Source organism: Sylvia atricapilla, chromosome 10 (assembly GCF_009819655.1).
Source record: "Sylvia atricapilla isolate bSylAtr1 chromosome 10, bSylAtr1.pri, whole genome shotgun sequence".
In the NCBI taxonomy this organism is placed as follows: Eukaryota; Metazoa; Chordata; class Aves; order Passeriformes; family Sylviidae; genus Sylvia; species Sylvia atricapilla.
In genome coordinates, this window is record NC_089149.1 from 17,267,836 (window position 1) to 17,397,946 (window position 130,111).

The 130,111-nt window shown below is 52.3% G+C and overlaps 7 protein-coding genes across 9 annotated transcripts; 3 read left to right on the forward strand and 4 right to left on the reverse strand.

Moving 5' to 3' along the window:
* Window positions 1-17,477: 17,477 nt before the first annotated feature.
* On the reverse strand, window positions 17,478-25,405 carry AMOTL2 (angiomotin like 2). Of its 2 annotated transcripts, none has more exons than XM_066326145.1 (10): window positions 25,356-25,405; window positions 23,505-24,289; window positions 21,999-22,221; window positions 21,167-21,311; window positions 20,935-21,027; window positions 20,016-20,311; window positions 19,621-19,913; window positions 19,283-19,494; window positions 18,839-18,979; window positions 17,478-18,648 (listed from the first exon to the last, which is right to left on the reverse strand). In XM_066326145.1, the coding sequence occupies exons 2-10, from the start codon at window positions 24,200-24,202 to the stop codon at window positions 18,590-18,592; spliced, it is 2,160 nt and encodes a 719-aa protein (XP_066182242.1). In that variant the 5' UTR covers window positions 24,203-24,289; window positions 25,356-25,405; the 3' UTR covers window positions 17,478-18,589. The 2 variants fall into 2 exon arrangements, with proteins under 2 accessions (XP_066182242.1, XP_066182241.1); XM_066326144.1 differs by having other exon boundaries at window positions 18,839-18,994.
* Window positions 25,406-37,904: 12,499 nt separating this feature from the next.
* SENP2 (SUMO specific peptidase 2) lies at window positions 37,905-48,276 on the forward strand. The gene is made up of 17 exons (XM_066326147.1): window positions 37,905-38,055; window positions 39,258-39,313; window positions 39,967-40,112; window positions 40,331-40,397; window positions 41,059-41,137; window positions 41,771-41,891; window positions 42,019-42,122; window positions 42,554-42,642; window positions 43,273-43,330; window positions 44,887-44,950; window positions 45,307-45,450; window positions 45,604-45,735; window positions 46,085-46,288; window positions 46,395-46,474; window positions 47,143-47,227; window positions 47,474-47,569; window positions 48,059-48,276. The coding sequence occupies exons 1-17, from the start codon at window positions 37,928-37,930 to the stop codon at window positions 48,134-48,136; spliced, it is 1,731 nt and encodes a 576-aa protein (XP_066182244.1). The 5' UTR covers window positions 37,905-37,927; the 3' UTR covers window positions 48,137-48,276.
* Window positions 48,277-49,021: 745 nt separating this feature from the next.
* Window positions 49,022-73,185, reverse strand: IGF2BP2 (insulin like growth factor 2 mRNA binding protein 2). The gene is made up of 17 exons (XM_066326153.1): window positions 72,908-73,185; window positions 72,366-72,426; window positions 62,375-62,423; window positions 62,011-62,062; window positions 61,444-61,507; window positions 59,825-60,097; window positions 56,070-56,204; window positions 55,064-55,186; window positions 54,402-54,537; window positions 54,100-54,228; window positions 53,320-53,343; window positions 52,345-52,413; window positions 51,998-52,114; window positions 51,659-51,733; window positions 51,327-51,458; window positions 50,932-51,045; window positions 49,022-50,492 (listed from the first exon to the last, which is right to left on the reverse strand). The coding sequence occupies exons 1-17, from the start codon at window positions 73,095-73,097 to the stop codon at window positions 50,394-50,396; spliced, it is 1,842 nt and encodes a 613-aa protein (XP_066182250.1). The 5' UTR covers window positions 73,098-73,185; the 3' UTR covers window positions 49,022-50,393.
* A 5,719-nt stretch (window positions 73,186-78,904) lies between these two features.
* TRA2B (transformer 2 beta homolog) lies at window positions 78,905-94,319 on the reverse strand. Of its 2 annotated transcripts, XM_066326154.1 has the most exons (9): window positions 94,126-94,297; window positions 87,957-88,090; window positions 84,374-84,536; window positions 83,928-84,116; window positions 83,004-83,119; window positions 82,006-82,089; window positions 80,122-80,184; window positions 79,593-79,666; window positions 78,905-79,309 (listed from the first exon to the last, which is right to left on the reverse strand). In XM_066326154.1, exons 1-9 carry the CDS (start codon window positions 94,159-94,161, stop codon window positions 79,299-79,301), a joined length of 870 nt encoding a protein of 289 aa, XP_066182251.1. In that variant the 5' UTR covers window positions 94,162-94,297; the 3' UTR covers window positions 78,905-79,298. The 2 variants fall into 2 exon arrangements, with proteins under 2 accessions (XP_066182251.1, XP_066182252.1); XM_066326155.1 differs by lacking the exon at window positions 78,905-79,309 and having other exon boundaries at window positions 79,585-79,666; window positions 94,126-94,319.
* Window positions 94,320-104,020: 9,701 nt separating this feature from the next.
* CFAP410 (cilia and flagella associated protein 410) lies at window positions 104,021-110,108 on the forward strand. The gene is made up of 7 exons (XM_066326156.1): window positions 104,021-104,100; window positions 105,063-105,081; window positions 105,665-105,711; window positions 106,422-106,651; window positions 107,388-107,559; window positions 107,944-108,037; window positions 109,178-110,108. The coding sequence occupies exons 1-7, from the start codon at window positions 104,024-104,026 to the stop codon at window positions 109,301-109,303; spliced, it is 765 nt and encodes a 254-aa protein (XP_066182253.1). The 5' UTR covers window positions 104,021-104,023; the 3' UTR covers window positions 109,304-110,108.
* Window positions 110,109-113,390: 3,282 nt separating this feature from the next.
* Window positions 113,391-119,721, reverse strand: PFKL (phosphofructokinase, liver type). The gene is made up of 22 exons (XM_066326158.1): window positions 119,571-119,721; window positions 118,998-119,071; window positions 118,822-118,899; window positions 118,546-118,735; window positions 118,220-118,385; window positions 118,085-118,129; window positions 117,887-117,995; window positions 117,470-117,565; window positions 117,298-117,390; window positions 116,872-116,997; window positions 116,720-116,784; window positions 116,479-116,542; window positions 116,246-116,392; window positions 116,079-116,149; window positions 115,905-115,992; window positions 115,640-115,792; window positions 115,348-115,512; window positions 115,113-115,174; window positions 114,672-114,783; window positions 114,484-114,583; window positions 114,263-114,368; window positions 113,391-114,177 (listed from the first exon to the last, which is right to left on the reverse strand). The coding sequence occupies exons 1-22, from the start codon at window positions 119,653-119,655 to the stop codon at window positions 114,030-114,032; spliced, it is 2,343 nt and encodes a 780-aa protein (XP_066182255.1). The 5' UTR covers window positions 119,656-119,721; the 3' UTR covers window positions 113,391-114,029.
* A 2,258-nt stretch (window positions 119,722-121,979) lies between these two features.
* On the forward strand, window positions 121,980-124,513 carry PROCR (protein C receptor). The gene is made up of 4 exons (XM_066326487.1): window positions 121,980-122,135; window positions 122,243-122,479; window positions 123,334-123,600; window positions 123,682-124,513. The coding sequence occupies exons 1-4, from the start codon at window positions 122,066-122,068 to the stop codon at window positions 123,792-123,794; spliced, it is 687 nt and encodes a 228-aa protein (XP_066182584.1). The 5' UTR covers window positions 121,980-122,065; the 3' UTR covers window positions 123,795-124,513.
* Window positions 124,514-130,111: the final 5,598 nt, after the last annotated feature.

Genomic DNA, 130,111 nt, shown 5'->3' on the forward strand with positions numbered 1-130,111 from the left:
AGTGTGTGGGAAGTTTCTGCTCTTCTAATCACTGAGGTGAAAGATTGCTCACACTCCTCCGCACAATATCCATTACTTAGTTAAACAGTATCATGCATTAAAAATAAAAAACCAAAACAAAAAAAAATCACAAACAAACAAACAAAAAAACCCCAACCAAACTGGAATGGAGCTGGAAATTACATGCAGGTCTGTAGCTGGGGGACGAGGCCCAGCCTGCGGAGCTCTGGTTGCTGAGAGAGCCCTCCACACCACAGCTTCTCCACAGGCCATTTCCTCAGCCTGGAGACCCGGCGCCTGGGCATCTTTGTTTATTTGCCCTGCAGATGTAGCCTAAATCCCAGACTCTGCATGGTTTCTGATGCATCTCACTGAGGGACTTGTGGACAGACAGACAACATGTGGTATCTGATGTGATCAAAATCAAGAGTGAGGCTCACAAGCCTGAGACCAAGCAAACTTTTGATGCCCTTTTCTGGTGATATTAGCAGGTAGCTTGTGTGGGAAGACACTGCCAAAGCCACCCAAGTGTTGGCATGGATTTATCACTTGGAGAAGTCCCTGCTTCACTCACAGTGAGCTTGAAGGAGCAGCGGAAATTGCTGCTGCTGTCTGGATGTTGGACGAGACCAACGAGGTCAAAAACATGGTGTAGGCAGCAGGCAGGAGACAAATAGCTCTTTTTATCCATGAGTTTGTCAAAGAGTCGGAAGAAGAGACAGAAAAACATGAACACTCCTTGGCTGTAACACCCTGTAATGGTGGCAGGACCCACAGGAACCCCAACATGGAGGTCCATTTTTCATTTTCCACTGAGCCCCATTTTCCCCAAACTTATTTCTGGGCTGTCCTGCACAAGGACCAATATTCATGCAGCCACCATAGATGACAAACATGACTTTAACCTTAGCCACCCCTTCCGTGGGCATAAGGACATGATATTCAGCACAAATGTGACGTTCAGCATGTGCGGGGTTATTTCCCTGCATTTCTTTTCAGAGAGTATGTAACTTTGCCTCCTGGAAGCCACTGGCTGTTTTTAACAAAAGGTCACCAAAGCCACATAAACCAAACACAAATAAACACATTCTTGGTCTGCAGCTGCCAGCCTGTGCGCAGCCGCTCACGGGGCTACAGGCCTTGCTGGGCCCCTCTTGCCCATCAAGCCAATTGCTCACTGGGCTCTGATGTTGTAATTAAAATGCAGGCTGCAAGAATAATTGGGAGTATTAGAAGCCAAATGAAGGTTTCATGGATGTCAAGAAACATCTCATTGGAAAAAGGTGAAAAATGCAACTCGCAGGCCAGCTCAAACACTGAAGATCTTGTGTTGATTTTTTTTGGCTGCTCAGACTGTTTTTGGCAGGATCGAGTTCACGGTCTTTCAAAACTGTTCTGGGGAAGACTATATTGCAAGAGGATACACAAAGTCTGTCTGTGGCAAGCTGCTAGCAATAGCTGTGAACTTGCAGCACTCATATGGAAAAGTTTTGCTTGGATAGACACTGAGATGCTTCACTGCGTGTGCTCCCAGCCTGACTGTATCAGCAGTTACCACCACCGAGTCCCGAGAGGCAGGGGAGAGCTAGGATTCATTTCTGGATGTAAAACAAATCTCTAAAAGCAAATAGCTGACAATTAATGGCACTGATAGGAATTTGATACATGAGGGCCTCATGGAAGACACATGATATATGGATGTTTACGTGGGTGCTGGAAGATGGGAGACAGGGCTTTGGGAATGACTGCTCCGTGTCTAGACTCGCTCGCACACGCTGCTGCGATAGGGGGTGGCTTTTCCCACCTCTTTATGATTGTAAGTGACTGTGCAGCATTCCCTGGGGAAGAGCTGGCCCCTTCACACAGACACAGGAATGAAGTCCTGCTGCCTCTTCCAATCAGTCTTCCAACATTTTTCCTGTCAAACAGCTTCTCTCCTTTACGAGTACCAGGTGACCTAAGTGCTTGGATGGCTTCCAATACAACTGCACCTTGGTTCCGTGGCCCTGGAATCTTCAGCTCCTCACTTGCACAAGGACCTCTGCCCGCAAGGCTTCTCTGCAGAAATGCTCTGGAGCTTTGGCTTTGCTCATGGATGGGCATTAGAAATGGGCAAGAGGAACTTCAGATTTAGGTGTGCTAGGAAAAGATGGCACAGCTGAGCTTGTGCAAGCAGCATGTTCCCTAAGCTATTTAGTATGGATTAACCTCTTTATCATTTACTGTTCCCCTTTATATAGTTTTTGTTGACCGCTCTCCGCGGGCAAGGATGTGTCCTTACAACTCTGAGTGGAGATAAGACCATTCATTTGCTCTGCTCCACTTCCTGCCATTTCCTGAGGGGTTTCTCACTTCTGTCTTTCACAGAGCGTGGTGCCCCAGGATTTCCAGTTCTTCTCACTCATCAGGGTGGAACAAACTGCAGCCTGCTGCTTGTTTTCTCCCACATCTCTGAATTTGCCATGCCTTTTCCCAAAGCATGAGGAGGGCTGAGAATGAGAGGATGGACGACATATTGAGTAATATAAATAGACAGATGGCTTCACTCAAATCAGCACTGACCCATGGAGTCTTCCAGGGAAGGGAAGAGCTGAAATTTCAAAGTTTAAAATGTACAGACCTTCCCTCAAACTCTTTTTGTCCCATTATATCAACTGTAAACAGGCAGCACTGGGAAGGCTGATATTCTCTGTTTCTGGAATAGCACTGAGGCAAAGATAAAAGCCTTCAGCCTTCCAGCCAGCTCCCCTTTGCACCAGACTTCTATTTTCCCCTCATTTATTTCCTAATTGTGCAAACAGGTCCATAAAGCTGCCCTGGAGAAGGAAGGGCCGTGGCTGCTTCGTTGCTGCAGTCAGACTGCTCAGGCTGGGATATACAGAGAGGAAAAGTCACTCACACAGCAGCAGAGGGAAATGTGTGTACAAGTTCCTGGAAATGTAGCATCTAATGGAAAAAACATCCTGAGAAGATGAAGCTGGCCGGAGCTGCTGTGGCATTAAGCAAGGGAGGCTGGGGGACAGCAGAGCCTTGGAATATGGTTTCAGCATGTGGTTGGGAAGGCACATGCTGTTCCTGTGTTTGCCTTATAAGGGGAGTATGCATGCCATGATATTGCTAAATATGAAATACATTGTTTGTGTTTGGGGGCTGGCTGTCTCACCTCTTCCCTCCCAGGACACCTGGGGGTTGCTGGCTGATGTGTGTGACATTGGGCGCATTTTCCTTGCCAGTGGATGCCAGGATTTGGGGCCACGGATGTTGCACAAGAAGACTTACAATGCTGTTACAATTTGTTCTGCACTCAATCATAGCTTGATACTCAAGTGAGAGTTGGTGTTGGGACAGAAAATGACAAATCAAACCATTTTCAATGGGAAAAATTAAGGGAAAATTGGATAGGTATCTGTTGGAGGGAGAAGAGAAGGAAAGCAGGCACCTGAACCTGCTCTTGCTTGGTCTTTTGCTGGCTTTTCAGTGCAAATGATCTTTCAAAATTTGTCTCCAGGGGTTTGATTATGTCTGTGCTCAAAAGACAGACTTCACTGTAGGTCAGCACATGACTCGAAACACAGCACCCATCCTCAGGGAGCTCAGTCTTCTCCTTGACTTCCCCTTTCCCCTTGGGAAGCCGACAGAGCAGCAGTTATAAACTGATGTGGTTGTGTTTTACAGGTCACTTATTCAAGTGTTTCCCTGTGCTTTGGCAGTTGGAGCTGGTTTATGGTTTACCATCGTTTTTCAGAGCCCACACACAATACAGGAATGGAGATAATGAATTGTAGGAGTCACTGTATCCCATCCCTCTTTTACAAAAGGCACAGTTGGAGCATTTGCCCAGGAAGTGGAAAATATTTATATGACTTTCTTTTTGAGAAAGTATTAAAATCTCCATTTTCACTGGGATAAATGAGAAGCAGAAAGAAGTACTGAGCAAATCCCACACCCTCTACAGAAGAGATTATGTCCCCCCCTGCATCCATCAAAACTGGAAGCAGAAAAGAGGAGGACTCTCCCACTGCTCTCAGGGTTTAGATTGTTCTGGGCAGCAGCAAGCCTAAATTTCTTCAGGTTGCAGAGATCAAACTCTTGTCTCCCATTTTCTGTGCAAGTGGCATTACAATTCTTGGAATGTCACCAGCAGCAGCCAACGAAGGGGCTGGGAAGCAGCAAACCCAGTTACCCTTCTCTTTTCCCAGCACTGGGCAATGCTGTTACACGCTGAGCTCACCTGGACGCTTTTATTGAAGACAAATATATTTTACTTCTGAAAAAAACAGATTCCTCTGGTTGATATATTCTCATATGGATAAAAATAGGTGGATTTTAATCATGCTTACATTGCAGATCCCAGGAGCCAACTATTTTAATAGATTCGGAGTCCTTTTCTTTGGGCTTGGAACGGGCTCAACACCAATAAACTAAAAGACTTAGCAGGATGTTTTTGCCTCATTAAAATGCTTTGTGCCTTTGGCTCTATTCTGTTCTTTCAGTGCTGCTGTGTTTTCATAGATCCTCGTCTTGAAATTGTGGGAAGAGTCAGGAAAAAGGCTTTGGAAAGGCAACCTATCCTCCTCCCATCCAACCATTCCTGGGTGATTTCAGAATCCTGGCCAGACCATTTGCTCTCCAGCAGCTCCCACCACATGAAGCCCTGTACACCCAAAATTGAATGAAAACTTCAAAAAAATAAAAAAAATCCAAAACATTTTTAAAAGCTTCTCATAAAACCTACAGTATTCCCACATTGATTTCTGTGCTTGGAAATCATGTAAAGCACCAGAGACAGCGAGAAAGGATTCTGGAAGCAAGAAGGGAACCTGGAAGCAGGAACCTGCACAGGCCAGGTCTTGCCCTAGTCTGGAGGACAGTTGCAAGATCCTCACACATTTTCACCAGCTGATTAAAATTTTGTGTCCATGGCGGCAAAAATCCTTGGGCATTTTCTTGCTTTGCAATCACTGTGCTCAGCTGTTTTGCTTACATGAATGAAATAAGTGCATTTCCTTCGGTTTTCCCTGTGAAGCAGAAGTTTGACCTTGAACCACTTCCACAGGTCTTATTTCAGCATTTTCTTGAGCTGCGGGTGACTGGGCTGGACACGGATGGGTCACAGCAATTAATTCTATCCCGTTTCCTACTGGAGGCATCTCTTTGTGGAGCAGGGTGAGGGTTAGGTCAGCTGGAAAGGGACTTTCTGCTGTTTAATATCTCTTGAACACCACAAAAAGCAAAAGGCAGGTCTTGGAAAACCATCCACAGGCATTTTTATGGGGTGAAAGTTGTACGGACCATTTACAGTCATGCATTTCACTTTCAAAATTGCTTTTAGGTTGATGATATTTGCATCTCACTGCCCATGCTCATAATCCCACCTGGACAGGGCGACAGATTCCCTATTCCCCTATTCCCCCATGTCCTGAACATGCAATGGGGTTGTCATTAAAGACTCATTATTGTGAGCAGAATGAAACCAGACAGGGAGAAATGTTTCTGAATGAATCATGGGGAAAAGCCCTTAGCTGGAAAACACCACTGCCACACTCCGCTGTGGGAAATGGGTGACTAAATGCAATGTAAAGATGGACTCATAGAACTATTTAAGTTAGAAAAGCCCTCTAAGATCACAGAGTCCAATTGTTTCCCCAGTGCTGCCAAGGCTTCCACTGACCCATGTCCCCAAGTGCCACATCCACATGGCTTTTAAATCCCTCCAGGAGTGGGGATTCCACCAGCTGGGCAGCTTTGCCAGCCCTTTCCATGAAGAAATTTTCTTTCAAATCCAATCTAAACCTCCCCTGGCACAACTCGGGGCTGCCTTCCTCCTTGTCCTGTCCCTGTTCGCTGGGAGCAGAGCCTAATCCCCCCCGGCAGCCACCTCCTGTCAGGGAGTTGTGCAGAGCCAGAAGGTTCCCCCTGAGCCTGCTTTTTTTCCAGGCTGAGCCCCTTTCCCAGCTCCTTCACCCGCTCCTGGTGCTCTAGACCCTTCCCCAGCTCCGTTCCCTGCCCTGGACACGCTCCAGGATTTCGGGCGCCGTGGAGGGGTGAAGGGGCAGGCACGGGACACTAGGAGTCGCTGTCGGCGCGGGAGAGGGACCGGGCAGGGAGGGCTCCGGGAAGGGGAAGGGGAAAGGGAATCGCCTCACTGCAACTTCCAGTGTCTGTAAGGGGCTCCAAGAGAGCTGTAGAGGGGCCTGGGACAAGGGGCTGGAGTGGCAAGACAAGAGGGAATGGTTTCCCACTGCTAGAGGGCAGCGTTAGATGGGCTATTGGGAAGAAATTCTTCCCTTTGAGGGTGGAGAGGCCCAGGCACAGGTTGCCCAAAGAAGCTGTGGTCGCTTCATCCTTGGAAGTCGTCTTCCAGGCTGGGTTGGAGAGGGCTTGGAGCAACCTGGGGTAGTGGAAGGTGTCCTTGCCCATGGCAGGCGAAAATAGATGATCTTTAAAGTCGCTTCCCACCCAAACCTGATTGTCTGATTTCATCCCTTGGGAAATTGTTCCTCTTCACATCCAGGTACAGACCAGCTCTTGCATGTGGTCAAGCAGCCCTGGCACTCCTGGCATGGAGCAGAGGCCATGGCACCATCGTTCCAGATAATGTAATTAACACTGGGAATCCCTCAAGAGAATAAACATTACTACAGATCCAGATTTTTCCAGGAGATATGAGAGCCGAAGGTGCCGGATCATTGCAGGGTTTTAAACCCAGCTGGATTCTGGCATGCCTGTGGCTCCCCTGTGAACTCCAACTGGTACCACAGGGATACATGAGCCAGACTTGCATCACCCTGGCCAGAGTGGGAACTCCAGGCTCCCATGCCGTGCACTGCCTCTGCACAAGAAAGAGATGCATTTTCAGAGTATCAAGGACATGAAGCACAGGGAGCAATCCATGTGCCAAAACCTGCTCATAAAAAACTGCCCACAGAGTGACCTTAAATACCCAGTGCACTGATAGCAACAAATCCCTCCAGGATCAGAGGAGCCAGGATACCTTCCTGCCTGCAGGTGAGCATCTCACCCTCACTCAGGCTTGGCTTGCTACTCAGCTCAGCTCTATTCTCATGCTGGAGCCAGCCCTTGCCCATCCTTACTCAGCTTCTCCAAGGATTTGATCCTATAACTTAGGAGTTTATATCCCACACTGCTGTTTGCCAGCTCCACTCTGGGTCCTGCTGTCAGGATCCAGCCCTGCTGCCATCCTGCCAGCAGCTCATCTGGAGCAGGCTGCCTCCCGCAGCCAACAGGGATGTTTTGCTTCCAGCCCCTCTCAAGCACTCCTGGAGCCCGGGACCAACTTTTAACAACGTTCCTGAGCAGTGCACAGTGCTGCAGAGCCCCAGCTGGTGCCAGGAGTCATGGTTTAAATAACACACAATAAATATTGGAACAGCGTGAGCTGTGGAGAACTCCTCAGACACCAGTTTCTAAGGATGATCTAATACATTTCTTGGACTTGTTCGTCCTTCTCATTACTCTTCTGCATTCCCCCCCTCCTATTTTTCTTCTCTCCCATTGAAATGTTTTGGTTTTGTTCTTTTATTTTTTTCACTGCTTGAGTCTCTGAAATATGCAGCCATGGCAACAGGCTGGAGGAGCGAATTCCCCTGGTCCGCCTGCATGTCCTTGGGATCTGGTGGAGAGCGAGGGGGTGAATTCCAGCCATTCCCTCTCGCTGGGAGCAGTGTTTAGTAAACACACGGCAGCACACATGTGTTAAGCCTGCCCGGCTCTGCCAGCTCGGGAAAAGCTTTTCTGCGGCTTGAACACGTCTCCCCTCATCCCGCCGGAGTCGAGCAGCACCCTCTCCCCAGCACCCTCTGGGCTGGCATTCTTTGAGAGCAGCACTGGGGAGGAATGCAAGCCCCTGGCGTCGGGACAGGAGCTGACATTCCCGGCTGAAGAATGTGGACATAGTGTCCGCTCCAAACTCCAGCACTGGAGTTCATTCACCCTGGAGGAGGGGGACGCTGGGATCTGAGCAAGACTCAGCCCTCGGTGACCAGGCTGCTGTAACCTGAGGGTGAAGAGCTCCCCTGCGTCATGCCATGGCATCTGGGGACTCGTTCCTTGTTTGTCCTTGTTTTGGTCGCTCCGTGGCCTCTGCCCCTCAATCTGCAGCTGTGTCAGCTTTTTTTTGGAAAAGCTGGGAGAACATGAGGATGCTGCTAGCTGAGGAGTTAGGTTCAGGGCAGCAGGCAGCTCTGACTTTGGAGAAGCTAAACCCACCCTCGGTGAGCCACTGGCAGGGAAGGAGACCAGAAGTTAGGGACCAGCACCCTCGGGTTGATGGGTGTTACTTAAAGACCCAGAAAAGGCAGTGCAGCTGAAGGTATTAAGCAAAGCCAATTCGTTTTAGTGTCTGTAACATGGCAGGAACCAGGACTGAGTGTGAATTCAAGCCCCAGGCCCATAGCTGGCTTTCAGCTCATCTTTCCAAGGCAAACAGAGCTGCTCTAATTCCCCCTGCCCCTCCGACACACCCGATGAGAGCTATTTATACACTTTACAGTGTTACACACCGCTTGGGTTACTGCATGGCATCCAGTCTGTTTGGAGCAGGGTCCCACGAACCAGAATAGTTTTGCATTAATACAGTTCTCACCAGTTCCTAGGTTTGAAACTGGATACAGCAAGGTTACTCGCCATTTACTCCGGCTGGATTGTGTGGGACTTTGTGGATTAAAATAGCAGAACTTCAGCACTAACAGCGATACAACACGGTTCAGGCAGAAAGATCCCCACTGATTCACCACCCTGTTACATCAGCATTTCAACACCAGGAAATGCTGCTCATTCCACAGAATTTGGAGGACAGTGAGGTCTTGAGATGGCAGCAAAGCTGAGAAAGTTGGGGAGTTTTAAAAGAATTTGTGGAATTTTTGCACAAAACCTGAATACAAGAGGAGAGTTTTCCCCAGCACATGGGTAATCATTTGAGAACAGGATAAAATAAAAGAAGGTATCACAAAATCTGCCTTGGTTCTGCTCCTGGGGAGGGGGTGAGTGCAGCAGCATTCCCAACACGCTGTACCAGGAGCGGGGTTCAGCACAAGCTGGTGGTGCGGGACTGCAGGCTGACCCAGCAGCATTCCCAGCGCAGCCTCCCATGCCTCCCTACCTGCTGAGCCTCTGGAAAGGCTCCAGGTGTTGCACAAAAGCAAAGCAGCAGAAGTTCATTGCAGAACCTGCAGGAAGAGGCAGTGCTTGCCTCGGCATGTTAGAGCCAGCCAGTGCTTTCCAGTTGTGCTCTGAAAGTCAGGCTTAGGGAGCACACGGGGTTACCTGGCAAATTCTTGTCTCCAGGAGGGAATCACTGAATCCCCAGATCTCAATCCCACTGTTGGAAGGGATCTTAAAGCCATCTCATTCCACCCCCTGCCATGGGCAAGGACATCTTCCACTATCCAAGTTGCTCCAAGCTTTATCCAGCCTGGTCTGGAACACTTCCAGGGATGGTGCAGCCACAGCTTCTCTGGGCAGCTTGTGCCAGCGCCTCACTGCCCTCACAGGAAAGAATTTTCTCCCAATATCCCACCTAATCCTGCCCTCTGTCAGCAGGAAGCTATTCTTCCTTGTCCTGTCCCTCCATGCCCTTGTTCAAAGTCCCTTTTCAGCTCTCTTGGAGCCCCTTACAGACACTGGAAGGCTGCGGTTGGGTAATCCCAAAGCTCTCTCTTCTCCAGACTGTTTTATGGTGGTAGAGCTCACCCTGGTATTCTCCTGCTTTGTCATCCCAAGATTTTGTTCCCTGGTCTGTGAGTGAGGTGTGACAGTCGGGGACATGCACAGCCGTGCCTTGGTTGTGCAGCACATGGCTCTGTGTATGTGTGTGTGTTTAGGCAGCCAGAGGGATCCACAGCACAGCAGGAGCCTGTGTGCTCAGGGCTCCATCAATCCGTGTTTGTGCCATGGTCACCCCAAGGATCCCTAGTTCTAGCCCCAAGGCTCCCTGGTGCTGAAGCCAGGAGAGGTTGTGGAGCTGGAAATGTTCCAGCTTTGGGGTTGTTTTCAGTTTTCTCCCTTCTGACGGGGCACCAGCATCTATGGAGTGCTGGGAGTGGAGATGGACCATGGACTGGAGATGGTCTTTGGACCATGGGAATGGGGATGGTGTTTGGTGGAGCATGAAGAGCATGTGGTTTGGAAGGGCTGGGACTGGTTTTCCTGCCTGGAAGCAGGCAGGGGCCAAGAGGGGTGATGTGATGAGATGACTGTCTCGCTTCACCACAGAATGACACTTTCTCCAAGCTCTCTGAAAAGCCTCCCAAGCCAACTCATGGTGCAGCAGTCTCAAGGGAAATGTTCATTCCTATTCACTCCTGTTCCCCTGACCACAAAGCCATGAGCTGCCTCCCTGAGCTCTGCTGCAGCCGTGGTACACATCCCTCTTTTCCAAGGGTTTTTCTCCTCCCTTACAACTGTTTCAGACCTTGCAAAGCAAGACTGGATTTTCCTGCGTTGTCTGCCCAGCTTGCCTCACACTCTCCTGGATGCAGCTCTGTGGCAGGGCAGAGAATCACTGCCAGCAAATGCCTGACATATAAGAGGAGGACAGCAGGGATTACACCCTGCAAGCAGCCGTAAACAAGAGAGTAGAGTGCTGGGATTTGCAATCCAGGCTTCCTGATTTGCCGGTGAGCCCTGTGCTGGGCAATGCTGAGCATTCCTCCCCACTGATCCATGGGCATTTCCGAACCGTGATGGCTCCAGGCACTGCTCAGACTTGGAGGCAGCTGAGCATGGGGAAGGAAAGCAAAGCTGCTGATTAAATAGACCCAAAGCTGAGGGAGATGGGGAGAAAAAAGGATGGAAGGGGAAGGAGCAAGGACCAAAATATTGGGTCTTTTGGGCAGGACAAGCTGTGTTTGGGCCACAGGGTTGGGGCCTACCGAGTGCTGGAGACACATTTAACTCTGCAGGGGCACAACCCAAAATAGCTGCCGTGGGGTAATGTCTCCATGGGGGCTCTATTGCGGGATGGAGCCGCTCCTGGTCTGGGCATGGGGCAGCAGCTCAGGAATAGCCTCGGCTGGCAAGGGCAGCCCTGGTGCTCTTAGAAACAACCACAAGCATCTTCCCTGCTTGTATGCATCCAGCATTCCTCAGGGAGGGCCAGAGAGAGGGACCAGCCTGCCAGTTTTCCATCAGATTTCATTTTCTTAGAATTTCCTCTGATGGTTCCATTTTTTTTCCCCTAATTCCACTCTTTTTTTTTTTTTTTTTTTTTTTTTTTTTTTTTTTTTTTTTGGCAGCTGGAAAAAATAATGTTTTGGTTGCCTTGGAAACATGCTCCTAAACTTTTGGCAGATCCAAGACATGTCTGGAGCTCCAGGATGGCCTGTCAGGGTGGTGGGGGCTTGCTCTCCCTTCCCAAAAGTGGCAGGAGCTGCTCTCCAGTGGCTCTGGACACACATGGCCCTGACCTACCCTCTGTCCCGACCCCTGTTTACTCAGCAAATACAACATTGCTTACAAATTCCTGGGACATGCCATGGGATCTCTAGGCTGGGTAGTGTTACTTCATGCTGGACTCTATGCAAGAGGGAAAAAAATAACAGGATCGCACTTTAAGGCTGTAAAAATGCGGGTGGGAATATTTTCCAGCCTGTGTCATTTTCCATCAAGGCCAAAATTCACATTCTGCCTTTCTCTGTTTGTGTTTTTCTCCCTGAAACCTGGATATTTTTTTATCCTCCAGCTTTCTCGAATGAAAAATTAGGAAATTCAAGGAAAGCAATTCTCACCCCCACCATGTTTCAAGGAAACTTTGTACATATACAATTTCAAGTGTCTGGAGTAAAAATTTTCCTTTGGCCTGAAGCCAAATGTTTTCCCGAAAATTCAGTATTTCTGTGATTTTCTGGGAAAGTGGGATATGGGCCCCTTCTCTTCCATTAACCAACACACTCTTAAATGCTTGTTTATTTGGAAGAGTTAGCTCCAAAGAGGGGAAGAGAGGAAAGGAAAATCACAATGAAATGTTTCCCCTGCAGTGGGCAGAGAGGTTAAACATCCCATTTTTCCTGGAGGGAAGAAGGCAAGATTTTTAAATTAAACCAACCAAACAACAACAACAACAACCAACCAACCAAACAAACAAACAAAAACACACAAAAAACCCGAAGACATCTCTATGAGAAAACACTTGAAACTGAAGTTTCACTTGAAATGGCCTGAGCAGCATTAGTGTGTAATGGCTCTGTACTGGGAGAGAGAGACCTGGGAAATGAAGTTGGGTGGGTTTTAAAGTCTTTCCCTTCCTGGAGCAATGGCTCTGGCCACTCCTGTCTCCTGCAGCTGGATGTTGCTTCCCCCTCCAGCTGAGGAAGTGCTCTCTTTCCAAGCCCCTTTGCTTCCAAATGAGCTTCTAATGACCACAATTTTTCTCCATGCTGTTAATTCATCCCTGGTTCCCCCAAGATATTATTCCAGACCATGTTGCAGCACCCTGTGGTGGGATGTGGCCCATCACCACAGGGACTTGCCCTTTGCTCCATGCTGGATCCACCCTGGTGTGCCAGGACCTGCCACAAACCCCTCAGTTTTTTCTGCTGCTGCCAAACTCAGCAAGCAACCAAAACCAAAACCCCATCAGATCTAGCAGAATGCCCCTTCCCTTCCCTTCCCTTCCCTTCCCTTCCCTTCCCTTCCCTTCCCTTCCCTTCCCTTCCCTTCCCTTCCCTTCCCTTCCCTTCCCTTCCCTTCCCTTCCCTTCCCTTCCCTTCCCTTCCCTTCCCTTCCCTTCCCTTCCCTTCCCTTCCCTTCCTTCCCTTCCCTTCCCTTCCCTTCCCTTCCCTTCCCTTCCCTTCCCTTCCCTTCCCTTCCCTTCCCTTCCCTTCCCTTCCCTTCCCTTCCCTTCCCTTCCCTTCCCTTCCCTTCCCTTCCCTTCCCTTCCCTTCCCTTCCCTTCCCTTCCCTTCCCTTCCCTTCCCTTCCCTTCCCTTCCTTTCTCATGCCATGCCATGCCACGCTCCGTCTGGCTCCTGCCACCCTCTCCCAAAGCCCCTGGTCCAGGGAAAGCTTTCCAGTGGAGGATGAGGAGGCAGGAAAAGGAAGGAAGAGTCTCGGCCCTGTCAGGGGAGCTGTGGAGGGAACAAGGGAATACCTGCTGCCAGCAAGGGCTGGATGGTCAGGCTGTTCTCATGTGCCTCTCAACTCCCAGCTGCCCACATCATTCTTGGACACAATTTCCAGCTCTTAGGGATGCAAGGTGAGGAGCACAGGCAGCATCCCATCCTCCAGATGTCCATATGAGCTGCACCCACTGGAGCGTCCCCAGTGCCTTCAGCATCCTTGGCCACTTCCAGCATCCCCAGAACCACAAGGATCCCCAGCATCTCTGAGCATCCCAAACCTCCTTAAGCATCCCCAGCACCTCCAGCATCCTGAGTGCCTCCAACACCCCCAGCACGCTCCAGCATTCCCAGCACCTCCAGAAACCCCAGTGCCTTCAGCATCCCCATTCTCCTCTGCCGTCCCCAGCCCCTCAAGCATCCTCAGCCTCCTTTGACATCCCTAACACCTCCGTGAGCATCCCTAGCTCCTCATCCAGGGGAGGAAATGAGCAAGATGCCCAGCAGGCAAGATGCTGCGCCACCGCCAGGCTCAGCCCCGAATTCAATCGTTGGCGGCCACGGGGAGCAGCGGGAGCGGCAGCCGGAGCACGGCCGGGAGCGAGTGCGAGCAGAGACAGCCAGGGAGCTCATCCGCTTGGTTTTTCAAGGTCACAGAGGTGGTGGGAAGGAAAGAAAAGAGAGCGAGGAGGGGAAAAAAAAAAAAAAAAAGTTGACTCAGAAACCGCAGGGAATTTTTTGCCTTTTTAGAATACTGGGAAGAGAAAAAATAGCCACAGTTATTCAAAGCATCCAGGATAATAACAGCCTGTTTACTGTTTGCATGCAAATATGGCAGGCAGGCAGCACAGCGCAGGGAAGAGGAATGAAGAATTCGCCGCGCTCACACCGCGGGTCCGACCGCTCCTGCTGAACCCAGCAAAGGCCGGCTGGTGATCCTGGCTGAGAGAGCAGGAGCTGGGCAGCCCCACCAGGACACCGGGACAGTCCCCGTCCCACAAGGGGTTCAGGTGGCCCTGGGGCTGGGAGCGATGGGGAGGGAGCTCCCAAGCTGGAACGTGCTCCAAGGCTAAGGGGATGGAGCATCCCGCAGGGTGTCACGGCCAACCTCTAAATAACAGCTCCCATCCTGCCATCCTATCCCTGCCACAGAGGATCTCCAGCCACACCCTCACAGGGGCATGGGAAGCCAGGATGCAAGGGGACGCAGGGATACAGGGATTGAAGACAAGAGGGGTGCAGGGTCATGGGAATGCAAAAACCAAGACATGCTGATGTTCTGAAGGGAGGGGACACCTTGGGGTGGCTCATTCTGCAATGGAATGCAAATCCCCATGAAAGGAATTCAGGAAGGGAGCGTTGACCCCCTGGCAGAAGAAAGCCCGGGGGGCACCCCCCAACAAGCTGTGGACACAGAGAGGAGCCTGGAGGCTTGGGGGACCTCCGGGAAAGGGGTGGGATGAGAGAGGGAGGGAGGGGGAAGGGAAGGGTTCAGCAGGACCAGCGGGGAGAGCTTCATTCCTGCCGGTCCGACGAGCAAGCTGGGACTTGAGGCGAGAGAAAGCACCGGGTTTGCCTGACTGGTTTGCTGGGAAGCGCCTGCAGGGTTGGCCCGCAGCCTTGCCACATTTCCCGCACCAGGATCAGGATTATTTGGAAGGAGGGCGAAATTCCCTTTCTCCTAAATTCCAGTGAGGGTTTTTTGTTTTTTTTAAACAGGTTTCCATATGAAGGAGAGTGTGATGAGCTTGTCTCTCCCCATTCAGCTCTGGCATTCAGCAAGTGGAAAAGGAGTGGGGATGCACAAAGAGATGAGGAGGAAGAACCAGGGTCCACAACTGACATGTCAAAATTTGAGGATGCTCCAAGGACTGAGTTCCAGTGTTCTCCAAAGAGAAATGAGGAAAAGCTGGAACCAAAGCTGCAGAGAGGCTGCTATGGTGTGGCACCAAGGGAATGAGGTGTTCCTGGCTGGGAATGGGGCTTGGTGGACAGCCAGGGAGCCTCAAGGAGATCCTGGGCCTTGTCCCAACCCAGTGTGACCACAAAGGGACCAGAACTCCCCAGACATCCCTGGAGCAGCAGAGCCATCTCCCTGTCACCCACAAAAGCTGCTGCCCTGGGATAGGGCATCTCACCCAAAGCCACCAAGGTGACACTGGTGGCACTTGGAGCAGAGCCTGCTGGCCCTTTCCTATCTCTCCAAGGATAGGGATGTGCAGCCCACACCAGCAGTCACATCCAGGTGCTAGCCCAGCCAGCAGCTCTGCAGGCATCTCCAGCACCCCCTCCCAGGGCATGGGAGCCCTGTGTCCTAGACAGGGATGTGAGGATTGAGGATATAGGGATGCAGGGATACAAGTGTGGAGAGATTAAGGACACTGAAACAGAAGGACGCAGGGATGCAGGGACACAAGGATGACAGGATCAAGGACACAGAGATCACAGGCACAGGGATGGGAGCAGGAGGGTTGGCTCCCACATGGTATTTCAGCTGTGCCATGGTGACAGGGACATGGGATAAAGGACAGTGGGTCCAGGCGACGCCGATGGTGAAATCCAGGGAGATGGTGTGGGAAGGGCAGACAGAAATGCCTGAGGACAGAGCAGGCGATAACACACCCCACAGCAGCTTCCATGGCCAAGGTGTGCGGCTCCTTTGGGGTGTTGCTCTGGCTGAACAGCATCTCCACTAAAGCATATGGCTCCTTAAAAGTGTGGCAGGCAGAACTGGGACCTCCTGCTCTACCTGCTGGATTTAGGAATCCTCTCCCTACAGCCTAAGTCCTGTATCCACAGGTGGGCTTTGTGCTTTTTTCTGACTGCCTGAGAGTGAGAGCCCTGAGGGTGAGGATCAATGGACAAAGCTCTCAACAGGAGCCCATTTCCTGAATCCCTGGTCCCAGAAGGCTCCCTGCTAACAGCCAGACCTGCAGCCAGGCCACTCTGCATCCGGATTTGGGTAAATAAAGCGTGGGGTGTGAGAGCTGCGGTATGCCAGGAATGCTGCCGGCCTTCCTGGGCTCTGGAGCAGCAGGAGCTGGGGGAGGCAGGGCAGGTACAGCCCTGGCTGGAGGCTGCCAGGATTCCCCAGACATATTCCCAACCTCAGCAGTTCCCTGTGAGCTTCCCACTCTGTTCTTCCCATCCCTGGCCCCATTTCAGGGTCGTCTTCAGCCTTCTGCATGGGTGGAGCTGATTTCCCTGCTTACAACACCCAGGAGAAGCCAGAGGTGCAAGGAGGATCCCATGTCCAAGCTTCACACTGTTCCAAATCTCCCTAACCTGCTCCTCAGGGATGAGGACCTGTCCCACAGCCATAGAAAGACCCAAATTTTCATTTTTCAGCCATACTTCTTCCTCAGTGGGAAGGTTGGGGCTCAGCTGGGATTCAGCATCACTGTCCCACCAAGACCAGTGATCCTCAATGGAGTCCTAAGGCATCCTGCCCAAGGAAGGGATGGAATCGCCATCCTTGGAAGTATTGAAAAACTTGTAGATGTGGTACTTGGGGGCATGATTTAGTGGTGGCTTTGGCAATGCTGGGTTAACAGTTAGACTGGATGATCTTAAAGTGCTTTTCCAACCTAAACGATTTCATGATTCCATGGAAAAGCTCACAGCAAAACTGATTTCTGATGCTGTTGTTCTGCACAATCCAAGCTAAACCCCACTGCAGAGCACAAGAGCTGCTGGTCCCCAGGGACAGTGGGATAACAAAGATGAGCTCCCAGTTAATGCCAAGGGATGGCACGAAAGAAAAGCCTTGGCCTGGCTGGAGATAGCAGAGTCCACAGAGATGTTCCCTGGGAAGCATTAACACCACAGTTATCAGAGAAGAAAAGTCCAACACCTAGAAAACTTCTGGTCTTCTGGAAGATCAAGGAGCCAGGCAGAGTGAGAAGGGCTTGGAGGTGGCTGAAAAAGCTAGGGAAAGCTTGGGAACCAGGTTCATCCATGCTGGAAGGCATCAGGGAATCTCTGTGGCAGGGGCTTAGGAGGGCAGGAAGGGGTTTTGTCAGGAAGAAGAGGAGGATCACATCAGGATGCAGTTATGGGATGCAGGGATCAAGGACAGCTGGGTGCAAGGGTCACAAGGATGCAGAAACCAAAGACACAGGGATGCAGGGATGCCAGAGCAGGAAGGAAACTGGATCAAGACTTTTGGGCAAGTCCATCCTTTTCCCCCATGAAGGTGAGGGGAATGGGACCCCAACAGGATTTTGGGGAATGCAGAAATGCTCTTGAGCATTTTTCCCCTCTGCCATGGTTTGCACCCCAAATCTCTGCCCTGGGGAGCTGGGAAGGACATATGAACCAGGGGGTGAACACCCCCAGACTGTCTTCCCCTGGCGGCACCTCCATCTCTCCACCTTGCATGGAAAAAAAGAGAATCCATGGATCAATATTTGGGTTTTTTTATTAAAATATTGTTATACCAAGTGGAATGCTACAGCAATCTCGGTATAGGGCGGCGTAACGAAACAGCCAGGTTTATGTTTAAATACTTAAAGATAACTTAAAATGCACAAACGAGAACTTGTCGTCTTTGGCAGGAAAAAAGTTCACAGCACGAAAAAAATACTTAAAAAGAAATACCAATATTAATACAAAATATATTAAGTCATGGGGTTTGGGGGTTTTTTTCCTCTTTCATAATTTTTTGTTTCTTTTCCATTTTGTAAACAATGCACAACAACCAAACGCATTTTTTACGTGTCTGGGGAGAGAAAAATAAAAAATGCAGTTGGCCAGCAAATGCACACGTTGAAAAGGGAAAGAAATAAAGAAAAATATATATATTTACACAGAGGGCAAGGATCTGAAGCTCTGAGGTGGGGGATGTCAGCGCTGGCTATGGCAGAAGCCAGCTGCCAGTAGCCAGGGGATGCAGCCAGGAGAAGGGCAGCGCATCCCGCCACTTCCATTGGCATCCTCGGAGCCTTTCACCTCCACCTTTCATCCCCTCCATTGTCATTTTTGTTTCACTGTCACCCCATCACAAAGCCCGTAATAAAAACCCAGGGGCAGGATGCAGGTGGTGGAAGTTTGATGCTCCCAGGGCTTGGCTCAGCCATCTGGATCCAGGTGGTCGATGGGACCCACAGAAGATCCCTCCCAGCTCTGTCCTCACGCAGGGACTTCAGCTTGTGGGCACAGTTCGGGCCATCAGAGAGGGATTTTCCAGTCAGAAGCCAAGCACCTGGATGGGTGCAGACGGCCAAGACCCAGAGGTGGGAGCTGGGATGGGGATGGAGCTGGGATGGAGCCAGGATGGGCATGAAGTCACCACCATGGGGTCTCCGGGCTCCAGCGTGCCCTGCGCAGCCGGGGACCCACGTGGGCACCGGTGGGGGGGGGGGACAGTGACCCTCCCACACCCCAGAGTCACTGCCGAGACCGGCTGAGGGGACACTGCTGAGCTCCTGGCTCGGTCCCTCCTTCCCAGATGCTTCTCCATCCCGACATGCTGGCAGGAAGGGCGGAGGGGCCACCGTACAGCCCTGAGTGGCCTTAAATCAGGATCTCCACCATGTCAGACAGGTCCGGGGCTCTGGCAGTGGCTGAACTCTCTGCAGAGAAAGAAGGGATTGGTTTACAGGGATTTTGCAGGGATTTGAACCAACCCAATTCAACTGGGGCCTTAAATAGGCCTTTAAAAAATTGCTGATGCTTGTATAAAACCTGTCCCCAGGGATACTAAGCACACATGGGGGCTGGAGCATCCCAACTCCCTGCCCCATGCCATCCAAGGGGGCTCACCCAGCACTCCGGCGCCCTCGCCCTGCCCGCTGCTCCCGGCCGCTCCATCCGTCTGCGTGCTGCCGTCCTTGCTGCCGTGCTTTGAGTGGGATGGCAAGGGAAGGGCAGTGGACACTGCTGTCCCTTCAGCGGTGGCTTTGCCTGTTGGAGGAGACTCTGTTAGGGATTCAATGCAAGGGATTCAAGTTTTCAAGGCCAGGGTGGATGGGACTTGAAGCAACCTGGTCTAGTTGAATGTGTCCCTGCCCATGGGGCAAAGGGTGGAACAAGATGAGCTTAAAGGTCCTTTCTAACCCAAACCATTCTGGGATTCTGTGATTGCTGGCTGGTCCTGGAGGAATCACCCCTCCCCACACTCTCTATCTCCAAAACCACAGGGAAAAAACTGCAAGCAGGTCCCCACCGCCAAGTGAAGGTAGGGAATGGGCAGGTGTCCCTATTTACCTGTGCTGCCATGGGAGCTGCCCTCAGATGACCGGTCACTCTGGCCAGCCCCTGGCCAGCTTGGGGCAGCGGAGGCAGCGAAGATAGAGGGCACGGATTTGGCCGGCCGCAGGGAGCCCTGAAGGGCTTTGCTGGGGTCCCTCCGCGAGCGCTGCTGCAGGACCTTAATGACAGCATCCTTCTCCAGGATTTGGGCATGAAGGGCTTTTAACCTGGAGAGGAGGAAAGGCAGAAGCTGGAAGAGGAGCTGGATGGGGAGAGGAGGATCCAGCCACCACCTAACCAGACCCAGAAAAAGTTTGGTGGGCACCAAATGCCTCTGGCAAGGTGGGACTTACCTGTTCTCCATCTCCTGGTGTTTGTGGCTGGCCAGGAGAAGGTCCTCGTTGAAGCTGCTGTTGGGGGAGTGCCGTGGGGAGTGGCTGATGAGGGTGGTGTCGCGCTGGGCGGCTGCCGTGGCCGCAGCATCCATGGCAAACTGGCGCATGGTGCACTCCTCCAGGTACTTCTGCTCCCACTTGGTCATGTCGGCCTCCAGTGCCAGGATCTTCTCCTCCCTCTCCCTCAGCTGCTCCGACAGTGTGTGGGCGCTCAGCTCCGGCGTCCCCCCACTCGCGGTGCCCGCCTGCCTCTGCAGCGGCCAAAACAAAGCCGCAGTGAGGATGAGGAGGTGCTGGGAGGATGCAGCACCCACCGTGCCTCCCTAGAGCCACCGTGGCTCGCCAGCACCCACCTGCTGAGCCCGCAGCATCTTCAGCTCCTGCTCCAGGCGGGTGCGGAGCCGCAGCTCCAGCTGCTCTCGCTTCTCACAGGCGGCCTGGAGCTGCCCCAGGGCTGCCTGCAGCCGCTCCACCTTCTCCACGTAGGCTCGTTTCTTCCGGAGCTCGGCCTCTGCCTTGGCCGCCCGCGCCTGGGCGCTGCCCAGCGCCTGCTCCAGCAGCTCTGCCCGCCGCCGCTGGTCCTCGTTGGCGCTGCGCAGCAGGGACACCTCCCGCTCCAGCTTCTCCTTCTCCTGCTGGTGCTCGTAGCCTGCAAGGGAATCCCGCAAATCTCAGACGTTTGGCTTCCCCAAGGCTGGCCCATGAAGCCCAGTGGGAATTCTTTGCTTCCCGACATCTGGCCATGCCACCCCTTCCTCCAGATCTTCTATCAAATGGTGGTCAGTGGCATTCCAGCCACCTGGGCAGATGGCCAAAAGCCTCCACGTGCCACATTCCAGGGTAAATTTTTGCTCAGGAAGGGTGAAACCTCCCTAGTGTGAATCCAGACACCTTAGGGAAGCAGATACAATTCTTCCTGACCAACAGCATGTCTCTCTGCTAAAATTGAAGTACATTTTCCCCCAAAAAAAGTTCAGGCTGGCATGGCTGCGAAGTGCAGGAGGGAGGAGGGAGAGAACGGCCGGGCTGGCGTGGGGCGGGAGTGCGGGCTTGGTGCTGGAAGAGCCGGCGCTGCGGCAGGAATGTGGGGAATGCGGGTCACGCCGCCGGCCGGCCGCCGGGATTAATGGCTCGAGTCCAGCGCCAAGAGCTGCTCCATCCTCCCTGGGGAAGGGCGAGAGCTCCGCCCGACACCCGCCTCCTCCTCCAGCAGAGCCCTGCTCGCAGATGCCACGGGGAGCCAGGCAAGGATGGGTGTCCCCCGGGACTTACTCTGTGCCAGGAGTTTGGCCACGCTGCCCTGGTTGCTCTCCTGGTTTTCCTGGGTCTTGCTGGCCAGCTGCTTGTTCGCTGATTCCAACCGCTCTGGTCCAAAATAATCAAAGCAAATTAAGATTTAAATACAAGATTTGAGCTGGAGGAAGTGGGAAAAGCCTGGTTTCCCATGGAAACAGCTGAGGGACACTGAGCACCCACAGGGATGGGGACACAGAGGGTCCCTCACCTTTCAGGTCCTGGTTGAAGTCCTGGAGCCGTCGCATCTCACAATCTCTCTTGCTCCTCATGGCTTTCTCCAAGGCTTCCCGCTTGGAAGATGCCTTGACAAGGTTTTCATAATCCTCTGAGATGCGCTGGATCTCGCTCTCCAGCTGGGGTGGAGGAAGGGACAGGCCAGGGTTAGATATTCATGGAATGAGGGAAGGGAAGGGAAGGGAAGGGAAGGGAAGGGAAGGGAAGGGAAGGGAAGGGAAGGGAAGGGAAGGGAAGGGAAGGGAAGGGAAGGGAAGGGAAGGGAAGGGAAGGGAAGGGAAGGGAAGGGAAGGGAAGGGAAGGGAAGGGAAGGGAAGGGAAGGGAAGGGAAGGGAAGGGAAGGGAAGGGAAGGGAAGGGAAGGGAAGGGAAGGGAAGGGAAGATGCTGGCCAAAGGCCAGCCGGGGTGCTCAGCCCAACCTGAGCTGCAAGAGGAGCTCAGTGCACCCCAACTTGACCCCTAGCACACATTTTGGGGGAGGAAACTGATTTTTTCAGTCTTTTTTCTTATGGAAGAGTCTCTCCGCAGATTTTGGCTCTGCCATAGCCTGGCCACGGGGAACAGCCAACCCTTGTACATGGCCACACAAAGGGCTTTCTGTGGTGGCCGGGATGGGGGCCACAGGAGAATGGGCTCCTTCTCCCCAATCCCGGCTGCCGTGCTGCAGCTGCTCCAAGGGGAACAAGCCGCCAGAGAGAGGAGGAGAAAGGATTAAATCACTAAAGAGGGTGAATTTTCACAGCAGCTGGTCGAGCATCCCCCTGGGCAGGGGGGGGACACGGGGCTGCCACCATTCATTCCCTCACCTTCTGGATGCGGCTGGCCTTCTCAGCACAGCTCTCCAGCTCCCGCCGCAGCTTCTCGCTCTCCCGCTGGAGCCTCTCATTCTCCCGCAGGACGGCGTCTGCCCGGGCCAGGCGGCTGCTGGCTGACACCGCCTGGGCGCTGACCAGGGCCTCCACGCCAGCCGGACCCAGCGTGCCCGGACACAGCGGCAGGAACGCGGCCGGCACCGGGGTGGGCAGCACCCTGCAGGGAGTGAGGACAGCCTGTCAGGGTTTGGCAGGGTGGGAAAGCTGGCTGCAGCTCCAGCACCCCATTAAGCACGTGCTGCTGTCTCCAAGTCACCTCAAAGGAGGTGGAAGTGGCCTATCCTGCTTTTTAGAACTGGGAAGCGCTTGCTCTCTAACCACAATTCCCATCTTGCAGGGGTGCCTTGGCCTGACCCCTCAAGGACCTGGACAGTGAATCTGGATGGGTTCCAAACCCCCCAGGCCCTTCTCTTTCTGGGAATGCTGCAGGCAGCCTAACATAGGACGCACCTTGGAAGTCAGCATTTTCTTTATTTTCTGGGCAAAGCAAGGGCTTCTGACATAGGTCCTCAATGCCAAACTATGGATATGTCCTTTTTATATTCAGAGGAACCAGACTGGCCTGGCTGTCCCTTGTGCCACTGCTCCAGCATCCCAGCCCAACATCCCTCCTGGAATACCCTGAGCAGGGTGGCTGTGCACGGCCCGGCCCCATTGCGTTCCCCCGCGGGCTGCCCGCCAAGGGCCTGCATTCCTGCGGGATGATATAGGAGCAAGGAAGAATAAATACATCTTCCTCGCAGCTCCCCTTCCCCTCTTTGTTCCCTGGAAGGAGAAGGTTTTCCTGCTGGAAATGCTATCGCTCTCTGCCTGGATAGATCAGCAGGGCTGGGAGCAGTGTGTCCTCCCATTGAGCCACCAATTCTCTTCTTCCCATCATTTTCCACACTGGAAGAGGTTGTTTGCAAATTCCTGGACCCCCAGATGTCCATCTCACGTCAGCCTGGGGCTTCGCCAGAGGTGTTGAGCTGCCAAAGGGCCACAAACCACTTGGCACCAGCCCAGGCTCTGCTCAACAGTAATTCCAAGTTACATGGACATTCCCAGCTCAGGACCATGGGATAGGTTTCCGTGGAGCAGGGAGCATATTTGTCTTCCACCCTGCCCCATATCTATTCCACATTTAGCTGTTTCCTGGGCTGCTTCCAGCTCCTAGATTATCCCCCAAGTTACCCCCAGATTCCTCCTGCTGCATGGGGAGGGAACAGGGTCTGTGGGAATGGGATTTTCATCACTGGTTGGAAAAGCCCAGCCATGCTGGGGGAATTGGGGAGAGGAGCAGAGTGGTGGATTCCCAGCAGACCCCCACGGCCTGAGCCAGTGCGGACAGGAGCAGCTGCTCTGGGCCCCCACTGCCCTTCACATCTTGCAAGTTCCAAGCATCAGTCCTGGACATTCCTGGGAGGCATCCAAAAGCAGAGCCCGGGAGCCACAATTTACCTGATCTCAGGATGCTGAAATCCAGCATCTTCCCGGGAGCAGGGTCGGGGTTCAGCCAGGTAAGCGTCCTGGGACGGGATGACGTAGGGATACTCCGGGGGCGGTCCCCGCGGCTCCGTGCCCTCGGGGTGCTGCCCGCGCAGGGGGACGAGCTGGCGGGAGAGCTGCGGGAAGCTGTGGGAAGCGCTGATGGGGCTCTGCGCCTTGGCCCCGTTCCGCTCCAGAGACATCCGCATCAGCCGCTCGCTCAGCGACCGCACGTGGCCGTGCTTCAGGTCCTTGAGCCCCTCGTCGGGGTGCCGGGCCCCGTTCTCGGCCCCTCGCGGGGCGTTCTCGGCCCGGATCCCCGCCGCTCCCCGCTGCGAGGCCAAGAGCTGGGAATGCGCCTTGGCCTCCTCGTAGGTGGGGAGCTCCTCACCCTTGGGCGGGCAGAGCTGATAGACGCTGTTCTCCAAGTAGACGTGGTCGGAGTGATGCTCCTGGCCCTGCGGCTCCTGCCGCGTGGATTGCTGCACCATCTGGCTCTCCTCGGGGCTCAGGCTCTCCAGGGAGGAGCGGGGGCTCCCGGCGCCGCCGCCGCGCAGGGCCTGCTGCTGGATGGCCAGCAGAGTGCGGTTCTCCGTGAGGTTCCCATAGCGCAGCTGCTCCTGGATCAGGCGGTGCAGCACCGTCCCGTTGGAGTCCTCCGCCGTCCTCATGTCCGTCCGTGCCGGCGGCAGAGCCACGTTTCCACCCGAGAAAGGGCGTCCCGGGGGACTCAACAGCAAGTGGCCACGCCGAGACACCTGCAAGAGGAAAAAGCGGGATGGTTGGGAAGCAGTCGGGGCAGGACAGCGCGGATCGTGATGGACACGGGATTGTTTGCCAGGAATGCGGCCGGGACGTGCCGGAGGGGTGGGAGCCCGTGGCGGAGCAGCCTCCGCAGTGAGGTGGCCGAGCCCCGGTACTCTCAGCGCACCCGCGGCCGGGGCTGGGAGCTGGGGTTGGCTCCGGAGCCGGCGCCCCATGGACCCGGCTCCGGCACCTGCCCGGGAATGGGGGATGAAGCGGCCCCACGGGAGCAGGCATACAGCTGCCGGGGACGGATAGGACTCATCATCCCCGGACACGGACATGGAGCTCCTGGACTTGCAGAAGTGTCCCAGTCCCGGTGAGGGTCCTGGGATTTTTCCGGGAGGGGCTCTAGATGCCGTCGGGATGTTCCGGCCCCTGCTGGGAGGGTGCTAGGAGGGTTCCCAGTCCCTGGGGGTGGATCCGGCATGGGAGAGGGTCTTTTTCCCGGAAGGGTCCAGGTGCCGAGAGGGGCGAGTCCCGGTCCCGGGGAGAAAGGTCCCGGTTCTGGGGGGCGTCTTTTTCTCGTGGAGGGATCCCAGTCCCGGCTGGGGACTTCCCTGGGCCGGGGGGGGGTTCGATCCCGGTCGAAGAGTCCCAGTCCCAGGGGGGTGTCCCAGTCCCGGCCGGGAGGATGGCGGTCCAGGGGGGTCCCGGGCCCGGGGTTGCTGGTCCGGGTGGGTCCCGGTGCCAAGGGAGGTCCCGATCCCTGCGGGGTGTTCCGGGTGCCGGGGGGCTGAGCTTTCTCCAAGGGGCATCCCCGTGCCGGGGGGGTCTCGGTGCCGGTCCAGGAGTTCCCAGTGCCGGTCTGGGGTCCTGATCCCTTATCGGGGGCGTCCCGATGCTAGGGGGTTCCCTGTGTCGGGGCGGGGGGGGGGGGGGGGGGGGGGGGGGGGACCAGTACCGGGGGCTTCCCGGTGCTGGAGGGTCCCGGTGCCGGTCGGGGGGGTCCTGGTGCTGGGGAGTTCCCGGTATCGAAGGCTCTCGGTGCCGGTCGTGGGTCCCGGCGGCGGAACTCACCGGGGCATGGCGGAGCGGAGCGGTGCTGCGGCGGCTCTGAGCGTCCCGGGGCCGCGGGGGCCGGGCCGGGCTTTGCTATGCCCGGAATGTGGGGCCGGTCCCGCCCCGCTCCGCCCCGGGGCCGCCGCCGGCGCAGGAGCGCGGCCGGGAGCGGGAGCGGCAGCTGCGGGCAGGGGGGTGGCTCTGCACGCCAGCTGTCCCGGGCCGTAAATCTGCCCCAGCCTTTGTCTGCGGGGCCGGGACAACCCCGAGCCTGCCGGCCCCATCTGCTCTGCCCCCGCGGGCCCCCCTTCTCGCATCCCCCTCCTTACATTCCCCTTCTTCGCATCCTTCTGCCTCGTATTCATCGTCCCTCCTCTCATTCCCCTTCCTCGTGTCCCTCTTCTCACATCCCCCTCCTCACATCCCCCCCACACCCCTATCCTCTCATTCCGCATCTCACATTCCTCCTCGTGTCTCCCTCCTCACATCCCCCTCCTTATGTCTCCCTCTTCGTATTTCACATCTCACTTCTTGCATCTCCCACCTCGCATCCCCCCTCCTCACCTTCCCCCTCCCTGCATCCCCTCTTCACATCCCTCTCCTTTCATTCCTCCCTCTTGCATCACCTCCTTGTGTCCTCCATCCTCACATCCCCTTTCTCACAGCCCCTCTTTCACATTCCCCCTCACACCCCTCTGGCTGGGGGTGCCAGCTCCCTGTGGATGCAGTAATTCCTGCAGCTCCTGTCTGGCTTGGCACCTTTGGGTGTTCCCTGCTGCTCTCCCAGCCTCAGTTGCCCCCTTTGGGCTCTGCCACCCACCTCCCTGGGGGTACACAGGGATGGAGAAAGCCATCAGGAGCCAAACTCCCCATTCAAAGCTCATCTTGGGGGGGACACTGATCCCTAACCCAAAGCAGTGAAACACCAGCCCTGTCTCAGCCCCAGGCAGTCAGTGCAGAGTCCAGAGGCCCCGAGATGGCAGATGGCTGGAGGGGAGGTGGCGGGGGGAGGCAGGTGCAGGGGAAAATTGCTTATTAGCTCCGGGACATTAAGCTCCCATTCTTTTGAGGGAACTCGGCATCTTCTGACTGGCACAGAGCCGGGAGGCTGAACTGGGGAGGGGGACATGGGGAGTCTCCAGCCTCCTCTCCTTGTTTGTCTGTTCCATCACATTCTGGTATCACCCTGGTGTAATAGCAGGCACAGGGCTGCAGGCACACCTCACTGCCTCTGGGTTATCTCCCAAAAAATGGGGAAAAAAAGTCTCCAGCATGTAGCAGGTATCAGACTCAAAGGCAGGAAAGCATGGAAAGAAAATGCAGAGATGGACTCAGTGCTTGGAGGAAGAGGAGCACCTGGAAGCTCAGGAAACAGGTTTTTCAGCTCAGTTTTTCCAGTGACAAGTCAAATCCTCACGGATGAAAGTTGAAATGTGGGAATTGGCACTGACCCTGAAGCCTCAGTGAGAGCCTAGTTTTGTGTGGGGAGGAGATGAGAGCACAACACTTGTCCCTGTGTTCCTGGGCACATACAGAGTCTGGAAACACTGGCCCAGGCCCAGCACCACAGGGCAGGATGGAGGGATAGATGGATGGATGGATGGATGGACAGGATGGGTTGGACAGAGCTTGGAGCAGCCTTGGTCTAGTGGAAGATATCTCTGCCTCAGGCAGAGGGTGGAACAACATGAGCTTTAAAGGTCCTTTTTTACCTGAACCAGTCTGTGGTTATATGGAACAGAGGGATGGATGGATGGATGGATGGATGGATGGATGGATGGATGGATGGATGGATAACGCACCACTCCAATATACCAAGCTCAGCAGCAGCATCTCTGAAATGACCCGGCTGTTTCCCTGCCCTGCTCCTTCCCAGGTGGTTGGGGCTCCCGCCCGAGCTCCAAGGGAGCCAGCCCAGCTCGCCCAGCAGCCAGGGTTCCCCTCCTGGCTCATCCCCCCCGGCCTTATCTATGCCTGTGTCATCCTGCTTCCCTCCCTATCTTAACACTGCTCTATTTCTGGCAGCAAGGAACCCCTCTGGGCTGATAACACCCCTTTGGAAAGTGATCTGAAGTGTTTCCTCTCGTTCTTTCTAATACTGGAGGTAAGAAAAGCCACAACCTTTTTGTTTTCCCCAGGAGAAGGTGAACTAGCAGCTGGACCAGTGGGAAGTGGTGAGGGCACCTTTGGCTGCCTGCACAGACCCTCTGCCCGGGTGGAGCATCCTGGCTGATGGAGCAGGGGCTCGGAGATCTGGCTTGGGGAGCCAGGAAAGCACAGGTGCCGTGTCCCAGGCTCGGTGGGGTGACACACAGCTCCACAATGCCAGTCCCTCCCACTGACCTCAGCCCAGCCTTATCGCCGAGGCGTTGGAGCGAGGAGACTGAGCCAAGAAAATACTCGTGGGATGAGATCACCTCGGCTGTCTTCAGGCTCCCAAAATGCCTCAGCCCTCAGCCGTGCTGAGCCTGGAAAACTGGGGCATTGTGGGCAGAGGAAGGTGCCTGCGATGGAAAGGGGGTTTGCAGCCTCAGCACATCTCCCTGGGTGCTGGTGACAGTGGTGACAGCATCCTGTGACCACTGAGCCCCAGTGGCAGTGCCCCATGACCATGCTAAACCCCTCAAACTTCTCCATGGTAATCTTCCTCATAAAGCTTCCTCCAGGTACCTGCTCCTGCCCCAAACTCAGGATTCAAAAGTGCGACCAGGTGAGGAGAGTTGGAGTTCAAGGAATCACACAAATGCTGTTTCCTAGTGCCAGGATTCCCCAGGCTGCCCCCAAAGGGAACTGCATCCCCATGGCAGGGAGCCAAGGCACCACCCCAGCCCTTCCCCTGCTCCCACCATCCCAGCCAGAGAGATCCTGTTCTCCTGGAGATACCCCCTCAAGCTGCCAGTCTTCCAACTAGTCTTCCCTGTCCTTTCTCTGAAATCTGCATTTTGAGGTGTCCCAGGTCTGATCTCTGCCCCCCCACCTTGGGAATCTGTGGCCTGGGGTGCTGCCGTGCAAGAGAGTGCATTCTGTTCTCAAACCCCAACAGGGAACATGCCTCGATGTGACTGGGGAGGACATAACTGGGATTGGGATGCTCCTGGTTGTGCCAAATCCCCTCACTCCTGTTCCTGCTTTGTGAGCTGACAACTGATACAGCTCTTCCTCAGTGGAAGAAAGAATGGAAAGATTCCCTTTCCACCCAGGGAAAAACCCCATTAATCTTGGTGGGGACACAGTTGGAGCAATGAGGAGGCCAAGACTGATCCCATCTGAAAGAGGCTGATATAGGGACATTCCCATGGGCAGCCATCCCCAAGACATGAATCCAGCACTATTCCCACCTGTCCCGTTGCTCTGGGGACAGCCAGCTCCTCTATGCCTCAGGTGTCTGTCCCAGAGCCAGACCCCTGGAATTCCCCTTTTTTCAGGGGGATGCTGGATCTGCCCCAGGTAGGGGTCACAGAAAGTTGGAGTGCTCCTGCTCCCCTCCCTCCCACTTTCTCCTAGGTTCTCTCCTCTTCTATAGCTGATCTATAGATTCCATATCTGTCACTTGGATAACCCAGGGCACAGCCCCACTCCCAGGAACTCCTGCCAGAGTTCTCCATCAGTCAAACACTCAGGGAGGTGATGCCACAGGTACTTTCACAAAGCCCCTTCTTAGGAGTTTTGAGAGGGGAAAAATGTGGCTGGAAACGGGGCCAAGACCCTCCTCTTTCTTGTCTTCCTTGCATTTTAATCTCCCTGAGTCATTTCCATTCCTGGATGTTAAATTGTTCTTTTCTGCTTTCCTTTATTTCCCTGTTTCCTGCAAGGGGCTAGTTCCTGGCCTGCCAGCACCAGTGACATCCAGTCCAGGGAGATGCCAGCAGGGACAAAGGTGGAGCCACCAGCCCCAAGGAACACAGCTCCACATTTCCATAGCAAAGCCTCTCACTGTTGTTTTGGCACCTTTGAGGAATTTTCTCTTTTTCCTGAGAAATTCAGAGTGCTGGGTGTGATTTCCTGCCCACCTGGCAAGGCACCCCCCATGGCTCTGGGAGAAGGGAGGCTCCACCCTGTGTCCCAGAGCTCAGTGGGGATGTGTTGGAGTCCAGAACATCAGAGGGGTGACACAGAGACGGTGGGCAAGTGTCACAAGCAGGTAGCCACCTGCAGCCCTTCCTCACTGAGCACATTTGCCCACTTGACCCTGGAGCACATCCAGGTGGATGGATGGGCCTGTGGCCCCTTCCCAGGGCCATGTGGGGGATCTGCAGCCCAGTTTGGAGCCTGCACTTGCAAAAGGAGGAGGCAGAACCCAGGGGGGCAGGGGGACCCAGACACCCTCGTCCCCATTGCTCTGCAGGGATGAAGATAAGCAAACACATCTGGATCCCTAAGGAATTTCACATCTTCCTGGCTATGAGGAAAATGTGACAAGGATGCTGCCAGGGCAAAATCAGCTCAGTCTCGTGTTCCCAAACACAGAGTAAGTGAGAACTATCCATGCTGGAAGAGCAGTCCTGGCTGAGGAGATGTTGAGGAGAGAGAAAAGGGCTATCACTCCAGTGCCCAGTGATGACATTTTAAAGGCAGGTCGTCTCCAGTGCAGGGGAGAGGCTTAGTGAAACAAGAAAGGGGAAAGATGGCATTGGCCCAGGGTTGTTCTTCATGCTAGCATCCCAAAGGCAGCAGGAATTGTCACTGTCTTGCTGCTTCACCTGGGTGCTGCCTGCTCCCTTGGGCACCTACCAGTGCTGGGGCCTTCCAGGCACTCTGTGGTAATGAATTAGAGATGGCCGGGAGGCCACACAGAGCAGGACAGAGTGGGACAGGGCAGGACAGAGCAGCTCTGTGGCACCTCTGGGATCATTGGCAGCTGCACCCAAACACTGAAGCCGTGCTGGGAGCTGTGTGGTGGTGAGAACACAAGGGAACAACGTGCCAGACATGGAGGTGGCTTTGATGGCACTGAACATCCCCTGGCACCATAGCAGTGAGGTTGTCACCAGGATGGTCACAGCTAACAGGGTGGGATGGCTAAGGGTCTCATTGCCTGGGGACACAGAAAGCCTGGAAAACACCCCTGACCCTCTTGCTATGCATTTTTGAGCTGCTGTTGATGATTGCTGGGAGAGAGGCTGGAGTGGCCTCGGGACAAGTGTGGAGAGAGGACAGCAAAGAGCATCCTCCAAGCAGGTGCATGGAGGGAGCACAGATGGTGTTATGGTGGAGGGTGGAGCTGCACCTCCAAACCCAGCACTGCCTGGGAAAGATGGAGCAGGGATGAACTGGCAGGTGTGGAGAGATGGGCTCCAGGGGGACCCATCACCAGCAACTCTGATGTCAGCAGGATAAACAGGCAGGGCCTCAAGAGGCTGGAGGTCTCTGCCCACACTCTCACTGCCATGAGTGGCTGAAATGCTCTTTCACAGAATCACAGAATGCCTTGGGTTGGAAGCAGCCTTAAAGATCATCTTTCTATTATCCAGGGAGCAGCCAGCACGTGCGTCCTGAGTGCTCCTTGTGTGTCCTGAGTGCTCCTCTGCTCCTTCCCACCCGTCTCTCCTCCCACGGCTCAGCTGGGACAGACACACAGACCCTCCTTGGCTTCCTGCTCACAGTGCTCTGTTCCTGGAGCTCCTCATCCTGGCCCTGTCCTGGCACACAGCACAGATCCTGCCTCTAGCAGTGGGCAAAAGCCAAGGAAAAAGGTGGGAAGACCAGAAGTTGAAAATCACAGAATCGTTTGGGTTGGAAGGGAACTCTGAGGGCCACCTAATCCAATTCTCTGCCATGAGCAGGGACACATTCCACTGTCCCAGGCTGCTCCAAACCCTGTCCAGCCTGGCCTGGAACGCTTCTAAGGATGGGGCAGCCACAGCTTCTCTGGACAACCCATGCCAGTATTTTAACACCCTCATTGTAAAAAAAAAAAAAAAAAAAAAAAAAAAAAAAAAAAACCAAAAAAAAAAAATCCTGCTAAATCTCACAATTCCCTCTAAAATGCAGAGTACTGACCTCTGCCATGGCAAGTTTCCACCAGGCTCCCACGCTGAAGGGCCACTTGCTCACAGCAATGAGTTTGGGGCTGGCCCTAGAGTTGGCAGCCTGCAGCCAGCTTTTTTCCCAAGCTGAGACCCTTCTGGGATCATGGGGACATGGGTACAAGCCCACGTGTGGCCCGTACAACTCAATATCAGTTCAGGATCCCACAGCCAGATCCAGGCAAGCTCAGGGTCGGAACAGCAGTAAATGTGCAAGTTGGGACAAATTAGAGCCCTTTGGCCAAGATGCTGGAGCTGTTTTTGATGTTCCAGGGGTTAGAGCTAACTTGGAACCCCTCTGCCACATCCAGGCAGAGCCTGTGACACCTGGAAGCCTCCAACAGGAACATGAAGAGACCCAGCAACACCAAGGTGGTTCTTCTCTGCAGTCTCTCCTATCCTGTGTTCATCTCCTAGAGAAATCTTTATCCATCCATGGAGTGAACCTCCCCCTTCCCAGCCCAGCCAAGGTGGGAAGGTTTGGTTGGGATAAATCTCCCCCTTCCCAGCCCAGCCAAGGTGGGAAGGTTTGGTTGGGATAAATCTCCCCCTTCCCAGCCCAGCCAAGGTGGGAAGGTTTGCTTGGCCACGGAGTGAGTCCCTCCAAGCGGAGCCGCGTGTTTTATCCCAATGATACAATAGAAAATGCCTCCCAAGTCCCGGCCCTCTGGAGCATTTCCTTAGCTCTCTGGAATTTCCGTTTGGTCCTTCCTCTCCCGGGCTCTTACCGAAAACCGATGTCACCACACGGCTCTGGAGAGCAGCCAGCTCCCAGGGTCCCTTCCCAGGTCTCCCACCACCGTGCTGCGGATTTGCAAGGAGTGAGCTCCTGGAGGGTGTCAGCTCCGTCGTGCCCCTTGATTAATCACCAAAGGCCACTCTGCCAATCAAGGAAAGGTTTACAAGGCAGGCAGGAAGCTCTTGTTTTTACAGGAGTGCCTCAAACACACGCACACAGTAGGAAAAGCAAACATTCCAGGCATACCAAGGGATCCACGGGATAAAAATTCCCCAAACAGCCCAGATTAAGATACTTGGCTGCACAGGGAAACACTAAAACCTGGCTCGAGGATTTAATTGTCTTATTTAGCAGGGAGCCCTGTGGGATAACCTGAGTGCCCTGGGAACAGCCACCCCGGGGGGCAGGGACAGGGTCAGCGGCACTGCCCTCGCTACAATAAAGGTCAGGGCTGGCCCCCACCCCTCTCCCAGCTCCATATGGTCGCCAGAGCCTCGTGGCAGGGTTTAATGCGAGTTTTCCTTTAGAAAGGCTCAGCCTCGCTCCGGGGTGAGTCAGGCAGGGTCGCTCTGGATCAAGGGAGTGCTGAATCCGAGCCCGGGGGAGCAGAGAGAGCCCCCGTTCCAGCTGCAGCCCTAAGACCCCCGGCTCAGAGTGGTGTTCATGGTGTTGTGTCGATACCTGTCAGCTCCCATCCTCCCCTGAAGGCTCTGGAGAGAGGGGGAACACTCCCATCCTCTCCAGTCCCATGTCCCAGCCCAGGAGAAGCCAAACTTTGCTGGCTGACAGTGACATTTTGGTTTACAGCTTTTACAGGGTCTATGAAAAAGGCAGGAAGGAATTCCTATCCCTGGAAGAGTCCAAGGGCAGGCTGGATGGGGCTCTGGACAGCCTCTTCTGGGGGATGGTGTCCTCTCCCTGCAGGGTGAGAAAGCAAGAGGGCACAAAAAATTGTTGTGAGCTGGAAATATCCTCCCTCTGAAAGGGTTGGGGGCTGTGTAAAGGTTCTTGTCTCATCTTTCTGCAAACCACAGCACAGCACAGAGAGCGGAATTGGACCTCACCTCTTACAGATGGTTTGTCCACTTCTGCTCCAAATCCAGCTGTTAGTGGCTTGTCCCAGCAGGATGCTCTGGCTTGCACTCACGGATGGTTTCTGGAAAAGCAGAGGAACTAATAGGGAAATAAATCACCTGGAAGTGAGAAAGTGAAAGTGAGAGTTAAAGGGAAGCCCGTGCTTGAGATCATGGAATGGTTGGAATGGTTGGAGTTGGAAGGGACCTGAAAGCCCATCCAGCATTACCCCCTGCAGCAAAGGACACCTTGCACTATCCCAGGTTGCTCCAAGCCCCATCCAGTCTGGCCATGGACACATCCAGGGATGGGGCAGCCACAAGTTCCCCTGGCAACCTGTATTCCAAAGTGCAGCCCATGCTCAGGCACGAGTGGAGCTGCCTGCTCCAAAATCTCATGCCAGCCTCCCTCCTGCAGCCCAAGCTTTCCCAGAATTCCCCACGGCTGTGGGGATGCTCCATGGGATACAGATGTGGGATCATGGCTTGCATGATTGAGTGTCTGCATCTCAGCACATCATGTCATTCCTGCAAGCACTTCCTTGTGCTCCTTCTCTCTTTCCCCTGCTCATCACCAGCTGCAGTCCAGGACCTTCCAGCAGCCAGCTCATGGCTGGGACATGGATACAGCCTCCAAGAGTTGGTTTTGTCCCAGTAAACATTTGCTTTAATGTGGATGGTTTCAGCATTTTCTGAACACTGCCAGGGCTGTCTTGAGTGTGCAGCCCTTTCCCAGAAGCCAACACTTTCCCTTTTCAGGGCTTTTCCAAAAGCTCTGAGGCTTACAGCTTGGCAACTCCCATCTGAAGTCACTGGAGAAGCCATCCCAAGGGAGATGAGCACTGCACACCGCCCAGGGACCAGAGGGTGCAGGGATCCAGCAGCAGCTGCTGAAACACGATAAAGAGTGCTGGGTCTGGAAGGAAGTGGTCAAGGATAATCCCTGGCTCACACTGTAGAGGGTCAGGGATAAACTGTCTGGAGTGTGGAGTTCAGGAGATCCGGTGTCAGGAGGGCCATTGCTGTCACCCACCCCAGACACTGGGCAGGCTGGAGGACTCTGTCTTCATGCCAGGAGAATTCCCAAGGGCTCCCAATTCAGAGTGAAGATGCCTTTGGGCTCCTCCAGGAGACCTCCAGCATCTGGCTGCTCCTCCTGGGCATCTTCTGCCCACCACAGGCTCATCTTCTGGCTGGGAGGAGAGAGTGTGGGAGGTGGGGAACACAAGGGCAGGTGGAACTTCCCATCTTGTCCTCAGAATTGGGTTGGGACACCTGCCCAGGCTGCTTCAGCTGCCCTCTGTCGTGCCTTGCCTCTCTTTACTCTTTACTTTGCCTTCCCATTCCTCCTCACAAGGAACATGTAACATTTCCCTGATAAATTGTTATCTCCTGGCTAATAAACACGTGTAGCAACTTGAGCCAGGCGTGCAGGTAAAGGCAGTGTTATCCCTCAAGCACTGGAATAAAATTATGCCTGCTCCTTAATACTGCATTGGTGTTTAGGAGTTTTATTCCCGAATTTCAGAATTTCTGCCTTACTTTCCCTTGTTTTCCGCTCTCTTACCTTGCCTTTCCTTGCCATGCCTTCCCATCCCTCCCCTTTCCCTTGTTTTTCCTTACCACACCTTCACTTCCCATCCCTTGCTTTGCCTTCCCATCACTTCCATTTCCTCCTCTTCTTTACCTTCCCATCCCTTCCTTTGCTTTTCTTTGCCTTCCCTTCTTTTCCTTCCCTTCCCATCCCACCTGTTCCCTTTCCTTTCCCCATCCCTCCCCGCCATCTAGGTTGACTACCTACCCTGCAGGCACAGCTGTCCCACCTGGCATCCTGCACTAATGTAAAAGAAAGGGATTTAAATGACAGATTACGCCTATTTGGCTTTATCTCACTAAAATCATGTGTCTGCCTAGAATCACTCATCATTTCCCTAATTAACTAATGTCTTGGTTTGGAAAAGACAGGTGTCTGCTAGGGAGGGCAGGGCCTCCCTAGGAAAGGAGAATTCCCTCCCTCGGAATTATTATAATTTTGAAAATTAAGGGGGCTTTAAGGCAAAGACATGGGGATAGGAATAACAGTTCTTTACTAGTATGTGTAACAAGGCAAACAAAAAACAACAACTACAGCATTAATAATAAATAGAACCAAGCACCTCGAGGGGCTTTGTTTCGATGCTATACTCACTTTTGGCCACCTCTTCGCTTTGGTCAGGCACCCACAAGTACCCAGCAGTTAATCTTCTAGCAATTTATGGGGAAAAAAATTCCTGTAAGTAAAAAAGAAACAAATCTAACCCCCCACAACTACTCAGTGGAATTACTTCGTTATCCAAATATTTTGAAGTATCAGGTTCTGGAACCCCACAGCTGTCACATGGAAGCTGCGCTAAAGGTAGAGATGCTTTGAGCAATGCATAAATAATAGGCCATAATTAATAATTATTTATGGAAATTCCTTGTTCTCCCTCTGTTGTCAGAAATGGGCCCCATATGATCCAGGTCTGTTTAGCCGGGAACAGCCAGGAACTGGATTTTGGATTGCGTGCATCAAATATCATCACTTTGAGTCACAGCACGTCAGTGCTCTGAGCAAGATGCTCAGGGGCAGAATAAGGATGAAGTCATGGAGGGAACCACAGCTGCAAAAATACAGGGATTGGGAAACGCAGCCGACGTCAAACTGCCCTGGGAAGGCATGGCAGGAGTTACAACACAGACACTCATTACGTTTTTTGGGGAAAAACTAAAAAAAAAAAAAAAAAAAAAAAAAAAAAAAAAAAAAAAAAAAAAAAAAAAAAGGCAAACTTTTGCTGCATGGAAGGCAATACAAGAAGAAAGTTCGGTCAGTCTGGTGGCATTATTTTAATTAAAGTTTAAATTATTCACGTATTTGGTTTTTGGTGTTTCAGAGATCGTGATAGTCTGCATATCAACGCTGTAGAAAAGAGAATCGGCTCACGTAATTCATTGTTATTTATCCTGTGTTTGGGATAAACTCTTCCAGCTGCACAGGTTACAACGACTTGGATGTGCAGTGATCACTGCCACCCCATGGGCACAGTCAGGCTCGTCCCCAGCTCAGGAAAATCCAATCACAGGCGTTAAAAACCATTTGACAGCCCTAGGATCTTTCTCCTTCCACTGTCCCTAGAGGATTGGGGAGGGATTGACGGGCAGGTCCTGCCCTCTGCTGGGCTCTGCATCCAGCCTCAGGCTCCTTCCTCCAGGTCTGAAGCCTGGAAATTAAACTCCTAAAGTACCCAGGAAGGTCGTTTCGATTAAAGGAGACCCCACCACCGCTTAGATTCCCTGAGGGACCGACTGCAGGGAAAACTGCCCCAAAGTGCTTTAATCTGCCCATTTTCCTCCCCGATTCCCTTTAAAACTCCTTTTCGCTCCTGAGTAAAATGCTGGAGCCAGCTTGAAGCGAGCAGCTGGAAAGCGACAGGAAAAGCATTAAAAAGCCCTTTTGTCACCGAAATTAATTTTAGGAATAAAACTCCTAAACACCAGTGCAGTATTACGGAACAGGCACTTCTTTATTCCAGCGCTGGAAGGTCGAGAGATTACCCTGCCTTTACGTGCGCGCCTGGCTCAAATTGCTACACGCGTTTATTATCCAGGAGATACAATTAATAAAGAAACTGTTGCATGTTCCTGGGCACTTTGTTACTTTAGGCGGCCACAGGGCAGGTGAAATGAATCGGGCCCCTTGAGCTTGTTCCCGGGCTCTCAAAGAAGTCCCTTCTCCGCGATGCGCCGTGCGTTTAGCACGGGGCCGGGGCCGGGAGCGGGGCCGTGCCCGGGGCTCCGGGAGCGAGGACCGGGCGAGCCCGGCCGTACCGCCCCCGCCTCGCGCTGGAAGCCCCGGCTCGAGCCCCGCGGCCGCGGTCGCACTCAGTCGCGGTTCAGTCGCGACAGACAGCAGCAGGCGAGCGCGATGTCGGGAAGCAGCAAGCGCCGCTGTGAGCCCGACGCGGCTCGGTGAGGGAATTCCGCACCGGGAACACGGAGAGGGAGGGCAGGGAGACACGGGGACCAGTCCCTGCTTTTCCTGGGATGCCGGGGGTTCTGCATCCCAGGGTTCCGAGAAAGCACCAGAGTCTAGTGGGAAGTGCACAGCAAGTCCCAGAGCCTCGCAGGGAGCCGCGGAGAGCTCCTCACGCCAGGGCCCCACTGAGGCCTGACGACCGAGTCCTGGCGTAGGGAAAGCTGAATCTCTGCGAGGGCAAAAGCTCCTGATCCTCCAAGGGGGCAGCGTTCCTGACCCTCCGAGATGGCAAAAACCTCCTGACTCTAGGAGAGGGCAAAGCTCCTGACCCAGACCTGGTAGCCTTGTTAGGGCCGGCTGGGGTGGCGGGGGGACAAAACGACACGGGACAGGAGCAGAATGGGGAGAAATAGCCCAGATTTTGGCCTGGGAATGTTGAAAAGCACACGCGCGCATCGTTCCGCCGGGCGCGCTCCGGGAACGGGCGCGGGAGGGGCGGGGCGAGGAGCACGGGGGGCGGGGCCTGTGGGGCGAGGGGCGGGGCTTGTGGGTCTGCGACCTGGGGCCGGCGGCGCTGTGGGCGGGGCTTCCAGGCCTCGTGCCGATCAGGGCGGGGCTCTCGCGTCTGTGGGCGCGGAGTGCGGGGCTGTGGGCGGGCCCAATCAGGGCTGTGGGCGGGCCCAATCCGGGCTGTGGGCGGGGCCTGAGCGCCGTTGGCGGCGCGGGGCGGGGCCTGGCGCCGGAAGTGCGCGCGGTCCATGTACCAATGGCTGCTCGCGGTCCTCCGCGCCCTCCGCGACGCCGCTCGCCAGGCCCCGGCCCCGGCCCCGGCCCTCACCGCGGCCCCGCGCCCGGACCCGCCGCCCCGAAAGAAGCCGCACCCCAGGTCAGCCCTTCCCGCCTCGCCTCCGGCCTGCGCCCCGTCCGCTGCCACGCCCCTCGGCCCGGCCGGCGTCCGCACGCCCCCGGAGCTCCCCGTGCGCGTGTGGGAAATTCCTGCTCCATCCCCGGTGTTCACGTGGTTGTGGATCCCGGGTATTCCCCACAAGCCTGTCCGCAGACCCGGGTGTGGCGGTGATGGTGGGTCGCAGGTGTTCCCATTGGCCCCTCGTTCCCTCCCACGTGCGCGGTGCGGGCTTCAAAAGGAGCAGAGGGCTGGGGCTTTGGAAGGGGCTGTTCTGGCGGAGCACGGAGGGGTACACACACTCACACCTATGGGGGTGTGTGGGCTGGAGGATAGTCATGGAATGACATGGATGTGAAGTAGATAAAAGAAGGATGCTTTGCTCGGCGTTAACCGTTTTGGGTGACGATGGCCGAGCTACCTCCATGCCTGCCGCTTGGAATGTACGGATTCCACATCTTGTGCTCTGGAGAGCGTGTCTGCTCCCTCTGGGGGAAACTTCCTCCGGGAGGCTTTGCCCAGTGTCCCATCCCGGAGTGAACGACACAAGGGAATGGCTCTGGAAAGAGCCGTGTGTTGCACGAGTGGTTTTCACTGAGGAGCAGCTCAGGAGGAATTAGCTCATGGAGGGGATGGAAAATAAAGATAGGAACGTTCTTTGAGCTCTGTTCGTTAAGGAGATATTTTTACCGGGTGTCATGATGGTATCAGCTGATAAAAATCCTTGCATTTAGGCTTCTGAGAAAAAGTGAGGCTGGTAATTGTTTCAAGGATGAGTTCCTGAGCGCTGACTCAGCAGGAAGTGACTGGAGTGGATGTGAGCGGGACTGGCTTTCCCACCTTTCGTTTCCTCTTCTACTTAAACTTTCCTTTGCAACTCAGCTTACTGACATGAACTTGGATGGCTTAGTGACCTCTGGAGTGCTTCTTTCCTGGAGGAAAGAGGAAATCATTATCTATTAAGGCATTTTTTGGTGATAGGAACAAACATACAACACGAGGAAGCATTAACAGAAGGAGAAAAAGAGGCCTGATGTGCTTTAGTGGGATGATCAACTGTCTGGGAGATGATCCTGGGAAAGTAGGAAAGCCTCCTTTGAAAGTTTGGGCCCTGTGAAGGGAAGTCAGCCTGCTGGGAGCTGAATTGTGGTTGAAAAACATTGTTCTTTGTGTTCTTCTCTCAGTGTTGTGTCACTTGTGGAAGATCCTGAGGAGATTCCAGCAAAAAAGCTAAAAACAGGTACTGCCTCTCACAGAGGGGTTTAATATGTCTGATTTTCCTTGGGTTTGGGGTACCTTGGGGAACTCTGGATTTGGTACTTTGGAATTGCTGCTGAAACTGAGGACTTTTGAGCCATTCTCATGGCTGGAGGGGGTCTCATGGGGCCTGGGTCTGTCAGTGCTGTGTCCCAGTGTTCATGGATGTGGCCTTGGTAGTGCTGTAGGTACAGTTGGGCTTGATGACCTTATAGGGGTTTTTCCAACCTTTGTGACTCTGTGATTTTCAAACCAAGTGGATTATGAGAGATCCTGGTCAGATAGAGGCAGGAAGAGAAGGAGGGAACAACTTTTTCTGTCCTGGGAGGGCCATGTATTTGCACTGAGGATAAATCCTGGCTGGGGCAGGGCATGGGATGTCCCAGGTCTCTCTGGCAGGGCAGCATAGAGAGCATTTTCAATCAAGGCTGTTGCTGTTCCGTGGGGGATGTGGAGCTTCCTAATTCCTACTGAGGAGCCAGTGATGGGGTGGGGGTGCTGCCGGGCTGTTGCTGTGTTGTTGAAGTGAGTTATCTGCTCCATGTGGGATCAAGGAGCTGGGCTCTGGTGTAAGCAGAATTCCCAACCCCTGTCTCCAGTCCCATTCTTTATGGCCTGGTGGTGTGGTTTTTCCAGACTATGTCTCTGGGGCTAACAAGGAGCCCGAAGAGGTTTCTGTGGCTGCTAGGTTGCCACCTGAGGTAACAAGTAGAAGCCAGGAGACTGAAGAGAGAGATGAATTCTCCTTCTCTGAGGATGAAGACTCTGAGGATGAAGATGAGGTGAGCAAGGATTTTGAGGGGAACTCAGGGATCAGCTCCCACAATCCCTGCATGTGTGAGATCCTGTTTTACAGAAGTGGTGCTATCAGTGCCCCTGCCTTCTGCTGCAACCCATGGGCTCTGAGTCAGAACACAGCTGACTGAATTTTGGGAAGGGGAGGTGTCTGCTTGGATTCACATTCAGGTTATGCTCACTCTGGTACTTGTTTTTATTTCAGGTTGTGTCCATTTCTTCTGATTCTTCATCTGTAGCATCTGCAGAGGATGAGGACGCAACAGAATCTGGTAGGGCTGACAGCAAGTCCTTCACTCATTCCTTTCTTCTGCTGCTCTGAGTCTGGGCAGCTCTGCCTAGGCTGGGGGCTGGTTGCTGAAGGCAGAATATCTGGGTAGCACCCAGGAATAGTGGAGGGTGAGCTCTGTTTCTTCTCTGCATCCTGGTATTGCTTCTGGATTGGAGCCGGGGTTGGGAACAGACTCCACAGGGAATGGGCACAGCCCCAAGGAGCTCCAGGAGCATTTGGACAATGCTCTCTGAGGTGCACAGGGTGGGATTGTTGAGGTGTCTGTGCAGGGCCAGGAGTTGGACTGGATGATCCTTTGGGTCCCTTTCAACTCACTATATTCTGTGGTTTATCCCAGGGTGCTCACATGGTTGTGGATCTCAGATATTACCTGCCTTGGATGCAGTTCTAGTGTGTCCTGCTGCTAGCTTGCCAGAAGTTGTTATAAATCCTGATTTTAGGTAGTAGAGCCTCAGAACCCTTTTGTGTTAGGCTTAGGCTGGCAACATTCTGCAGTTGCCAATATGAAAATATCCTGAAGCAACATAACACAAATAATATTAGAACATTAGAAAGTAATTTTTCTTTGGTGAAGCTCTTTAAACTCATAAAACTCCTGTTTTCTTGATCAGTTGCTGATGGCTTGTGCTCTTCTCTCACAGACAAAATGCCTTGTGACACCAACCCGTGCTTGACTGAGGAAATACCATCCTCTCTTTCCAAGGGAGTTTCATATCTGAGGTAAAAATCCTTCTGTTTTCTTTCACTTCTGCTTTGAGGGCTTCCCTTGCCTTTCACTTTCATCTGTGAAGTTCCTGTGTTGCCCAACATTTGTATTTGTGTCCACAGAGCAGCATTTTTCCAGGGTGTTCTGGGACTCCTCCTGGCTGCCATACTGAGGGAGGTCTCCAATTGCATTCTTGCCTTTGACCAATTTTAAACTTTCTCGTTAAATCCAGGTAGTTGAGAGACTCAGGAGATCAGAGAAAGATTAACAAGTTCAACACTCTCACTCCTGTGGTAGGAGGAAGTGTTGAACTTGGGAAGAGGCCAAGACTAGGAATGCAAACAGAAAAACCCACAACCACCGAAAAAACCCCAAAAAATCCCAAAGAAACCCCAGAGAATTTCCACTTCCCCAGAGAATTCCATTTTTTTCCTCTGAGAGTGTTCAGCTACTGCCACAGGTCACCTAGAGAGGTTGTGGAGTCTGTCCATGGAGATGTGGCAAAACCTTCCCAGACACAGTCCTGGGCAGCCTGCTGTGCCTCCTTGAATCAGGAGGTGCTAATTAAAACCTAATTAATAAATCAGGAGCTTTGACTGTTCTCTTAATACTGTTTCTTCTCCCTTTGATGTTCTCTGCCTGAGTAGGAATAACCACATCCAAGCTGTTCCAGAGAGCCCTGTCACACCCAGGCCTCCCATTAAGGAGCCAGGTCCCAGGTCTCCAGGAGTCAGTGGCACCAGGAGGCCTTTGTGTGCTGCTGAAGAGGTAAACTGGGGAGAAGGGAATTGTTCTGGGATGAAGCAGCTGTGGAGTCCCTGTACAGTTAGGCTGAGGCAAAGGAAGGGCTGGGAATGCCTGCTAAAGTCTCTTTTTTTTCTTTCCCTTTTGCAAGGATGTTCAGCAAGCTGAAAATAAAAAATACAAAGAGTTCTTAAGTCTGTTCAAGGAAAAATATTCTGGAAGGCTTACTTCTCCAGGGCCAGCAAGACTCAACAGGTAATTATGAGCAAAATAACCCTTAACTTTCTAGTGATGAGTTTGTTGGAAGTGGAAGGGGAGGAGAATTGATTTTTTCCTACTCTCAGCATTCTGGACAGAACCAAATGTCAGGATTGAGTCTCTTTTGAAATAGTGGACACAGAAAATGTGACTCTTGTATGTTTACTGTGCCTGAGTTGAAGGTGGCCAGACTTCTGGATGTAAACTCCTAAAAATGCCTTTTGCATCTGGTCGTGGAACCAGTGACAGTGTACACAACCTTAACAAGGTTCTGTTAAGGATTAAACAGCCTGATTTTACTTCATGTATTTCTGTTGTTTTCATTTAGCCAGTTGTGTACAAATAGCCATGTCCTCTGCAGTGAATTGAGGTGCACTGCTAACAAATCACCTGTAAAAACTCTGTCCTTTTCTTCTGCTACACTAAAGAGATAAAACCAAGGAGCCAGGGATGACTGGGAGTCTCCTGAAAGAGCAGAAATCCAGAGGTGCCTCTCCGCCTGTGCCAGAAAGGACTAGTGAGTATCCCCAGGACCCAGGTCTGGTCCACTCTGTCGGTAGAAGTCCAGCCCAAACAGGGCATTTCCTCAAACTAGTTATTGGCTGAACTGGTTTTGTGAGGGTTTTACTGGAAGGGAAGAATTGGTTGAAAGTGGTATTTGAGAGCTGACACTGTAGCAGTGCAGTTTGTAGCTGCATGTGACCCCACAGTACGGGAGAAGGTTTGGAGTACGTGTCTTACCCATTTGTTTTTTTGTCCCAGAGGAGAGGGATAATTGACTCTGCACCCTCAGAGCTGCACTTCAATCCCTTTTTAATGCTAGACAGGACTGTTTTCATAGTGAAAAGCAGAGCTTCAAAACCAAGTAAACTAATCACATGTATGTTTAATATTGTCACAGGGTTGTGTTTTTTTTTCCCTGTTCATTACTTAAATACTTTTTCATCACTAGTTCTTTTAGGTCTTGGACTTTGTGACATGATCATATGGGGATTGAAATGATTTCTGAGCAGGTGCTGGAGTTTGAACTTCCAAGTTGAAAATGCTGATGAAATGTCTGTGATGTCACCCAGAAACTGAGAGCTCTGAGCAGCTGCTGGAATGGGAAGTCACCTCCTTGTTCTCATATTGCTGCTTTTCCCTGCAGGTGTCAAACATGGGGATGTTTTCAGCCCCCAGCTGCCTCAGAGAGGTGTCATGGTCAGGTAAGAGTTGCTTTTAACCATACCCTTTCTTTTGGTTCTGTCAGCCTCCAGAAGACCAATCCTGTTCAGTGTCTCAGTGTTGGGTAGAGGAGCAGCTGTTTTGGGGAATTGCTTACAGCCAGTTGCCCCTCAAATCCAGCTCCCCTCTCACAGCTGGGCAGCTGTGGGATGTGCTGGGTGTTTTTTGGGAAATGAAGTAGAGGTGACAGTGGTGGCCACACCAAGTTGACCTTGGGTTTGCAGAATCTGTTTTTGCTCCTGAGTGTCTTACTGCCATTAATGGGCCGAGTTTGCATTTCCTGTGGATCCTGAGCAAAAGGGATAGGGAGCTTGTAAAGGCTGGAGGGACTAGAAGCAGTTTTTGAGGCTTGTAGGATGCCTTGGGTTGGAATAGGAGACCAAAGAGGAAGCGTTGCTGTCCCTCTTCAGGGGCCAGTGGTGGCAGGATGAGAGTGCAGGAGGCTCCTTGTGGAGGGAAAAGGGAAAACACAGCTCCATGGGGAGGGAGCCTCAGGTGGCTGTGGAGCCTGTGGTGAGGACACTCTCCCCTGGAGAAACAGCAGCCTCAGGGCTGTGGTGAGCCCCCAGGGAAGAAACCTTAGGAGATTGCTATCTTCCCTAGTGATGAGGTGTGTTCCTATCAGTATCAGGTTAATTGATTGTACCCCATTGATTCTTTCCCTCCTTCTTCCTTATCATCCCAGTTAATGGGTCTGATTTCGATCCTTCCCCTGGATGGTCCATTTTCAGTCCCTAACCTGATTGGCCAAGATATGTAATCTCAGTCCCTGCCTCCCCTGTATAAAAATCCTATTTTTTGTGTGGCTCTTGGGTCTTCTGTCCTCGGATCCCCTTGAGGAATAAAGCTGGCCAACTCTCCCAGAAGGCTCCATCCCTTTCTTGTGTATCACCTGATTCACAAGACAGCTACATCACTGCAGGGCCTGTGTGTCCCCCCAGAACATCCTTTTCAGGACACTTCCAAGAAAGGTCATGGCACTTCTAAGCTCCAGAGGGGGATTTTGGTGTGTCAGTTTGGTGTCCTCCTCTTCCTCCCATTTGAGAAGAGAGGAGAGAGTGCAGATGGGGGCAGAGAGAGGTTTGGTTGTGGCAGGTCTTGTTTTGGGGTGATTTTGTCACTGTTCTCTTTTCCCCTCAGACAGGAGCACTGTATTGAGCTGTGCATTTGTCCTGAGTTAAATTGTCATTGTCCCCTAAGCTCAAGGGAAGAGAGGAAATAATTGATGGAGTGGCATTTGTCACCAGGAGATCACAAATCCCTCTATCTTCCTTGCTAGAGGAAGTTAGTGTTGGTTGCTTCGCTGTTTTCCAAAGATTAAAACTGAGAAACAAAAGGAGTTTGGAACCTGATGGTGGAAAAAAGTTTGCAAAGCTTCCAGCTCATCATTTATCCCAGTCTGGCTGCTACCAAAGGAATGGGTAGATTCTGGGAAAGAAACTGGGATGTTCTCATGGCAGAATTTATGATGCAGAAGGTGAATTTGGGGGGATTTCAGGGGGCAGTGTCCAGCTCACTTCTCTTTGTCTCCTGCCAGCTACTACACACTACCAGAAGACTCTCGTGGACAGGGAAAACAAGAGAAACAAGCTGCTTCAGTGGTAAGCATGAGTTAGTCATTACTTTAGTTCATTTTCTGGAAAATAGAACTCCTCTCTGCTCAGGATTGAGATCCAAAATAAAATTTGAAGTGTGGAAATCAGAAATAATTACCTTGCTCTCAGCTTGATACCTGCATGAGGAGGCTTTCCTGAGGTCCTGGATGTTAATCCAAGTCCAAGGAAAGTCCTGCCTCTCTGAGCACAGTTGGATTGCAGTCGCCAATCAGACATGACTTTGGGGTTTGTTGCTGGGATGTGTTTATACAACCCCTTCCAGTTTCTTGCAGGATTTTCTGCCCTGTCCCCCAGCAAACCCTTTGTGCTTCTCTCTGACTTCCTCTCCTTGTGCCTGGCAGGGCCAGCATGAAGGTGAAGTCCCCCAAGGAAAGTTATTCCAGGTCCATGTGACACCTGTCCTGTCCAAAGACCTCTTCTTTGTGGACAGAGAGCCACTGCCATGCCTGGAAAAGCCTTCACATGACCTGGCTCCACTGACAGAGGTACCTGTGCTCAGCCAGTGCTGTGGCTGGTTCAGTACAGGCCTGCAAGGCTCCTTGCTCTGGCACTAGAGCTGCACTTGGAGCCTTCTGGGGGGGTTGGTGTGCTTCATCTGCTGTTCCATCGGCTCTTCCCTATGGAATCCTTTGTTCCAGGCCATGGAGAGTGAGGTCTCTGCTGCCTTTGACAGTGGTGAGGCTGAGGACATCCTGAGCAGGGCCTTCAAGCTCTTTGTCACCCGAGAGGACATCTACACCCTGCAGCCCCTTGGCTGGCTCAACGACAGGGTATGGGATCCTGCATTCCCTGCACAGGGAAGTCCCCCCTCCCTGGGCTCAGGAGTCTTCCAGGAGCTCCACTGCAGAGCCCAGAAATAGCTGTACACTCTTTATTTTGGTTCCTGTGTGGGCTGGTGTTTCTGGAAGCTTTCGCTTGGATGATGCAGCTCCCAGGAGTCAGTCTGGGTTATCAGAGTGGGGACGGGGGCTTTAACCAACAGCACAAGTCCCCCGGGGTAAAATTCTGGGAGCAAAAGCTGCCAAGCTGGAGTTTTCTCAGCTGCAGGGTGGCCAGTAAAGATATGTTGCTTTCTTTTTAATTTAGTGTCATATTTCACTTTGCTTCTCTCTGTTCCAGATCATGAATTTCTACATGAGTCTTCTGGTGGAAAGAAGCAAGAAGCAAGGATATCCGGCTGTCTATGCTTTTAATACTTTCTTTTATTCCAAGCTAAGCTGTACAAGCCACAAGGGGGTAAAGAAATGGACCAAAGGTGTGGATATCTTTGAGCATGATATCATCTTGGTGCCTGTTCACCTCAGAATTCACTGGACACTGCTGGTGAGTCAAACTCGCTTTTTATTTAGGGGGTAGGGAGAACAAAATTAGCAACCACAGTCCTTTAGTGTTTGGGTTGTGCATTGTGTAAATCACCTTTTAACTCCAGGTTGTAGACCTCCGAGAGAAAACCATCAAATACTTTGACTCCTTGGGGCAGAGAGGAGACCACATTTGTAAAACTGTCTTGTGAGTAGCTAATTATTTTATCCTTTTTGGTTGTTTTGGGGGCCTTTTCCCCTCCTTGTGTGAAGTGTTTCTGCCCTGTCCCATGGTGCTCCTCACTTCATACCTCTTCTGTTCTGCTCAGTGTTTTGAATCCCCTGGAGTGTCAGAGGTGCAAGTTTTTACATGTGCTGCACATCCTGACATGTCTTTGCAGTAAAAACCCTTCATCCAGCAGCTTTGTGTAGGGTGAGAGCAGGAGAACAGCCCCACAGTGACAAATCCCAGAATCACTGAGGCTGGAAAAGCCCTCCAGGGTCATTGAGTCCAACCCATGTCTGATCCTCACCTTGTCACCGGCCCAGAGCTCTGTTGTGCAGAGCCTTCCTGCCCTCCCCACTTCCACCCAGCTTGATGTCACCTACAAAGCCACTGAGGGCCCCAATCCCCTCACCCAGGTCATGAATAGATACTACACAGGGCTGGGCCCTGGGGAGCTCTGCTGACAGCCTCTCACTGTGTCTCTAAGATTGGGATTTTTTTCCTCCATGTTCCTTAAATCCACTGCTGTGAGGATCATCTGGCATTTCACTGTTATTTATCTTCCTGTCACTTTTCAAGAGCTTTTTGTTGTTGTTGTTGCTGCCCTAAATCAGGGAGATGAAAAGTGATTTTTGTGTTGTTTTCAACAGGAAATACCTGGAAGAGGAAAGCAGGGAAAAAAGAAATATTGAATTGACTGCTTCTGAGTGGACCCTTCACAGCATGGGCACAGAGGTATGGGAGCAATGCCTGGGTTTGGAATGGGAGCTAGAACTGCTTGTCACAGAGGGTTTAATACCTCCCCGGCAAGCAGAGGAGAGAGATGATGTGCAAGTTAACTGGGACTGTTCCTTGGGTTTGGGAGCAGCAAATGGATTGTGGAAATAGGTTTTCAGGAGGAGGCGTGGGTAATGTGTGCTGCCACCAACTTGCTGCTCTTTCAAAACAGGTAAAAATTCTCCATGTTTTTGTATTCCTCAGGAAATCCCTCAACAAAATAATGGAAATGACTGTGGAGTTTTTGTTTGCAAATTTGCTGATTTCATCTCTAGAGACAAACCCATCATCTTCACCGCGGTGAGAGGAGGTGTAAACAGCTCCAGCCTTTCCCCACACACGAGAGAGCTGGGGAAGCTACAGAGCATCTGGGGCAGGGGCTCTAAGGGGTTCATTATGTCTGGTGTCTGCTTCCTGGGCAAAATCATGGAACTGTGGAATCCCAGGGTGGTTTGGGTTGGAGTGGACCTTAAAGTCCATCTTATTCCAACACCAGGATGCTGCAGCCAGTGGTTGGGGATATCTGGCCTTTTTATCTCTTGGTGAAATATGTTTCCCCCTTGGAAAACCAGCTCAGACCCTGGTTATTTTCCAGTGTCGTTATCTTTAGTAAATGTCCCTGTAAAGAAATGTGGTTGTGTCACCCTCGTGTGAAGAACACCTTACACTCAAATGGCAGATGCTCAAAAGCAGTTTCCCATGCAAGATTTCCGTGGGTGTTAATGGAGATTTCCTTCCTTTTTTCCCCCTGGCTTCCTATGTGATGGAATTTTTCCTGTTTCTTTTCAGGAACACATGCCTTATTTCCGCAGGAAGATGGTGTGGGAAATAATCCATCAACAGCTGCTGGGAGACATGCACTGTTAGGAAAACACTGTTCTGTAAAAGAGTAGTATTTATTTCTTATTGTTTAGATAAGATAAGCTAAATAATAACTTATGCAAGAGCCTTATTGTATGAGAATGTTCCTTGTTAATAGAGTAATTTATTTTTTAATTGAAAACTGATTTGCTGTCTCTGTGTGGTTTTTAACTTGCATCCCATCTGAACAAGAACAGGGGCTCTGTCCTCTTCTGGTGGCTGTGGGGACATCCCTGTGCTGCTGCTGACCAAAAGACCCACAAGATCTCAGCAGAGCTGCAGAGGGGCTTTGTCTGGCTTTGTCCCACAACCTTGGGGCAGATACTCCAAAGGAGAAACAATTCCAAAGACACTCTTGTGTTATCCCTACAAATAACTAATCAGGGATAATTAATCTTCCCTGAGGATGCAGAAGATATGAACATGTGGATGCAGCAGCTGGGACTGTTTTAGTTGTCCTTCCCTTTGGTTCTCCCTGTTTGGTGCTGAAGTTTTGACTGTCCCAGGTGCCACCAGAGCCACTCTCCTGTGGCAGAATTCCTGGTGCTGGAGGGGTGGGAGGGAAAAGCCTGGCTCTGGGGCTCATGGAGGGGGTGGTGCCTCATTGTGGCACCTATCAGCATCCCAGGCCCTGCCCCCAAAGGCCATCCCAGCCCCGTTTGGCGCCTTTTCCCACCCGATGTTCCATCCAGGGATGTGCAGGGAGGGGAGAGGTGGCTTCATGATGGCAACACTTCCCAGGTCCCTGGATAAAAGTACACCTGGCAATGCCTGCAACCCCACATCCAGCCCTTCCCTCCCTGGCAGCAGGGGATTGGGCACCAGGGAGGAACTCCCAGCTGTGACCACCAAAAGGGACCCCAAAGAAAGCAACAGAGAGCAGACTCAGGCTCTGGTTAGCTGGATATATTTCTCTTTTTTTTGTTGGTGTCTCGGGTTGGTTTTCACAGAACACTTTGCAGCAGAGGAAAACACAGATCTGCAGCCCATGGGAGTGGTGCTGGCACAGGCACCTCCACTCCCATCCCTGCTCTTGCCCGTTGGCTTTCACCATGTCCATCCATCACTTGGATTTACTTCAACCCTCTTTTTTTTTGTGTATATTTGGCTTTTTTATTTTTCCCTTTTTTTTTTCTTTTCTTTTTAACCATTTCTCAAGCTTTCTCCGAAGGAACAGCCACTGGCTCTTGGCTTGCAGGAGACTACGGAAGAGCTCTGGGACACAGGGGATGGTTTCCTTCTTCCACCTCGCAGCTGACTTGGTCAAGATAATTTTTCCAACTCGTTTTTTTTTTTTATTACAAAAATAAAAAAATGCTCCAACTATCAGTTTTACAAGGCATACAAAAATCTCTAAAAGGGCAACGCAAGCGCAAGGTGCTGAGGTACAAAAACCTGAGGTAGTTTTTCTGTGTGTGTATGTCGGGAGGCTTATTTTTCATTTGAAGCCAATTTTGCTGGTTGGATTTTCCAGTGCCAACCTCTTGTAAATCCATTTTTTTTCACCCATTTCCTCCTCCTCTCCCAGCAACAGGGATCTTTCCCGAAAGTTCCCAGTCCAAAGTGGACCAGGCTGGTGCTGCCCATCATTTTTCAGGGATGAGTGAAATGGGCAGTGACGGACACAAAGGGGGGACAGAACGGATGCAAACCCTGCTTTTGGTGTCCAAAGCAAAGAGGAAAAGGTGTGTAAATGAGAGAAATAATTCCTACAGGCCCTGCTCTTCTCAAAACCCTTCAGAAATTGCTTTTCAACAGCTACTTAGTATTTTTTCCCTGCTGGCGATCCTACAGCTCTGCTCTACCGTGCATTAGAGAACCAATGAACCAGCTCCTGCTGTTAAACCTCGAGATAAGCCTGCTTTTGTTAAAAAACAAACAGTCCCCTCCCTCAAAAAATTTTAAAAAGTGAGTTAAAAAATAAAACCTTACAAAACTTAAAAATCGGCGTTAGTTTCATTACTGATATATTAATTCTAAATTAACAAGTGCCACGGCTGCCCCTGGCCGGGCGAGCTCCTCCTCCAGAGTGGAATGGGTAGGTTTGGGGAGAATTCCAGAATAAAAACCACCTCTCTGCCTGTGTTAGTCCAGCTGACGGGAAGGGGAGGCAATGGAGTAAGGCGGAAGCTGTGGGATGGAGAGAGCCCCCCGTGCCCCGGGTCTGCACTGCTGGGGGCTCGGGGGTCTTTGGTTTGTCCCCCGCCCTGCTGGGCTCTGGCAGTGATGGGGTTACATTCGTCGGGCAGTGCTGGCGGGAGCCTCACTTGCTGCTGTGCTGCGAGGCCGCGGCTCCCTGAGCGTGTTTGTGCTCCTGCTGCTTCACCTGCTGCACGATTTCCCTGATCTTGCGCTGGGCCGTCTGGGGAGGGGGCAAGAAACGGGGGTAGGCACAGCGGAGCTGAGCCCCTGCCAAGCACAACAGCATCACAGCCCCACAGCTTTTAACACCAGGCCAAATACGTGAGTGATTCTCTGATAAATGGCGATGTGCTAAAATAAGGGTTTGGGCTTGTTCTTATCATCATTTAAGAGCCTCGATTTTGGGGTGTCACCACGTCCTCACAGTCAGGAACCCAGCCTGGTTAGGTGCACCCAGGTGGGATTCAGGAGCCAATCCCCACCCTGTGTCCAAGGCACAGATTTTGGCTGGTACAAGCCAATCTTTCATTTTAATGTAGCCAACAACCCCTTCAGTGCATCCTGGGTGCACAGAAACCACTCAGAGCAGCTCAGGGGATGCTGTGCTTGGCAGCTTTCTTTAAACTGGAAATGGTGGGAGAGCCAGGGTCAAACCTTACCTGACTGGCAAAGAAATGCCCAATGATTTTGACGATGACCTCCTCGTTCTCGTCCGGGGTTTGATCTCGCGGCACAATGACTTCTGCGCTCGTTAAGTTCTGCAGTTCATTCACCTGGAGCCAACAACAGAGATCCAGGCTTTGCTGGGGAAGAGCCAAAATCCTCCTCTGCTGGTGCCACCCCAGCTCTGAGCCGGGACATGGCACCAGGCTGCTGTGCCTCATACCCTGTCTGCCTCCTTGGGATGGCTGCCATCCAAGAGCCACCGCCAGGACATGGGGCTGGGACTGAGACATCACTGCTATCACAGAGCACCTGTGATGGTGCTGATGGGGGACAGGGGACGTCCAGCACTATTCCCGGGGCAGGTGGGAGCTCACACACCCTCACCTACCGTCTTGCCACCTTTGCCGATGACACGGCCGGCGGCGAAGGAAGGCACCTTGATGTGGGCTTCGAGCTTCACTTCTTCTTTCGGGTTAAAGAAGTTTTCCTCTTTTAGCTTGCCAAATATTCGCCCCTGAGCCTGGAGAGGGCACAAAAGAGACACAGAGGTGGTAGGCAGCATCCTGGAGGTGGCCTTCAGGCATGTGCCAATGTCTGACAGCACCAAAACCGTGGTCCCAAGCTGAGAAGCCCCCCTGGCACTGTGGGGACCAACGGAATGCTCTCACCTTGCCCCTACCCACGTCCCCAAGCCAGCCCCTCACCCTGCCACCAACGCACCTTGAACTGAGCCTCAGGCGGCCCCGTGATAATCACCATGCGCTCACTGGCATCTGGACCTTCTGCGGGGGCGATCTGCAGGGGCACAGGGAAGGAGTGTGAGTGTGACCCCTCCTTGGGCCAGACCTCCTCTGTGTGGGATGTGCCCCAGTGCAGGGACAACCCCCATGCAGAGACACCCCCTACCCAAGCAGTGGAAACAATCAGGATGCTGCAGGACTGGCGTTCTACTTATCTGGGGAGCAAAACCATCCACCAAGGGCTCCTTTCTCTGGCCTCAGCAGTGGGAAGGGGAAACTGAGGCACAAAGCCCTGGCCCAGCCCCTCGTTCCTGCTCACCTTGATGGAGGCACCAGCAAACCGTGCCAGCTGCTTGATGTGCTGTCCCTTCTTCCCAATGATGGCTCCCACTGCCTGTGTTGGGATGAACAAGTTCACAACCTCCTGCTCCGGCAGCTGGAAAGGGCATGGAAGAGCCAGAGGGTCAGAGGAACAGCTGGATCAGGGGGCTGCTTCCCCTTGCCAGCAGTCCAGGCTTGAAGAGGTGGTGCACTGGGTTGGATTCTGTTGGGTTGGGCTGTGGTCCTGGCACATGTTCCCTGGTTTCTGCCTGCCCTCCCACAAGGTGCCCAAGGGAGATGTCATGGCGGGAGGTGCCAGGGAACTTTTGGGGAAGGGAAACTTACGGGGTGCTGATGGGGGAAGGTGCCGGCGGCAGGGGTTCCGTACAGACTCGACAGATAGGCTGAGGAGCCCTGTGGTGGGAGAGAAAATGAAGGTCAGTGACATCAATGATGTCCTCAAGGTTCGAGCCCCTTCCCAGACACCCCCAACCTGACACCGGGAGTGTATCACCACCATGGGCAACACAAGGGACACAGTGACCACCCCTCATCCCCTGAAACCCCTCCAGGAGAGTGCAGGCACATCCAAGGACGAGTTGCAGCCCAGACCCTGTGCCTATGGCACAGCACGAGGCTGGGATGTGGATGGGAGCTCCTAGTTAACCCCAGTCCCTCCCCACTGCTGTTTTCTTGCCTTTGTCCTGCTAATGTTTGTATCAGGAAAAAAGTTCTCTTCTGGCCTGTTGGGGATTAGGTTTGTCCCTCTTTCATTCTAAAGAATTTTTTTTCCCCATAAGTTACCAAGGAGATCAAGTGTTGGATCCGTAAGAGTACTTAAACAAAGAAGTGGCCGAAACCTGGTTGAGGAGAGGTTAACTGCCTTTTCTGATAAGAAGCCAGCTGTTAAAAACCAGGTGGGTCAGTGTTGCTCAAATGGGGCAGTGTTGCTCAGATGAGTCAGCGTTGCTTATCTCTGGTCATTGTTCCACTACCCCCATGGGGCTATCTTCTGTTAATGGACCATTAAAGCTCACCAAGGACATGACACATTACATCATACTACTGTAAGATGCTCTACCCAGGGAGAAGGAGCCAAACCATCTTTGCCCAGATAAGAGGACCCACCAATGTCACCAGGAGCTCAGTTTTCCACCGGATTCCTGGAGGAAGACCAGACTCATCTCACCATTACTGGACCCTTTTTCTACTGGACCATCTCTGCTTCTAACAGAACCACATCTGCCACTCCAGCTGGAGCCCTCCGCTTGGAGCCCTCCAGAGCCACCACACCCCCTACACATCCTCCCAGGCACTCACCGTCCTCCTCTGCCCGCTCTGCTGCTGGCATTCCAGGGAAAGAAAACAACACAGGTAAATTAACCCACAGCTCAGAATAAATTATTTAGGGACTAACAGAGACAGTCCACAGCACCCAAGAGACCTGGGAAGTACCTTCTCCACCAGCACCTGGGCCATCCTGTTCTCCCAGCACTGCACCATCCCTGCCCACTGTCACCTCAGGGGTTGTGAACATCCTTGCCCAGGTTTCAGCACCCCAAGAACAAGGAGAGCCCTCCCCTGTGAGGTGGAGACTGAATCCCCACAGGCACAGCCCCTTGGGTGTCAAGGCAGGGACACAAGCTGCTGTCCGTGGATGTGCAGGGTGGGCTGCTTGTCCCTTGGAGGGACACACCAGGGGGCTCTGGTGGCCACCAAGACTAGACTCACAAGGCACAACCCAGCCCATACCATTACAATCCAGTGGTGGGCTTGGGGTCAGGACTGAAGACCACCCACATGGCTTTTCCATGTTCTCTTCGGAGAGCAGCACCCTTGGGACACAGGCAGTCCTTAAACCCTGGTGAAACCCAGTTCAGCACAACACAGGGATGCAGCTGAACCCAGGGGGTTACAGCCAATTCCTGGGGGTTGCCACCTTCATTCCCTGTCCTCTCCACTTTGCTGCTGCAATGAGCATCCTCCCCAAATGGCTGAGAGCCAGAGTTCCCCATGAGGTGGCTCCCACAGCTACAGTGTCCACCCAAACCCAACAGCTCTGGCAGGACACTCCAGACATGGGGAACATCTCACACTTACTGCAAAGGGGTGGTATGGGGGGGCAGCTGCAGCCCCTCGGGCCCCTGGCGTGGATGGGAGCATGGACAACCCTGTGGAGAAGATGCCCAAAGCATTGAGGTTCAGTCCTGGGATCAGGTTGGCCTGTTGCTGGGAAAGGAAAGACACGGAGGAAAGTGTGAAAAGTGGAGCACTGAGCTTCTCAACACGGTGCAGATGTGATGGGCAAGGCTCAAGGCTTGCTGTGACACACTGGCCTCCACTCTGAATTTCCCTGTGGCCACCTGCAGCAGGAGCAGGCATGGTGGGAGGGCCGAGCTTACATTGACGGCCACCATGTCGTTCTCGTAGGCCTCGCGCAGCTTCCTCATGATCTCCACCTCGGCGTTGGAGCAGGCCTCTGTGCTGCCTTTCACCGTGATGGTGCGCTCAGGGTTGTAGATGGTCAGATCCTGCAGCCTGCTCCACAGAAAAACCCAGAGACACGGTTACATTCCTTCTTCAAGTCAGGAAAAACCCCAGGAAAACTCAAACCACAGCTGAGGGTTTCCCCCGAGACAGTGTGAGAGCTGCAAACCCTCTCCTTGCCCAGCAACTGGGGTGAGGAACATCCACCTGGGATACGGAATGCACACGGAGGAACACAGCTGCTCTGTTTTTCGGCACCAGCACTGTTTGTACCATGTTGGATGGAATGGGGTGGCCTGGGGTTCACCAGGACTTCACTGAATGATAGATCATGGTTTGGGTATAAAAGGATGTGAAAGCACATCTAGTTCCATCCCGACATGGGCTGCGGCAACTCCCACTAAACCAGATAGCTCCAAGCTCTGTCCAACCCGGCCTGCAACACTTCCAGGGACAGCCAGACCTTCTCTGGGCAATCTACCACCCTCACGGGTAACGGTTTCTTCCCAATATCCCATCTAACTGTGCCGTTGGACTGTGGGAAGCCATTCCCCTCGGTCCTGTCACAGAAACTTACGGGGAAATGGTGATCTTTGTGCCCGTGTCCTGCTCAATCTTCTTGAGGTTGCGGCCCTCCTTGCCAATCAACCTCCCCACCAGGCTGTTGTGTGCCAGGATTTTCAAGGGAATCTCTTCTGCTCTAAAATGGATTTAAAAAAAATAAAATCTCAAGGTCCAGTCAGTCAGGAAACATAGAAATTTCCAGCCACAGGTCCTAAGGATGCGTTGGAAAGGATAAGGACTACCACCACCATTTCTGTCTTGGGTTGCAATGTAAGATGTATTCTACTCCCATCTGCTGAAATCAGCTGGGGAGGTGTTTTTTTCTTTATCACTTCTATGACTCATTCCTCATGGCTCTGGGGGGAAGGGGTGGGTGTCTTCTGTTAATGGGCAGCTGTTAAACCAGGTGGGGCAGTGCTCTTATCTCTCCCAGGACCCATCCTCCCTCCAGGGGATATCTGCTGTTCATGGGCCATCCAGGCTCACTGCAGGGCTGAGACAATTACATCATCCCACTGGGAGATGCTCCACCCCGGGGGAGGAGCCCAGCATTCCTACCTGGATCAAACCTGACATTCAGAATATCAGCACAGTCTATTTGCACTGGATTCCCAGAGGAAGATCAGACCCATCTCACCACCACTAGACCCTTCTACAGGATCATCTCTGCTCCAACAGAACCACATCTGTCACACCAGGAGGAATTGATTGGGCTGCTCCCAACACCCTGACCAACAGGGTGTCAGGCTGTATTCTGACTCTGTCAGTGTTTGTGGGAGGCGTGTGGTTTTGGTGTTTTGTTTGCTTTTTTTTGTACTACTACATTTTTAATATTCCCAGTAAAGAACTGTTATTCCTATTCCCATATCTTTGCCTGAAAATCCCTTAATTTCAAAATTATAATAATTTGGAGGGAGGGGGTTTACCTTCTCCATTCCAATGGCTTGTCCCTGGCAGACACCTGTCTTTCAAACTAAGACAATTCCCACCATGCTTTTGGCTGAGCCAGGAGCACTCACGATTTTGTTTCTTCAGCCTCTTTCTGCATGATATCCAGGATCATGCGGCACGCTTCTGAGCATCCCTCCGGAGTGGCATGGATGGTGATGGGCTTCTCAGCAGCGCCAGCGTTCTCCTTCCGATGGATGTCAACCCTGTGGCGAAACAACCAGCAGAGAAGAGACCCTGAGATGGGTCTGGTGCCACACAGAAGTTTCTGAGAGCTCAGAAGCTGAGAAAAACTCATTTCAGCACTTGCTCAAGCTTTGGGGTGAACCTAGGTCTCAGGTGCATCTACCATCACCTGGCTCACGCAAGCCCAGGCAGTGTTTGGTTTCAGGTGGTTTGACTCAGATTTGGGCCACATTCGCCTGTAGGACCTGAGGTCCTGGAAGCTGAGGGGTGTCACAACATCAACCAACGCATCAAGGGGGCAGAACAAATCCTCAACTGGACAAAGCCCTGAGCAACTTGGTCTATCATCCCTGACGCCAGTCCCGCTTGGAGCAGGAGACCGGATCAGAGGCCCTTCTGACCTCTGCCTCTCTCTGCACAACACCCAAGGCTGTCCAGCGACCACGTCCTTCGGGACAGAGAGCACTTACCCATGGGCAGCATCTGTCACGGCACGGAGGCACCCGGCAACAACAGCGCTGGTACTCACGCCCTTCCAGGGGAGACCAGAAGGCTCCCGTGTGCACCGGCAGGGACCGTGCTCTACTCCTCTGGTCCTCCCTCAGCTCATGGCGGGAGGAGGCACGGCCTCCAGCTCGCTCCTCACGCTCAACCGTACCTGGCAAAGCCCTGAGAGAGAGGGAGAGAGGAAAGCAGGGTAGGAGACTCCCGCACCTCAACCACGCGCCTTGGATAACAGGGGCAAGAACCTTTCCGTCTTCTCTGCGCCAGTCTGCGTGCTCTTCCCACCGGAGGGTGATGCCGTGCACCCATCCTGCCATCGGCCACCACCTTGGTGTCCCTGTGACTGCTGCAGCCAGGGCCAGATCTTCCGAGCAGATGTGGTAGTGGCAGCTCAGCCACTCCGGATTGCCGCCAGCACTCAGCTCCAGTGGGTCCCCTCCAAGGCCACGTCTCCGAGGTCTTGTCCCAATGGGATCATCCAGGGTGCTGCTGCACATGCCAGGCCAAGGACTGTGGGGCCAAGTCACCACACAGAGCCATATGGGGATGCTGCAGGGTCCAGGTGGGTGGGTTTGCACAGGTCAACTCTTCCAAGAGCTCAAGAGCCAGCACGTTGGAGCACAGATGGTGGAATGGGGGCAGCTGGGTGAGCCTTTCCTGAGAGAAGGGCAGGGCCCACCCCACCTGCTCCAAAGGGACTCCAGAGTGGTTCCTTCCAAGTGCTGAACAGGGAGTGAAGACTGTATGATTCCCTTCGTAGGCTCCATCTCTCCACATCCCCCATGGCTTCAGTTGGTGCCCCAGTCATGGAGCTCACTCAGGTTAGCCTGGAGGTCCCGTTCCCAGCAGGTACAGGGACACTTGCTGCCACCCCTTCAACAGGGACAGGGTGAACACGTCATGACAGCCATATGAAGTGATGACGGACCAGGCTGATGCTCCCCAGGTAGCGGGAAATGATGAGGAATCCCAAAAAACCCCATAGATGGGAGCCAGGCAGCTCCCTGGACCCATGAACAGGCGAGGAAGGTGGAGATGAGAACACAGCTGAGCCTTTGTGCCAGAGACCAAGTGCCACAGAAGTGATGAATGGAGGCATCAAGGTGATGAGGACCTTGGACAAGCCTTAGCAAGGGGCACACGCCAGGCTCCTGGCTGACCAATCCATCCCACATCTGGATGTGCAGGCACAAGCTCATTTGCCAGAGAGAAGAAGGGATGCCAAGACAGGGCCACTGCATTCAGGCACATCCCACCCCATAGATCTGGGGAAGGAAAAGCTCTAGAACTCCCAGCACATCCCAGTGCCACTGCTGAAGTGCTTCATTCCAACAGGAGGATGGAGAAGGAGACCTTCAGTACCTTCACCCCATCACCACATGCTTCAGAGAAAGACGACCAGGGCTGGGGGGACTGGGTTTGCATACGGTGCAGCAGGAAAAGCCTCCAAGAGACTTTATGGGGGGACTTGGAATGCTTCAGGGAGTGGTTGTCGTTAGGGACAGCCCTCTCCAGGTGGACAATACAGTGTGCCTGTTGGATTATCCAGGTCCCATGGCTGCTGGGTAGCCATCATCCTCTCTTCATGGGTTTCCAAGGGCTGTGGAAGGTCACCTGGTGGGGTGGGCTCTTGGTCTGCATTTCTTCATGGAAAAAGACGGCTCAGCCTGGGGACAGTTTTGCCTCCTGGGGCTCAGAAGCATCTTTGGGATCTCTGTGTGTGGAACCAGGGGTGAAATCAAATGCGACCAGAGGAATCCAGAATCCGATGTCACTCTGAGGAGGAGCAGGGACCAGGCAACAGGATGTCACCCTCGGATCATCACATCGGTGGATGAGGGTGGCCTGGGCAGGGACAGTGTGGGATGGCACCCAAAGTGGAGGACAGGGGCTCCTGTGACTGCCTGGGATGGCTTCTTGAGGTTCCCTTCGCCCAAGCCTGAGCAGAGGCAGTGCCTCACTGTGGGTAGGGCAGGAGAGGGTAGAGCACTGAGCACAGCCTTCCTCCACAGCATGGGGTCTTCAGGGCAGGCACAGGGAGCCACTCCACAAGGAGGGACAATTCAGTGGCAGAAACTGCTCCAAGCAACAGCATTTGGTTTCATGGTTGGGAGAAACTGGCACTTTCCCACCTTCCTTGCTAGGCTCAGGGCTTGGAAAGGGCAAATTCCAATCTTGGGTGGTGAGGACACAGCTACACCTGCTGCTCATCCCACCAGGACTCACCTGGAGAAGGGCTTGCAGCCAACCAGGATCTCCTCACGGCTACCAGGCGGCCACACTCTGGGGTGAGCCAGTCTCCAAGAGCTCCTCTCCCTACTCCTCTGCCCCCCTTCTGTACAAACCTCTTCCTGCCAACCCAGTGCCAGGGTCTGGCTCGTCTTTCTACCTCCAGCCACACTACTGCCAAAGATTTGCCTCTAAAAGCTCCTATGAGAACTAGGATGCTCTGGGACAGGAGTCCCATCTCCCATGGGATCACCAGGTTCAGGATGATGAACACAGGAGAAGATAGCTTTGGGTTAAACACAAACACACCTGGGCAGGAGCAAACCATGCAGGAAAACCATGCAGAGAATAAGCGGTGAGACCAGGAGAACAGCAGCAAAAGAAACATGGAAAACTTTGGCAAGACAACCCCACTTCCTGTTTTTTTTTCCTTTTTCAGTTCAAAAATAAACATGTTAATAGCTAAAAAGGCTTCCAACAGTTACAAAAACCCATCCTTCTTCATGGCAGCGCTTCCACAGTGTCCCTTTCCCTTCAACAGCTCTAGCCCATGTGGGATGCTGCAGGATGAGAAAATCCCAAGAACAAAGACCACCGCACTGAGGATTCACCTCCATGATTTTATCCCCAAACTTGCCATTTCTCCCTAAAGCCTCGTCCCCCAGCTGTTCTCATGAGGCTTTAGGAACTCATTCCAGGCCTTTTCCAGTGTGCATCCCCCTCTTGCCACCCAGACCACCCTGGCCAGCAGGAATGGTTTAGGACCTGAGTTCTGCCACCACCCCCTGAAGGCTGCACTCCAAGAAATCAGCAGTGGCTGGCACTCCAAAGCCCCCAGTGCAGGGAGAACCCGAGCTGGGACCTACAGCACCCTACGGAAGGAAACAAAACCATCAGAAGTACTTACTTGGACTGGGTTTGCTTAGTAAGGTTCTTTATGGTCAAGCCCTCCTTTCCTATGATCGCACCAACAAACTGCGTGGGCACCAGCATCCGCAGTGGGAAATCGAGCTGTTTGGGCTGCGAGGAGCCCCCCGGGGAGGAGCCCCGCTCCCTGGAAGAGTGGCCCCCACGGCGGGATCGCTGCAGGGGCGGAGGGGAGCTCACCTCTTCATCCGGGATGTAGGAAATCTTGAAGGAATAGTTCTCAAACTGGTGGTCGCTCAGCTTCTCTATTGCTCTGCAAGGCAGGGAGATGTAGGGGGTGCTGAGGGGCTCCCCAGGGATGGGTTCCCCCTCCAGCAGCTCCTCCACATGCAGAACATGGGCCCTTCCCAACTTGCATCTTCCTCCCTCCCCAGTCTGGGTAAGGTGGCCATGGGAAGCCAGAGCCCCACAGTTTTCCCATGAAGAGCAAGCCCTGTAACCTGGTGGGACATCATCCCCTTCCACGTGGATCATGCCAAAGCTGGCATATGACTTCTTCCTCCAGCAGGAGTGGGATGGCAGCTCAGGGACCTGCCCCTTCACCTGGGCAAAGTCGTTGCCAGGAGCCATCACGCAACATGGGAACAGTCTCACAGACATGGAAAAGGTGACATGTCCTTTTCCAAGCCACCACCTCTGCTCCAGGAAGAAGGATGCAGCACGTGGTGCCCCCTCTGTTGGGAATCCCAACTCCCTTCCTGGCTGGATGAGGCTGGGAAGCAGCACCTGTACCCAAGCCCCTCCTCAGCTGTGATGTTTGGCCAACATCCTGCTTGGCTTCAGCTTTCCCTGCTCCTACCACATCCCACTTTGGCTACTGACTGATCACAAGCAGCTTCTTGTCAGGCTTGAATTCCACATTCTCTGAGGACTTCTGAAAGTTCACCATCCCTTTCCTACATCCAAAAATGGCACTTATCCCAAAGAATTAAGCACTGCTGTGTTGGAGAAGCTCTTTGTCTTCCTTTATTGTCACACCTCTCAAGCCCATGGTGGGATTTTTGGGGCTGCCCTGTGCAGGACCAGGATTTGGACTCAATGATCGTTGTGGGTCCCTTCCAGCTCAGGGGACTTCAGGATTCTAAGACACTCACATCATGTTTATCCGTGGTCCATAGCACATCCAGCCCAGGCTGGAGGCACAAGAAGGATTCTCCTCTGCCCTCCTGGACTAGCAGATCACTGTCCCCATCTCTGTTCTCACTTATCCAATGCCATGGTTGGTCAACTCAGATGGGAAGCTGGTGGAATGTCCATCAAAAAATGGACTCAGAAAAGCTCTTTGGGGCCTGGGATCTGCTCTTGATCATATCAAAAATACCCTGGCCACTAATAATAATAAGCTCACTACTTAGTGGCTGGTCTCTAGCACAGGGCTGAAGTCTCTACAAGCATGGAACAAAACGTTTTGTTTGGAACCATGCTTCTGCTTCTGAAATAACCCCTAATTTGTACTACCCCATCTCCCATGCCAGGGGAGAAGGCAGAAGACAGTCCAATGGTGGGACAGCTTGAGAGAAGCCTGGAAGACACCTGGGATTCCTTGGGAAAGCTGGTGTGGTATGAAATTACGGGCAAACCAAAACAAACCCCACTCACACTTTTGCCTCTTCCTTCGTCGCGTAGGTCACATTGACAACGGCAGTTTCTGTGTCTGTGTTCACTGCAGGGAGCAAGAGAAGCAGAGTTGGAGCAGGGATGGGAGAGGTGTCACCACTGCTCTAGGCATGCTCCAGAGGGGGATACAGCTGGGATGGGGGGAGAGGGAGATGCCTGGCACCACCGCATGCCAGCACAAGGACTGTTAGATCTAAGGCTGGATCCAAGCAGAATGCAAGGCTGGATATCCCTGACCCACCAGTGGTCAGCTCCAATCCCAAGCTACACTCAGCTCAATTTTGCTTGCAGGGATAATAGTTTTTCTCAGTTTTTCAGGGACCAGGAGCATTCCCGGGGATGGTGAATGGATGGCCCACATCATCCCACCAATGGGCAGGTGGCTCAACCTCCACCAGCAGTGTTTGTGTCCAAAACCCATTTCAGACCAGTGCTGCAGGTCTCGTTAGCCAACTAGGTTTCATCTCAGTGGGCTTCCTGCAGCCTGGGCAGAGCTAGGGAGCAGTGCTGGAAATTTTCAGGGATGAGGACCACACTGCACCATCTTACCTTGCTCTACATTCTCCACCATGCCATACTGAGCTAAGAGGCCATCCAGCACCTGGGGACAGAGCAGCAAACCACACAGGTGAGTCTCCAAGCAGGCAGAGCAGGAGCCCACCCCACCCACAAACACGCTCTAGCACCACACAACTGCTCCAATGCCTCCACCCACCTGCATCCCATCATCCCAAAGCTGACCAAGCAGTCAAAGCTGGCCCACAGCTCTGCTACCCAAAAGCAGGCAGGAGCTGGAGCCCAGTTCATGCTCCCTCCTGTGGTTATTAGGAAGTTAAAGGGTGGCCCACGTGCAGACCATGTGCTGCTGGAGAAGGAGATGAACGGGATGTTTTTGGGATCAGCCACTTCTTACCTCCCACTGTAGGTGGGGGGGAATGTTTCGGATCTGGATCTTTCTGCTCCTGCAAAGACAAAGCCCTGGGTTAGGGTCTGCAGTCACCTCACAGCTGAGGGAAAAGCCTCTCTGGGAATCAGACAGCAGCTGCTGACAGCTTTCCAAAGCACCCCCCTTCCCCACACTGTGAGCTAGAGCAGCTCCAGTATCCCCAGGGAAAGCCATTTGTCCCAGCTTTGCCCTGGTCACCACTGGAGCTGAAGCTGTCTCTGGAATGCTCCCTCCTCATGCTGGCTGTCAGGTTTCCAAGGAAACCTCCTGAAAGGAGCCTCTGCAGCAGAGTCATGACCATACAGGGATGCGTGGCCAGCCCTGCCCACACTGCTCTGGGCTGGATGGCTGGGTGGGAACAGGACCCCCAGCCCCATCGTGGCCAGCCCTGCTATACCTTGGGGAGCGCTCTCCAAAAGCACATCCAGCTGAGGCCCACCACTTCCCAGCAACATGGGGCTGCTTTGCTTGGGGAAACACAAATAAATATCCTTGGAGGCCTGAGCTTGGAGATGGCCACACACCCAACCTTGTCCAGTGGCACTTCCAAACTCACATGACAACATGGTTCACTCCTGTCTTGGGTTGCAATGCAAGATGTAACCAAAAGCATGGGTTCTATTCCCATCTGCTGAAAGCGATTGGGGAAGTGTTTTTCTTTCTCTTCTAACTCTGGGGGTAGGGGTGGGTGTGTTCTGTGAATGGGCAGCTGTTAAACCAGGTGGGGCAGTGTTCTTATCTCTCCCAGGACCCATCCTCCCTCCAGGGGATATCTGCTGTTCATGGGCCATCCAGGCTCACTGCAGGGCTGACACAATTACATCATCCCACTGGGAGATGCTCCACCCAGGGGGAGGAGCCCAGCATTCCTACTTGGATAAACCTGGGATTCAGAACACCAGCACAGCCTGTGTGCACTGGATTCCCAGAGGGAGACCAGACCCATCTCACCACCACTGGACCCTTCTACAGGATCATCTCTGCTCCAACAGAACCACATCTGTCACACCAGGAGGACTTGATTGGGCTGCTCCCAACACCCTGACCAACAGGGTGTCAGGTTGTGTTCTGACTCTGGAAGGGTTTTTCTTTTTGTTAATTTGCTTTTTTGTATTACTACATTTTTAATTTTTAATATTCCTAGTAAAGAACTGTTATTCCTATTCGCATATCTTTGCCTGAAAGCCCCTTAATTTCAAAATTTTAATAGTTCAGAGGGAGGGAATTTACATTCTCCATTCCAAGGAATGGCTTTTCCCTGGCAGACACTTGTCTTTCCAAACCAAGACAACTCCCAAACTGGTTGTGGTTCCATTCCCAACCTTGTTATGGTTGCATTCCCAAGCTGGCTGTGGCTGCACAGGAAGCACTGCCAAGGCTTCCCAGCAGTAACAGCCCCCAGACATCTCCCCAGCCTGGCTGTGAGAAGTGCTTGGGCAGTGAGAAGCTCTGACACAGCCGATGGAGGATCCAGCTGAGCCATGAGCTCCTCCACAAGGCACCAGATCAGCATTCCCAGTCCTGCCTGGAGTCAGTCAGCTCTGACTACAGCACTGTCCTATGTTCTCACTTGGTCCAGCTCTGAGCAGAGCACAGCTGGGCCACCCTTCCCAACACCAGGGATGGCTTTCCTCACCAAGCCACCCCATTTCCACACACAGCCAGATTTCAGGAGCTGAGCAGCAGCTGGAAGCTGGTTTTGTGAAGTTCTCCTTTTCCCTGGGATGAGTTTAAGGAGGATGCTTGGAAGGACAAGCTCCACCAGACAAAGAATTCCATGGGAACACAGAAGCAGCCCCAGCTGATTGCCAACAACACCCAGGGGCTTTGGGCCAAATCCTGCAGGACAAGGAGGCAGGAGGAGGTGGAAGAAGACATCAACAACCTGATCCCACCAGGAATCTTCAACCATTGGGAAATGAGACCTTCCAGCTCTGGTCTCTGCTCTCACAATTCATTGGACAGACAAACCCTGAGCCCCTGACAACAATTTTGGCAGATGAAGATTTTCCTCGAGTAGTCTGGGATCAGACACTGAGGCCAGCAAGGAAAAGGCAGGGAAAAGGATGTTTTTTGAGCTGTGGGCTGTCAGGGCAAGACAAACCCCACAGCTCATGCCATAAGAAGGACCACGGACAAGCAAGTGAAACCATCAGGGAACCTGGCATCTCCTGAGGCTGCTCAGCCACGGTCAGTGGGACAACAAACCCTGTACTGGCATCCAGCTGAGCAGGTGTGCTTGGGAAAAAGCTCCTGTCCCCACCTGCCACTAGAGATTTCACAGCTGGAAATCCTAAAATTCCTGCAAGGGAAGGAGCAGGATTCATCCTATCCCATCTCCTGGAAGGAGGACCTGGCCCAAGGGAGACCCTGGCAATGATGATCCTGGTCTGTTCACCAACAGCCTGAACCCTTCTGCCCTTGTCACATGTCCATGGTCAAGGCTGTTCCCAGTCTTAAACATCTCACAGGGACCACCCCAGAAAATGGGATATGGTTCATTGTTAAAACCCACCAGCATTTTCCAGAAGGTGTATTTTAAGATGCCCAGATCTTGCCCAGATGCTCAGTTCCCAGGAGACTGCTCCTGCCTCCAAGGGACGCATCTCACTCCTGAGATAACAGGTGCCATGCTGCGAGGCCAGAGTGCCTGAACAAATCCCAGTGAGTCTCAAACCATCAGAGAGAGCTGGACATGCTGCCCAGTCACTCTCATCACCTCCTGGACCCAATCCAATGGGGGCACCTTCATGCCAAAGTGCCACTGCTCAGCTCCAAGACAAAGCATCACCCCAGCCACCCTCCTCTCCCAGTGTGGGAATGCCTCAGGCTGGACCACGGAGGAGCCCTTCTCCATTTGGGCTTCATTTGGCTCAGCACACCAGTCACAAAAGCCCAGGAGCCCAAGGGACACACGGCACATCCAAGAGAAACCAGCACAGCAGCTGGACACAATCCCTTTGCCACTCCTGGAAAAGCCCTGCCTTGAATTGAATTGCTCCAGGGCCATAATTTCCCTACTCCTCTGCCAAGGGAGATGCCAGGGGAGATGCCAGAGCAGCCCTGGTCTCCCAAGTGGCTGCCTCGCCCCTCCTGGCCCACCTCCCAAAACATCCAGACAGATGGATCACAACAAGGTGCCACATAACCCCACTTCAGCATGTTCCCACTTCCAACATCTATCCAAACCAGTGAAGAGCATCTAAAGACACCCAAAGGGCACTGAGGCTTCAGCTCCTGTGGGCAGGATTCCCAGCAGCTCAACGTCACCACCCAGCATTTAAGATAAGGTTATTATTCCTACTGGGTGTGCTTATGGCTCTTGCAATTCCACACCTGGTTGGAGCAGTGCTGGACCACACACAGCCATCACTGATGGAGTCATGGATGTACATCTGGAGCCATGGTGGATGGATGAGTTATTCCCAGGGCTGGGGCATGGGCCATTCTTCTCCAACACCACTCCCAGGAGAACTTCGTGGCAGAACCCCCCTTTATTTTGATTTCTGGTTTTATTTTGGTTTTATTTTATTTTCATTTTCCCCACTCTCCCAGGGACTGACTCCAGGGCATGCACAGAACACTGGCACAGGAGCTCATGACAGCCACGTTTCACCCACCCAATTTTGCAGCAGACTGGTGAGGGTTTAAAGAATGAAATAAATCATAATTACCAGCTGGGAGAAAAACACTCAACTGTGTGATGCAACTGGCCCTGCTGTAGTGAATGCCCTCAGATAACCTGGAGAGCTGCATCCCTCTGCCTCCTTCCTATCTCCACACGCCCACCTTGCTGCCTTAGCAGCTTCAAGAGTTGAAGAAAAACCAGGCTCATCTGTTTTTTTCCCTTCTAAATCCCAAACTAGTCCTGCTCACCAGCAGCTCGAAGAGGAAGCATCTCCTCCACCCCAGAGCAGGGTTTGGGTACCGGGAGCTGCCGGCAGCACAGGGAGGATGAAGCAGTGAGTGAGGAGGTAAAGTGGGCTCATGAAATAACCCAGGGTGGAGCAGGGTGTCCTGTCATGCATCCACCAGAGCAGAATTATGGGGCTGGCATCACGATCCTGCAGGGAAAGGGGATGGAAAACCCCCGGCCATCCACACCCTGCCAGCATCACTACTGCCATGCACCTGCTACCTGCACTTGAGAAATCATGCAGTAAAATAGAAAAGCCTTAAAACTTGGGGTTTCTTCCCCGGAATCAGGAGGATTGAGGGGTTTTTGGCACATCCCCCTCCTTTTCCAGCATGGCTTCCTGCCCTCCTGTAGCTTCCAGGAAAACAGAGGGTAACAACCCCCTCGAAATCCAGGGACACAGAAGGACAAGAATAAAAATGTCATGAAGTTGTGAAATAAGAAGGAGCCACCAACTCCGTGCCCAACATCCACAAGACCTTCCTGGATTTTCCCTGTTGGCCCCATGGATCATCCATCCATCCCTTAGTCAAGGTGAGGTTCCAGAGGGGCTTTGTCTCCCACAAGAATTTGGGAAATAGAAAAAAGCTGGCTTAAATATAAGCTCTATAATGCAGTAATAAAACCTCAATAAAATAACACAATAATAAAATAATACAGTAATATAATACTATATTACTATATCATACAATAATATAGAAATATAATATATAATGGTATATAATTAATATAATGGAATACTAGGGATGGCTTCACCACTCTCTGCCCTAAAAAACACAGACCTTATTCCTACTCATGCTTTGTAATATCTTACTATAATAAAGCTTAAAGGGATTTTATCACCTTCCACCTCGGGTCAGTGCTGAGGGCAGAGAAAACATGCTCTGCCACCTCCTGTTCTCCATAAAAATGAGTTTTAAGAGAACTGGGGTAAAAGAACAAAGGGAAAATATGCAGAAAACCCAGTGGAGGCTCTGCCTGCTTTATGAAATGTTTGTCCTAGGCAAGAAAACATCTACAAAAAAATGATTCCCATCATCAAACTCTGTCCCAGATGAATTTTCCAGACCCAGCAGCTCAGAGCCCGAGCCAGCCACAGTCCCCTGACCAGGCAGGGAAGGAAGAGGCTGCTGGATTTGTGACTGCTCATTATTATTTATATTTTCTGAGTGTGCTGGGGTTCTCCTGAAGGAGCTTTGCTGTGGCCCAGGCCCACCCAGCAGCGGATCCTGCGGAGCAGCAGCTTGGTGAGGGATGGATGAGCATTAAAGAGCTGCCCCAGTTTCCACCAGTTGCTAGGAGCATGGAGGCTCCGACTGCACCAGTTCCCCTCCTGGCCCCGGGGCTTTGCCCTGACGCTCTTAAGGAATTAAAATCCCTGTTTGGAAAAGCCCCTGCCGAGGGCCGGGCAGCAGCAGAGCGCTCCAGCCCCAGGGATGGATCTACAATAGGGATGGAGGAGAATCGCGGCCCATCTGTCACTGTCCCGGCAGATTAAGGGGGGAAAACAAAAGAGGGTGGGGAAGAAGAGGTGGGAAAGAAGAAGGTACAAAAAAAGAAGACGGGGAAAAAATTAAAAAAAAAAATGAGAAGGGATAAAAAGGATTGGAAAACAGAAAAAATGGGGACAGAAAGAATATCGGAAAGTAGAGAAAGAAGGGCAGGGGGAAGCGGAAAGAAGGAAAGGGGATAAAAGATACGAGGAAAAAAAGGAGGAACGGAAGGTAAGGGGGGAAGAGACAGAAAAAGAAAGGGGAAAAGAAGAGTAGAAAAGAAGAGAGGGGGAAATGAAGGGGGGGGAAGAAAGGGGAAAAGAAGAGAGAAAGGAGAGAGGGATGAGAGGGTTTAAAAGAAAAGGGGAAAGAGTAGAGAGAAAAAAAGAGGGGGGGAGAAAAAAGGGTAAAAAGAAAGAAAGGGGGAAAATAAGGGAAAAGGAAAAGGGGGGAAAGAAGGTGGGGGAAAGAAAGGGGAAAAAGAAAGTCAGAGAAGAAGGAAAAAGAAAAGGGGGAAAGAAGGGAGAAAAGAAAAAGGGAGAAAACAAGAGTGGGGGAAGAAACAGGAAGAAAAAGGAAATGGGGGGGATAACGGGGGGAGAGAAGGGATGAAAAATTAATGGAAGCAAAGACCCACGTGGAAAGAAATCTAAAGAAAACCAAAACTCAAACATCACCAACTCTCAGTTCACCCACACCTGCAAATAAAAATAAAATAAAATAAAATAAAATAAAATAAAATAAAATAAAATAAAATATATAAAAATAAAAATAAAAATAAAAACAAAAAATAAAAACAAAAATAAAATGAGCACCAGCGTCATCCCTCTCCAGAGCCAAAGCTAGAGTCTGGGAAAGAATCAGCTCCGAGGGAATTCTCCTGGCCAGCTCCATTGGGAACAGCATCCCAAACCTACGGGAAACTGGGCAAACATCCAGTGGGCAGCAGGAGAGGGGTTTCCCATCCTGAATGTGGCCAACATTGCCCTGGCAAGTTCATATGTATGTCTATATAAAAAAATTTTATATATATATATAAAATTTCTTTTTGTACATAAATATGTCTTATAAAGTTTTATATATTATACAGGACTATTATGTGTATTTTATGTCATTTAATATATTTATATAAATGTTTCATATAAACACACATATATATAGAATCATAGAATGATTTGGGTTTGAACTTTAGAGGTCATCTAGTCCATATATCTCATAGAAAAATATGTATTACAAGTATATTTTTATACGTATAAATATATATATATCTAAGTACCTTTTATATAGTGTCTTTATACATGTAACATCTTTTATTTATATCTACCTAAAAGATACCAAATACTTTAAACACACCATCATGCATTATTAATTTTTATCAATATGTAACACACTAAAAGTTTTAAAAGTATCTGTTTTGGGATACAGAACTAGGACGGAGAGCAGCCCCACTTTTAGCACTCCAAATTCAATTTTCTGCTCCCCATGTGCATTTCCAGACACACGTGGGGAGGTTCCAGGAGCTTCTCCTGCCAAAGCAACCGGGAATTCCTCCCTGCTAATTAAGCAGCTCACTAATGATGACCAATTATTGATCAGAAAAGCAAAGATGGGGTGTCCAGAGGAAGAACAAAGAGTGTGGATGTTTATCCCAAGCTTTAACATCAGCAGAATTTCTGGGTTGAAAAACACAGGGAAATAAGTAAATAATCAATAAAGCAAAACCAGGCAGAAATGAGAATTGAATTGATGCTCAAAAGAAAATTATTTAAGGGTAATTCTTATGGAAACAGGAGAAAGTGCCATAAAATCACCCCCAGAAAAGCCACTCAGGTACCAGCACTGCTCCCCCTCCAGCCACCTTTGTCTGGGGCAAAACCACCCGAGTTTTAGACATAATAATGTATTTCTACATAATCATTTAATATCACAGTGATTTCCAAGCTCCCCTCACTGCTCTTCACATCTCCCTCGTGCTTTCCTTTCTCATTTCTGACAATAATGGCAGAAGCAGGAATTGAAAGGCACCCTCAGAACCAAAACTCCCAAAATTTGACTGATTTGGGGACAATAACTTGAGCTCCACTACTTTTTAATACAATTCTTGCATAAAAGTCAGCACTGGGTTAGCTGAGTTTTACTTCCCATTCTTCACATTTTAATTTTTTTAAAATGCTCTTTTTTTAATATACCTTTGCATGTTCCTTCTTTTCTATCTTTCTTTTCCATTGTAATTTTTTTAAAGATTTTAGGAATACACAGTCAATCTTGAAGGGGGAAGATGCTGCCGCTTCCCCCACTGCCACACTCCAAAAGCAAAATACTCTTGGGGTGGGATTACTTCAAGCAAATAAAAGTATTCCCCTGCTCTTGCTGAGTTTAAAATCAATTTTAAAAGAATTTAAAAATTGAAAATGTTGATGAAAGTATAAAATTATTCTTTTTTCTTTAATTCCCCAAGGCACAATTCAACATATACAAAGGAAAAAAAAAACCAAAACCAAACAAACAATCAAAAAACAAACACAAAAAACCCCAAAACAAAACCAAAAACCAAAACAACAACAACAAAAAAACAATTACAAAGCTGTTGGATCCTTCCTACAGGAGCCCAGACCATTGGGACGGCAGCAGAAGGGCTGATTTTAAACTCGTGGGAGGTGAATCGATGGACTGGGCAGGATTCAGGCTCCTTCCCACCACTGTCACATTTAATTCGTGCCTTCGGAGAAACAGAAACAACCCCTCTGCCAGCACCTCCCATCGAGGAATTCCCTTCCCTACTTCACATGGCCAGTTATCCCAGGGGTTTTCCAGCCAGCTCCTTATCCAAATATATTTATATGTATACAGATATATCGATAGAATAGATCTGTATTAGATTTTAATATCAAAATTAAGAATTTCAGGTGAAGTCAGGGAATGGAGGGAAGCGCCGGGCATCGGCACCTCCTCACATTCCCGTGACGCAGGAATGTCCAGGGGTGAGAGCCAACCTAGCTTGGGTTCTCCAAGCCCAAATAACCCCAAATTCATTTCAGTAACAGAAAGATTTTTACCATTTCACTCCCTGAAATCCCAGTGTTTCTCCGGCACTCAACCACAACCATAAAAATTTGATTTTCTACAAATTTAAAGGGGGGAGGGGGAATAAACACGACCACGTGAGGCTCTGTTCCCTGCCAAAAATCACATTACAAAAATAAAATCTATAATCTACCGAGTAAGGCACAGCCCCCCAAACTGGGGATATTAATATAAAGCAGGGTACATTTCTTGAGCCGGGCATAAAAAGATACCAGCTTAAATTAGACCTCGATAATCAAAAGAAACTTGGGAATAGAAAACTTGGAGCCAGCTGAACACAGAGCGATGTAAAATAAATCAGTATTTATTTCTGGGCTGGTTAAATGGATATTTTTCCCCCCCTAATTTTAAAACTTGGGAGGAAGAGCAGGCGCACCGCAGCCTTGACGGAGAATTTAAAGATGAATTCCTTGTTTACATCCCCTGCTCCATGGTAAAGGTCGAGCCCTGGCTCCCTACTATCGCCCCAAACTCCCGATTTCTGGCTCCATCCCTCTTCCAAAGTCACCACCAGCACAACCTGAGGCTGCTGCAAAGGTTTAGCTTAGAAATATCACACCTGGGGATTCCTGGGGGGCTCGTTTGGATGGTTTTTCTGAAGGTAAGGGAGCGTGTGATCCCTGCCGAAGACGAAATCCCACTCCGGCACACGTGATGCCGGGCATGAGCCATTCCCCCCCCGTAAGCCTCAATTACACAACAGCATTTCCAACCCCCCCGTCATTTCCAAATTAATACCCCCGCAGCAATCCCGGACCAAATCCGTATCCCGCCTCCCAGCCCAGGCCAAACCTCCGCGCCGAGCGGCGCCGAATTACCCACCCGAAGCAAGCGATGGGTTGTGGTTTTTTTTTGTTCCCTTTTAATCCGACACATGGCAGGAGTAGGGGGAGATAAACCTCGGGATGAGGCTACGCCACACGGTCCCGGGGTTTGTTCTCCCTGCGGAACGCGTGTGCCCATCAGCCCGGCCTCGGGCACCTGATGGGAAAAAGAGGGCGCGCTCGCCGCGATGCATTAAATATAAAACGCTTCGGCTTTGGGGGTTCTCCGGCTAGATAAAGGGGGGATGAGGTGCTCGGAGAGGGAAAATTAATTAATTACCCACTGAAAAATAATAGCCCTAAGGGTGCGCTGCTGGCTGCGCTGCTGGGAAAACCTCCGTCCACGCCGCGCAAAGTGGGAGGAAAGGGCTTTTCTCGCGTTTTCCTGCTAAATAAGCGTCTGTTCTCCCCGGGAGCGGTGGGGAGTTGTGGGGCTGGGGGGCATCGCGGGGGTGCCCCCCGTGGGAACGCAGCCGTGGGCCGGCAGCTCCTTCCCCGCCGCGCTGCGCTCGGGAGCGAAAGTAAAACCGACGGGGCTCCTCCGCCCCCCCGCCCCATCCCGGAGCGCCCGGCGCGCCCCTCGTCCCGCTGGGATGGACACGGCCATCGGGGGGACTCCGGGGGGGACGGCGCGGGGTTACCTGAGCTTTTTGGGCACCGAGTAATCCACTTCCATCACTTTGCCGTGCAGCTCCACTTTCCCTGCGGAGACAGCGGGGCGCTCAGCATCCCCCCCGGGATGGGGCAGGGCAGCATCCCCCCCACCAAATGCCGTCCCACCCCATCGCACCCCATCGGATCCCACCGCACCCCATCCCACCCCCCGGCCCCACCAGGCTGTCCCCGCGTCCCCACACCCCCCCCGGCCCCCCGGCCCCCCCCGCTCGGCGCCCCCGGGGAGTTGGGGCTGGGCACCTCGTAATCGGGTCCCCGGGGGGCGGCGGGGGGCGGCGGGGCGGCGGGCCGGGGGGCGTCGCGCCCCGGGGGCTCCCAATAAAATCGGAGAAAAAAATCAGCGAAAAATAGAGGCGAGGTCGGGAAGAGCCGGGGCGGGAGGAGAGAGGGAAGGAGGGGAAGGAGGGAGGAAAGGGGGGACCGGGAGATGCGCGGGGAGGGGGCGGCGGGGAGGGTGAGCAGAGGGGTCGCGGGGGGGGGATACGGGGGTCGCGGGGGGGTCGCTCACCCGAGAGGGTCTCGATGGCCCGGATGGCCCAGTTTTGGTCCGGGTAGTCCACGAAGGCGTAGCCGGACTTGAGGAGGACCTGGCCGGGCAGGGGCAGCTGCCGCTCCCCGAAGAGCTGCCGGAGGTCCTGGGCGGTGGCGGCGGGGCTGAGGTTGCCGATGTACAGCTGGTTCATCCTCCGGCGCCTCATCGGGAGCCCCCCGGGCTCCTCCCCAGGAGCCCCCCGGCTCCTCCCCTCCCAGGAGCGGGACGGACGCGGGCTCGGGAGGGTCCCGCTCTGCGCCACCGGCCCCGGCCCGGCGGAGCCTCCGACAGCGGCGGGCGGAGCCCGGCCCGGCCCGGCCCCGGGGCCGCCCCGCGGGGGGAGGCAGGTGGAGCCGCCAGACCCCCGCGGGGACAGGATGGGCCGGGGGGAGCGGCCCCGTGCCCGTCTGCGCTTCTGTGCGGGAACGCGCCGCACCCCAGCACCGCCGCACCCCGCACCCCGACCCCTGTGTCCTGGAATTCCCCGCACCCAGCACGTCCAACCACTCTGCCCGTGGAACCCCATTAGCCCTAAGCCCCCGCTCCCTGTCATCATCCCCGAGTCCTCTGCCCTGCGCCCCGCCGTACCCCATCGCTCCCAGCCCCACCATCTGACCTGAACCCACCGCCCCCCACCACTCCAAGCCCTTTGCCTGGAAAACCACCACAGCCCAAACACTCCCAAACACTACTCAGCCCTGGAACCCGCTGCATCCATCACCCCAGACTCCATCACCCCTGATACCATTACCACGACCCCAACACCCCCAAACTCTGCCCCAGAATCCACCACAGCCCAGCACACTCAACCCTTCAGGAGTTCCTTCAGGGAAAGGAAAACCGTTCTGCTCAGGAACCAAAGAAAAGAAATAAATAAGAAATAAAAAAGAAATAAATCTTCATATCTATAAATTTATCTTTATGTCTAAATATTTATCTACATAGTTACTCGATGCAGTTAAAACAAATAAACACAAATAATAACTTTTTTACTTTTTTTTTTTTTTTTTTTTTTTGGAAAACAGGGATGTGTGAACCCTTCCCAACCCAGATCCGACCAGCCATCCCTGCATGTGATCCCATTGTGGGAAAAGCTCCAAGAGATGCTGAGCCCGTGCCAGACACTCCAGCCATGAGCTGTGCACATTCTCTGCCCGCTGGTGGATGGCTCCTGCAGCCTCTGGGGCCCTGCTGAATGGCATCCTCAGGCTGCCAGGATTTGGTGTCACCAGCTGCATGCAGGTAAAGTAACATTTTTCTCTCCCCTTTTGAGAATAAAAGCTTAATCCTCATGGAAGTGCATCGAGGACATGACTGGAGACAGAAGAAAGGTGCAGAATAATCCTGGCTGGGTGAGTGACAAGTGGCCTTGTGCTCTTGGAACAGAGCCTTGTGTCCAGGGCCAGGCATCCCCTCCTGTGCTGTGGGGGGTAAAGGGCTTTAATCTGAATTTCCCAGATTTTAAGGCAATTAAGGACACTTACACCACCGTTTTCCCACTGCCAGTCTTCCCTGGCATACAGAGATGGATGGAGTACGAATAGTGGTGACGGGTGCTCGATGCCATGCCTACAGCAAAAATAGATGTGGTTGGGCTGCGATGATGCAAAGCCAGAAGAATCCTTCTCCGATTTCTCCGGCTTTGCTTTCAGCCTGGCTCCTGCCTGGCTGTCATTTGTCACCGGTGCTCGTGGCTGCTCCATCCCCAGTACATTTTTTGGGGTGACTTTAGGCTGAAACTGGTTGATCAAGTCCTTTTCAAAGATCTTACCCTTGTTCACGTCATTCCTGCCTCCTCAGGGATGAGCTATCAACAGGAATGGGGCAGGAAGGAAGCTGCTGGTTCATTGTGTAAGGTCACTGCCACTGGGAAGCAGTGGGAGAAACAGGAGGTTTTGGGATTAATTAGTGCCCACAGGATGCAATACTGATGATTTACTCCTCCTCAAACCAGCCTTCTGCCAGAGCTGGATGTAAACAGAGGAGTCTCCTGCAGTTACCTGCATGAGCTCATCCCTCCTGCCCCCGATTTTTGGATTTGCAGAAAGAGCTCAACAAACTTCTGTGGATGCTTTCCCAATGGAGCTGATACTGTTTCCCAGTTTTGGTGGATCTGTCTAGATCCAGATGTGATGCTTTGGGGAGGAAGATTTCACAGCACTGGTACAAAATAGTTGGAGAAGCGGCAACCAGATGGAAAATGGTCTCAAAAGTAGTGCAGGATCCAGCAGGAAAGGGAAAGCATCTTCCAAGGGCAGCCTTGTAGGCAAGATCATTCCTCTCTGGAAAGAGATGCTGGCATGGAATGAGTCTGGCAGCAAGACTGATAAAATGAGCAAAAGGCCATGCAAGATTGAAGGAGGGTTTGTTTAGTCTGGGAAAGAACAGGATAACCCGCTGTGTCTGAGGGGCTGCCTTGAAAATACAGACAAAGTAGAGGAAAAAAGGGATGTTCGGTCAATTGGACACTGGAAGAGAAGGAGATGCTGTTCCTCAGCTGAGTGTTTTGGGAGGAGGTCGGGCAAACACCTGGGACTACCAAATCCATGTTGGGACCAGCCTGGGGGGGGTGTTCCTGAGTCTCCTCTAAACTCAGGATAAACACTGGCCCACAACTCCATTTTAATCCAAGCCTTTGGTAAGCCTGTCTCGGAGCAGGCAGGTTGGGATCCACGAGGTCTGATCAGCCTGTCCTAAAAGACTGGTCTTACTGTGACGTGCACTCAGCATTGGTTGGGCTCCTGTTAAAGGTGGAGGCTGGAGCAGCTGTGCTGGGATCTCTCCTTGAATCCCACATCCCCAGGGGGTGTTTGGAACAGGACAGAGAAAGGACAGCAGGGGAAGGGAGGATCCTGCAAGGGGCCAGCAGAGATGCAGTGGCTCCAGAAGTTACCCCCGGAGGCTGGGAGAAGTCCAGCAACCCGGCCCAGGAGGAACCCACCTCACCTCTCTGACCTGTAAGTTTTCCCTGAATCCTTAAGGATAATTTTCAATATTGATCTCACAGAGAATCTCAGGAGAGCTTCTTCCCACCCCTGCACTGTTGGGATTGGGAACAAGGTGGGAATGCAGCTGCTCGTTGCTCCATGGGGGACACCTCTGGCTGCAGAGACTGCACAGGTGAGGCAGTGCCAAAACAAAGCCCCCGAGTAAACCCTGTCCTAAAAATGAACCTATTTCCTTCAGGAAAGGACTTGGTTTGTTGTCCTTTGTTCTCCCGAGCAGCTGGCAGAGGTGACTCCATGCCACAATGCAGCACAGTGGGATCAGAACATGCTGCCAGAGCAGGTCCCACATGCCCCTCCACCACTCTGAGCAAGCTACAAGACAGCTCCAGGCCAGGCCAACCCCAAGTTTCTCTCATACAGTGGTGACAAACTGTCTGAAATGTGGTTTTTGGCTTTTAGAAACCTCTCAGCCAGAGAATAGTGCAGCTGCTATGGAGGTGAGGGAAGAGCATCAAGGACTGGCATTGGAAGCATCCCATCTTGGGAGGTGGGATTACCCCTCAAGAAGAGCAGAGCTGAGAAAACAGTTCACAATTTGGTTGGAAAATGCATCCATGCTTTTCAATTGTTTTGCTCACCCTTTGCTGGCACATGAGTGAAAATCTACTCACTGCTCAACGGATTTCAGAAGCTTCCAAGTCTGTAACAGCCAGGAATGCCGAGGCTGAGGCACTGACATGGCTGGGTAATTTAATTAGTGTCTGTGTTAATTACTGGGGCCAAGCATGAGTGAGACATTAATGATGGGAATGGTGGACAGGCACCAGTAGCTCCTTCCCACCAAACTCCAAGTTCTGCTGACTTTCCCGAGGTGGCATCAAAGGTATGGATCTGTGGGAACACAGCGTGGAGCAAAGGCCAGGTGCCGGAGCTGGGCACTAAGGATGGTCCTGTGGAGCTGTAGAACACTTCCTATCCAAGCAGGAAAACCAAAGGATCAGCTCCATTGGGATGGGAGCAGCTGCCTTGTGTATGATCAGTCTGCTGGAGCCAGAATGTGAACTGCAAAACAAAAGCACTTGAACCTCAATGAAGGAGTTGCAAGGAAAAATGGGATTTTTAGGAGCTCATGGAATTCCATGAGGACCAGAGAGCTACAGCACTACTTAGGCAAGGGGTGCCTGAATGTACTGAACCCACGACTGCCTCAATACTGCACAGCTCCTCTTGTGCCCAGGGTAAGCCAGGAGATGCTACAGGGACAGGAGTTATCTCCTGTGCAGGGAGAGGCTCAAACTGCCCTAGAGGAAATTGCACCTGCATGTGCGGAGAGGACAGCAGCACAAACAGCTCCTGGTTTCCTTTTTCCCCTCCACATGCTTTCCAAGGCTTTTATGGCCTCTGCTGACAGGAAAGCAGGTCGGGAAAGGGCAGAGCCTGTCACATCCAACCAACAGATGCTGCTGCACCAGAGGATTCCTCGCTGTCCTGGTGGGATTTATGGCAGGGGTCAGCATAGGCTCCCCCCTCCCACGGTAATTCCTGCCTCACTGCCAGCAGAGCACCACACCAGCCAACTGTGGATTCCAGCACATCACATCCCACAGCTGCCTGTCAGCCGTGCCACAGGACGCTACACCCTGACAGCATCAGAGCCTGGGCTGCTCCTGGACTGAGAGCCCTTGGAATGATTCAGCAGCAGGAAGTGCTGGGTAATAGGCTCTCCCCACGGCAGCTACAGCAGCTGCCTCCCCAAAGCCCAGAACAGCTTTAACATGGATTCTGTGGTGCACCTCAGCCAGTGGCCACTCACACCCACTTTCTCTGGCACCTGGTGGAATTTTCATCAGGATCTGAGCCTTACCAGCACCCCTGGTCCCCACGATGGCATTGAGGGGCTGCAGCATGCCCAGGGCAAGGAACACAGCTGGGGATGTGTCTGGGGCACCAGGAGCAGCTGAGGAGCTGGGCAAAGGGGCTCAGCCTGGAGGAAAGGAGGCTCAGGGAACCTTCTGGCTCTGCACAACTCCCTGACAGGAGGGGACAGCCTGGGAGGCCGGGCTTTGCTCCCACAGCCCCAAGCTGTGCCAGGGGAGGTTCAGGTCGGACATCAGGAGGGATTTCTTCATGGAAAGGGTGGTCAGGCACTGGAAAGTGCTGCTGATGGAGGTGGCAGTCGCCATCCCTGCAGGGATTTTAAAGTCCTGTGGATGCAGCTCTTGGAGACATAGGTCTGAGTGGTGGCCTTGGCAGTGTCAGGGAATGGTTGGAGTCCAGCTCAGATGGCTTTTCCAAATTAAATGATTCCATGATGCACCATGGCCCTGCAATACTCATACCAAGCATGGACCTGGCAGAGAGATTTGGGACACTCTCAGCAGAAGGAGCCATATGACACATTACAAAAAATGCAGCCAACTCAGCCCTGGACAGGCTCACACAATTTAAAGTAATTACTGCCATGGTCCCATTGTCCACTCTGAACAGTAAAAACAGGAAGTTTCAACAAATACCTGGATAATTTGTAAATCACTAAGACACCTGGTGTGCTGCTGTTGGCCACCTACTCTCCAGGCAGCTGAAGCAGGTAGGGCTTGTTCCTTCAGTCCTTTCCTCTGCAAGATGGCACCTCCAACTCTGATCCATGGAAGTCATCAGTTTTGAGTCTAAAAATTTCTAGTATTTCCACAAAACCCCACATCCTCGCCCCAAACCAAGATAGAAAGCTCCTCCAACACAATATTGAAAAATAACTTGCTCACAGATCCAAATTCATTACGTGGTATGACAGATACACTGTGAAGTGCTGGCCCCAAATCTTTTAACTCCAAGAAGCAGCAGTTGAACACCCGAATGAAGGAGTCAGTGCTGATTTCATAAGTGAGAAATGGACTTGAGAAGCACCTCAGGTGCAATTTACTTGTGGGACACCAAAAAGACTGGTTCTTCCTGGAAGGAACGGATGGCACTTGTCCTGGGATTACCTCCGCGGTTTTGTTTTGGCAAAAGTAAGTAGGAAAAGAAAAAACCAAACGTCTTTTTATTTTATTTTCACTTCTGGAAAGCATTTTACACAGGTTTAGATCTTGGGAATAACTTGGAATCAGTAGAAAAAACTAACTCAACAATTTTCTTTACAATAGAAACTTTTCAGGAGTCAAAATGGAGACTAAAAAAACCACATGCAAAACATACTCCTTTCAAAACACACCTGGAAACAAAGCACCAAACTACACAAATATGCAGAATGAAACAGCATTGAACACCACAGAAGTTGTCTTCATAATAGGTGTAAAAGTCACCTAATTCACTAGGCACTGTCACTTGGTTAAACAGAAGAGACAATAAAAAAATATTGTCCACAAACTTGCAATTTCAACTCAAAGGCTGTAGCTAGAAATTCCTTTATGTGCCATGCTTTAATAGCGACCTGAAAGACAAAAACCCAGCAGTCAGACTTCAAGGATAGAGGCTCAATAAAGTATCCACACCAGAGTCAATCTTAGTGGGCACAGAAGCTCAAAAGAAGTTCAAGGAATGGGAAATTTACTTCTGACAGGTGAACTCTGAGACTGGGCCAGGCCCAGTTAAGTCTGGGCTGGACAGGGCTTGGAGCAACTTGGTCTGTGGAAGGTGTCCCTGCCCATGGCAGGGGGTAGAGCTTTAAGATCCCTCCCCAACCCAATCCATTCCCTGAGTCTGTGGCTACTTACGAGGTGAGTAGGATCGGGATCTGGACCGGGATCTGTAGCCCCCTCGGCTGTAGTATGGGGATGGTGACCTCCTCCTGTGACAGGGGTGACACAAACAATCCCATGGTTAAAACCTGCACAGGTGAGTGGCAGTAGCTTTATGTGGGTAGTTCTAACCCTATCCTGGTCTCAGGAATACTCTTGGGAAAGCTAACAAGAAGCATGGGAGACCTGACCACATTTCTACTGTGTAACAAAGCAAGGATTTGAATTCTCTTTTTTGTTACCAGTACTATTTTTGACTAACACAACAAACACAAGCTCTTGCACTCACAATCTGCTTTCATGTTAATTTAGTCTGAAGCCAAGAGCATCCCACACCAGCAGGGTAAGCCAAATCCATCTTCACTTCTAATCTGAATTACTTGTCCAAGATCAAGATTTCCTTGACTTGCAGTGAGTGCCACAGCCAGACACCCCCAAACCCCTCCAATTCAGGCATTTCCAAGTTTTGTGTTTCCTTGCCTAGTTCCACTAGTCCAGTACACACCTGTAAAACTGATCCCTGTCCTGAACAGCTCTCCAGCCTCCTCCGCCACCGCCACCTCCTCCTCTGTGAAAACAAAAGCAGAACGACTTTTAGGCATTTAGAAAATAAACAAAAAGTTCACTGTACAAAACCTCCCCAGCAACAGAATAAGAAAATGATGTGAAGATATGAAGATAAGACAACATCAATTCCTACACCAGATAATGCTGACTTACTTCATGTAACACTTAACATTTTTAAACACTTGCCTACTCAAGGAAAATACTTCAACTTATTATTTTCAAGTAGCAAGATCAACTCACTATACTGAGGAAAAATATTGATTCCAAGGTGGGGACAGGGAAAAACCCTCTCATCCTGACTTTTTAACACTTTAGAGTCACGTTTAAACACAAACTGTGATGTAACTTCTTACAGAAAATAGAAACATCATCTTATAGCATTAATACTGAGTGACTGGATACTGTGTGACTACAGATGCCCAGTACACAATTGGAATCTTCTCCAATTCTGATCAGCAAAGCTTTACCAGGAGACTAAACCAAGTTTAAAGTCTTCCCCAGTGGTTTTTGGGGGACTGCTTTTTTTTTTTTTAAGGTTATTCCCTTATGTAACAGACACTTTTTCAGGCAAAATTAAGGCTCCCACAGCAACAAGGAGAAACGGAAGTTTTAACAGGACAATTTCCATCTGACACTGCATTTCCCTTAAGGCTTCATTTTCACAGAGGGCAGGGAATGCAAAGGAATTGTTACCAATGGAATTTTTAGGGTGGGGTATGCAATGCTCCACTGCATCTTGAACAATTCCAACTTTTCCTTCCTGAGGGAAGCACTCACAACATAGCAACACTTACTTCTCTTTCCCTCAACCAACTCATGTCTGCAGGAGGGGAAAGTACCAGACCATGACACTTTTTAAGTAGCCACATACAAGTCATTTTTGGCTCCATATTTATTCACAGAACCCCAGAATGGTTTGGGTTGGAAGGGACCTTAAATACCATCCAAAGACACTCCTGCCACAGGCAGGGACACTTCCCACTAGAGAAGGTCACTCACTGGCTACCTCCTGACCCAATCACAACTTCTGGTAACACCCACAAACCCCTTCCAGAATGAAAAGGCACCACTTAAAGCACTGAACACTGCAACTTTAACACAGAATTCTGCAATTGCAGGAATGTGTGGCAGTGCAGACAGAAAAAAACCAAACTCTTATCTTTGTGTTCAACCTAACAGTGTCCCAGAAATTGTGAAGACTTCGCAGGGGACAAAGATTTTGCTGGAAAATGCAGAAACCCAGCTTGTTCATCACCAAAACCAACCACACCCCAATCATGATTACACACACATCCAACCAGACAAGAGATGTTAAAAAAGCCGTTTAATTCATATGTCCAATACGCAATAGGTCATATTCCAAACCCCAATTCCTTATTTTTGGCACCACCTGAGGTGCCATCAGCAGGAGATACTGGGGATCACCTGAAATTTCCCACTTTTTAGCTACTACACTGAGCTCAAAATATAAGTTGACACTGTAACACCAACTCAAATATTAATCTGCACCATTTCACTGCTAACTGATGAACCAACTAAAAATTCTAAAATGAAAATACAAAAAAATACACTTTGTTTTTCAAAACTTAGTGCAGATTCAGAAAACATTTTGGACTAATCCAGGCCAGAGTATTTAAACACTAAGTATTTCTCAATCTAACCAATTTGATTTGTGCAGAGCAGTCATTTTGGTGAAGATTTCACAGGAAGATTCCAGAATGACAGTGAGTGCAAAAATATTTTGGAATAGTTATGTAGGATGAACTGCTTAATGCTTGCACAGGCAGATGAGAAAGCAGCAAACCATACCAAATATGCTCACCTGTACGACCTGCTGTAATAGTCACGGTCATCGTAGCCTCTGTCATAGCCTCTGTCGTAGTAATCCCGTCGCCGTGAGCTGCCACTGAAAGGAAGGAAGGGAATTGCATTTGCTAAGATACAAAACATTAACTTTGTCTGCAGCCTGGTAAATTCACACTAGTTAAACTAGGCTATATTATTACTGCCCATCCTCACAGATGAAAGATGGGGAGCACTCCTGTTTTCCCACAAGCGCGAGTGGGAACAGAACAACTTAAATAATTGCTTTTCAATGCTAGCTTTCAGTTATTTTCCTCAACCTTTTGGTATCACAGGCATATGAGGAATTCCATTCTGAGACAGGTCTTCATTCACTTCTAGCTCTGAAAAAGTTCCTGGTTCAATTTTTCTGTTCCAAGTTTTCTGACTAAAAAAAATTAGAAACCTGTAGTCTCAACACAATGTTCCCATAAACCACCAGCAAGCAGAAAGCCTTGGGAAACTAAGTTGGGAGTGACTCGGGAAAACAATTTACACTGTTGGCAACTGGAAGTCAAAAATGCAGTGTGTGAACACAGCAAACTGCCAATTCAAAATGTTAAGTGAGCCCTGAAGCTCCTCGACCAGTATTTGCTCATTCACTTTTGAAAATCTGAGCTTGCAAAGGAAATGAATATTTGAAGGTACACAGGATACTACTGAACTATATTAACTACTTAAAAATAATCTAGAAATTGTCAAAATATCTTCCTGTTGATGCATGCATTACTACTGATGCTCATGTCCAGTGTTTTCATTGTACAGCACAGCAGCCATAAACATGGAAATGCACACAAATTAAATTTGTATGCATAAATGCACACAACTTGTGCATTAATGCCGAAGTCCAAGGAATCAGGAAAATCACACATAATCAGGTCTCTCAGAGGAGAAACACGAGTTTTTACAAAACAATGAATCCTATCCTGTACTGGTTTTGGGGGAAAAAACCCAACCAAAACAACAGATAAAACTTACTAAGTGGGTCTTCCCATATAGATTCCAGGGGTAGGTGTGTGAGGTCTTTTTGTTATGGAAAAGTCTACCCGGATCCTTCTTCCATCCAGCTCCATTCCATTGGCACGTTCCTTTGCCTAAGGTGTGACAGAAGAGCATTAGCTGTAGGTATGAACTTGACCAACAACACAAATTTTTAACCATTGCTTTAAGTGTTAAAATGTCCAAAAAAATGGCTCAGTTTGGAGGCAGGTCTGAGTGCCACATCTTACAGTGAATGTAAGATACTTTAGGCCAGCTGGACTTAAGTGACAGTAACCACTGAAAATGTGACTTCTGGGGCATTAAAATCCTGAAAGGAACATTACTGAGCAATTGTTTCAGGGCCCCTGACATGATTAAGAGCAACCTTTGAACATGCTGATGTAGGAGATGTTACTACTCCACCACACAACATAAAACATTTATTTACAGGTTAAAAGACCACTGCTAAAGTATCCAAATACATCCTTCAAACTACCATAACCTTGAATATAATATCAAAGTCACAAATAAAAGGTAAAAAATAATTGTATTTTGCAGCTTTTTTTTGTCTGCCAAGTAGCAGGATCTACACATCAAGCTCCAACCCAACATGGAAGCCTTCACAGCAGATGTGGAAAGGACTGGAGACTTTCTGGAGTGGAGTTTAAGTGAAGTATCAGCCTTTTTCCAGCACCAAAAAGGGCAGCTCTATAAGGACTGGCATGGGTGTAGAATTCTCTGCTGGGTGACTACAAAATTGCCAATTCATTCTGCAACACCTGTATGCCCCAATTCCGTGATTATGAGATTCCAAGTGTTTTTGAGGCTGTGAGCTTCCTCTGGCTATACCCTGTGACAGAACACACTCCCCAGGAGCTCAGAGCCCAGCAGACACAGCCCACACTGTGCACCCCAACCTACTTCCTTGGCATCCTCGACGTTCTCGAAGTAGACGAAGGCGAACCCTCGGGAGCGCCGTGACTGCTGATCGTACACAATGGAAACGTCAGCGATGGGCCCATACTTGGAGAAAACCTCCCGCAGGTCTCGTTCTGTAGTGTACAGACTCAGCCCAAACACTCCCAGACAACAGTTTGGATCAGGATTTGCCTAAAGGAAAGGAAACAGATGTTAGAATGACATTGGGTTTATCTGCAGTGCAACGTACTTCTCAAGTTGTGACTGTCAAGGCATCAAGATGAGTAACAACAAAGGTGGGGCTGAGATTTGGGTCACTTGTTAACAGACAGGAATAAATTAAACCTACAGGAACACAAGCCTTTCAAGAAAGGCCTTTGTGTTTCTCAGGGCACAGAGACTGATTCCAGGATGCACCCAGGACCACGACTCACCCCTCACCCACGTACCCTGTTCCCGATGTGACGTCTCCGAGTAGACATGGGGGAATGGCTGTGACTGTGCCGCCGCCGGTAGTCCCGACTGTACGACCTGCTTCTGGATCTCCTGTGGGAGCGGGACCGGGAGCGGGACCTGGTGTAATGTCTGCGGGAACTCCTCCTCGATCTAGACCTGAGGGAAAGAAGAGAAAGGTACAGTGCTGGGCTGTTATACATTTCAAAAATCCATCAGATAGCCACAAAAAGTTCAAATAATTGTTTTCCAAAATCCTGCAGTACCACATACCTGAGCTACAATCCACCTACTCACTACTCTCAAGGGCTGTGCCCTAAGTCTTTACTAACAGATTACTGCAGATGCTCTCAGGGCATTCCTGTGCAGTCCAGGAACTTGAACCTGATCAGTCAGTTCCTCTTTTAACAAAGCTACTTGGGTGTGACCCACTAGTGCTTAGAACAAATATTCAGTGTTTAGGTATAAACAAGTGGGGTAGCTTTCTTTTCACATGTATCAGACAAAGAGGACAGTAAATATGCTTTAACACACAGCATGAACCACTGAGGGAGGCATTCTCTTAGTGCTGCCTTGGGTGACACTGAAAAGCAAATGCACTCTAGTCTGGCAAATGCCCCTGTGACAGAGCTGAACACAATCTGAAGAAACCAAGCCTGAGCTGCTGGTACTTCAGCAGTTATTTAGCACTGCTTGTTCATGAGTATTTACTTTTCACACTCTTAAATGCATTTAAGCAAAGGTGCAAGCCCCATACTAATTCTTTTTCCCCAAAAGTATTTCCTCTCACATTATGAACCCTGCGGACATGAATGACTGAAACTCTTCAATTCCTTCTCCCAAAGCCTCAGCCCTCCCAACTCAGCCAATCCTAGAGGAGAAGCTGGGCACTCACATGGGGCTACTACACCTGACTTAGATCTGTGGATGGCTCCACTGAACAACCTGTATTCCACACCACTCCAAAGAAAAAAACCCTGCAAGGCCTATAAGAAGTGCAATAAACAGTGTAACAGGCAATGGACCTGAGTAATTTTCAGGCTCTTGTGTCTTAAATGCTCCCTTCCTCCAATTCCACAGCAGCACCACCCCACTGGCATGAGGGAAGCTCTCAACCTGAACTGCTTTTACTCCTGAGCATTTAACAGCTTTTTCCAGGATTTCTCACCAACTGTCACCAGACAGCTAAACTGTTTGATCTCCCGCCTCAAAAATCACCTTCAACCTCATCAGGAGTGAGCCAGAGAAGCTCAGCTTAAAATGCATACTCATGTCTAGGAGAAATTAATTCAGCATTTCCCATTACAGCACTGCTCACTACGTATTTATAAAGAAAATGTTATTTTTTGCAACAAAATAATAAAAAAGAGAACTTCTCTGAAGCTGGGAAAACAGTAAAAAAAGAGGGAAATTATTACATCAATAACAAAAAAAAAAAAAAAAAAAAAAAAAAAAAAAAAAAAAAAAAAAAAAAAGCTCCACACATGCACACAGTCACATTTCAGCCACTGATGTAAGGAAAAAATAATTAAGGCAAACATAGAACTGATATATCAGGTACCAGAATGGTATCAGCCAAAGATAGGAGCTACACACTTCAATAAAAGTAGATTTAAAAATGAAATATATCCACATCCCAACTGATAAAAACACCAAGACACAGGTTGGTTCCCAAATCAAAGTTTAATTTACAAAGCTGGTAACTCAAAAATACATTTGCAACAGAAACTACCAAGAAATATAGAAGTTATCACAGGGTTATTTCTCTGGGGAAAGCCAGAGTTCAAGGATCTGCCCCCAATCAAAACCCACCATGTGACAGCACTGAACAGAGATTAAAGTATGTTGTTACTAAATACGTGCCTCGACACAATTCTGTCCAAATCTACTCATCAACACTAACTCTGGCACCTAAGTCCATTATTTCCAGCCACAGGCATCTTCAAGACAGCTGTTAAATGCTCAGGAAGCCACGGTAGCTATGAACTTCTACTTTTGGGTCATCAAAAAGTAGAAAGCCAGTTGCCATGATATTATTTAAACACTGTTTATTGCAAAAGTAAGATTTGTCAGGTCTCTCATCATTCTACATCTTCTATTTGCTTCTTCGGAATTGTATACCCTCTGTGACTGCATTTTTCCTCAGCACTGTGGGTATTCTGCAAGTGGGAAATGTTTTAAAGGGTATGGAATCCCTGGAGTCTCATGGATTAAGGCACAGGAGAATATGCTGGGAGGGTGTCCTGACTTTAGTTGTTTTAATATTAATATTAATAAATTTATAATTATTTTCAGTTCCCTAAATATGTTTTGCAGCCTCTCTCCCCCAAGGTTTTCAAACTCCAACTGGATAAAGCCCTAATGGCAGGGTCTGAGCCCAGAGCTGAGCACTCCAAGCAGGGACTGGGCCCTTCCTGAGCTGCATCATCTCTGCTGGCACTCCCACAGGTCACTCTAATTCCACACTCTGTAATGGTACTACTCTAACAAGTATTTATTCATTTTACTTGACACATTTCTTCCTACACTACAGGGACTGCCAGGTGTGTGATATGACACTTGTGACTGTGCCTGAATTAAACAAAAAATCCCTAATTCTTCTGCTGTAAAAGCTTCCCAACTACCTTCCTTCTCACAAAAGCCTTTCTGCTTGATCTAGCAAGATTTAACATGCTATTTGATAGTGTTTTCAGCTGTGGGTGACTGCTAACAGCACAGTATCTTCCTCCAGCCTGCCCCCCAGGCTTTGGCAATTCATTGCTTGTTCACATAAAAAGTGTGTTGTGAACAGCTCACCTGACAACCACACTGCTGAAACCTCATTTTTTTTAGCCTGAATGCCTACAAGTGAGTAAAGAAATGATCAACACATTAATTTCTGTGGTCAGCAGTGAACCATCTCCTCTTTTAAGAGGAATTCTGACCATGCACACTGCTCGTTTGGCAGGTGAGTATCAGAAGAGGTAATACAGTGCAATAGGCAAGTGGATGTTTGTGCTGCTACACAACAAGTACAATAAGCAAGTTCTCCACAACTTTTCTGGAGAGCTTGCAGAGCTGTCTAATACCCAAAGCTTCCTACCTGTTAATTTTCAAGTTAAATCAATGTATTTAAAATGTCAGACTGTGAAATTCACATTTACCTCTACTGCTTCTTTTCACTATTCTCCAGGAACATTACTGCTTCCAGTGAAGAAACATAATATGCAAACGTGGCTTAAAATGGGAACTCTGCTAATGCACCAAACTCTGTTAATGCACAGAAAAACTAACACCTAGAGTTCCTAGCACTCCATGCTCAGACACAAGTCAGTACTCCAAGAGATAAAGGGCAGGCACTTCCAAAGTGTATCAGCAAGGACACAAATTTACACAGCTGATTTAACTGTTGGAAGAAGCAGCAAAACCATCTAAATTTATATAATTTGGCTTTCCCAATCCTGAAACCACACACACCCCTTCGGATTCCACGTGCACAGAAGATCCACTAACTCTGGAAACAGAACTGGCTAAGCTGGGCCACCTCTGACTATGATCTGAGCTGTGAGGAGGAGGAAGAGGTAAAAGAAGCAAACTCACCTGGATTCAGATCTGGATCTAGATTTTGACCTGGAGCGCCTGGAATCCTCCTTAGAGCGAGATCTTGCAGGGGTGTGCCTCCCCGACTTGCCAGACCCATGAGCACTTCCGCTTCTGGAAGCAGAACGGGATTCCTGCACGCAGATATTGAAAGCCTAATTTGTACACAATTCCTTGTTCACCTACGGGCTGTAAACAAGCTCCAGTGAAATAAATGGCAAATATTCATAGCTATGTGTCCGGGCAGTCGACATTAGCACTGCCTAGATTTTTTTAAGGAGGTTTTTTTTTTTTTTTTCCCTGGTAGACACTTCTTTACCCTGCATGTACTTTTGCTATTAAACAGATAATGCATGCATGTTTAGCAAAATATACAGGGACACATAAACAGACTAGTAATTACTTAGCGTAGTGCTTTCAGATTCCAGATTACTTCTTATCTTAACTTCATTTTTATTCCTTTTCTTCATTCTTCCGTTTCAAATTCTGACTTCTTTCATCTTCCCCACTTCACACAAATTGCTCAATATTCTACAAGTGGGACTTCTGGTCTGATAATTAGCATGCATTCACTTTCTTTTTTTTCAAATTTCAGCTTCACTTATTCCTGAGCTTCAAATAATTCTCATTTATAAAACTTGTCAAATGGCGACTTCCGCATTTTCCTTCTTCAACATTAACCTTAATAGAAAAAGAACAGGATGAAGAATATTTAAGAACTCCAGGATAAAATCTAGTGCCAAAACTGAAACTAGAAAAAAAAAAGTGTTGTGGACTTTTACTATAAATGCAGTTCAAGAATTTCAAAACCCTATGATTTTATCAACAGGTTCAGTCAACTCAGTTTAACTTAGCCCTAAGCAGCTGAATTTGCTATTTATGCCTGTATTTAATAGCAAGTGCAACTGGATCAACTGAGTACCTACTAAGGAATTGCAGCATCAGGAAACTCAAAATAATTTGCACTACCAGCCACACACTGAGCCAAAATCACCAAGGAGTTACTCCAGTGAGGTCCTGCTGTGGCCACTGATGGATCTGCTTTAGAATGCACAAAGCACTGCATGGTTAGTCCTTCCATGAACTCCAATTCTCTCGATTTTGGGCCACTCCTGCAGTTTGGCAGCCCTGGTGTGAAGGTTTAGTGGAATTACATGTGCAGGCTTTGCATTTCTACAGAAATGTGAATTTCCCACTGACCAGAACTGCACTTGTGCCCCACACTCCAAACTGCTCTGTTATTTACTGGCAATCTTCTCTGGCAGTGACATGACCTAATTAGCAGTTTCAGCTTATGTACTTTTATTTTTAAATCAGTATAATGCTTGGCTTTAATCACATGCCTTAAACACCTCAACACACTAGTAGAAAATATTCCTCATTTCAATATATTAGAGAAATTTTTAAATTCAGCAGAACTATACTTTCTAAAAACAATCCTAAATTTACTGCAAATTCTGATGAAGAAAGCTCACTAATGACACTGTGTACCCGATTTTTCTCAAAAATCTCGTTTTATCTTTCTAACATCTCTTAACCACAAACACTAACTTAATGGGAATCCTGTACTAAGCATTCAGAAATTCATTTGCTAACCCGAAATTTAATTATGTTTTAACCACTTCCATACAACTTCAACCAAATGTGTGTTTACAATTCTATAGCATACAGGAGAAAGAAACATGAGGTACAGGATAAAGCAGGTTTGCAACTAATCCCAAGAGCAACAGAAATAGCACGAAGTTGGCCAAGGCCCTATTCTTCATACAGATGTTTAAGGTTTTGTTCTAAACTACAGCTTCCTCGTGTACTAACACTGCAAAGGGCAGGGGGAGTATTATGGAGCAATTTAAGTTAAAATTAACTAATTTAATCTAAATACATTACTACCTTCCCAAGAAAACACTCCACAGAGGTGAGTTTTGAGTTAATGTATTAATTTTGGCATAGGAAGTGTTAGCTCTTTAACAAGGTTAGACAAAGCAAGATTGAAAAAGGACTAAAACCCAAACTAAGGCTGCTTTTCACCTGAGCAAGAATATTTTAATTCACAAAAGATAATCTGGGCTAAACAGAAGGAGCTGTGTCAAAACACAGGTGGTTTGAGACCAGAAAGAAAAGGACAAATGCAGGATCAGAGGGAAGCAGTTGAGAGGATTTTACCCCTAAATGCACCCCAAACCCTTTTCCAGAGCTTTCAGATGTCAAAAAGCTTTGAAGAAATAAGAATAGGTAAGTCTTCATACATTTGGTACATTTTTCAGGCAATCTTTGCTGTGTTATGTTAAGGTTGATGTGGAATCTGGACACTGAGAAGCAGAGCTTGGGAAGAAAAACTCTTAAACACAGCTATCTACCTAAATTCAAACAATTAAACAGCTGGCCTGTTTTCATTCAACTTCTCTGCATTTCATATTTCCCAGTCTTTCAACATCCATTTCTTTTTTCCAGATCATCCTTCAATCCACCACACTTCACAGGATCATGGCACTTCTTTATTTAAGCATTAAAGGAATTCAATGCACCTCACCTGGACTGGTAATAACACCCAAAATTACAAAGCTGTCCCTTTTCCACCCCAAGCCCCAGGAAATCCCCCCTATCCTAAGTTCCAAGAACCAGGGGTCTGCAGGACTGCAAATTTATTTTACACCCTTGAGGGCTCACATCAGTCACTCCCACAGCTTGTTTCACTTATCTGGTTTGGTTGTTCCTTGTATTTTCTTCTCCTACTCTTTGCTCTATCACTCTGTGAATTTTAAGTTACTGAAACATGCCAAAGTCTGCTCCCGGCATGACACGGGGAAGAGGGAAGAACCAAGCTTCTTTACCCTGCCTATATTCCATCCGATCCAGACTGGTATTCACTAAAACAATAACCATTTCCCCACCCCCAAACATCAAATTTGTCAAGTGAGAATTTAACCTTCCTCTCCAAATCCCTTTTTTAACAGGTTCTCCCCTTCATCAGGCACTTCTGGAATTCATGAGGAAGCCTTGAACTCCAGGCTTGTGGATTCCAAATGGTTCTTTCCAGACCTTGAGCACATTCAAACCAAGTGTAATACTCCTGGGGTGATTTTAACAGCTCTAAGCACATTCACAAAGAGTGTTACTGCCATGTACTCTGAGCAGGGAATATCCCAAAAGAGGATTATTTGGGGGACAGTAGGTAGGAAAGGGTTCCATGGACAGAAGCAGCTGGAAAGTAGGTGATGGCCACAGTTCTTTGCACTTCTGAGATCCCCGTTTTCCTCACAGAAATGGAAGTTACAGATTTCAATCAGTAATGTAAGATACAGAGAAATAAAAGTATTAAGACTTTATAATCATATATTACTATGAAGTTATGTATTTCCACTTCTTTTCCTAAGGAAAGGTGCAGTCTCACATGATATCATCAGATCTGCAGCTTATTTATTCAAAGTATCCATGTGCTGACCCCACCTTCCCCAAGCTCTCCGTTATGGAAGTTGCCTCTCTTCCCCTGAAGGACGTGAGATCACTGCTGGGGATCCACTCGAGGGAAAGCAGAACCATCCCTTTCCATCAGTTTCCAAACTCGACACAGAAAAGTCAGGCCACAACTTCCTCCCACCACCTCTACCACCGGCCCTGTGGGATCCTCCAGCACCCCAAGCTGGCAGGAAATTAATCCATCAGCAAAACCTGAATGATCTTCTGACAGGTTTGGGCACTGAATCAGCTCCCCACGAGGTTCTATCAAGTGCCAGCTAGTGAGAGAGGAACACAGGGAATGGTCCATCCCTTTGGTGGGACTGAGTGATCAACCTCAAACTAACTCTAACCTCAAACTGCTTCCTGAGACCTCCTTCTCACACAATTTAATAACAAAAGTCACTCTCTTTTGAAAATACGTGTACTAAATACCTTGTCAGTAATCTGTAAATTGAGCTTTTATACATTAAAAAAAAAAAAAGCCAACAAAACAAAACAAATCCCCCCACCCTGACTTTCATATTGAACAGCTTCTGACCACATACAAATCACTATCATAATTAACTAATTCACAAGGTAAGATTCATTAATTTGGCTTCTAACTCGTCTTTTCCCAACCTCTCCATGCCTGAATCCCATGTGCTTCAGTGGGAACAATTTCAGTGAAAACAAAATGAAGTTGGAAAACCATGGCATCACAGCATAACAACAGCATCTCAAGTATATTCCAGCATTTAAGTATTGGAAGCATTTCATAATTTATAGTTTCTTCAGCCAAAAAGCTTCTAGAATTCATCCCACTACGGGGCACAAAGCTGTCAGAGAGAATTCGAGTGGGGATTTTTTCTTCTTTTTATCCCCCCCCCTTCTTAAAAACACCATAATCCAGTGCAAATTCGTGCTGCTGCTTAAACAAGTCCCATTCGTGGCAAAAGCACCTGGAACTTTTTTATCCCAAAAGCTGCCAGGAGGACTCAATCAAGTCAGGCCTGCAAACCAATGCAGCTGGAAATGGGAGCAAAACAAGGTCCAGCTGACTGAATTCCCAGATCTGACTGACTGACCGAACACCACTGAGGGAGACAGCAGGAGCACAATTCCTGTTGGCAACCTACACTTGGGACAGCTGAAATCGTATTTCAGATTATTTATCCAAACACTAACTCTACTCTGCAGAGACTCCAGCTTGGAAAAGCACAAAAGCCGTTGACTCAGGAAAACATCAGCCTTAAGTAAGCAATAAACCCCATAAATAACACTGGCAAGAGCAGAAAGAAAACCAATCTCTGCTCCAGCCTGGAACAGCAGGTGTGTAGCTCTATGGTTTCACCTTCACAAACATGTCCATTTTAAACAACTTACCTATTTAAAGGTCACAAAAGTTCCGACATAACTCATTAGGCACTGGCAAAAACTGCCTACAAATGCTTTAAAACATTTCTTAAATTAAAAATATAAAAAAGCAGCATTCTGCCGCAATACTCTGCATGACTCTTTCACACCAAAGACCTTTGCTATAGAAGCTTTATTATTTCCACTCTTTATGACTGAAAACACAATGCAGATTATCCTGGCAAACTTTATTAAGACTAAATTGGCTTCCAACCTGCACAACAATTAAAGCATCTTTAAAAAAACTAACACGTAAGTAATTCACCCTGAACAAAAAATAACCCCTCGCTAAAAAAAAAAACCTCAAGAGAGAATGAAGATACCGATGAAAGCACTGGCGCTAGCCTATTCCTTAATCGCTGTCTTTCACCATTCATTCCCATGTTTAGCCCCCTGGAGACCAGTTTTTTTCTAATTTTACCTACCTTGAAGCAGAAACACTCAGACATTACAGCCTCTTACAGTGGATTAATAAGACACCACCATATGATAAAAAAGGACATTGCTCAGAATTACTAGGTTCTCTAATATTTCTTGCCCCCTTCCAGTTTACAATTTAGGAACTTATCACCTCCACGACTCCCTCCGATGCTGCAGCAAAATGTTTGAGTTATGCTCAAAAAAATCCCCCAAAAACCAGCACTGACCCTAATTAAAGACATCAAAGGCAAACAAGGTTGATCCAGTAAATAAAAATCAACTACAGGTGTGTATCACAAACGTGAAGTTTATCAAGTCACCTATTTCGACATTAATATAAAATCATCCGGACAGTCAGTTCTTTCTGAAACCACGAGCCTTGAGAGCTATCTGCTGCAGGTTTCACAAAGCGAAAGGGGTTGCTTCCGATTATCAAGTTTAAACAAGAGCAGAGCCTGAGCCACCCGGACGCCAGGCCCGAGAAGCGGAGTTATTGTTACAGACGACATGGAGCGAAGAGCGGTGTAAATAGAGAGCAATTCCAAGAGCGGATTGCAAGGCGGCTCTGGAGCGAGGATAACACCAGGATTCGCCTTCCGCAGCGGTGGGCTGGAGGACGCGCGGCCCCTCAGGGCTCGGCGCCGCCATTTTGTCCCTTCCGGGTGCGCGCCGTCCCAGCCCAAGATGGCGCCGGGCGCCTCACGCGGGGAGCGGCCCCTCCACCATCGACCCCGCCGCGCCGCCTCACCCCTCCCGCGGAGGCTCCGCCACCCGCGAAAGGGGACACGGGGGGACGCGGGGACGCCGGCGCCACCCGAAGGCGATGGAGGGGTGCGGAGGATGGAGGGGGAGGATAGGGGGGCCCGACCGCGCAGCGCGCTCGGGCTCCGTGTATTACCCGCTCGCCGTAGTTTTGCTCTCCGCTGTCGCTCATTGTCTCGTGCCGCTGATCCAGCTGCCGCCGCCCGAACCGGACACGACCGTCCCCGGCGACAGCGACGTCCGCGCGGGAAGTGACGAGAGCGCGGGGCCGCGCGCGCGCTATGGGCAGGACACGCCCCCAGGGGGACATCCCCCGAGCCGGAGACCACGCCCCCGAAGATAAGGCCACGCCTCCCACCTTAGGCCACGCCCCTGTGTTTGCCGCCTTAAGAAAAGGCCGCGCCCCTGCCCTGAGCTAAGGCCGCGCCCCTGCCCTGAGCTAAGGCCGCCTGTGAGGCGGGAGCACGGCCCCGAGGGCGCCCCGCCATCCAGTCCTCAACCCCACGGCCTCATCCCTCTCCGCGCTGGCTGCGATAGCGCGGCTTCTCGCTGTGAGGACATATCGCCCCCCACGCCCCCCGTGAGGCGAGGTCCGCGAAGCCCCGCCCCCGTGAGGCCCCGCCCCCGCCCTCAGGTGAGGCCCCACGCCCTTTCCACACGTACGTTGCGGAAGTAGTTTAAAAACGTGATGGCGAGGGACTTTTTTGAGTGTTAAAGCACTAGTTCAGAGCATGTGGAGAGGGAAGAGCGGGATATTTCTTAGGCACCCACTTGAGGGCAGAAGAGCGTCGCAGAATTGGCGGGTTTTGCTCCGTCCTTGGCGTTGTTTCTCCACAAAACATATCCGTTGTATCTGTTTTATGTCACAAGCAGCACCAGTGAAGCACCGGTAGCCCCAAATGGCCAGGACTGTGCAGAGATTAGCAAAGCACACCGACACAGAGAGGACCACCCAGACTTAAAAGACACAGCTGTGTTTCAACCAAAATACCGACTTCTCCAGTGCTTTTCAATCCACAACACTGCACAAGGGTTGGAGTTGGGAGACTGGAGGAGACACTACACCTGCGCAGCTCATCTCAGTGAGTCCCAGAATTCTCTAGTTTGAAAAGGACCTTAAAGTCCATCCATTTCCACTCCCTGCCATGGGCAGGGACATCTTCCACTATCCCAGGTTGCTCCAAGCCCTACCCAACCTGGCCTTGGAGACTTCCAGGGATGGGACAGCCGCAGCTGGGGAACCCCAGGGCTTGGTGTTGGACCGAGCACTGTTTGATATCTTTATCCATGATCTGGATGAGGGGATTGCACACCCTCAGTATGTAGGTGACACCAAGTTGGGTGTCACCCATATGGAGGGCAGGAAGGCTCTCCAGAGGGATCTGGACAGGCTGGATCTGTGGGCTGAGGACAACGGGGTGAGGATCAACAAGGCCAAGTTAATATATTAATTTTGCAATTTTGCCATAGGAAGTGTTAGCTCTTTAACAAAGTTAGACAAAGCAAGATTGAAAAAGGACTAAAGGCTGCTTTTCACCTGAGCAAAAATATTTCAATTCACAAAAGATCATCTGGGCTACAGAAGGAGCTGTGTCCAAACACAGGTGGTCTGAGACCAGAAAGAAAAGGACAAATGCAGGATCAGAGGGAAGCAGTTGGGAGGATTTTACCCATAAATACACCCCAAACCCTTTTCCAGAGCTTTCAGATGTCAAAAAGCTTTGAAGAAATGAGAACAGGTAAGTCTTCATACATTTGGTACATTTTTCAGGCCAGGCTCCACCAGGCCAGGTCCTGCCCTTGGGTCGCACCAACCCTGTGCAGCTCCAGGCTAGGGACAGAGTGGCTGGAGAGCTGGGAAAGGCCCTGGGGGTCCTGGTGACTGCAGCTGGACACGAGCCCAGGTGGGCAAGAGGCCAATGGCCCCTGGGCTGTCCCAGCCATGGTGTGTCCAGCAGGCCCAGGGCAGGGAGTGTCCCTCTGTGCTGGGACCTGTGAGGCACCTCCAGCCCTGGGGACAGCTCTGGGCCCTCATGACAAGAATCATTGAGGGGCTGGAACGTGTTGTCTAGAGATGGGAACGGAGCTGGGGAAGGGGCTGGAGCACCAGGAGCAGCTGAGGGAGCTGGGAAAGGGGCTTAGCCTGGAGAAAAGGAGGATCAGGGGAACCTTCTGGCTCTGCACAACTCCCTGACAGGAGGAGCAGCCAAGGGGGTCGGGCTCTGCTCCCAGGGAACAGGGACAGGATGAGAAGAAACAGCCTCATGGTTATGGCTGAAATGCTAAAGTAAGGAGCAAGTTCCACTGTGCCCTGTGCTCTTTAGAGACAATTGTTATCAGTTCCTTGTGCCAATAACATGCATCCCATGAACACATTTACATGGGAACTGGGATCCTGCTGATTTAAAAATCAAATCAAAACATGATGGTTTTTTATGCAGAGTGTGTGATGCTGTGAGATGCACAGGAAGGAGCCTGAAGGGATCAGGATGATATGTCCCTCCCTTATAAAGAGACCAAAAACCATGGGAATAGGACAGAATATTACAGTGAAAGTAAGGAGGCTCCTTCATGCCTTCCTTCTTTCTTAAGATTTAGCGCAGGCAATCCAAACAGAGTGGGAGCTGTAGGGAAATTTAAAAGGATCTGGAGAAGGGCACAAAGAGGCACTGGGAGCTGAACTAGCACTTTTCTCCACCCAGACCTACAAGGGCAATGCTGCTTTGCAGCCAAGTTGTTTCACCTCTTAATCTTGTTCCTTCCTCACATCCTCCCATAGGAGGTCAGTGTCATGCAGGAACAAAGATTAAGTGATGATTAAGAACGTTTAAGTGAAGATTAAAGATTAGGAATAAAGAGTGAGTGAAAAGTGATGAGTAGAAAACGTTTGTGGCTCAGAGCTGCTGTAACAGCTCCCAGAACAGCAATTTCCCATGATCCAGTTGTGTGTAATCCCCAAAATTGATCCCAAGTGGAGAAGACTGTCTCGTGCCTATGTTGTTGAGGTCTCTCGGCTGCTCTTACTACATCCAAATCAGCTCCTGGTGGAAACCTTCCAGCTGTTCCTCAGATGAGCAAATGCTTAAGTACATCCATAGATCCTGCTAAACTGTGCTAATTGAGGATGAACTTCGACGTTAATTTTTTCAGGGTTTTTTTAACAGATAACCAACCAAAGGGAAAAAAAAAGAACAAACATACAAACAAAGGTGGGAATTGCTTAAATTCATGATTTCAAGTGCATCTTGGAAGTTTCACAAATCCACCTGCATAGTTTCTTTTCAGGATCGATGGAATGTATCACCTGCTATATTTCCCATGTTAACCATTGTCTTGGGCTATAAAAATGTTTATTCTATTTCATCTATTGAAAGCTGTTGGGAAGAAGTTTTTTCTTTATCTCTTGTAACTCCAGGGAGGAGGAGGCAGGTGCCTTCTTGTTGCCTCAAGTTTGCCTGCTTTTCACTGTTTGCATTTTGTTCTCCTGCAGCTTCAGGTAAACTATGTATGTTTATAGAAACCATATCTTTTGTTTACATATTCCTCCTCTGGGAGGAGAAACATGATTGATGGTGATGTTCACCAACGAGGTCGAAGAGGTGGCAACCTATGTAGCCAATCTTGGCCTGTTTGTAAAATTGTATATATATGCAGTCAGAAAAATAAAGTGGAAGCTTTCCTGATTGACCTCCTGCTGCAGCCACAAGTAGTGACCCTCCGTCACACCTTCTAACAATGGGCCAGCTGTTAAGACCGGGTGTGGTGGTGTTCCTTATCTCTTTTCAGGACCTGTCCTCCCTCCGGGGGATATCTGCTGTTAATGGGCCATCCAGGCTCACCAATGACTGACACATTACATCATCCCATAGTGAAATGCTCCACTTAGGGGGGGGAGAGCCAAACCGTTCCTACCTAGATAAAAACTGGGATGTAGGAGCACCAGATAGCCAGTGTTCCCACTGGAATCCCAGAGGAAACTGGACCCATCTTGCCAATACTGGACTCTTTTTTTCTACCAGACCATCTCTACTCCAACAGAACCACATCTGCCACTCCAGGAGGGCTTACTTTGGAGTGCTTCCAGCACCCTTGACCAACAGGGTGTCAGCTTGTATTTCTGGCTCTGTCAGGGTTTCTAGGATTTTGTTTGTTTTGTTTGCTTGGAGTTTGTTTGTTTTTTCCTACTACATTTGTATTCTTAATGTTTCTAGTACAGAATCTGTTATTCCTATTCCCAAACCTTTGCCTGAAAAGTCTTTAATTGCAAAATTATAATAATTTGGAAAAAAAAAAAAAAAAAAAAGGTGTGTGTGTTACATTCTCCATTCCAAGGGAAACTCCAGCTTTACCTGGCAGATATCTGTCTTGCCAAACCAAGAGAACCATGTAAAAGGCAAACAGGGATGCCCACCTGGGAGATTGTGGTATTTGCCTACTGAATTGCAGGCTGAAAAAGCCACACCTTTGGAAGTTATGGAAAGGAATTTGTTTATTCCAGCAGCACACGTGTGGAGCTGCAGAGCCAGCCTGGCAGCTCCAGGAGCGTGTCTTTCCCCACACCACCCGCACAGCACATGGACATGCTTCCAAAGCAACAGGAACCATAGGGAGTGAGCCAGCTTGGGAATCACTAGCAAACGTTGGTGGCTCTGCTGCCAAGAGGGACGGACCAAGCTCTCAAACAGCTTTTGCCTGGAGTGTGTGGCACCTTTTACATGTGAGCTACCACTGCCAACCTGCTCCAGCCCTTCCTGGCTCTGTGCTGCCCAGAGCTCTGCCACACCCAGCACCTGCGCAGCTCTTTGCTGCAAGGGGATCACAGAAACCATCCTGCTAGGAATAACCTTTGTCCCCAAGTGCCAGCTCACCTTCCTGCTGAAAGAGCAAAGGGAAGTGAGCAGAACAGAACAGAATCATATGGATTGGAAAAGAGCAAATCCAGCCATAAACCTTACACCGATGAATCCACAAGTTGTTCCCTGGGAACCTAGTCTGACCCTCACCTGGCTGTCCCCTCCTGTCAGGGAGTTGTGCAGAGCCAGAAGGTTCCCCCTGATCCTCCTTTTCTCCAGGCTGAGCCCCTTTCCCAGCTCCCTCAGCCACTCCTGGTGCTCCAGCCCCTTCCCCAGCTCCGTTCCCTTCCCTGGATTCACTCCAGCCCCTCAACACTCACTCTGTGTAGTTGGATGTGATTTCCTTTTACTGTGGATATCTGCCTTGGGAATTCATATTTGTTGGGTGAGACAGATCTTGTCTGTTGGGAAATTCCTCGTCCTGGTCAGGCCACTGGAGCTGTGCCGTGTCCCCAGGTGGCGTAAGGTGTGGCTGTGGTGTCTGTACAGCTCTCTCTGGTGAAACCAGCTAGTGCTGGCATGGTCACAGGGAACAACAGAGGGCGCATGAGCTTTCCTGGAAATCCTCTCCAAAGCTTTTTCTCCTAAACTTCTGCAGAAGCTCCTCTGTTAACTTGGCCCTGGAGTGCTCATCTGCCTCCCTGGCTCTGGAAGTGTCTTGTAGACACAGGTGTTCCTCTTGGCTGTCTCTTCAGAAGGACTAAAGAGGGGATGTTTTCCAAACTGAAAACTGATGGAGCCTGTGTGATGTGCCTGTCTCCATCCATCACGATGACATGATTATTTTAGTGGCTCTTGCCAAACTTTGGCATTTCCTGCCAACATCTAGTGATTACACACGGTGTTCTGGACCCAGAGCAGTGACAGCTGCAGACAGGGAAGGTCCCGTGGGTGGAAGAGCTGCTGGAGAGTTGCCATGAGCATCCTAAAAACTACAGCATGGCCAAGCCTGCCGTGACCCCACACTGCAGCAGTTACAGGAACAACTTGTTGCTCAGAAATGAGGCCTTCTCAAATGCATTCTCAAATTTCCTTTTCCAAGGAAAAGGAAGGGGCAGGGAGCAGAGCCCATCTCCATGAGGGCTGACCAGCTCTCCAGGACACCAGGAAAATAAAACTCTCCCAAAGCCATGTTGCTCATTCTGTCCTGTTTAACAGCTTTTCTCAACCAGGATGGTGCTTGATAGGGATCAGCATTGGCAGAGGGAGGTTGCACCAGGAGAGGTGGCTCTGGTTGCTCTCTCAGCTGCCAGGACTCAAGAGGTGTCCATACAGGCACTGCCATCTCCATCTCCACAAAGTGTTAGTGAGATCTGATGTGGCCAATGGAAGACAAAACCACTCCATGCAGAATGTCAGGAAGCTGTGCTGGGGGGAGATTTAGGTTGGATAATAGGGAAAGGTTCTTCCCCCCAGAAGTGGTGAGGCACTGCCCAGGCTCCCCAGGGAATGGGCACAGCCCCAAGGCTGCCAGAGCTCCAGCAGCATTTGGACAATGCTCTCAGAGATGCACAGGGTGGGATTGTTGGGCTGTCTGTGCAAGGCCAGGAGTTGGACTCGATGATCCTTGTGGGTTCCTTCCAGCTTGAGGTATTGTGTGATTCTATGATTCCATGGTACCTGGGAGGGCAGACACCCATCAGTGACAGTGACAGGCCTATAGAGCAGTGTGGAGGTGTGGGTGCTACTGACAGCAAGGGCAGTCATCATTATCACTGGCAGCTCCCAGCTCCTTCAAATTCCCTGTGTGTGACTCACACTCCAACAGCAATCCCACACCACATCTAGGCACTTCAGTTCAGTAGCCAGGACACTTGGAGGGTTCTACCTTTTCCTTCTGAGGCAACTGTGGGAATCACAAGTGAGCTGTGAGACTCTGCATAAAGGAATCACAGGCCACAGCAAATGTCCTGGTTGGAAATGAGAGAAAAAATACATACAAGGATTACATGCAAGAAATGGCTTTCCTGTGCCCTCCACAAAGCCATTAAATAGGTTCTAATAGGCTCATTTTATAAAACACTGACCTGAAGCTGGAAAGGAAATGTGAGTCTGCTGCATTGTGCAGACTTGACTGAAGGTACTTCAGATATGAGCCCAAGTGTGTAAAGAGCTTTTTTGCTCTCTGGCTCCCACAGACTCAAAAAGTAACCACAACCAGGAATTAAGGGGTGAGATAGAGCCTCATTAGGGCCATGGGGAGATCTGCCCCCTGCTCTGGAACATTGAAAGATCTATTAATGTCACTGCAGGGCTGTGAGCAGGATATGGATGTGCCATGGATTGTAGGTGATCCTGTGCAGCCTGGAGAGGCCACGTGGTCCCAGGCCTCAGGGGTTTTCCTGTTCTCTCCATGCACTTCACAAGCCTAAATGCATTATTTAACTGCTCTCTTTTTAAAAGGCTGGACCAGAGGTTTGTCTGAGATGATTATTGCTAGTACTTGAAGAATTAAACTGTGGATTAAAATAGATTTTATTTAATTAACCTGAATGAAATAAATGTTTGTATCTGATTCAGTCTCAAGAGAGGTGTCAGAGCAGACAGTGCCGGTAAAACTGACTGACCTGTGCTTTTTTTGGATGAGCACATAAACATCTCTGTGGCATCTAGAGAAAATTCCTTAATCTCGTTAGCCTGTGTCTGAGACAGGCTTGGCTGCCAGCAGTGCAGCGATACAGGGCTGGGGCTGGGATTGCAGAGCTGGGTGGTTGGAATCACGCTTGAGTGCTTCCCTGTTCCAGTGGAAGTGAAAGCAGCCTGGGATTCAGAGAACAAAAGTACTACAAAGTCCTGGATATTGCTGTTCCTCAGGTCCTGCTGCTGCCCTCACTGACACATGGACCAAGTGTCCAGATCTTGACCTTCCTCATGCCAGGTAGCCTGTGGACAACTGCGTGCAGAAACCCCAGGAATTCCAAGAATTTCTTCATCTGCCTCCAAGTGTTTGTGTATCCAGCTCTAAAATCCTCATGCACCACCTCTGTCCTGACTGTCTGTGGGTGTGATGGCAGCTAAGTGCTGAGACAGAGAGAGGGAAATGCAGTGGGATGATCAGCCTAACCTGCTTATCCCACATTTTTCCTGAAAAGTGCATGCCCATTGATCCTGGTAAATGCATTCCTCAGTCCTTCCCTTATCTGGAAATGTGGCAATAGGAGGGGAGGCAGCTCAGTGCCACCCATCTCCCCTCCCCACACAAGGCCATCACCATAAACAAGGCTTCACTTCCAGTGTGTTCCATAGAATTGTGGAACCATAAAGGCTGGAAAAGCTCTCTAACTTTGAGTCCAGCCATTAACCCAGCACCACCATGTTCACCACTGGTTCATATGAGGAAGAGGGTGTCCAGCAGGCCCAGGGTTGTGCCTGTCCCCTGTGCTGGCACTGCTGAGGCTCCTGCAGTGCTGTGCCCAGTTCTGGGCCCCTCAGTTCAGGAATGACATCGAGGGGCTGGAGTGAGTCCAGAGAAGGGAACAGAACTGAGGATGTGTCTGGAGCACCAGGAGCAGCTGAGGGAGCTGAGGGGGATCAGCCTGGAGAAAAGGAGGCTCAGGGGGAACCTTCTGGCTCTGCACAACTCCCTGACAGGAGCAGGCAGCTGGGGTGGTCGGGCTCTGCTCCCAGGGAACAGGGACAGGACAAGGGGAAACGGTCCCAAACTGTGCCAGGGGAGGTTCAGGTTGGATGTCAGGAGGGATTTCTTCACTGTAAGGTGGGCAGGCATCAGACGGGGCTGATGCAGGGAGGTCTGGAGTCCCCATCCCTGGAGGTGTCCAAGGAATGGACATGGCTCTCAGAGCTCTGGGCTGGGTGACGAGGTGGGGATTGGTCACAGATTGGACTTGATTGTATTGGAGGTGTTTTCCAACCTTGATGAGTCTGTGATTTTGTAAACCATGTCCCTAAGTGTCCTATCCACACACCTGAACCCTTCCTTTTGCAGCAGCATCCAAACACCCACACAACCAAACACAAAACACCCAACCCCCATCCTGCAGTTGTTTCTGTTGTCAAATGTGGGAAACACTGCATTAATCCGTGTTTTGGATTAATCACACTGCTTCTCCAGACCTTTTTATTCCAGCTCTCCCATTCAAGCACCTGCTGCTGTTACACCCCTGAAGATACAAACCGGACTTTTCTGCACCATATTGTACGGTGAGGTAGAAACCCAGCAGACCAGGAGAGGATTTCTGAAGGACTTTGCCTCTATAAAAACAAGTCCTGAACCACTTGAGTCCCAAAGCTGGTTGAAAGGTGAGTGTTAGTTTTCTTATTGCCCCATGGAGTAAGAGGAGTAAGAAACTATAATGCTATTATTATGTATTAGTCATTCTTGAGAAAGTCATTAACTCTTATTTGTACAAAACATATTTTTCAAGGGCTGAACTATCACCTGTTGGAATGTTTAGGAACTGACTGAGGAGAGATGGGGTCAAGGATGCAGATGGGAAGCAGGCAGGAATGGGTGAGAGGGCATAAATTATATATTTATTATAGAAAACGTAGATACATTTTATTTATGCACACTTCATACATATATAGTTACAGGGGTATATGGGGATATATGTGCAAAGTCAGATATAAAATTATACAGTCATGTGTTATTCCGAGGGGGAATGAGTTCAAATTGAAGGAGTAGCTTTAGATTAGCTATTAGGGGGAAAAAAATAAACCTTTCCTGTGAGGGTGGTGAGGCCTTGACACAGGTTGCCCAGAGAAGCAACTTCAGCCCAATCCTGGACGTCTTCAAGACCGGGTTGGAGCAACCTGGGGGAGCGGAAGGTGTCCCTGCCCATGGCAGGGCTTTGGAATGAGATGGGCTTTTCCCATCCAGCCCAAACCATCCCACGACTCCATGGTGATCCTTTCACATAAACACACGCCCACAAAGGCGTAGCTCTGCGTACAAAACGTTCTCTAATGAGACATAATAAAACTACGACTAATAAGATTTACCCGTAAATACGAACAACCACCTCAACCCGCGGGCGTTGCGGCAGCGGCGCTCGGGCGGGCGGGGCGCGGCCCACGGCGGGGCGGAGAGCGGAGAGCGGGGCGGAGAGCGGAGCGGAGCGGGGCGGGGAGCGGAGGAGGCGAATCCATCCCCGGGGGCACGGAGCCGCCCCAGCCGGGCGGGGCCTGAGCCCGGCGCTCCCGCCCCGGCAGCGGCCCGGCATGAGGCTGAGCCGGGCGGCCGTGCTGGCGCAGGCCAAGGCGGCCGCGCTCGATGGCGTCCGCCGCCTCAACTGCTGGTGGGCGCGGGGACAGGCAGGGACGGGCCGGGACAGGGATTGAGGCGGGGGACAGGCAGGGACGGGCCGGGGACAGGGATTGAGGCGGGGGACAGGCAGGGACGGGCCGGGGACAGGGGTTGAGGCGGGGGACAGGCAGGGACGGGCCGGGGACAGGGGTTGAGGCGGGGGACAGGCAGGGACGGGCCGGGGACAGGCAGGGACGGGCCGGGGACAGGCAGGGACGGGCCGGGGACAGGGGTTGAGGCGGGGGACAGGCAGGGACGGGCCGGGGACAGGGGTTGAGGCGGGGGACAGGCAGGGACGGGCCGGGGACAGGGGTTGAGGCGGGGGACAGGCAGGGACGGGCCGGGGACAGGGGTTGAGGCGGGGGACAGGCAGGGACGGGCCGGGGACAGGGGTTGAGGCGGGGGACAGGCAGGGACGGGCCGGGGACAGGGGTTGAGGCGGGGGACAGGCTCGGATGAGGCTGAGAGGACAGTGACGGAGGGCGGACGGGCATGGAGAGGGGACAGGCAGGCCCGGGGCTGGGGGCACAGGCAGAGATCAGGAGAGGGGATGGGCAGGGCTGGATGAGGGGTGGCAGGCCTGGATGGGGAGGGGACAGGCAGGGATGGAGGTGGGACAGGCAGGGATGGAGGTGGGACAGGCAGGGATGGAGGTGGGACAGGCAGGGATGGAGGTGGGCATGCAGATAGAGATGGGGAGGGGAGGGCAGGAAGGGAGGGAGCCGTGTGTCAGGCAGGGGTGGGGAGGCGGAACGGGGCTGGGTGAGGGCGGACAGGCAGAGCAGGGGAACAGGCAGGGCTGGGGAAGGGGAGGCACAACAAGGCCCATGCCGGACTGTGCTGGAGCAGTGTGGTGAGGCCGGGGCTGTGGCCCTGGCTGTGGCCGTGGCTGTGGGGGCTGCAGGGGGAGGCTCAGCCTGCTGTGCTCCCCCTGACCCCTCTCTCCTCTCACAGGGGCAGTCACCTGACGGATGTAAGTACTGGAGGAGCCAGAGGAGCGTAGGCCCACAGCCAGAGCGGGGACACCATGGAGGCGATGGGGTCGGCAGGGCACTGGGGAGGGCCTGGCTTCGGGCTGGCCCGGTGCCTGTGAGCTGCAGGGCTTTTCAAGGTTGATTAGCATCTCACACCATAAAAAAAAAAAAAAAAGATTGCTACTGTTTACACCTTGGAAAATTTCTCTCCATGGCCCAGCATGGAGCCTTGAAGAGCAAGACCCCGAGTCCTGCCTCTGTGGTGATTTTGTATGAGGTTCTGTCGCTAGGGGAGGGCTGGCAGTGGTGGGAGGGAGCCATTGCTGTGTGTGGAGGCTGCAGAGTTGCTGGAGCAGAAGAACAATGTGACTTTGGCTGGTATCTGCACTTCCACTCCTGAGCAGAGGCTGGAGGAGCTGCTGACGCTGCACTCGCCGTGTCAGGAAATCTCTGGTGCCGTTAAGCTCGGGTTAGACTGAGGCAAACCCAAATTCCTGATGGTGCTTTTTGTCATTTCAGTTGAGTTTGTTTATATTTTCCCCCATGAGTGCCAACTTGTTGTTTCTGTCTCTTCCTGCCCAGATATCCATATGTCGTGATTTGCCCAACATTGAGGTGATCACATTCAGGTGAATGCGAGTTTGCCAGCTTTGGGGAGGGCAAAGAAATCACTTTTTCCTGGGGGTGGTTTCTTCCCACATTGCTGGGGTTGTGTGTGTGAGCTGCCTGGCTCTTCATGCCCCATTTCTGAAGCAGTAGAGATATAGAAATGATTCTTCCTCAGCAGCTCCTCTGCACTATTCCCTGTGCTCCATGAGAAAATATTCTCTGTTTTGACCAGTGATGAAACCCCTTAGGATTGTTGCTCATGAAATTCTCTTCCACAGTTTTGACAAGGATCTTCTTGGCCTCTGTATGTGGCCTGTTTCCAAAATGCTAGTTGGAATATTTCATGGATCTCTCAGAGCATTCCCTTTCCATAATACACTCAACTTTCACCTATCCTGGGGTTCCCATGGAGCCAGTGCTCTGCGAATTGGAGCCTTTTAACTTGGGAATCTTACATGGGTTCTCCTTGGGTGGGTCTGAGGAGCTGCTACAGAAAAGGAGGCAGGTGTTGGGGAGAGAAGAGGCTCTGTCATCCTCAGCAGGGTGGAGCAATGGCTCTTTCAATTCTTCTCTCTGCTGACAAAAGATGAAATGCCACAAGCCATGGGCTGAGCTCCGTTGCTGTGCTGTGCTGGGGTGAGGCCGTTGCAGGAAAGGGGACTGGGAAGTGCTGTTCTCCCTCCTGGATGGGGCAGCGAGGGTGGGATGGGCTCTGACCGTGTCTCCACAGCGTGAATGGCATCTCGGACCTCGAGCCATTGCACCAGTGCCAGAACCTGAGCGAGCTCTACCTGAGGAAGAACAACATCACGAGCCTGGATGAGCTGTTCTACCTGAAGACGCTGCCGCGGCTGCGGGTGCTGTGGCTGGCAGAGAACCCCTGCTGCGGGCCCGACCCCCACCGCTACCGCATGACCGTGCTGCGCAACCTGCCCAGCCTGCAGAAGCTCGACAACCAGGGTGGGCTTTGGGCACCTGCAGACAGCCCGGGCCAGGGCCACCTGGGAAACGGGGATGTGTTGGCTCCTCTCAAAGGCGTCCTTTGGGTTTTTCTAGAGTCAGGAGGTGTTAGGGGTTGATCCAGTGCTTCTAAGCCGTTTCCTCTGTCTTCCCTTTCTGTGTCCCCTTTCCCATCTGCCTCCTCTTCTTCCCGTTTTTCCTTCTCCATTCCTATCCCCATCCCCATGCCCATTCCCATCCACATCTGCATTCCCTTACTCTTCCCCTTCCCTTCCCCTTCCCTTCCCTTCCCTACGGTAGCAGGAATGAGTGCCTCATTATAGCTCAGACAGTACCACTAATTAGTGGTTTTTAGAGCTCTCTCTTTGCTGTGGCCAGACAAAAGTTCTATAACTGGATCTGCTGCTGTAGAAAAGCTCTGGTTTTTGGTATTTTTATTTCTGTCCAGTAGCAGCAATTTGGTGGCTTTTGGAGCTTTCTCCAGAGACAAGAAATCGCAGAGCATATTTGCATCCCTCCCTGATACCCTTCTTACTCTGGAAGAATGGTGATTGCTTCCAGCATTCTCCTGAACAGGTTTCACTGCAGGAGGAGGGTGAAAGCAAAATGCCAGACAAGTTTTGGACCAAACCCCTTGGGAAAAGTTCTGCAGCAGCAGAACCTGCCCCGCTAGAGATGCCATCCCCCCTGGGCTGCTGCAGTTCATAGCAACAGGCGTTTGTTGTGGCCTTTGCAGCTGTGACAGAGGAAGAGCTGTCGCAGGCGCTGGTGGATGGTGTGGAGATCACGGCCCCACCAGCCCGGAGGAGTGTGGAGAACGGCTGGTCCGAGTCCACCATGTGCAGTGCCGCTGGATCCACCACGGAGCCCGACAGCGAGCTGCTCACCTGCAGCCTGGAGGAGACAAAGTGAGGGCTGGGGAGCTGCCAGCGTTGCTGGGCTGAACTCGTGTGGAGCAGGAAAGGACCCTGACATTCCAGGGGCCAGGCCCGCCGCTGGGTCAGGTTCCCGTTGTTTGGTTACTGCAGTGGAGCTGTGCTGGTTCAGTGGCACTGCTGGGGTTGGTTCTGTGTCTGCCAAACAGGCTCTGCTGTGGGGGGTAACTCGAGTGCATCAGCTGCATGTGCAGGCAGGGGTGGATCCTCTCTAATCGGGGAGCTCCAGTCCATTCCCTGGTGTCCTCCAGCTGGATACTCCTTGCATGGTGGCCCGTGATGAGGAAGGATTGGCCTGGCAGAGGAAGGTTCTCCCACCTGGTCATAATAACATTTGCTTTTTTCTCCCTTTTTTAGCAAAACTCAGGAGGAGCTTGATGTGAAGCCTGTTCCCAGGGATAAATATTCCTCCTTTTCCCCTCAAGAGACAGATTGCAGCTGCAAGAAGAGAGTGAGTATCTTTTCAAGACTAAATTGCTTTTCCTTGTACGCAGGGCTGAGCCCCAGCATTGAAGGATGTGAAGAACCTTGGATGTCCCCAGAGGAAGGGAAACGAGCTAATGCCAGGGCTGGAAGAAATGTCCAGGAATGGCTGAGGGCTCTGGGTTTGTTTGATTTGGAGAGAAGGAGGCTGAGAGGCGACCTCATGCCCCTTTGCAGCTTCCTGAGGAGGGGATGTGAGGAGGGATGTGCTGAGCTCTTCTACCTGAGATCCAGCAATAGAGACATGGGAATGGGTCAAAGCTGTGCCAGGGGATGTTCAGACTGGACATTAGGAAGTGTTTCTTTAGCGACAGGAGGGTGAAACCATGGGAAGGGGCTGCTGAACAGGAAGTTCCTCAGCCCCCTCCATCAGGCAGCCTTGGATGAACCTGGATTTTGGTGCTTGAGCTGGGAATTGCAGAGTGCTGGCCTCAGTGCCATTGCATCAATCAGCATCAATCTAACCCACACTATCTCTACCGTAGCTGCCTAGAGCAGCACCACTAGAAAGGGGGGAAATGGCCCTGTATTGCATCTGGAGAGGTTCAGGTTGGATGTTGGGCAAAATATTCTCCCTAGAAGGACAGTTATTTAGGCTGTGGAATCTCTCCCTGGAGTTCTTCAGGACACGATTTGACAGAGCCACGGCTTGGTGTTGGCAGTGGTCCTGTGGTGGTGGCAGGGCTGGGGACCTTCAAGGGTTCCTTTCAGAGAGCACCAGCTTGCCTCATTCCTCAGAGCAGGGGGCTCCTGTCCTTTCCCATCTTATACGTGCTGGAGAGTCAGGGCAGCTGCTCCTGAATGTGCTTTTCTTTACAGAAGCCAGGCTGGAGTGTGGCGGGGAGCCAGAGGCGTGTGGGCAGCTGCACAGGACTGGGCGGATGGGTTTGTCCTGCATTCCAGCCTCCTCACGTGCCTCATGCAGCCTCTGCCTGTGTTTGCCCCCAGGGCTTGGTCGTTAGTCCAGATCTCCTGGCTGCAGGTGGCTGTTCCAAACTGCTGCCGGTGGTGGTGGTGGTGGTGGTGGAGGAGTTCTTAGAAAGAGCAGGGAAAATCGAGTGTCCTTGTCCTGGCTGGTACAAAAGCGGTGTCTGCCTTATCCCAACAGAACAATGTCCTGAATGCCATCCTACTTCTCATGACGGAACTGGACGCAGAGGGGCTGGAGATCATCCAGCAGACGGTGGCAAGGAGGCTCCAGGCCTTCCACAAGAAGGAGCTGCAGGAGGAGTGACAACGCCCATCCCCATTCCAGGCTCCCTGGAGCCCCCGCCCCGCGGCGCTGTCCCGCCCACACCCCTGGCTGCAATCAAAGCCTCAGTGCTCCCCGCTCTGCTTCCCGTGCGAGGGCAGGGGATGGGATGCTTCTTCAGAGATTTCCTGCTTCTGCAGCAGGCTCTGACACTGTGTCCTATGTGGCTGGGGCTCTTGGATGGGAGCTGCGGGCAAATCAGCAAAGCAGAAGGGAACAGGGCTGCAGCCAGAGGTGCTGTGTGATACGGGGGGGAGCAGAGCCTGCTGGTGGTTGGAAAAGTCTCTGCCCCTCAGCCAGCCTGGGGGTGCACAGCACCTCTGAGGGCTGTTTGTACCACAGAGATTTGGTTTGGTGAAGACTGACAGGGAAACATTGCTTGAGATGGTCACTGAGAACTGTCTGGTGCAGGTGGTGAAGGTCAATGTCCAGTTATTAATTTATTTTACAGCTTCTGGGTGACTTCCTCAGGTCCTTGCTGGCACACACAGTGCCTGCCATGGTGCTCAGGCAGCCCAAAGGATAGCTCAGAGCAGCCTAGGTGAACTAGAAATGACTCTCACATCCTGAATGTTCAGCTGTCCTCTCACCCCAACATTCCCTGCAGGCATTAGAGCAGCTTAAGGAAACATGCCAGTTAAAAGGCCCTGAACATTCTGCCTGCTCTGCAAGGCATCAGGGGTGGGTTGCTCTTTAACTGATAAAACTGCATTTACCAAGTTTTGTAGAGCTGTTAAGTACAAACTAAACCGTTGTGACATACCAAATAAACCCAATTATCCCTCAAGGCTGCATAAGTGGTGGCTGGAGTTCAGCAAAGGCCTGGCTGGGGGCACTGCTCCATTACCTCTGGTTCAGGGAATGCATTGTGAGCCCTGCATAGCAGGAGGAAGGCTGGGAGCCTTCCCGCTTCACTGCACCTCTGAAACGGTCAGCCTGCTCCCAGCGCTGCTTTGCAGGGGCACTGGGCTGTCTTGCAACCACAGCAAAGGCAGGGAGCAAAGGAGGTGGTCAGGAAAGCTCAGTGCAGAGCCACCTGGGTAGGACAATGGGACATGAACCCTCCGTGCCTCCCAGCACTGCACTGGTGACGTGGCCTTTCTATGGCCCCCCATCCCTGTTTGTGCAGTGTCCAGGCTGTGCTACCAGGAAGGAATGCTCCTCAGGGATGGTGACAGCCCTGTGTCCACAAGCCTGTTTGCTTGACCTTGGTGGGAAGGAACACAGTTTGACCCTCGGCACTCGGGGAGATTAGCTGATGCCTTTAACTCCTTGGAAGACCTTTGTTCTTGCCTTCTGCGTTAATCCCAGCTGCAGTTGTATGATTTATGATGTCCCAGATGTCCTTTGACAGTCAGGGCCTGAGAGACTCACCCTGCTGAGTGCAAGTCTCCCAGGCCCCTGGCCTGTCTGTGTCAAGGAACAGGGGAGTTGTTGGGGTGAGCTGGACCCCCAGCTTTTCTGGGATGCGAGTGATCAAAGGAAGCATCCATCAGGACTTGGTCATGGGGCTGGTGGAACAATCACTGTGCCCTTGAGGCCACACTGACACAATTCCTGGAGAAGTTGCGCTGCTCGCTGCCTACGTGCTGTGCTCATCATCCTTGGCTGCTGCTGGTGCTGCCCTCGGAGCTCCTAACTGCTCCTTGCAGCATCCCAGCAAATCCCAGCGGGAGCTCACCCTCTCTAGGGCCCTGGCAGTCTGCCTTCCACTGCAGGATGCTCCTGGAGACTTGCTCTGCCCTCTTTTCAGGGTGGGCTGGATGTGCTGGGAAGTCTGGGAGCACAGTCACATCCCTTCCTGCTCATCCTCAGAATGCAGTGGCTGTGCCTGTTTTCTCCCAGGAATTTGGCCCTCCAGGTATTTTTTTGGTGGAAATGAGGTGTGAGGACTGCAGTGACTCCTGCCCCTCAATGTGCAGCTGGTCTGAGCCTGAGGACACCTCTGTCCCCATTCACACCCTAAACCTGTCTGCTGCAGGGCTGTGCTGCCGACAGATTTTCCACATGACCTGCTGTCACCCTGCCCTGCCTCAGCCGGGAATATCGAGTGGTGAATGCAGATGATTCCTAACTGTGGAAAATGCCAGCAGTTGTATTGAGCCACTTCCCTTCAAACCATTCTCAGAGACTCTGAGAGGCTGATGGTGAGGCAGGTGTGAGGTCCATGGCTGAGGGAGGGAAGGGGTGGGCTGGGGTTTCCCGCAGGGTGGAATGGCACATGGGAGTGTGGAAGAGCGCCTTTCCTACCCAGGAAATGGAGCTGCAGGAGAAGCCAGGTCTCTGCCGGGGTCCCCAGAGCAGATACTCATTCAAGAGCAGCAATGCTGCCTCCATCAGCAAGGTCTTGGGTCCAGGGAGGAGACAAAAGTTACCATCTTCCTCCAGAGCCTAAAATGTGTTCAGTTAGGGGGAAAGCACTGAAATATGGAATCATGGAATGGTTTTGGGTCGGAAGGGACCTGGAAGACCCTCTCACTCCACTCCCTGCCATGGGCAGGGACATCTCCCACTATCCCAGGATTCTCCAAGCCTCATCTAGCCTGGCCTTGGACACTTCCAGGGATGGGGCAGCCACAGCTGCTCTGGGCAGCCTGGGCTTCACCTCCCTCACAGCTGATAATTTCTTCCTAATATCCCATCTAACCCTGCGGCAGTGGGAAGCCATTCCCCCTTGGTGTGTAACGCCAGGCCCTTGTCCAAAGTCCTTCTCCAGCTTCCTTGTTGGCTCCTTCAGGTTCTGGAAGGCCACAATGAGGTCACCCCAAAGCTTCTCTTCCCCAGGCTGAACAATCCCAATTCTCCCAGCCCTTCCTCATAGCAGAGCTGCTCCATCCCTCTGATCACCCTGGTGCCTCCTCTGGACTCTCTCCAGCAGCTCCACGTCTTCCCCTGTGCTGGGCCCAGGGCTGGGGCAGCTCTGCAGGTGGGGTCTCACCTGAGCAGGGCTGAGGGGCAGAATTCCCCCTTTCCTGTAGCCCACACTGGGGGATCAGCCCAGCACAGGGGTGTTTCCAGGATGAGGCATGGCCAGCCCTCACCACCTGCATCCCAAGTCCTTCTCCCAAGAGTGCTCCATCTGCTCATCCCCAGCCTGGATTGATCCTGGCAGTTGCCCTGACCCAGCGGCAGCACCAGCAACACGTGGTGGTGTTAAACCTCATGAGATTCCCATGGCTCACTTCTGGAGCTTTGTCCAGGGCCCTCTGGATGGCCCTGTCCTTCAGGAGTGTCACTGCACCCTCAGCCTGGTGCCACCTGCAAACGTGCTGAGGGTGCCTCGAGCCCTGTGTCTGTGATACAGATCTTAACTATCACAGACCCCTGGGACACCACTGGTCACTGATGGCCACTCTGAGCCACTGACCCTCTGCCTGTGACCGTGCAGCCAATTCCTTATCCATCTAACAGTCCATCCATGGGATCCAACTCTCTCCAATGCAGAGAGAAGGACGTTGGGTGGGACTGTGTCCAGACTTTACAGAAATCCAGATAATGTCATCCCTAACCTTTCCCTTGTCCACTGAGCGAGTCACTCCATCAGAGAAGGCCAGGGGGCAAACCAGGGGCAGCTTTCACTTGGCTACAGCTCCCATGGGGAGGACAAAATAACAGCATGTTTGACCCCCAAAGCCTGTGATGTGTGCTGGAGCGTCAGCCAACAGCCCCAGGAGGGAAGCAGCCTGGGAAGGGGGCTCCCTGTGACTGGTGCAGCCCGAGCACGTGGAGCTCGGCCAGGCCGGCACACTTGGCCTGAGCTGTGAGAAAGTGCCTCACAAAGGAGCGCAGCACCACCCGAAAGCACTTGGTGTTTCCTTTAAAAGTAGGAACTGAGGGATTTTTCTGTGTAATTGTGAAGCAATTGTGAAAGGATGCTGACCTTGCATCCACCATGACCTGGACAGGGAGGAGAAGCTGCCTGTGGTCCCACTCTCCCAGGCTTTGAGGATGCACAAAACCAGAAAACCTCTTGGCCTGGCATTAACCCTCCTTGGGAAAACCATCGGGCTTTGCTTATCCCCCCGCCTTGCTCCTGTTCCCCCCCACAATGACTACTCCAGGAGGCAGGTTTGGCTCCAGCAGGTTTTATCTCTAGAGGAGAGGAGCAGCACCGTGGGTGGTGCAGGATCCAGGGGTCACAGAGCAGCAGTGAGGTGACAGACACGGCGCCACAGCCACGTGGTGACGGTCGCAGCCAAGCGTCATGCAAGGGGACAGGGGCTCGCCAGGACCCCCGTGCTCAGCCCTCAAGACCCCCACGGGGGATGGAGCTTCACCAGGGCTCAGGGGCACCCAGAAGCTCCAGGGACCAGCTCTGACCTACTCGGGATGGCTCCACATCCTCCTCACTCTCCTGCACGTGGGGCAGGCAACTACAAGCAGCAGCAGTTGGCTCAGGCGGTCAAGCCGCTAAATAGGACTCAAAATACCCCATCATTAAATAATAATAAACTATTAAAGGAAGATTAAGGGTCTGGGCTGCACGGCTGGGCTCAAGCAACACTTTGCATCCGCACAGAGACCAGAACCCACAGCAGTGATTCGGAGCAGGATTGTGCCGTTCTGGGAGCCAGCACCAGGCTCTGCCTGCTGTCAGGGGTTGATGGCAAAGCTACAAGGCTACTGAGAACAGAGGGGACACAGTGCTCCCCCAGCAGCATGTGGGCACAGAGAGGACACGGCAGGGGCTACGGGTCAGGCTGGTGGACTAGAAGCCCTTCTCAATGCTGAGGGTGCGACGGGTGACGTGCTCCATCTGCCCCGAGATGTACTCGGTGAGGCTGATCTGGTAGTTGGCGAGCATCTTCAGCATCAGCCGTAGGTTCAGCCACCACTGCTCCTGGGGCAGCCTGTGCCTGTGCATGGGGACACAGCTCTAGAGCAGACATCCCAGGAAGGTTCCCCCGTGAGCTGGTGAACCACTGGGACATGGGGACTTACTCAAAATCCGTGACTTTCTTGAGCTCTGTCACGGGGCTGAAGGCCACCACCTTCTTCCGCAGCCCGATTACGCAGGCAGTGTCTCCAGAGTTGGCAAACACACGCCCTGGGAGGGGTACGCTGCTGACCTTGGCCACCTCACTGGGGCCCAAGCCTGGAAGCCTGGAGCAGCAGCCACCAGCCTCCCCCACCCCCCGTGGGAACCCCAGCCCTCGGCTCACCCTTGCTGTAGACTTGCTGAAGCTTCTCTGACATCCACAGCACTGCCTTCACTCCCAGCTTGGTCCCATAGTTCCGGTCAAAGGGGGTCGGGGCTCCCCCCTAGGCACAAAGAAATGAGGATGTCAGGCCTTGCCCAGCTCTCAGGGCCAGCAGGGCCCATGTCACCCTGTCCTGTGTACCTCTGTACCTGCTGGAGGTGGCCCAGGACATTGATCCTGCAGTCGAAGATGCCTTTGCCCTCAGAGGAGTAAAGGTTGTAGAGGAACTCCGTGGTGTAGTGCTCGTGGCACTTCTCATTGCTGGGGAGCAGAGAGAAGGGCTTGGGGGACTGCTCCTTCTGCTGGCATGGCCAGAGGGTCCACCTTTGTTTCCCATAACACCTTTTTTGTGCTGTTTTGTTCTTCCTGAGGTCCAGAGCCCTGGCCCGTGTCCCCAGGAGGACCTTCGGGCTGGGGTGGGGACAGCAGTGGAGGCACCCAGCGTCCCCATGGCCAAGCACATGCCCACTGTGCCAAACCTCACCATGCCCAGGACCCCTCTCTGGCCATGGGAAGGGCTCAGCTCCAGCCTTGCTCCCTGCCACAGGGCTGTGGTTTGCAATGACTGTCCCCAAGGACTCCCAACTCACCGCAGCACCAGTCCTCTCTGGATATCCGTCTTCATTTTGTCGGTCAAGTGCTCCACGTTGGCCTGCAAGACAAACACTGAGATGCTGGCAGCTATCCCGCAACTGTCCAGTCCTGACATCAAACCCAGCGACTGCACGGCATGGCCATGTCCTCCAGCTCCTGCCCTGCTCTGGAGCCCTCCCTTCCCCAATTTTCCTTCTCATTTTAGCCAGAGAGCCACTCTTGCCCGCTCACCTTTAAGTCGTGGATGGTGAAGGGGTCTTCATAGACGTAGGCCGCGTCAGCGCCCACGGCAATGCCGGTGACTGTGGACAGGTACCCGCAGTAGCCCCCCATGGTCTCCACAATGAACACGCGGCGCTTGGTGCCTGACGCCGACTGCTTGATGCGGTCACAGCTCTGTGCCCAAAGAAGGGAAGGTCACACCAAGGAAAGCCACCTTTGCTTCCCTGGCGTCACTCTGGGCCATGATGGAAGGTGGTGGAGAGCGGTGGCCTTGTGAGCTGTCCCTGTCTGTGTCCCTCACCTCCATGGCAGCGTTGACGGCCGTGTCAGAGCCCAGGCTGAAGTCAGTGCCGGGCACGTTGTTGCTGATGGTGGCGGGGATGACGCACATGACGATGCAGAGCTCCTCGTACTGCCCACGTGCTTCCACCAGCTGCAGCACCCCCTCGTACGCCTGCAAGGGATTGGGAAATGCTGGCCCTGCAGCCAGATCCACATCCCAGAAAGATTCCTCTGGGATGCCCACAGCCATCCTGGCCCCCATGGAACCAAGGATTCTGCCGCACCTCAAAGCCCCCAATGACCAGCAGCCCCTGGATGTTGAATTTGCGCACGTTCTCCACGATCTTCTCCATGCAGGTCTTGGGCAGCGTCCTGTGGTGGGGAAGAGGGGCGGAGGGTGAGGTGTGGATGGTGGGAACACTCTTCCTCTGTGCCCCCATCCCCAGGGCCGCACTCACCGCTTGGTGCCCAGCATGGAGCCGCCACGGCCCAGCCACCCTGCCACGTCGTGCCAGCCCACCTCGCGGACCTGTGGGCACCAATGACAGGTTAGGGGTGGGAAGAGCCCCCCTCCCCTAAGCCAAACACCCTCCTCCGTGACATCCCAGGCTCAATGCCCCCTTACCTGCCCCTTGGCCAGGCCCTCGAAGCCGTCGCTCACCACGTAGATGGTGTGTCCCTGGCAGATGCCAATGCGCACGGCTGAGCGAACGGCGGCGTTCATGCCGGCGGCCGGTGCTCCCACGTTCAGAATGGCCATGCTGAAGGGGCTCTACGGGGACAGGGATGGGAACAGCACATCCCTTTGTGTCCCCAAGGCAGGGATGGTGTACCCTGCTGTTCCCCATCACCCCTCACCTTCTCCTGAGCTGGCTTCTGGTGTGCCAGCAGCTTGTAGATGTTCCAGTTGTTCTCAAAGCTCCTGCAAGGACACAGTGATGTGTCCCCAAGGCACATCTGGGAGAAAGGGGAGTCTCCCCAGCGTCCCTGGGGTGTGACTGGGGACTCCCTTCTGGCTGCAGGAGCCAATGGCTTCCCCACAAGGAGAAACCCCTGTCCAAGATGGATGTCTCCTCCATTCCTGGTCCCTGCTCCTCACCTTCCACGGAGCTGGATGGCCTCCTCAAACCTCTTCTCATCCATGGCCTTCTGCACATCCTTTGTCTTGGGCCGGGAGAAAGATTCAGCACTGTGACACCCACATTTGCAGGGAGGGAAGTGGGACCTCCACCCAAATTCCCCGGTACTCACCACCTGGACACACTCCATGAGTGGCAGCCGCACCGACTGGTTCCCGGAGAGGCTGACCACGCAGGCTGGGGTGTCTGGTGTGGCCTCCAGCAGCGCCATCACCGCCTCCATCCCCATCTTGCTGCTCTGCAAAGGGACAGGGGCACCTGTGACACTGAGCCCACCAGTGCCAGCTGGGTGGGATGCTCACGGATGCTCCCACAGGCTTGGAAACCATGTGGCTCTTGATTCACTGCTGGAAAGCTGATGGTTTTATTTCAAAATCCATGAAATTTGGAGTAAATTAGGAGAAATGGGTACACAGCTCTGCCCAGCACAGTGGGGCTGAACCCATCCAAGCCTCCCCCCTGTTGGCAAACCCTTTTCTTTGGGCAGAGGGATGGCAGGAGCAGGGTTCCCCCTCTCTGTGTCCTCCCCTGGACCTACCAGCACACGGTCAAAGGCGGATGGGGTCCCTCCACGCTGCACGTGGCCAAGGACGGTGACCCGCGTGTCGAAGCCCAGGCGTTGCACCACGAGCTGCGGAGAAGAGGGGACATCAGGCTGGGGACCCACACGTGTCCATGGGTGCCAGGGTGGTGCCAGGGAAGACCCTTACGTCCTTCACGTAGTTGGAAGTGATGGGTTTGCCGCTGCGGTCGATGGCGCCCTCAGCGATGATGATGATGTTGAGCCGCGAGCCCCGGCTGCGTGTCTGGCACCAGGGGAGGACAAACAGCCACTACGGCTCAGCCAAAACTCACCGCGGGCCGTGTGTGAGTGCCCTCCCCTTCCCCTCATCTGTGCTGCCCTGGGGGTGGCTCAGGTCACAAGCAGCTGAGCCCCCAAGCCAGCGCTGCCCCTGGCATGCGAGGGCTGGATTTGCACTCGGCTGAGTGCCCCGGTTCACAGGGACAATGGTGGCAGCTCCCGAAGCTTCACAGGGGCTGAGCACCGGCTGCAGGGCTCAGCCTGGGCCCCCGCGGGGACTCCCCGGGGGGAACAGGGAATGGGATGGTAGGAACCCCCCCCTCACCTCCCCGAGCCTCTCGCACATGAGGTCCTCCCAGCCATCCTCTGGAGGGGATTCAGGGATGAAGAGCCAGTCGGCGCCCGAGGCCAAGCCAGACACCAGTGCCAGGTACCTAGGGGGACACGGCAGTGGCAGCACTGGCCCCAACACGTGGCAGGCATCCTGTCCCACCCATGGGCTTCCCCACCCACGGAGGCTTACCCGCAGTGGCGACCCATCACCTCCAGCACGAACGTCCGCTGGTGGCTGCAAGGACACAGATGGGAAGAGAAGGAGGTGGGTGGGTGCAATGGCTGGGTCAGTGCAGCCCCCAGCGCCCAGCCCTGTCCTGCTCACCTTTGCGCTGTGGTGGTGATGGCATCCACGACCTCCATGATGCGGTGTAGCGCTGAGTCGGTGCCGATGGTCATGTCGGTGCCGCAGAAGTCGTTGTCGATGGAGCCCACCAGCCCCACGATGTTCAGGCGGCAGTTCTTCCTCGCCACCTCCTCGCTGATCTGCCCTGGGGGCGGGTCACAGCCACCACACTGGTTATTTCAGGGCACCCATGTCCCCTGGGGGCACGCAGCCCTCGTGGTCACAGCAGCGGGGTGACCCTCCAGACCTCACCACCCTCGAACACCTTTGTCCACCCACCCGGGGGTCGGGAGGGTTTCACCCACCATCTCGGACCAGCTCCTCCAGCAGCCCAGCCCACTCGGAGCGGAAGATGTCGGCACCGGTGAGGCTGCCATCGCCACCGATGACGCACAGGTTGGTGATGCCGTGCTCCACCAGGTTGCGGGCGGCCCGGAGCCGGCCCGCTCGCATGGTGAAGGCCTTGCAGCGGGCACTGCCGATCACCGTCCCACCCTAAGGACACAACGGGGCACCTGGCTTGTCATACATGTTTGGGGAGCTCGGATCTGGCATTCCCGTGGCCCCGTGGGGACCCTCACCAGCTGGATGATGTTGGAGACGCTGAGCCAGTTGGCTTGTTTGATGTTGTCACCCCCCTCCACCAGCCCTTCATAGCCCTGTGGAAAAGAAGAGGGTGCAGCTGAAAGGTACCCAGGCATGAAGGGGGGTGGGTGGATCCCCCCAACCGTGATGGGCAGCAGAGGGGAACGCCAACCTCGTAGATAAGGAAGACCTTGGCTCCCACGTATATCCCCATGCGGGTGACAGCGCGGACAGCGGCATTCATGCCTGGAAAAGTGATGTGTGAGCTGGAGTGTTCCCATAAGATCCTGCACCCCACAGGAGATGGGATCCTATAGGTGACCCTGAGGTGTCCTTTCGACCGGCGGGAACCCCATGGGACCTTGCACCCCACAGGGAATGGGATCCTATAGGTCACCCTGAGGTGTCCCCTTGAGTGGGCGGAGAGCCACGTGGGCTAAGACCGCGGAAACTCCGCGCACAGCTGGGCCCGTGGACGACAAACTGCCCCGGGAGCGAGTTGCTTATCCCGGGGGGTGGACGGGGACGGGGACAGGGACACATTCCCTCCGTGGGGCTCCCCTCGTGGGGCCCCTGTCCTCCCACGGTGCCGGCCCGAGGGTGACGGGGAAGCGCGGCGGGCGGGGGGCGCACGGGAGGGGGGTCCCCGGGGAGCAGCGCGGGCCGCGGACTCCGGCCCCGGGCGGTCACGGACACGCGAGGAGGCCGCGGGCCCGGCCCGAGCCCCCCGCCCCGCCGGGCGCACCTTGCGCGTCGCCGCCGCTGGTGAGAACGGCGATGGCCATCCCGGCCCCCGCCATCCGCAGCCGCTCCAGCTCCGCCGCCGCCATCGCTGCGCTCTCGGCACCGGCGCCGCCGCCGCCGACACGCCCCGGGACACGCACGGACCGGGGACACGCCCCGGGACACGCACGGACCGGGGACACGCCCCGGGACACGCCCCGGCCGAGGGGACACGCCCCGGGACACGCCCCGCCCGCCGCCGCGGAGCGACCCGTGGGGTGACACGTCGCGCTGTGTCGCGTTATGGAGCGCCACATGGTGCCAGACAGCGGGCACATGCCCCGCCATCCCGGACAGCGCCATCCAGCATGAGGCCTGTCCCACAGTCCCGGAGGAATTGGCTGATGGAGCTGCCCAGGCTCTCTCCGGAATGTTTGAAAGGCCCTGGCTGTCCGGTCAGGTCCCAGGGGACTGGAAAAAACCCTAGTTCTTGTCCCCATCTTAAAAAAGGGTGGAAAGGAGGAGCCGGCGAAGCGGACCCACCGCTTCCTCTCCCAGGCCTCCTCTCTGTGCCTGGGAAGATCCTGGGACAGGCTCTCCCGGGAGCGCTGCTGAGGCAGGGAGAGGGCAGGAGGTGAATGGGGACAGCCAGCACAGCTGCCCCAAGGGCGAGTCCTGCCACACCAACCCCCTGGCCTTCTCTGATGGAGTGACTCGCTCAGTGGACAAGGGAAAGGTTAGGGATGACATTATCTGGATTTCTGTAAAGTCTGGACACAGTCCCACCCAACGTCCTTCTCTCTGCGTTAGAGAGAGTTGGATCCCATGGATGGACTGTTAGATGGATAAGGAATTGGCTGCACGGTCACAGGCAGAGGGTCAGTGGCTCAGAGTGGCCATCAGTGACCGGTGGTGTCCCAGGGGTCTGTGATAGTTAAGATCTGTATCACAGACACAGGGCTCGAGGCACCCTCAGCACGTTTGCAGGTGGCACCAGGCTGAGGGTGCAGTGACACTCCTGAAGGACAGGGCCATCCAGAGGGCCCTGGACAAAGCTCCAGAAGTGAGCCATGGGAATCTCATGAGGTTTAACACTACCAGGTGTTGCTGGAGCTGCCGCTGGGTCAGGGCAACTGCCAGGATCAATCCAGGCTGGGGATGAGCAGATGGAGCACTCTTGGGAGAAGGACTTGGGATGCAGGTGGTGAGGGCTGGCCATGCCTCATCCTGGAAACACCCCTGTGCTGGGCTGATCCCCAGCGTGGGCTACAGGAAAGGGGTAATTCTGCCCCTCAGCCCTGCTCAGGTGAGACCCCACCTGCAGAGCTGCCCCAGCCCTGGGCCCAGCACAGGGAGGACGTGGAGCTGCTGGAGAGAGTCCAGAGGAGGCACCAGGGTGATCAGAGGGATGGAGCAGCTCTGCTGGGAGGAAAGGCTGGGAGAGCTGGGATTGTTCAGCCTGGGGAAGAGAAGCTTTGGAGTGACCTCACTGTGGCCTTCCAGAACCTGAAGGAGCCAACAAGGAAGCTGGAGAAAGAATATTCCCAAGACCCCTGACAGAGGGGAATGGCTTCAAACTGCCAAAGGGCAGGGTCAGATGGGATACTGGGAAGAAATTCTTGGCTATAAGCGTGGTGAAGCCCTGGCACAGGCTGCCCAGAGAAGGTGTGGCTGTCCCATATCTTGAAGTGTCCAAGACAAGGTTGGATGGGGCTAAGAGCAACCTGGGTGTCCCTGCCCATGGCAAGGGGTGTAATGAGATGGTCTTCCAGGTCCCTTTCCACCCAGAGCATTCCATGACTATATTCCATGCCATAGCAGGCTGTGTGATGCCATTATGTGCCACCCCAGGCTGTGCCATGCTCTGCCAATGAGATGAGCTGGAGCTTTTACTAGAATTTTCACATTTTAAATGTTTAATTTACTATTATCTTAAGTGTAATTAAAAAACAAACCTGTGGAGGAAGCCCTGCCATGGATTTCTCATCCCCACTGCCTAGCTCAGCTACCCAGAGTGTCACCCCTTTCCAGGGAGGGGGTCCTGTTGCTGGATGCCCTCTCCACAGCACGTGGGTGCAGTGCAGTGCTGAGAGGCTGCTCCCTCCAACACTCCCCATTCCCTTGGAATGGTCCCCATCATTTTGTCCTGCTGGTGTTCAGCATCCCCCAGGGGAGTGGGACAGGCCCCTGCCCAGCCAAGGGATGAGGAAACTGAGTCAGGTGCTGGGCAGCTCGCCCAATTCTATCTGTGCCGGGGAGAGTTTGGAGCCTCATCCTGCATCCTCAGGCGCCGCGGAGCCCGGCATATCCGGCAGGGAAGGGGTGCGGGTGCCTCGGGTTAAGGAAATGGGCTAGACCTGGCCGGAGTCCCGCTCTCCTCCTCCCACAGCCCCACCTCCCCGGCCCGCTTAACATCCCCTGGGCCAGCTGTGGGGCCACCAGCGCGTCCCCAGCGCGGTCCCCACGCTGAACTCCGTGCCGGGCCAGCCGTGGGGCCAGCGGCGTGTCCCCAGCGCGATGCCCGTCCCCACGATGCTGCGGCTGCTGCTGCTCGGCGGGGCCCTGGGCGTCGCGGCGGAGCAGGAGGGTAAGGCTGGGACACGGCGGTGGCTGGGGACACTGGGGCTGGCATGGGGGCACATGGGGCTCACGGCGGGCGACAGGGCAGTGGGTGATGTCCCGCGTCTCCCGCAGCCCCGCTCGCCTTCACCATGTTCCAGCTGACCCGCGTCTACATGGGCAATTCCATGTTCCAAGGGAACGCCAGCCTGAATGGGGAGCTCAGCCATGTCCTGGAAGAGAATAATGTCATCCAGGTGCTCCCGCTGGAGCCTCCGGACGCCTGGGCTCGGCGGCGAGAGGTGGTGATCAGCTACCTGAAGACCTTCAGGCAGCTGGTGCAGCTCTTCAACAAGGAGAGACCCACCAAATGTGAGTGGTACCCGGAGGACAGGGGTGGGTGCCCCGGGGAAGGGGAGCCTCTTCCGCGCTGCCAGGGCACGGGGATGGCTCTCCAGGGACAGAGGGTTGGAGGGATGGGGAGGCGGTCATGTGCAAAACCTCTCTGTGGACAAAGGGAGACTTTCTGTGGAGCCGGGAATTTCTTACCCGGAGCACACCCTGGGAACGGGATGATGCTCAGCCTGTTGTGCTCCTCAGGAAAAGGGCCCGGGGCTGCAGCCTGTGGGGTGGTGAGGTTTAGGAACACTGTCTGCTCCCTGTCTGTGCTCTGCCTGCATCCCGTCTGTATCCCACTGACACCCTGCCTGCATCCCGCAGCTTGTGGGAGCTGTGGGATGCTGCTGGTGATGGTTTCATGCCTGCTCTACCCCACAAGCCCTGTCACCTCTGCTTCTCCTGCCCGGGGTCTGCTTTCCTTTGCTTTCCTTGGCTACCCCCAAACCGGTTTTGCCCCATCCCCACACTCCTGTACCCTTGGGGAGCCTGGTATCACTGTAGGGTCTCTGGCATGACTTGCTCCCCACCCCCCCGGTGTCCCTGTCCTGGTGTCCTGCTCCATCCCCGAGAGCCACAAGCAGCTCTGTGCCCAAAACCTCCCTCTTTGTAAACCAGGAGCTGTGCTGTGTGGAGATAAGGGAGGGAAAATAATCCTGGCCTCTGGAAAAGTCACTGCCATGGTAAACCCGAGGGGAAGCAGAGCTGTGGGTGGGTTGGGTGGCGTGAGGCTGAGGCTGTGCGCTCAGAGCCCAGTTTGCTGCTGGTGAGGGTCACGGTGGTGAGGGTGGGAGCGTGGTGACCCTGTCCCCATCCCTCTGTCTCTGCAGTCACCCAGCACCTGTGCTGCCACCTCGGCTGCCGCCTCTACCCCAATGGCACCTCCCAGAGCTTCTACGAGGTGACCCTCAACAGGACGGCGTTCCTCAGCTTCCATGTCCCCAAGGCCACCTGGGAGCGGCGCTGGCTCGGTGACCTCCCAGTGGCCACCTTTGCCCAGGAGCAGCTGATGAGATACCCCATAACCACCCAGGACCTGCAGTATTTCCTCAACACCACCTGTGTCAGCATCCTGCAGACTCAGAGCGCCAGGACAGGTCGGTGGTGGGGCCGGGGCTGGGGACAGGGACACGGTGGCGTGGCCCAGTCGTCACCTCCATCCCCCTCACTTCTTGCAGGGAAAGTCAGCGGCCGATCACGCACTCCGCTGGTACTGGGGCTGGTGCTGGGATGCCTCGTCCTGCTGGGCATGGCCCTGGGAATCTTCCTGTGCACAGGAGGGAGCTGCTAGCTGGGCAGCTGCCCCATGTCACCCCATGGATGCAGAGGACGGACCTGTCATCTTCCTGTGCCTCCATCACCACCTTGTGGAGGCAGGGGACTGACCCATCATCTCCCCGTGGAGTCAGAGAATGGATCCATCATCTTCCCAAGGATCCTGCAACTCTCCACGGATCCATCCCTGGGGAAGCAGGGGCTGCATCCATCATCCCTGTGTAGAGACAGAGGATGGATCCATCATCCCACCATGGAGGCGAGGACCAAGCCCATCCCTCACAAGGGATGCATGTCCCCAGTGATGCAGGCTTTTCTCCCCAACGACACCGGTGGCTTCCCAGTCCTGTCCCAGCTGGACTGACCTCGCCAGCAGCTCCCAGCCCTGTGGACAGTCCTCACACTGGGCAATGCACTGAGACTCCACACAGAAACTCTGGGCATGGATGGAAAAATGAGGGAGGAGGGGAGGGGTGTGGGTGGAAAGCAGCAGGAGAAACAGCCATGGAATGGTTAAAAGGATAGTGTTAAACCCCCATTCATCCCTGTTCCAGTGGGGATGGAGGGAGGATGTCACACCTCCATCCATGTGTGTAATAAAACCACCCAAGAGCTCCCACCACACATTTGGCTGCTCTTGTTCCCCTTGGCAGCACCGATGTGGGGCTGTGGATCCATCCTGGATCATGGCTGCTGGTGCTGGCTGGGCTCGTTGGTGTTGCCAGCCCCTGTGCAAGACCTTGGGTTGTGTGCTATGTTTTCCAGGTCTCTCGAAAGGTGCTGGTGGTGTTTGCAGGAGGGTGGTGCACCTCCTGACCTCATCTCAACCTTCTCCCAGCTTTGGTTTGATTCACATAAGTAATTTTCTCAGTATTTTTCATTTCCTCGCTTGGAGATGCTGAGATCAAGTACACACAGCTGTGAGGGGACAGTTTTTCACAATCCAAATCTGAGCTAAAAACTCCACTTGGACTGGTTAATCTTTGATTGTGTTGATAAGAAACTCCTGGCCACGTTTCCCTTTCACCCAAAAGGGGATTTTGAGCTCTCTTGTGCCTCTCCACTGCTCCAGTGGCAGAAGGGCTGGTAATGAGCCAGAGGACAGCACAGGAGAGAGGCTTTCCTGGATCAGCTTCCAGCTCTTTCCTTTCTAAACACCCTGTGAGCAAGACAGGGTGGGATGAGGAAAGACGGGAAAAGAGAGGAGGGACAGAAGGGATGCGAAGATGACCTTAGGGGTTGTCCTTGTGGAGGGATGGAGAAGGTCTCCAAAGCCCATATCTCATCACCCTGGCCCCCGGCCACCCCCAGAGAAGTCCCCGCCTCCTCCAGGCTCCTGGGGCAGGGGCCGGGGTGCTCCCCACCCTTGGCGGGCTCCGAGAGGCCAGAGAATCCAAAACAACATGGATGAGGCACGGGAACGTCATCGCTCAGCCCTTGGAGCAGCGCCCTTGGCAGGAGCTGTGCTGCGGGCTGAGCGCTCCGTGTCCCTGCCGCCGGCAGCCAGGGACACCAGGGACACCAGGGCAGTGCCAAAGGTCACGAGTGCTGCATTTGCTGCCCACAAAGGGATGCAATCCCTTCCAGCTGGGAGAAACCACTGCATTCCCAGCTCTGCTTTGAGTTTTGGACTTGGGGCATCTCTGCTACCTGCAGATGTTGCACTGTGGTACCCAGGACTCAAAGTGATTCCCATTTCCCGTCTCCCTGGGCTGCAGCTCCTTGCCCTGGCTGGAATGGCTGAGTGTGATGCTGTGGGATCCCTGCGGCTGTCATGGAGCAGGGATGGTACCCAGGACAGACCCAGGTGACAAGTGCTGGGGGGGAGGCCTGGAACAGCAGAGTTTGCTTTGTTTTTACTCCAGAAATGTTATCTTTGGATGGGCAAGTCTCCACTTTATGCAGATCTGGAGAAGTCTTTTTGCTGCCTCTGAGCCCCCTGGGTGTGTAGAGAATGCTCCAGAATGGAGCTGACTCTGCTGCTACTCATGAGTTTCCACAAGGGACTGGGCAGTGGGGATCCCCCTGAAGTGCAGAACTCCAAGGAACAGCCTCATGTCCTTTGGTGTCCATGGGCCATGCACCCAAACCTGCCACCTCCATACCAAGGCACCTCCCTGATGGTGACCAGCATCAATGTCTGACCTGGACACAGTGCCCAACAGCAGAGGGGTTATGCTGGCAGCATCCACCTCCAACACATCGTAGCCCCAAAATTTCTCCTCCTCAACCCAAACATCACAATTTGTTGCCCAAACATTTCCTCACCTCAAAACTCTCAAGTGCCTCATGGCAGGGCCACTGAGGCCTGGCTGGGGGTGACAGCTGGGGACACTGGCTCAGCTGCCTCAGAACCGGGAGCTGGGCTCCTGTTCTGCCATCACTCCAACACAGACCAGCTTCCTGACAGCCAGCAGCCACACACATGGCTCATCCTTTCCCAAATTTGGCCACTCCTCTGCCCTGGCTCACAGCTCGGGACAGGCGCCAGTGCGTATTCCATCAGTGAGGGATGGTTTCAGTTTTCTCCTTGGAGGACTTTTGGGTTCTGCAGGAGGGTGAATGATCCCACATGAAAACCTCTGGCAGCTTTAACCAGCTCCCAGAGTGACCCATCCCTGTTATCTGCAGGGATTGCTGGGCAAGGCTTTGTTTTCCACGCATGGTTTCCATCAGCCCACTCCGCTGTCGCTGTCTTGGATAAGGGCTCAGATAAGACACCCAAGCCATGTGCCAGGAACCAGCTCCTTCCTTCACCTCATCCTGTGGGGAAGTTGGATGGGATGGGCAGGTCACCCTGTTTCCTTTTGGACATCAGCTCCCTCTGCAAGGTCGGTATCTCCATCTGTGTCCTTTGGGAGCTGCTGTGCCTCAGAACAAACAGCTGAATGGCTCTAGGGGCTGCCCAAAAGCACTGATGGGCTCTGGTGTCTGCTGGGGTGGGAGAGGCGAAAAAAAGTGGGGCTGATGGGATCCACCTGGAAGGAAGTGGGATTATCCCTGTAAACACTTCTTACGCACTTGGAGCCTGCACTCGTGTCATTGTGGCTTTTCAGGACTAAACAAACCCCATCCTTCCAAATTCTCAGAGGTCATAGTGTCACAGCCACAGATGGTTTTAATTCCTGACTTTGGGACACCTTTGTTAGCCCCAGAGGCTGCACTGGGGTGAGGGGATCTGCTTCCTAGCGGCCTGCTGCTCCCACATGGAAGCAAGCCTGGAAAAAGCTCCCTGGAAAAGCCTCCCAGCACAGGGAAGGGCCGTGCTGGCCACTCCCTCCTCGCAGGGCGGACGGTGCCCAGCGCTGGCCCCTTCCCTTCCTGCTCACCTCCCAGGTCAGCCCGAGGAAACAGGAGGAGAGAGCTGGCTGCTGGGATACGTGGCAGGCGGGACGAAGGCAGCGGGTACCACCCATCCCACACCTCTGCCCTGCCCCAGAGGGCTGCTCTCTCCCTGGGGCTGCTCCAGAGCAAGCCAGGCTGCTCCACCGGCTCCCGCAATGCAGGCGACCAGGGATGGGGGCTCACAGTAAGGATTCCAGCGAGGAATCATCGCTTCACCTTCCCTCCAGTGGGAGCTGGAGGCTCCCACTCCAAACCCACGTGACCTCAGAGCAAAATTCTCCTGGCACCAGCCCCTTTCCCCCTTCTTCCTCCATTGCCCAACCCTGGAGCAGAAAGGTTCAGAGAGAGATAAAGACATGAAAACCCAAGATTTTTTTCTTTGGAAAAACTCAAGCTTGCTTGCACTGCGCTTTCAGAACACTTTCACCCATTTCCCAGAGCTGGGAGCAGCCTTCAGTGTGATTGAAGCCATTGGGAGCAAAGCCCTCCTCCCAAGACTTCCACACCAAGCACTGAAACTCCTCGGGGCAGCCCCAAGACTTCACCATTCATTCTGGAATGGGGAATGTGGCTCTAGGTGCAGCCAGCCCAGGCTGTGGAGAGACAGAAGACACGGATAATGCAAGGCATGATTGGAAACGTGGACCTGAGCCCTGTATTCCCTCCCATCATCAACCTGCTATGGAATCCTCATCCCATCTGCTCCTTCCCCTCCCCTGGGATGGGAGAGATCCAGCCAAAGGGTGGGAATACAGCACTGATGGAGGTGATGACATCTAAAAGCCAGCCTGTGGTCAGGCTCTGAAGGAACACACACAGCATTTGCAGGCGCTGAAAACCATTCCCTTCAGGAATAAACCAGGACCCCATTTCAGCCAGGCCTTCCCAAAGCAGCATGGACTTCTGGGAGTGCATTCCAAGGACAAGTGTTTTCTTAGAAGAACTGAACAACATGCCTTCATCTGAACCCTCACAATCCTCAGCGTTTGGAGGATTTAGGTTAAGAGAAGCCCAGGAAATCTGTGTTTATTTGTTCCAGTTTGGGAATGGCATTACTTTGAAAGGACTGGAAATTCAAGCTGTGCACTACAGAATTACCAGCCTGGAGGTTCAGTCAGTATCCTTGTTTGGTGCCAGACCAAGATGTGAACACCTAAACCCTGTGGGAAGCATTTCTATGGATAAAGGAGTGTGCCATGACTCGCTTCCACCAGCTCCATGTCACTGGAGAAGGGAGCAGCAGATGTCACAGACACCAAGTACCCTCTGCACCCCCAGTCCTTGGAGGAGAAATATTCCATGATCCTAAAAAATGCACACTGTGAATGAGCTAGAAACAAAACCACTGGGAACTTTTCAGCAAGTACTGCTGTTGCTGCTGGGCAGAAGTGTGGAGGCCCTGGAATCTTTGTCTGGAGGTGAGAAAGGTGTTGGATGCTGGCTCTGAACACACCCCATAGCAGGGGGAAAGGGTGGGAGGAAGCAGCGATTCTTGGTTGGAATTCGGGGCTTTTTTCCCCCCTGTTTTTCTCCTTGCTGCTGTGCAAGCCGGGGCTCTGCAGCCATTGTTGTGTTCTCCAAAGAGTCTGGCCCCACAATGCAATAAAAACAAACCACAGGAAGGAAAGGAATTAGCAGGGAAAGGAAAAGCAGCAGTGGGAACAAGGACTCAGGCCCAAAATAAACCTGCTGGCTGCTGCTGGGGGTGCAAGTAGGAGAGGTTACACCTTCCCCTGGGGTAGAACTTGGAGCTTAGGGGTGAAATCCTGGCCTTTTGGCTCTATTGCTACAGGTGAGCAGGGTTGCAAGGGACTGGAGTAACAGGAAACAGTCTCATGCACAGGGATATGGGAAGGATTTTTTTTGAAATCTGAGAAACTTGAAATCAAGTTTCTTAGAAACTTGAACTAAGAGGGGGCAGAAGCAGCACCTGGAAAAGACTGGGCATCATGGGCAGAGGAAGCAGCCTCAGCTGGGGTTAGCACTTTATCCTTATGGATTCTGAAGAGAAGCAGAGATCAAGGGTTTGGCACTGCAGGTTTGTCTCAGCTACTCCCTGAGCCCCTGCTGTGCTCTGCCAAGGTAAATGTACACAGGATCCAACAGGAAATCTTCCCGGGGCTGCTGCTTCCCCTGCGTCACTCTTGCTGGAGCTGCAGGAGTAGGTGGGACTTGCTGGACCAAGGGCAGCATGGACATAGGGGCTGTGCCCACCGTGAGCTGCTTCCTGCTCCCAAGGAAGGAAAACAGGGAATAAACTGAAAACAAAACCACCTCGAGGCTGCATCTGCTGCTCCCCAGCAAACACTGCCCTGTAGGCAAACAACAGCCCATCCACTTCCCAAATAGGGAATGGGGTAGGGAGAAGCTGGAAGGATCCCACTTTACAGCCCCCAAGATCCCTGAAGAAACGTGGAGTCAGGTGGCATTGGGCTCTTTTCCCAGGGAACAAATGACATGACAATAGGAAACGGCCTCAAGTTGCTCCAGGGAAGGTTTAGATTGGATATGACAGAAAATTCCTTCCCTAATAGGGTTGTCCAGCCCTGGCACAGCTGCCCAGGGCAGTGGTGGAGTCCCCATCCCTGGAGGGGTTTAACAGATGTGTGGATGTGGCACTTGGGGACATGGGGCAGTGGTGGGCTTGGCAGTGCTGGGGGAGCAGTTGGACTTGACCTCAGAGGGCTTTTCCAGCCTTTCTGATGCCATGATTTCTGTTGCTGCCTGGCACAGGGAAGCCCAGCTCTGTTCCACAAACACATCACCAGGGAGGTTTTGCCATTCCAACTCCAACAAACACTTTATTCCCATCAGCCTCACCCGTCCTCACGGAGGACAGAGCACAGGAGGGGAGGAAGCTTTTCCAGACTGGTTCCATGTAGGGGCAACGAGGGACAATCAAGGCCATGAAGAGCCATTCCCAAATTCTACCATGACCAAGGAGTCTTTGCTAAGCTGGTGCAACTTCAAATTTCTAACCAAGCCTTG

What these genes read in the sequence shown, in the direction of transcription:
- AMOTL2 (XM_066326144.1), bottom strand. Translation starts at nt 24,202, where the DNA reads ATGAGGACGGCGGAGGACTCCAACGGGACGGTGCTGCACCGCCTGATC. An exon ending in TTTCAGCATCCTGAGATCAG is followed by an intron (nt 22,222 to 23,504) that starts GTAAATTGTGGC and finishes CACTCCCTGCAG; the next exon opens with GGTGCTGCCCACCCCGGTGC. An exon ending in CAGCTCCCATGGCAGCACAG is followed by an intron (nt 18,995 to 19,282) that starts GTAAATAGGGAC and finishes AATCCCTAACAG; the next exon opens with AGTCTCCTCCAACAGGCAAA.
- SENP2 (XM_066326147.1), top strand. Translation starts at nt 37,928, where the DNA reads ATGTACCAATGGCTGCTCGCGGTCCTCCGCGCCCTCCGCGACGCCGCT. An exon ending in ACTCTGAGGATGAAGATGAG is followed by an intron (nt 40,113 to 40,330) that starts GTGAGCAAGGAT and finishes TTTTTATTTCAG; the next exon opens with GTTGTGTCCATTTCTTCTGA. An exon ending in GAATTCACTGGACACTGCTG is followed by an intron (nt 46,289 to 46,394) that starts GTGAGTCAAACT and finishes TTTTAACTCCAG; the next exon opens with GTTGTAGACCTCCGAGAGAA.
- IGF2BP2 (XM_066326153.1), bottom strand. Translation starts at nt 73,097, where the DNA reads ATGAGGCGCCGGAGGATGAACCAGCTGTACATCGGCAACCTCAGCCCC. An exon ending in TCGGCAAAGGTGGCAAGACG is followed by an intron (nt 51,046 to 51,326) that starts GTAGGTGAGGGT and finishes TGTTGGCTCCAG; the next exon opens with GTGAATGAACTGCAGAACTT. An exon ending in GGCATTTCTTTGCCAGTCAG is followed by an intron (nt 50,493 to 50,931) that starts GTAAGGTTTGAC and finishes CCCCCTCCCCAG; the next exon opens with ACGGCCCAGCGCAAGATCAG.
- TRA2B (XM_066326155.1), bottom strand. Translation starts at nt 94,299, where the DNA reads ATGTCCCCCTGGGGGCGTGTCCTGCCCATAGCGCGCGCGCGGCCCCGC. An exon ending in ACGTCGAGGATGCCAAGGAA is followed by an intron (nt 83,120 to 83,927) that starts GTAGGTTGGGGT and finishes GTCACACCTTAG; the next exon opens with GCAAAGGAACGTGCCAATGG. An exon ending in GACAGGGATCAGTTTTACAG is followed by an intron (nt 79,667 to 80,121) that starts GTGTGTACTGGA and finishes CCCCTGTCACAG; the next exon opens with GAGGAGGTCACCATCCCCAT.
- CFAP410 (XM_066326156.1), top strand. Translation starts at nt 104,024, where the DNA reads ATGAGGCTGAGCCGGGCGGCCGTGCTGGCGCAGGCCAAGGCGGCCGCG. An exon ending in GCAGAAGCTCGACAACCAGG is followed by an intron (nt 106,652 to 107,387) that starts GTGGGCTTTGGG and finishes TGGCCTTTGCAG; the next exon opens with CTGTGACAGAGGAAGAGCTG. An exon ending in ATTGCAGCTGCAAGAAGAGA is followed by an intron (nt 108,038 to 109,177) that starts GTGAGTATCTTT and finishes TTATCCCAACAG; the next exon opens with AACAATGTCCTGAATGCCAT.
- PFKL (XM_066326158.1), bottom strand. Translation starts at nt 119,655, where the DNA reads ATGGCGGCGGCGGAGCTGGAGCGGCTGCGGATGGCGGGGGCCGGGATG. An exon ending in AGGGCCTGGCCAAGGGGCAG is followed by an intron (nt 116,150 to 116,245) that starts GTAAGGGGGCAT and finishes TGGTGCCCACAG; the next exon opens with GTCCGCGAGGTGGGCTGGCA. An exon ending in CAGAGAGGACTGGTGCTGCG is followed by an intron (nt 114,784 to 115,112) that starts GTGAGTTGGGAG and finishes TCTGCTCCCCAG; the next exon opens with CAATGAGAAGTGCCACGAGC.
- PROCR (XM_066326487.1), top strand. Translation starts at nt 122,066, where the DNA reads ATGCCCGTCCCCACGATGCTGCGGCTGCTGCTGCTCGGCGGGGCCCTG. An exon ending in CAAGGAGAGACCCACCAAAT is followed by an intron (nt 122,480 to 123,333) that starts GTGAGTGGTACC and finishes CTGTCTCTGCAG; the next exon opens with TCACCCAGCACCTGTGCTGC. An exon ending in GACTCAGAGCGCCAGGACAG is followed by an intron (nt 123,601 to 123,681) that starts GTCGGTGGTGGG and finishes CACTTCTTGCAG; the next exon opens with GGAAAGTCAGCGGCCGATCA.